Source organism: Nicotiana tomentosiformis, chromosome 12, assembly GCF_000390325.3.
Source record: "Nicotiana tomentosiformis chromosome 12, ASM39032v3, whole genome shotgun sequence".
NCBI classification, from domain to species: Eukaryota; Viridiplantae; Streptophyta; class Magnoliopsida; order Solanales; family Solanaceae; genus Nicotiana; species Nicotiana tomentosiformis.
Window position 1 is genome coordinate 3,572,633 of NC_090823.1, and position 144,179 is coordinate 3,716,811.

At 37.2% G+C, this 144,179-nt stretch overlaps 7 protein-coding genes and 2 non-coding genes across 10 annotated transcripts; 4 read left to right on the forward strand and 5 right to left on the reverse strand.

The window, feature by feature from the left end:
* The first annotated feature begins 20,933 nt into the window (after positions 1-20,933).
* Positions 20,934-21,299, forward strand: LOC104119192 (nuclear transcription factor Y subunit C-2-like). The gene has a single exon (XM_009630631.2). The coding sequence runs from the start codon at positions 20,934-20,936 to the stop codon at positions 21,297-21,299; it is 366 nt and encodes a 121-aa protein (XP_009628926.1).
* Positions 21,300-22,833: 1,534 nt separating this feature from the next.
* LOC104119139 (LIM domain-containing protein WLIM2b-like) lies at positions 22,834-26,375 on the forward strand. Its single transcript, XM_009630565.4, has 5 exons — positions 22,834-23,088; positions 24,288-24,387; positions 24,472-24,491; positions 24,909-24,998; positions 25,929-26,375. The coding sequence occupies exons 1-5, from the start codon at positions 22,954-22,956 to the stop codon at positions 26,187-26,189; spliced, it is 606 nt and encodes a 201-aa protein (XP_009628860.1). The 5' UTR covers positions 22,834-22,953; the 3' UTR covers positions 26,190-26,375.
* Positions 26,376-27,540: 1,165 nt separating this feature from the next.
* LOC104119148 (uncharacterized) lies at positions 27,541-34,788 on the forward strand. 2 transcript variants are annotated; one of them, XR_004503122.2, is made up of 15 exons: positions 27,541-28,202; positions 29,711-30,650; positions 30,735-30,786; positions 30,862-30,982; positions 31,266-31,364; positions 31,483-31,779; positions 31,856-31,963; positions 32,465-32,536; positions 32,644-32,730; positions 32,997-33,068; positions 33,166-33,255; positions 33,530-33,637; positions 33,724-33,792; positions 34,328-34,607; positions 34,701-34,788. XR_004503122.2 is itself a non-coding variant. In XM_009630577.4 (14 exons), the coding sequence occupies exons 1-14, from the start codon at positions 27,690-27,692 to the stop codon at positions 34,400-34,402; spliced, it is 2,703 nt and encodes a 900-aa protein (XP_009628872.1). In that variant the 5' UTR covers positions 27,541-27,689; the 3' UTR covers positions 34,403-34,788. The 2 variants fall into 2 exon arrangements, 1 of the variants encoding a protein (XP_009628872.1); XM_009630577.4 differs by having other exon boundaries at positions 34,328-34,788.
* On the forward strand, positions 31,065-31,224 carry LOC117273174 (U1 spliceosomal RNA). Its single transcript, XR_004503134.1, has one exon. It is a non-coding gene; the product is annotated as a U1 spliceosomal RNA (small nuclear RNA).
* A 5,226-nt stretch (positions 34,789-40,014) lies between the features above and the next one.
* On the reverse strand, positions 40,015-40,088 carry TRNAV-AAC (transfer RNA valine (anticodon AAC)). Its single transcript has one exon. It is a non-coding gene; the product is annotated as a tRNA-Val (tRNA).
* Positions 40,089-41,361: 1,273 nt separating this feature from the next.
* LOC104119158 (protein IQ-DOMAIN 22-like) lies at positions 41,362-48,581 on the reverse strand. Its single transcript, XM_009630589.4, has 5 exons — positions 48,057-48,581; positions 46,574-46,728; positions 43,134-43,334; positions 42,901-42,978; positions 41,362-42,277 (listed from the first exon to the last, which is right to left on the reverse strand). Exons 1-5 carry the CDS (start codon positions 48,313-48,315, stop codon positions 41,711-41,713), a joined length of 1,260 nt encoding a protein of 419 aa, XP_009628884.1. The 5' UTR covers positions 48,316-48,581; the 3' UTR covers positions 41,362-41,710.
* A 36,394-nt stretch (positions 48,582-84,975) lies between these two features.
* LOC104119213 (uncharacterized) lies at positions 84,976-91,860 on the reverse strand. The gene is made up of 15 exons (XM_009630658.3): positions 91,457-91,860; positions 89,916-90,306; positions 89,701-89,826; positions 89,517-89,621; positions 88,385-88,940; positions 88,086-88,126; positions 87,911-87,979; positions 87,732-87,832; positions 87,546-87,624; positions 87,365-87,463; positions 87,213-87,281; positions 87,083-87,132; positions 85,718-85,799; positions 85,486-85,580; positions 84,976-85,385 (listed from the first exon to the last, which is right to left on the reverse strand). The coding sequence occupies exons 1-15, from the start codon at positions 91,843-91,845 to the stop codon at positions 85,268-85,270; spliced, it is 2,370 nt and encodes a 789-aa protein (XP_009628953.1). The 5' UTR covers positions 91,846-91,860; the 3' UTR covers positions 84,976-85,267.
* A 2,067-nt stretch (positions 91,861-93,927) lies between these two features.
* Positions 93,928-110,602, reverse strand: LOC104119165 (pre-mRNA-processing-splicing factor 8A-like). The gene is given in 27 exon segments (XM_009630601.4): positions 93,928-94,533; positions 94,669-94,911; positions 95,041-95,319; positions 95,447-95,644; positions 95,731-95,892; positions 96,034-96,507; positions 96,600-96,854; positions 96,958-97,064; positions 97,142-97,758; positions 97,913-98,166; positions 98,458-98,565; positions 98,647-98,836; positions 98,932-99,055; positions 99,138-99,379; positions 99,717-99,843; positions 99,996-100,450; positions 100,544-100,848; positions 101,633-101,947; positions 102,077-102,259; positions 102,357-102,442; positions 102,548-102,644; positions 102,647-103,340; positions 103,431-103,911; positions 104,408-104,798; positions 104,885-104,977; positions 105,088-105,211; positions 110,146-110,602. Coding segments are annotated over 27 exon segments (6,897 nt in total). The 5' UTR covers positions 110,247-110,602; the 3' UTR covers positions 93,928-94,341.
* A 12,353-nt stretch (positions 110,603-122,955) lies between these two features.
* LOC138902175 (uncharacterized) lies at positions 122,956-123,619 on the reverse strand. Its single transcript, XM_070190012.1, has 2 exons — positions 123,572-123,619; positions 122,956-123,483 (listed from the first exon to the last, which is right to left on the reverse strand). Exons 1-2 carry the CDS (start codon positions 123,617-123,619, stop codon positions 122,956-122,958), a joined length of 576 nt encoding a protein of 191 aa, XP_070046113.1.
* Positions 123,620-144,179: the final 20,560 nt, after the last annotated feature.

Consider the following 144,179-nt stretch of genomic DNA (forward strand, 5'->3'; position numbering starts at 1 on the left):
CCAGGATAGCTTATACCTGTCAGACGGTGTAATAGTAATCTGATGATAAGTTATCCCAGGATAAAGCAGAAAATTGACAATCTCAGAATTAATACAATATATCAAACATTCAATAAGAAATAATATAACGATAACTAATTTCAGCATAACTTGTACTCAAACCAAACAACCCCTAAATGTGATACTGTATTTTTTTTTTTAAAAAAAATCTACTTATAAGAATTTCGGGTTTCGTCACTATCTTCGTTGATGATTTTTTTTATTTTTTTGCAGCTTCAATGTTTTCTTCTTTCACTTTATGGTATAGCCTCCTCTACAAGTAAAAATGAAAGCTTTAAATGACATGTTATCATGTAATCCAAAAAAGACTTTTAAAATATCATGAGGATTGATTGCACTAACGAGCTGAGGCAATTAAGTGTTAAATATATACAAACGATGGGCTAATTATTAGCAAAAAGGCCATCAAATCCTACTCCTCCTTTTTCTTCTTCTTTTTTTTTTTTTGGCAAGAGTAGAGACGAAGGATTAGTAGTACCACGAGAGTAAGATTCCTCCATCGTTAACTAGAAATCTCGAATTCGAACCCTAAGTGGAGTGGAGAAACTCGTAGTAAAGAGTGCTCCCTTTTAATGGGTCTTAGAGCCCGTTTGGATTAACTGATTGTAAATAGCTGATAAGCTTGAAGTGCTGAAAAATATTTTTAAGTGCTGAACCTGATTTTTTTAAATAAGCATTTACGTGTTTGGATAGACGTGCTGAAACTGATAATAAGCAGTTGATTGGTTTGGTAGAAAAGTGCTGATAAGTTGTTCTTTTATTAAAATGACTAAAATATCCTTAAAAACTTTACAAAAGGTTATAAATTAAAATGTTTAACAATGAATATGGAATGAAAAGAAAGTTAGAAAATTTATTTTGGGAAAAATATTTTGTGGATTAGAAAATATTATTAAGAATAAGCTAGTAAAAGTCTTGGTCAAACTAAAAGTGCTTATAAGCTAAAAAGTCATAAGTTGGGGGTGACCAACTTATGACTTATGGCTGATTTTAGCTTATAAGTACTTGACTTATAAGTATTTTGGATATTTACTAAACGCGTAAATAAGTCATCGCGAATCTAGATCAAGTTTCATTCACTATTTTAGGAATATCCATATTAGAAGCCTTGGTTTGAAAATTGATCCTATATTGCCTTGGTTTGAGGTTTGAAAATAAAAGTGATGATGAGAAATATAAAAGGAAGTTTTCACAAGAAGGGTTGGGGAAAATAAAAAGGGGCCATCTAATAATGGTCAAAATCATGTTCTTTGATTGTTCACAAGATAGTAACTTAATTTCTCCCTAAAGATGGCTGTCTCCAATTTATTTGTATCAATATATACCAAGTTATCTTATTGACACCTATACTAGAAAAGGATAGTAATGGCTAAATTAAGACATTGACAATCCTATACACCTGTCATCTTTAGTAAATGAAAATTGTTGATATAGAAGCTATGTGACATTGGATTGATGGTGAAGCAAGTTGTGTAAAAACAAATGCATGATTAACAAAGATCTTGTATTAATCAATATCCTATAGAACTCTATAACTAATTATAATGAGAATATAAGAAGTGTAATTGTAGGAGAATGACTATATATAGGACCAGTTTTGTAACTAGGAGCAGGGATAACTCTAGCATATTTTCATAGTAAGTTAGGGGTCGGATCGGATATGGGCGGGTTGAAGACGGATAATGCACAAACGGATAAATTATCTGACCTGATCCATATTGAATTGGGACAGAAAATGACTAATCGATGGATAATATGGATATCCATATTATCTATGGCTTCTTGAATATAATCACTTTTGGAAGAATTTCTAGTCTTCCAAACTTAGAAGAACCCTCAATTTGAGTCTTTGCAAATGTAAAAGTTAAACCCATTGGTTATCCATTTTTCAAATGGATAATATGGATCTTATTCATATTTAGTTCGTTTTAAAAAAAATATATTATCCAACCTATTTTTTAGTGGATAATATGAATAGATAACTTTTGTTTAATTTATTTTGTCACCACTAATAATAAGTGTTGTTTTACATATGTATTGGAGATTTTTTTCAAGATGTGGACCAAAACTTCTTGTTTCTGAGGGCAAATCTATCAAAGTTAATCAACCATTAACGAGTAATATTGATTGTTGGGATTATGATTTCCTTGAGCTGAGGGTCTATCGCAAACAATATCTCTAACTTCACATGATAGGGGTAAGGTTTGCGTACGCACTGCTCTCTCCAAACCTCTCTAGTGAGACATCACTGGATATACAGTTGTGTTGTTTTTAAAAGCAGAAATAGTACTTCAATCTAATACTCAGGATAAATATATATAAATAGAAAAATAGAGAAGAAAACACAATTTAGGTAATGGTGAATGTGCAATATATATCACATAAAGCCCATTCATTAACAGACCAATTATTGAATATTTTCATGGGTCAGTCACTATATAAGCCCAAGTTTTGTTACACAAAAGCCCAAATGTTCAAACTTGACGATCAACTCAAGTTATTGACAATGTGCATCTTCTATTTTGGAAAGGATTATCATCGTCGACAACGACCAAACTGTTTCAAACGACATATCTTTTCTTTAATTTTTAATTTTTAATTAATGGATTTTATTTCATAGTGTTAATAATATGAGATAAAGAAGGTCTAAGTGAACAACGACTAATTACAATGTCAACGTTTTTAACTTATATATAACGATTTAGAATTGCAACCTCTTGACTATTGAACTATCTCCTTAAAGATATCTAGAAAACAACTCCGAGATGTCCATTTTAATGCTAATTTCTTTTGGTGCATATTATTACTCGATGGAAAACTCACAAGAATCTACTGGAATTTTCAATTTGGTCCCTGCAAAAATTTGGGCATTTATGATTTTTGACCCCTCCAAATAAACTAGTACTACTCATGAAAACCACCCCTAGTCCCTTATTATATATATAATAAATAACAATAATGTTCACGAAATAATCCAATTTGAGGAGTGGGAATTTAATTTAATGAAGATTGACCAACAACTAGATTTTGTCCTAAACGATATTTTGGATGCTCTTAAATCAATGGAGACATTTGACCGCACAACTTATTATAGAAGAAAAATAATCCCACTGTTCCATTTTCTTTAATAAGGATTCTTAGAATATGCTTCTAATTCATAATTAACAATCCTTTGACTATCTATTTCATTAACCAGTTTGAAATAAAAAGGATGGTGAGCTATATATGTCTGGAATATTACAAGTTTTAGACTAAATCTCAACAAAACTAAGGGCGACATTTCGGCTACGAGTTCAACTGAATCCATAACTTCCGACATGGAGTATGAAATTATATATTAAACTTATTAAAATCTTAACAAAACCAAATACTAAATTAATTAGCATGTAGTTATCATGCCGGTAATGCAACTTACATCCAATCTTCAACATTTGCCGAACCAAAGTATTTTCTAATTAACAATAATCATAGAGATATATATATGTGTAAATATAATTGTTTATTCTGCTTAACATATTACAATAATAGATAACTATTTGGGTGAAAATGACCTATAACAATAGATGCAACGACCCGACTTGTCGTTTTAAGAATTAACGCCCCGTTCGGCGACTTAAGATCCCGAGAAACTACAGAATTGTACTATGACCCGCGGGTGTAGTTGAGTTTAGTTTTCGAAAGATTCAGAATTAAATTAAAAGAACAATTCTCATTTTTAAAACTTAAATGAAAGAGTTGACCGAAATTTGACTTTTGAGCAAACGACTCCGGAATGAAATTTTGATAATGTCAATAGCTTCGTATGGTAATTTTGGACTTAGGCGTGTGTCCGGATTTGGGTTTAGAAATCCGTAGGACAATTCGACGCATTTTGGCAAAAGTTGAAAATAGAAGAATTTTTGAAAAGTTCGATCGAAGGTTAAATTTTTGATAATGAGGTCGGATTTCGAATCCGAAAATTGAAACAGCTCCATTGCGTCATTTATAACTCGCGTACAAAATTTGAATTCATTCCAGATTGATTTGATACGTTTCGGCGTAAAATATAGAAGTTGGAAGATTTGAAAACTCATAAATCGATTCGATGCGCGATTCGTAATTTCGGCATTGTTTGTCGTAGTTTGAAGGGTCGACTAAGTTCGTATTGTATTTTGGGACATGATGGTATATTTGGTTAAGGTCCCGAGGGCCTCGGGTGGATTCCGGATAGTTAACGGATCGATTTGAACTTGAAGAAAAGTGCTGGAATTCTGTTGTTCTGGGCAGCAACTGATGTAACCGCTTCTGTGAGAAATTGATCGCAGAAGCAAGGATTTGCAACGCAGAAGCGACCCAGTTAGAAGCTGATGAAGAAGGCCGCAGAAGCGGCAATTTCTGCGCAGATGCGCCTGGCCATCGCAGAAGCGAAAATGGCTTCGCATGTGAGAGCTTGGGCTGGGCAGTGAGGATCACAAATGCGAGTTTTGTCACGTAAAAGCGAGACCACAGATGCGATCAATTGTTACGCAGAAACGGAACTGGACAGAACATTTAGGACCAAAAATTGGTCATTTTGCCATTTTCGTTTTGGATTTTTGGAGCTCGGATTTGGGCGATTCTGAAGAGAATTTTCACAAGCTTGGTTGGGGTAAGTGTTCTATATCCGAAGGTGATTATATTTCATGAATCTATGGTTATATTCATTAGTTAATTCGAGTTTAATGGAGGAAATTGGGATTTTTGTAAAACAATTTCAAAAAAATGGAAATTCAAGATTTAGAGGACGATTTATTATTGGAATTTGATAAAATTGGTATGGTTGAACTCGTATCTGAATGGGTGTTCGTATTTTTTGAAAATTATGTCGGGTTCCGAGAGACGAGCCCCGCGTTAACTTTGGGTTGACTTTCTAGAATAAAATTTTAAGTCGATGTTTTATTATCCATAATTATTTCCGATGAATTTTAATGAAGTTATACAATTAATTTAGATAGATTTGAGCTGTCCGGATGTCAATTCAAGCAAGAAGGCAATTTTGGAATATCGGCATAACTTCAAAAAGATAAGTATCTTTCCTAACATTGAGTGGGGAAATTACCCCTTAAGCATCGTGTCACGACCCGTAATCTCCCACCGCCTAGACCGTGATTGCACCTAACATTTCACTTGCTAGGCAAGACAATGTTAGAAAATCGTTAAACCAATTCCTTATTTCCATTCAGTAAATAACAATGATTAACTAAGATGAAGTATAAGAGGTGCATAATTTTATAAAACTGTATCAATTACTACCACCCGGATCTGGAGTCACGATTCACGAGCATTCTAGAATTTACTACAAGTAATAGTCTGAAAGAAATACAACTGTCTAAATGAAAGAAAACAACAGTGATATAAAAGGTAGACGGGGACTTCAAGGTCTGTGAACGCCGACAGATCCACCTTGAGTCTTCGGACGGCGGACCAATAGCAAAATCTCGATCAACCTTAGCCGGTATCAAAGTCTGTACAGAAAGTGCAGAGTGCAGCATCAGTACAACCGACCCCATGTACTGGTAAGTGTCGAGTCTAACTTCGGCGAAGTAGTGACGAGGCTAGGACAAGATACTCACATATAACCTGAACAGTATAATCATGCTAGTGGCAACAACAGTAAATAAAGAAATAACGCAAAAATAGTGGGAAGGGAACATACAGTGGGGGAATACAACATAAAGAGTGAGAACAATGAAAAGACAGAATTAAACCGAAGATCCTTAAGCGAATTGAGCAATTAAAACAACAAGGAAAACTGCACGGCATCACCCTTCGTGCTTTTACTCTCAACCTCACCAAATAAAGAAATAGAACGGCACGGCATCACCCTTAGTGCATTTACTCTCAACCTCACCGAATAAATAAATCGAACGGCGCGGCATCACCCTTCGTGCATTAAACCTCTCATAATATACACGGCATCACCCTTCGTGCTTTAAATCTCTCATAATATACACGGCATCATCCTTCGTACTTTACACTCTTCCTCACAATATAAATAATGCATGCACGGCATCACCCTTCGTGCTTTACACTCCTCCTCACCAATCACGGAATCAATAACAACGGATAGAGAGAAGTTTCACAAAGAAATCAATATTTCATCAATGATTACTTTCACAATTTAACATCTCAACCTCGAATCAATATTCACAATTTTATCAACCTTGGTAGAACCGGATACAAGTCTCCTAACATTTCAACAACAACAATAAGTATGGATAACAAGATTTAAGACTACAAATTTGCAAGAATGGAATTTCACTCGCATGCTATGACTCGACCACAACGTATAGATGTTCGTCACATCTACTATACATCGTATTCAACAACAAAACACGTAGCAAATACTCACACAATACTTATTCCCTCAAGCCAAAGTTAGACACAACACTTACCTTGCTCCGAAAGCTACTTAATTCTCAATCACAGCTTTTTCTTTGAAATTCACCTCCAAACCATTCGTATCTATTCAAAAATGACTCAATAATATCAAATATTGTTAAAGGAATCAATTATATTTCATAAATTAAATTTCCCAAAATTTTCCTCCAAAAAGTCAAAAATTCGACCCCAGGCCCGCTTGGTCAAAACCTGAGGTTCGGACCAAAATCCTTTTACCCATTCATCCCCGAGCCCAAATATATAATTGGTTTTGGAATCCGACCTCAAATTGAGGTCTAAATCCCCCAATTCCCGAAATCCCTAGTTTCTACCCTAACCCCTAATTCTACCATGAAAACTCTAAATTTTAGGTTGCAAATTCAAGATATGTAATGGGTAATTGAAAGAAAATGGTTTAGAATCACTTACCAATAATTTTGGGAAGAAATGGCTCTTGAAAAATCACCTCTCACCATTTGATTTTTGAGTTGATTTTTTGGCTAAAATCCCGATTTTGGATTCTGTTAAGTGTTGGGGGACAGTGTTCATCGCGTTCGCAAGTGCACTGTCGCATTCGCGAAGGGTACTGGCTGCCAAGCCTATGCGTTTGCGAGACCCAGCTCGCGTTTGCGTTGAAGGAACGGCCGACTCCCCCTCCCCAATGCCTAACACTACGCGTTCGCGATGGGCTTGTTGCATTCGCGAATGGTAACGCCCCCATCGCTTCACGTTCGCGACCAAGCCTTTGCGTTCGCGAAGAAGAAATATTCAGCTACCCAGCTTACTCTTCGCGTTCGCGAGAGTACCTTCGCGAACGCGAAGAAGGACATGCCAGAACACCTGCTGTAGCAAAATACCAGATTTCCAAAGTCTAAAACATCCCGTGGCCTATCCGAAACTCACCCGAGCTCTCGGTGCTCCAAACCAAACATGCACACAGGTCTAAAAATATCATACGAACTTGCTCGCGCGATCAAATCGCCAAAATAATTCCTAAAACTACGAATTTAGCACCAAATCAAATGAATTTCTCAAGAACACTTTAAAATTTCTATTTTCTCAACTGGACATTCGAATCACGTCAAATCAACTCCGTTTCTCACCAAATTTTACACACAAGTCTTAAATATCATAATGAACCTGTACCGGGCTCCGGAATAAGAATACGGACCCGGCACTAACAATGCCAAACATCAATCAATTCTTAAAAATAATTAATTTTTAAACTTTTAATTTTCATCAAAAATTCATAACTTGAGATAAGGACCTTCGAATTCAATTCCGGGCATACGCCCAGCTCCCATAATTCGATACGGAGCCACCGGGACCGTTAAAATACGGATCCGGGCTCGTTTACCAAAAAGTTGATCAAAGTCAACTAAAATTAACTTTTAGGCAAAAAATCTTATTTTTATTAGTTTTCAACATAAAAGCTTTCTGGAAACTTGTCCGGACTGTGCACGCAAATCGAGGAGGATAAAAATGAGATTTTTAAAACTTAAGAGCACAAATTCGGGTTCTAAAACAAAAGATGACCTTTTGGGTCATCACATTCTCCACCTCTAAAACAACCGTTCTTCCTCGAACGGACATAGAGAAGTACCTGGGCTGGTGAAAAGGTGGGGATATCTACTTCGCATATCAGACTCGGACTCCCAAGTAGCTGTCTTAATAGGCTGACCTCTCCACTGCACTCGAACTGAAGGGTAACTCTTTGATCTCATATGGCGAACTTGCCGGGCTAGAATTGCCACCGACTCCTCCTCGTAAGTCAAATCCTTGTCCAACTGGACAGAGCTGAAATCTAACACGTGGGACGGGTCACCATGATATTTTCGGAGCATAGACACATGGAATACTTGATGAACTGAGGATAACCTTGGAGGCAACGCAAGTCTATAAGCTACCTCCCCCACTCTCTCGAGGATCTCAAATGGCCTGATATACCTAGGGCTCAACTTGCCCTTCTTCCCAACTCTCATAACACCCTTCATGGGCGATACCCGAAGCAATATTCTTCCTCCAACCATGAATGCAATATCACGAACTTTACGGTCGGCATAACTCTTTTGCCTAGACTGAGCTGTGCGAAGTCGATCCTGAAAAATCTTGACCTTATCCAAGGCATCTTATACCAAATCGGTACCCAATAACCGAGCCTCTCCTAGTTCAAACCAGCCAACTAGCGAACGATATCGCCTTCCGTATAATGCCTCATATGGAGCCATCTGAATGCTCGACTGGTAGTTGTTATTGTAGGCAAACTCCGCTAACGGCAAGAACTGATCCCAAGAACCTCCAAAGTCAATAACACAGGCACGGAGCATATACTCCAAGATCTGAATAGTACGCTCGGACTGCCCGTCCGTCTGAGGATGGAATGTTGTGCTCAACTCAACCCGTGTACCCAACTCACGTTGTACTGCCCTCCAAAAGTGCGAGGTAAACTGCGTACCTCGATCAGAAATGATAGACATGGGCACACCGTGAAGACGGACGATCTCATGAATGTAAATCTCTGCCGACCGCTCGGAGGAATAGGTAACTGCCACAAGAATGAAATGTGCTGACTTAGTCAGCCTGTCCACAATAACCCAAACTGCATCGAACTTCCTTTGAGTCCGTGGGAGTCCAACAACAAAATCCATAGTGATATGCTCCCACTTCCACTCAGGAATATCTAACCTCTGAAGCAACCTACCAGGTCTCTGATGCTCGTACTTAACTTGTTGATAATTCAGACACCGAGCTACATATGCAACTATATCCTTTTTCATTCTCCTCCACCAATAATGTTGCCGCAAATCTTGATACATTTTGGCGATACCTGGATAAATAGAATACCTGGAACTGTGTGCCTCTTCAAAAAATAATTCACGAAACCCATCAACATTAGGCACACAAATACGACCCTGCATTCACAGTACTCCATCTTCCCCTACAACAACCTGTTTGGCATCACCGTGCCGCATCGTGTCCTTAAGGACAAGTAAATGAGGATCATCATACTGTCTCTCTCTCTGATGCGCTCATATAAAGAAGATCGAGTGACTATGCAAGCTAGAACCCGACTGGGTTCTGAAATATCTAACCTCACAAACTGATTAGCCAAAGTCTGAACATCTGCAGCTAATGGCCTCTCACCAACCGGGATATACGCAAGACTACCCATACTCACAGCCTTTCTACTCAAAGCATCGGCCAATACATTGGCCTTTCCGGGGTGATACAAAATGGTGATATCATAGTCTTTCAACAACTCCAACCATCTTCTCTACCTCGAATTAAGATCCTTTTGTTTGAACAGATACTGAAGGCTACGATGATTAGTAAATACCTCACACGAGACACCTGTAAAGGTAATGCCTCCAAATCTTCAGCACATGAACAATGGCTGCCAATTCTAAGTCATGAACATGATAATTTTTCTCGTGAACTTTTAATTGTCACGACGTATATGCAATTACCTTGCCATCTTGCATTAATACTGCACCAAGCTCAATGTGAGAGGCGTCATAATATACTGTATATGATCCTGAACCTGTGGGTAATACCAACACTAGCGTTGTAGTCAAAGAGGTCTTGAGCTTCTGAAAGCCCAACTCACACTCGTCAGACCATCTAAATGGGGCACCCTTCTGGGTCAATCTGGTCTTAATAGTTGTTTATAATCAATTACAGAATCGTCAATTAACTTCATGTTAACAAAAATCTCATTTCAAACCTTCACAATACTAATAACGAGATGCGAGGCAGGAAGACCTCATAATTATTTACCCGAATTAATGAGTCACATTTAACGCCATCTGGGTGGGAACCTACCTCGTAGATTACAACTCAATATTACAACACGAATTTGGCAAGTGTGCACAGAGAATTTCATATAAATATTTTTAAATAAGCCCAGCAGGCATGACTCCCTATTAGTACTATCGTACAAATTTAATTTCACAAGGGAGAATTTAAACACAAGAATTTTTTTATCACAAGGATCTCGTTCTTATATAACTTTCACCGTAGCTTATAGCCCGGTTTAAACATATCAATTTATTTTAAAATATGAGGACCTCGGCCTCAGTTCTGAATCACAAGTAATATGTATATCTTGTCAATCGAAACTTTCTATTTTCTCCTTTTAAATAACTTTCGTTAAACGAAATCACAACACATAATGAACCCCACACCGGTAGGGCATATAATTCACAATTTGTAATTAATTATCCGGAAATACATTAAAACATACCGAAATAAGTACCAGAAAGGCAACTTTAGCCTCACAGATCTTATTAGAGTCCATCATGGAATGATAGGTGTAGTTATCTCCATAAAACCTCCCAACAGAAGTAGACACATAAATAGATTATAGAATTACGAAGCTCACTCATAAGTGGAGCACAATAGGAGGACTCGTCTTGATACTCAGAACCGAATCAAGTTAAGGAAATTATTCCTTTATTTTAAATCGAGGTTGTACCTATAAGGACACCATCTGATGTAACGACCTCCACCATACCATAAAATAAATATAACAACGGTTGGGTCTCCACCTCTAGGACGCCTTCTACCCGCATGTCCTCCACCTTTAACTGATCGTGTGGGTGGTGTAGTAACTGCAATGGGGAACGTAGCCTGAGTGCTTTGATGAAATATGCCTCTCCTAAGTTTGGGATAATTTTCTCATGATGTGCCTAGTATCGCCGTATTCATAACAACCCCTTTGCGGGGTTGGCTGCTCATATTTAGTCAGTGTCAGATTACTGGAATAACCATTATAGGAAATTCATGTCAGTGGTGCATTAAAAGAACTTACTGGAGCACCTCGATTAATCCGATGTGCGAACTGGGCTGGCCGACTACCCGAGCCCCTACTATAATGATTTATACTCACATAGTAGAATCCACTGAATCCCCAGAACCTCGAGACGTCTTGGTCTCCTTAGTTTCCTTCCTCACCCTGAACACGTTCTAATATCTTGGCAATTTCTATCACTAGTGGAAATGAAATATCAGTCTGTATCTCCCGAGTCATACAAAATTTTACGATCATAATTAAGTCCTTTAATGAGTCAGTGGACTCGCTCTCTGGCTGTATGAAGCAAAGTAGGAATATGACGGGCTAACTTATTGAACCTGATGGCATATTATGACACCGTCATGGTGACCTAACGCAATCGTTCAAACCCTATGGGACATGTATTATGGAGAGTACGGGAAACAAACTCTTTCAAAAGCATTTTTGAGAACCGAGCCAAGTGGGCGGTGTTGTATTGACTGGTTTGCCCTCTTCATAGGCTTGCCACGGACCTGTGGAGAATTATCTCTCCCAAGGCCAATTTCTTCTTTTGTTATGCTGACTCAACACTGTTGAGCTGACCCATTTCTTAACATACTCTTCGATTCTTCTCAGAGGTAACCCTTACCCCTATTTATACACAACGATCACAAAAGTAGAGCTCCATACAGACAAATCTTGGCATAAACCACATAGTCTAGAATCTCGTCAACCACTGTACTTCCTCCGAAGTATCCCAAAATCCGCAACCATGGCGTCCACGCTGAGTAGACCTTCTATAAATTTAATGTTGTTTCTCTAACTCCTTTGGTACTGAAGTATAAGATTATTAAGTAGGCAGACATACCGCAAGTACCAACCTTATCCTCTACAAAATCTCATGCCTTAAACATGTGTAAATTCTTGGGGAACCTTTCAGTACCACATATATACATTTCAGGCCAAAACTGATATAACACATGACTCGTAATCCATTCATTGATAGTGGACTCCCCCACTCGGCGCGAAGTCATAGTTCACCACGTCCGATGGTCCACAATACTAACCTTCACAACTCGTATAAATCAACCAGATGCCAAGGTACGTTGTACCCCCCACATTATTCACTAGGTGATCTCTTTATACGTCCACATCTTCAGTCGGAATCACACATTGAGGCATTGTTTGAGCATCTCTGGATCCCTCGTAGTTCATCTGCGGCATCAGAACCGTCAACGCACAACTGATACCGAGTGCGCAATGTCATACGCGAGTGGATACAAAGGAATAGGAGATATAGGTTTCAAGCAAAAATCAATGTCGCACGATAAGGAATAAAAGAAGTGATATTGTTCCTAAACTTCATAGCCTCTGAGAGATAAGTACAGACGTCTCTGTACCGATCCTTCAGACTCTACTAAGTTTGCTCGTGACTCGTGAGAAATATGTAACCTAGTGCTCTAATACCAATTGTCACGACCTAAAATTTCCTACCGACGGGACCGTGATGGCGCCTAACATTTCACTTGCTAGGCAAGCCAATGTTAGAAAATCGTTAAACCAATTCCTTATTTCCATTCAATAAATAACAATAATTAACTAAGATGAAGTATAAGAGGTGCATAATTTTATAAAACTGTATTAATTACTACAACCCGGATCTGGAGTCACGATTCACAAGCATTCTAAAATTTACTACAAGTAATAGTCTGAAAGAAATACAACTGTCTAAATGAAAGAAAACAACAATGACATAAAAGGTAGACGGGGACTTCAAGGTCTGTGAAAGCCGACAGATCCACCTTGAGTCTTCGGACGGCGGACCAATAGCAAAATCTCGATCAACCTGAGCCGGTATCAAAGTCTGCACAAAAAGTGCAGAGTGCAGCATCAGTACAACCGACCCCATGTACTGGTAAGTGTCGAGTCTAACCTCGGCGAAGTAGTGACGAGGCTAGGACAAGACACCCACATATAACCTGAACAGTATAATCATGCTAGTGGCAACAATAGTAAATAAAAAAATAACGCAAAAATAGTGGGAAGGGAACATACAGTGGGGGAATGCAACATAAAGAGTGAGAACAATGAAAAGACAGAATTAAACCGAAGATCCTTAAGCGAATTGAGCAATTAAAACAACAAGAAAAACTGCACGGCATCACCCTTCGTGCTTTTACTCTAAACCTCACCAAATAAAGAAATAGAACGGCACGGCATCACCCTTCGTACATTTACTCTCAACCTCACCGAATAAATAAATAGAACGGCACGACATCACCCTTCGTGCATTAAACCTCTCATAATATACACGGCATCACCCTTCGTGCTTTAAATCTCTCATAATATACACGGCATCATCCTTCGTACTTTACACTCTTCCTCACAATATAAATAATGCATGCACAGCATCACCCTTCGTGCTTTACACTCCTCCTCACCAATCACAGAATCAATAACAACGGATAGAGAGAAGTTTCACAAAGAAATTAATATTTCATCAATGATTACTTTCACAATTTAACATCTCAACCTCGAATCAATATTCACAATTTTATCAACCTTGGTAGAACCGGATACAAGTCTCCCAATATTTCAACAACAACAATAAGTATGGATAACAAGATTTAAGACTACAAATTTACAAGAATGGAATTTCACTCGCATGCTATGACTCGACCACAACGCTTAGATGCTCGTCACCTCAACTATACATCGTATTCAACAATAAAACACGTAGCAAATACTCACACAATACTTATTCCCTCAAGCCAAAGTTAGACACAACACTTACCTTGCTCCGAAGGCCACTTAATTCTCAATCACAGCTTTTCCTTTGGAATTCACCTCCAAACCACTCGTATCTATTCAGAAATGACTCAATAATATCAAATATTGCTAAAGGAATCAATTATATTTCATAAATTAAATTTCCTAAATTTTTCCTCCAAAAAGTCAAAAATTCGAACCCGGGCCCGCTTGGTCAGAACCCGAGGTTCGAACCAAAATCTTTTTACTCATTCATCCCTGAGCCCAAATATATAATTGGTTTTGGAATCTGACCTCAAATCGAGGTCTAAATCCCCAAATTCCCGAAATCCCTAGTTTCTACCCTAACCCCTAATTCTACCATAAAAACTCTAGATTTGAGGTTGAAAATTCAAGAAATATAATGGGTAATTGAAAGAAAATGGTTTAGAATCACTTACCAATAATTTGGGGAAGAAATGGATCTTGAAAAATCGCCTCTCACCATTTGGTTTTTGAGAAAATGAATTTTTGGCTATAATACCATTTTTGGATTCTGTTAAGTGCTGGGCGACAGTGTTCATCGCGTTCGCGAGAGCACTGTCGCGTTCACGAAGGGTACTGGTTGCCAAGCCTAGCATTCGCTAGACCTAGCTCGCGTTCGCGATGGTTACTCTCCCCTGGCTTTCGCGTTTGCGATGTATTGCTCGCGTTTGCGATGAAGGAACGACTGACTCCCCCTCCCCAATGCCAAACACTACACGTTCGCGATGGGCTTGTCGCGTTCGCGAAGGGTAACGCCCCCATCGCTTCGCGTTCGCGAATAAGAAATCTTCAGCTGCCTAGTTTACTCTTCACGTTCGCGAGAGTACCTTCGCGAACGCGAAGAAGGACATGTCAGAACACCTGCTGCAGCAAAATACCAGATTTTCAAAGTCCAAAACATCATGTGGCCTATCCGAAACTCACCCGAGCCCTCGGGGCTTCAAACCAAACATGCACACAAGTCTAAAAATATCACACAAACTTGCTCGCGCGATCAAATCGCCAAAATAATATCTAGAACTACGAATTTAGCACCAAATCAAATGAAATTCTCAAGAACACTTTAAAATTTCTATTTTCTCAACTGGACGTCCGAATCACGTCAAATAAACTCCGTTTCTCACCAAATTTCACAGACAAGTCTTAAATATCATAATGAACTTGTACCGGGCTCTGGAACTAGAATACGGACCCGGCACTATCAATGTCAAACATCAATAAATTCTTAAAAACAATTAATTTTCAGACTTTTAATTTTCATCAAAAATTCATAACTTGTGCTACGGACCTTCGAATTCGATTCCGGACATACGCTCAGGTCCCATAATTCGATACGGACCCACCGGGACCGTCAAAATATGGATCCGGGCCTGTTTACCAAAAATATTGACTGAAGTCAACTAAAATCAACTTTTAAGGCAAAAATTCTTATTTTCATTAGTTTTCAACATAAAAGCTTTCCGAAAACCTGTCCGGATTGCGCACACAAATCGAGGAGGGTAAAAATGAGATTTTTAAGGCTTAAAAGCGCAAATTTGAGTTCTAAAACATAAGATGACCTTTTGGGTCATCACACACCGAGTCTTATGTGCCATTTGTGAAATGTAAAAAGTCGTGTATGCGAGGTGACGAGTACATACTCGGGCTTATATGTTCAAAATTTATTGGGTTAAAGTCTTAGGCATTATTATGTAGTAAATTGAATAATTATTGACATTTATTAAATCATTTATTTGCCATGTCTCAAGTCTCGTTTGTTGAATTTATTTTTATATGATAATTTGATGTGATTGTTACTTGAATATTTATGTGAATTTCGTGAGTTTGTTGATTGATATTTTCTGGAAATAATTATATTATAGATTTTTCATCTGCAAATAATTAATGAAATAAGTTTAGACTGAGGAGTTAATATAATTATCAAGAATTTAGATTAATAAAGGTGTTGCCCTATACTGAGTATTTTTTATCTCTATTGATTGTTTTGAGGTTTTATATACGTTGTGTGGAGCCTTGGGCTATTTTTGAGAAATTTATTAATTTTACTATATCATTGGAATTGGTTGTGGTCGTTGGGCAAATTGTGATGTGAATTGATTGTGTTGTATTGTCGTGATAATATTCCGTATAAATTGTTGTGCGATTTGAGTTATTATTATGAGGATATAAGGGTGGCATTTCACTATTGATATTATGTGGGCATAAGGGTGGCATTTCACTATGGTTATGTGTGTTGAGATATTATTTGGGCGGAGAGATAAGGATGACTATAGGAGCGATAAGGGTGGCTATTGATATTGTCAGGGCGGAGGGATAATGAAGGCTATTATAGGAGTGATACGGGTGGCTATAGGAGAGATAATGGTGGCTATTGTTAGGGATGATACGTGATTATGTGGAGTTATTGAGTTGATAATTTTTATGTGATGATGTGGGGTTATTGTATTGGTAATTTTCATGTGATGTTGTGATTTTTCTTGTGTTTATTTTTATATCTTGTGCAATTTTTTTTGTTGTTAGTAAATTGATAATAGTCTGATCTATGTTGAAATTGGAAGCCTGTGGCTATTGCCAGGCGGATTATGAAATAAAATGTGGGGACGAGGTGCCGTGAGTAAATAATGATGATATTGGCACGTGAACTGTCCGTGCAATTGTGATATGAAATGTGGGCACGAGGTGCAGTGAGTAAATGATGATGATATTGGCACGTGAGTTGTCCGTGCGGTTGTGACAGAGAAATTGGCACGAGGTGCCGTGGAATTATGAAAGTGGGCTGAGACCCGTATTTTTATGATTTTGAAATGAGGTGTCACAATGTGACTTTTATTCGAAAGATATTTATTTGAAAAAATTATATTTGAAAGAGATTTATTTGAAAGAATTATATTTGAAAGATATTTATTTGAAGGAATTATATTTGAAAGATATTTATTTGAAAGAATTATATTTGAAAGATATTTATTTGAAGGGAGTCTATTCAAAATATATTCATTGGAGAGTATTATATCCTGAAGATTATTATTTAAAAAATATATAGGCGAAAGATTTATATTTGAAGGACCTGATTAATTGGTTGTACTTGTATTCATTATTTGTTGAGCAATATTTATGGTGTTCTTGTTGCCCTGCTATTTATGTCACAAGTTGATTATTGTTGTCATCATTGTTATTTGTTTTCTATTATTTTTGTATATTATATTGCATAGGTTATTAGACTAGTGAGTGTCTTGACTGTACCTCGTCACTACTCCACTGAGGTTAGTCTTGATACTTACTGGGTATCGACTGTGGTGTACTCATAATATACTTCTGCATATTTTTGTGCAGAGCCAGGTATTGGAGATATTGGACTCGGACAAAGTTAGAGTGTGATCGCAAGGATTCAAGATAGAGCTGCTTGGTCGTCGCAATCCCTTGGAGTCTTTCCATTTTATTGTACTGTTAATTATTAATCAAACAGTATTGAGTATTCGATTGTTGAGATCCTTTCATGTATTCAGTTAAAGTTCGTGACTCAGTATTACTAGTCTTGGGAGGTTGTTTAAATATTTTCGTTGTTGGTTTTGACGCTTGTATTAAATTATATGTAAAAAAATGGCTTTAAATATAATTGTAATCGGCTTACCTAGTCTTAGAGACTAAGTGTCATCACGATGCCTGTGGTGGGATTTTGGGTCGTGACAATAGATAACCATCTACTTTAAGCTTAATGGATAACTTAAAAGGTAAGTAAATTAGTAATTTTTATAATTAGTTAAAATACATTGATAGTGTTTAAATTGCTTTTAGATCATTTCACTGGAAAAATGAAAACCAATACTTCAGCCAAAAAAAAACAATATCCATTCCTAAACAAATAGATCTGTAGACCATTTTTTTTAATCGGAGTAGTAGTTATAATGAAAGAAAATAATTCGCCAATGTCAAAATAGAGGTGGATTTTGACCTAATAAGAATAAACTTGTGAAAAAGTAATTAAATATGACATGAGGCTATCAAATTCATAATTAAAATACTAAATAACCTGTCAATCTCAACAAAAGCAATAATTTGTCCTGATAAGCAATAACATAATCGGAGATTACAAATTTAGTCAACGTCAATATATTGTAATTAGATGATGCTATGAAATTCACATTAAAATCAAATTGATATATGATTATATTCACCCCTGGCATTTTTCAAACTTTATATTTTTGGGTGTGGTCATAGGTGACGATTCAAATACTAAAAATTCTTTAATTAACTGGCATGCTTATGTCAAAATAGTTTTTCCTTTTATTCTCTAAAATAAATCGATCATTAACTAGTTCGTAATTTTATATTCTACAGACAAAATAGTAAGTTGGAAGGCCATTTGATAAATTAAACTCACCTTTCAAAAGAGTCCTTTTATAACTTTTTTTTATTAAAACAAAAGTACGTTTTTCAACTCTAAAAAAAATATCTTTGAAGCTTTTTGATAACAACTATCCACTATGTTCATTTTTATCGAAAAAGCTTATAAGTTATTTATGCATTATAGATTTTTTATACTATAATTTACAATACTGTAGGGTTTTTGAAACCCTAACTCCTACAAGGCCTTTCTTCCACGTTTACGTTTTTGTACCATTAACTTGAGGCTGTCGTATGAACCCATACAGTATGTCAGAGGCATCGACGAGTGAAGAAAATCGTAACTGTTGTATTCGTCTGGCGGATCCGAACGATGTTGATTGTCACTGTTGTGTTTTATTTAACAGTGCTATAATAGACAATAAAGATAATTATCCTCCTGATGCGCGCTTATACCTATATATATCGATAGTATTTGGGTTCATAACTACTGTTTCTGTTGCAGTAGTAGTAAGAAAATTAGCTTACGATCAGATACCAGCTAATGGTAATCGCTGCAATTCGTCCTGTGGTTATATGACCATCCCTATTTTCTTTTTAGTTTTGACCTTGTTATTTTGTTTCTTACATGTGCCTAAGAAGAAAGTAATTTCTTGGTAGAAGGAGAAGCTTATTCAAATACTAAAAATAGGAATTAGCGACGGATAAATTCTGTAGCTAAACAGAAAAATTCGTCGCTAATCCTATTGAGCGGATAAATTTTCAAAAAATTCTGTTAGTTGTGAGCGATTAGCGACGAAGTTCGTAACTAATTTTAGTTTTTTTATTGATTAGAAGCTATCCAACTTGTTTCCTTTATTAGTATTAATAGTTCTAATGTTTTCATTTATATGTTGTTTCATTTAATATCAAGTGTTTCTCTATGTTGTTTAATTATAATAACAAGTGTTTAGCGATTTCCGAGAGAAAAAAATAGTTTAACTTCTGTGCAGTAACATAAAATCGTTGAAGTTATATATTTGGTTATCAAATAAAAAGTTGTAGTTACATATCCATGATAAATGGAATTAGTAAGTTAAAATATAAGGAAATTAACCTTCTATAATAAATTAAATTGCATTTATAGTGTAAAAATATTATTATATTATAAGTAAATATAAGTTAACTCCACCTCAAAATAGGTTCTCGTGTTGTATTCCTAGTTTAGGATTAATCAGTTGATTTTCTAACTCTATCTTATTTCTGTCCCCCCGTGTTGCATCATATCTAAGAGATTCCTCGGTTCGGGCCAAAGAAACAATGTCACTCGATCATTATCAAATTGACTGCAATCTTTTTCTGTCCGTGAAGATTCCACCAGAGCGCCATTGAAAATATTTAGATTTAGATAGTTATGAAGACAAGAGTATTTCAACAAATAAGTGTTTATAACTCTATGTTTCATGTAATTATTGCAATGGAAATATTTAAATTACTAGTTAGCTATATTCTTATTGTTTTTTTGTCAGAAAAATATTCTCCCTCTATAATGCAACGATTTCTAGAAGAAATAATGATAATCAACAAGTCTACGTTTAATTAAACAAACATGTCAATCTCACCAAAAGTAGTAGTTTGTCCTGATAAGCAATAACATAATCGCAAATTTTAGATTTAGTCAACATCTATATAATTATTAGAGGATGCTATGAAAGTTGCACATAAAAATCAAATATGATAAAATTAAAAAATTGACAATTCATCACTCCCATATTTCAAACCTTTTTTTAATGTAATTAAAATAAATCGATTCGTCATCAGTAATAATTCACTATTTTTCAAGAGTTATTTTGCAAGAAAAAAAATATTTATTTCCTTAGATTACATTTTCTCATCCTCTTGTCAGTTTATACACACTTTGATTATTCCATCAAATGCATGTTACATATCTCCCATCACCTACACAAAATCAGAGTGTCCAAAGTCCAAATTAAGAACTTTGGGCATTTTAGAATCTCTTACATTACCAAGACGGGACAAGTGTATTTTATCTAGCCAAAAAAATTTATTAAAAAAGAAGAAGAAAAAAGCATAAAATTATATTATAAGAAACCTCCAAATATTGAATAAGAATTTTGTGAAATAGTCTCTAACTAGTACCCTCTAGCCGGCCAAGACAGCCGGCCATCCTATTTTTTGCTCTTACTACACTCCATATCTATAAATATATAAATGCATTTTTATAGCTCTTGAAATTAAACCAACAATTACAACCTTCTTTCTCATTGTTTCACACAAAACCCTATATTCACTCCCCTCACACATCACTCCTATTATTCCAAAAGTACTTCGTAGCTGTGTTGGTAGGACATAGCAGGTATTGTGTAGATTAGCCGAGGTGCACACGAGCTAACCCGAACATCACAGTTATTAAAAAATTGAGGCAAGTTGGGGCATATTCACTCTCCTCTCACAACACTCCTATTATCCCAAAAGTACCCGATATTTATATTGGTGGGAGGTAACAAGTATTCGTAAAATTAGCTGAGGTACACATAAGCTGATCTGAACACCACGGTTATAAAAGAAAATGAGGCAAGCAGGGGCATATTCAGGAATTCTTTCAGGAGGAATATCAAAGACAGGGCCACACTCATTACCATTAGCAAGAATCAAGAAAATAATGAAGAAATCAAGTGATGATGTGAAGATGATATCTGGAGAAGCTCCCATTATTTTTTCTAAGGCATGTGAATTATTCATTGAAAAACTCACAAAAAGGGCATGGATTATAACCATGCAAGGGAAAAGAAGAACTCTACATAAAGAAGATGTTGCATCTGCTGTTATAGCAACTGATGTCTTTGATTTCCTTGTTAATTTGGTTACTGAGTCTAATGTTGCTGATAATAAGTGTGAGGTGAATGAGGATTCTCAAGTTATTGTGGAGACATAGGTAAAGACAGAGGCGGAGCCGGGATTTAAAGTTACGTGTTCGAAATTCTAATTTTTTTTAAGTTACTAAGTTCTAAATTAATAATTTGTATACATTAAATGAACTTACTGAATTTGGCCGAACCCATAAACTGTATTCTAGCTTAGCCCTTGTGTCAAGGACACACACTAAGGTTTTTAAAGATGATAACAACATTTACGTTTTATTCTTAAATAAGCTGGGATCAGTTTTATATATATATATATATATATATATATATATATATATATAAATTAAATAATTTGAATTGTCTACGTTTGTTGTTGATATTTGCTTTATCAGACTCATTATATATATGCCCAATTTTATGTTGTTCGAATTCTTCGAAAATGTTGATGGGTGTGTATCTGATCGTCCGCAATTAATGCATTTTTGGAGGATCTGACACGGATACGACAACTATTTTAAGAATCCGCGCAACATAGGTCCAATTAACAAAACAAAAAAATGGACTATGCTAGTCTTCAAAAGTATTAACCTATCTTGTAGTTTCATATAGGTCCAATTGAATCGTTTATTGCTTTTATTATAGTGTAGTAGATTGTTTCGAAGTACGTTACAGAAAAAAAAAATTACGTTATGCAAATTGACAGTGTAAATATTTGGGACTGAAGAAGAATAATCAAAAAATAAGAATTGAACTTACACTTGTTGTGTAAAAAAAATATTTGGATCGCATTTTTTACCTTTTTCCTAAAAGATATTTCCTTCTTTACTTTTACCTTTTTCCTTTTTTTTTCCCCATGCATTATCCAAATTTATCATTATCATATACTCCATATATTTAAAATTTGAGCATCATCTAATAATATATTGATGTTGACTAAATGTACAATCTACGATTACGTTATTGTTTAACACGATTATAACTTTTGGTGAGATTGACAGGTTATAATTAGTTTAAAGCAGTTTGTTGGTTATTATATCTTCGGGAAAGCGTTGAATTAAAGAGAGATTAATGTTTGAAATATTTAACTGTATTTATCTTACAATAGAAATTAATAGAATGTTTAATTTATGATTTTATTCTTAAAAAAGTTCCTACGTGGGTCTTAATAGGAGCAAAATGCTATAAATAAGAGTATTTCGTATTTATTAGTAGAAGAATTAGCCCAAATAGCCGCCCACCCAAACACTTAAACTAAAAATAGACGATTGAGGTATAATATATGTATTATATATGTATAATCTATGTATATGACTAAAAAAGTAAACAATGAATATCACCGGTTATTTGTGTAAAGATCCCGAACCGACACCTATTGTATGAGAAACGACTCCCAACCGAGTTAACTATCTTTTTTAAAGTTTCTCTGTCACATATATACTAAATAAAGTTTAATTTTTATTTTCATTTTCACCTTCAAGCTCCCAACTGAATTAACTACCTTTTGCATGTCCTTAATCTTAGGCAAATTTTAGCTAATCCATTCATTTATATAATTGGTTCTTAGCCACTAAAAAGAACAATAAATCAAGTAATTCTTCATTGAGTTAAATATTCATGAGCTTTTATTCCATTATAACTTTGGGGATCTGAGATTATTCATATGTAAATGATCTCAAATCTCAATTCCCAAATAATACAACAAACTTAAAAAATCAAAATAAAATCATGTCTTTTTCAGGAACCCAAACAAAATGCAAGGCATGTGATAAAGCTGTGTATGCTGCAGAAGTGATCTCTGCAGGTGGTGTTAATTATCATAATACTTGTTTCAGATGTAGCCATTGCAATGGACGACTTGCTGTAAGATTTTACAATTATTTCACTTCTTTAATATTTCATGAATTTTTATTGGGAAATGTTATGGTACGGCATGATGCAAAGATAAAGTTATCTCTATGTGATTTATAGGTCACGGATTCGAACCGTGAAAGTAGCCACTAATACTTGCATTAGGGTAGACTGACTACATCATATCCCATAAGGTGCGGCCCTTCCCCAGGACCCTATGCAAACGTGAGATGCCTTGTGTATCGGGCTGCCCTTTTGTTGTAATATCAAATTAATTTGAAGGGGATCGGAGCCTTGGAGCAATGATAAAGTTGTTTATGTGTGACCTATAGGTTACGTGTCCGAGCCGTGTAAGCAGACACTAGTGCCTGCATTAGGGTTGGCTGTCTACATCATACCCCTTGAGGTGCGGTCATTTTCCGGACCCTGTGTGAACGCGGGATGCCTTGTGCACTTGATTGCCCTTTTTTGTTGTAATATCAGATTAATCCAAAACGAAGAATTAACCCAAATAGTTGCTCAGTCAATTGCTTAAATTAAAAATTATTGATAAATGTATAATATACATGTTTAATCGATGTATATTACGTATATAACCATGTATAATCAATATATAATCTATGATACCGTCTATCAAAAGTAAATAATGAATTTGACTGGCTGTGTTTGTGTAAAGATTCTTTAATGAATAGATACAACATTTAGGTGTTTTGAAGATTCATCATAAATAGACTAATTTTATACTAGCTATTAATCTATTGTAATCTTCATCCTTTATTAGAGCTTCGGACCAGTAATATTGGAGCCGCTTTCCATGAATGATGGTCAATTTAATCTCTTTTACCCGAAAATTACAATGTGTATAGATTAATTTTATTTTATGTATATATATTAATTGTTGAACCTTATCATTAGCATAAGAAAAATAAGATTCTAGCGTAGTTATAAAAGGGGTTCAGAAAATATTTTAAGTCATAGATTCGACTCCTAGTTGTGACATTTCTTAAACATATTTTGAATCACTTGATTTTCAATCTTGCCTCCTGCGACGCTACTTGCAATCGGCAATGTGAGCAATAACACACACACAAGCTGAATATCGAATAAATAAATAAAAGTAGGAAAAAGGTTAAAAATAATTTTTCTATGTGAAAGATCATCAATTTTGAAGCTTCTAATTTATTTTTTGTTGATTTATCTTTGAATTATAGTTGAGCAACTACTCTAGCCTAGATGGAGCTTTATTTTGCAAGCCACATTTTGAACAGCTACTCAAGGAGAAAGGAAGTGCCTCTTTTAAGTCCACATCACGTTAGTTTTTTCAAATTTTTTTAACATTTTTTATTTTTATTATTTTCCTCAACTAATTATTTGTTTTTTTATATCAATGTGCAGTTGGGAGGAACAATGACCTGGTATGTATCTTATGCGTACCTTAACAATTATCTCGTCTATCCTAATTTATGTGACACTTTTCGTTTTTTGAGATTCAAATTATGTGAACTTTGATCAATATTTTAAATATTTTTTATTATTTATATCAGAATAATTGTAATTTATAGTATTCTTTGTATAGTTTTTAAATATTTAAATTCTAATCTTAAAATACCTAGTCCAATTTAACTTTGAAAATTCGTCAAGTTATTGACTCTCCATATGTGAAAAGTACTACATAAATTGGGAGTATTTTTTTATTTGTAAAAGAAAAAAGTTAATAATATGTCATGTACTTACTGATATTTGTTAAAAAGTTAATAATTTACTGATATATACTAATTTTATATATATTAAGAATGTTTGAGTTTCATCTTTATATATTGTTGTGATTACAGAACAGATGCCCTAGCAAATTGTCCTCTCTATTTTCCGGCACTCAAGAAAAATGTGCAGCATGCAAGAAAACTGTGTACCCATTGGAAAAGGTAAGGAATTTTACTGTAATATGTTATAAAACTAAATAATTACGTAACAAATAGAGATGGCTCATAAATATCAATCTACTTGTTGGACCTAGAACTATCTAACCCATTTATTCCATAAGATGTGTTTCATTTGGGAAGGTGAACTAGACTCGTTCCATCATCCCCTTATTACTGACATGCTATGGGTTGTCTTGCGAAGATCTTCTGTCCGAACTTTCGTATTTACTCTCTCTTAGAGGATAAATTACGCCTTCGCTATCACAAGAATATAGCGATCGAAGAGGTATGGCTCAGCTGCTTCGCATATTACACCGTATTGCCCGAAAGGGCATGCTGCAAGAGCGTAGGTGAGTGATAAGCGTAGGAGGCATTCCCGAAAGGCAGCATTCCAGAAAGCTTATGTTTATTATAAAACACAGGGCAGATTAAACAAAAACATTTCTCACTCATTCTTTCATCTCTTAGCTCTTTGATATTGGTAAAGAGCTCTCTTTCTTCTCGCCGACATGATTGTTGTGACACACTAAATAGTCATAAAATAAATATTATACGTGTGAAGAATATTGAGATAGTTTCTTCCACGATCAAGGGGTGTGCTATATATTGAACACCTTTACCTTTAATTAGAGTTTAGAGTTCGAACCGTGAGAATAGAGAAACCTCTAGAGGTAACATTTTACTCTTAAATGGGTCTTGCATGGCGTAAATCTTAATTAATCGGGACCAATAGATATTGAATACCATATGGTCAATTATACCAACCAAAAAAAAGAGAGAGCGTTCTTTCTTCTCATTCTTAATTAAATAAAAGTAAAAAGGATAGAGTTTTAACATTTCACTTTCACAAGAGTATTATTTTTTTCATCTTTAACATTTAATTAAAATACTCTAAAGATTTTAATCAAAATACATATATGATTCAAAAAACAGGTGACAGTAGATGGAGAATTTTACCACCAATCTTGCTTCAAGTGTGCACATGGTGGATGCAAACTTACAACATCATCATATGCAGCATTAGATGGACTTCTCTATTGCAAACCTCATTTCTCTCAATTATTCAAAGAAAAGGGTTCCTATAATCATCTTACAACAACTACAAACAAAAAAAATAGTGGATCAAATGATGAACAAGAAATCTCTACTACTACTGAAGCTGAACCACAGGCTGCAGAAGAGACTCAAGATTAGTCATAATTATGAAAATAGTGTTGTTAATTATTGTCAATGAGACTAATTATCTTGAGGAGAACACGCGATTATATTGGTTTTCTTATTTGTTTTCTTCTTTAATTTTGTAAAGCCTGTTAAGGCACCATATATATTTGTATGCTTTTTCTCAGTTTTGCTTTAATAAGAAATCCATTATTTGTTTTACTTTTTTTTGTTTAACTAACCGATAAAGGCATAGTTCAGTGGCTATGTCGATTCAAAACCTTATCTATTAGAAACATTCTTTCTATCTACATAAGGTAGGGATAAGATCAGTGTATACACTATTCTCCCTAAGCCCTACTATTAAAATTATACTGAGTATATTATTGTTATTGTTGTTGTTAACCGATAATCTAAATTTGCATAGGTTAGGCCCACTAAGTGTATAAGGAATTTCATACTAGAAGGTTCTCAATTTTTAGAAAGCTCGAACCTAATACATCTAGTTAATACATATGAGAGATTCAAGATTAGTTGTAATGAATATTTAATATTGCTATATAATGAGACTAATCATTTTGAGGAAAACATGCAGAATATAAATTAGTGGTTTTCTTATTTCTTCATTTGCAATTTTATAAAGCCTATTAAGGCACTATTCTTGATAGAAAAAATTACGCGACACATCAAATATTTATACTATATTTACTATTTGTAGTTATACTTTCAGTAAATTTACTATTCGTATATAGCTATATTTGAATTTGATAGCAAATCCATAAAATAAAAGATTAATTATTTGGAACTGAAACGAAAGAGCAACATGCTCTCGTAGCTCAGTTGGTTAGAGCACTTGCTTAGTTAGCGAAGGTCTTGAGTTCATCTCTAAACAAAAATATTTTATTTTCTTATATTTCTATATTCGCTTAATTAGTTGTATTCGTTGCACGAATGAATATTTTTTTATATAATTTTTTTAAAAACTATCTTCCACAAATTAATACGATTGCGCGAACGAATACTATTCGTTGTAATATATACAAATTAATAACAATTGAATAATAGTTACGAATGATAATTAGATAAACTATAGTTATTGGGCTCTAAACTATAGTGGTTTATGAAACCCCATTTGTTGCCAAGTTTATTAAATAGCCGACCATCCAACCGCTTAAACTAAAAATAAAATATATAATATATGCAAATTATATATAATCAATATATAATCTTTGTACGTGGCTAAAAAAAAATAAATAACGTATATGACCGGTTATTTGTGTAAGGATCTTAACTGTTTTAGCATATAAAATAAAAAGGAATTCACGTGCCAATCACGTGACACCCCTTACGCCAACACCACGAATTCCAGAACTCTCACCATCTCAAACAAAAAATACTTGAGAGAGGATAAACCAAAGGCAAATTCTCACTCTCTACTGGTTACACTTCACAAGTCTCACAATCTCTCGTTCCTCTAAACATCTTTAATATTAGTCAATAATATCTGATGAAATTTACTTTGAATTTTTTTCAAGAATGAACAACCTTACCTTTGACAAAACCTTAACGCCCAACCCCTTCTTGTCAGTTTCATCTTTACACAATTCAAGAATCTCAAAATCCCTTTTCCCCCCAAAAAAATCCAATAAAGCTACTATTTTTCCTTGTAAACATGATAAGTCAAGCTCCCTAACAAATGGGTTCTTATCAAGAACACATTTTTTACCCAAAAAATCCAAGAAAGTTATTGTTTTTGCTTATGATAATGATAATTCAAGCTCAATAACAAGTGGGGTTTTTTCAAGAACTCATCTTTTACCCAGCAAATCCAAGAAAGTTTCTGTTTTTGCTGATAAATATGATAAATGCAGCTCAATTGCAAGTGGGGTTTTGTCAAGAACTGGTTTTTATGGCAGAAAGAGCAAGAAAGTTGTTGTTTTTGCTTCTAAAGAGGATGATAGGAGTAGTAATAAGCTTGACCAGTGGGACCAAATGGAGCTCAAGTTTGGCAGATTGATTGGAGAAGACCCAAAATTGACCATAGCTAAGGTGGTCTACATTTTACCTTGTTCATTTCAGCAAATTATGTTCTTTATTGGTTTTTGAAATTTTCTTTGTTTAGTTAAGAATATAGGTACTCCCTCCGTTTGTATTAGTTTGACTTGACACAAATTTTAATAAACAAGAAAGATTTTTGAGATATGTGATCTTAAATAAGGTATAAAACTTTTGAAACTTGTGATCTAAAATCTGTCATAACATTTGTGTGGCTATAAATCCTTCTTATTAAGGAAATATTGAAATGTGTCAATCTTTTTTAAACAGAATAATAAGGAAATAGTGCCAATCTTTTTAAAATGGAGGGAGTATATAAGATTCGTATAGCCGACCAAAAAGCTAGTTTTGTATTGAGACATACTCTATTCGTTTCAAATTATGTGAACCTATTTGACTGGGCATGAAATTTAAGTAAGAAATGAAGATTTTTATGCTTGTAGTCTTAAATATGCTATAACATTTGTGTGACTATAAGACTGTTGAAATATGTGATCTTAAATATTTCATATCATATGTGCGGCATAAGGGTAATATGAGAAGTTTAAGTTAGATTGTTTTTAATATTGTGTCATTTATTTTGGAACGGATTGATAAAGATATAGTGTCACATAAACTGAAACGGGTTCATTAGGCTTCTTATTAGTTGGAACTTCCAATTATCTAGCCGACCCAATTAACTAGTTTAGGATTGAAATGTAGTTGATAGTATATATAGTTAAGAGACTTTTGTATTGTTTAATTTAAATATGAGGAGTCGAGTGATTGTTTCTACTTGTGTGCTGAGAATGGAGAGTTTTATCCCCTCTAAAGTTTTAAACCTTGCTCTGTTTACCAACGAAATGAGGATTCTAGAGGAAAGGAGAACTAATCGTGCATCTAGGATTCATGTAGCCGACCCAAAAACTAGTTTAGAATAAAGAAATAGTTGATAGTATATATAGTTAAGAGACTTTTTGAATCAATGCATTTCAAACTTGAGGAGTTATGTTACTTTTCTGCATGTGGTGAGAATGGAGTGTTTTATCCCCTCTAAATTTTTAAACTTTGATTTGGTTACCAACAGAATGTGGATTACTATAGGAAAAGAGAACTACTCTTGTATCTGGAATTGTACTATACAGATTGTAAGTTGATATCTGCTAATATATTGTGAGTTTCTTAGTATTGACCTATCTGTAACTTAAGTTCCAAAATTTCAGTCTCTCATGCCAAAGTTATATGCTTCTGCGTTACTATTGTAATATATTCGTATTTTGCTGATTGCATAGAGTTATCAGCGCATAAATGCAGGGTAAGGCTGCGTACAATAGACCCTTGTGGTCCGGCCCTTCGCGGACCCCGCATAGCGGGAGCTTAGTGCACCGGCTGCCCTTGTGCATAGAGTTATCAGCATTTGGAAGAGGAAAAAAGTAAAATTTGTGCTAGTAGTAGCATTTTGAATGAATCTCTGGTTCCTGTATGTTTCTTTCTATTTCTGATAGTGATTCTTGATTTCATAGATAGTAAGTAGGAAGACAAACCCGGATGCATCTTATCTTGAAATCGAAGAGTCATTTGAAAAGAAGAAGGGTAAAACATCTGGTGAAATTGTGGAGGTTCCATTTGACGGGTCCAAGGAAAAGAATTCTCTCAATTCATCAAATGGATTAAATTTGGTTCGCCCCGTGCCCAAGAAGGGAGTTAAGTTCGAGGTTGATGATAAACCCCTAAAGACTGAGGGTGATAAACAAAGCCAACCAATTTCAAGGCCTGCAGTAAGTAGGAGAAATAGTGTTCCAAATGTTATGTTGCGGAAACCGCTAGAGACCGTGGGTGATAATAAACAAAGCCAACCAATTTCAGTACCTGCAGTAAGTAGGAAAAGTAGTGTTCCAAATGTTATATTGCGGAAACCATCTTTGTATTCTGAGGATGATGAATCATCGAATTTCAAAATTAGGCCAAACTTGACACTCAAAATGAGCAAAGAACCGAAATCTGAGAAGTTTAGTGATGTTACATTGTTGAAGAAGCCGGAGCCAATGAGGATCAACTCCGTCAGTAGTGAAAACAATGGACAATCGAGCGATAAGTTTAGTGATGCTGCATTGTTGAAGAAGCCGGAGCCGATGACGATGAGTATCAACTCCGACAATAGTGAAAAGAATGGACAATCAAGCGATATCTTACCTGTAGCTAGCGACGACACTACAGATTCTAGTCTAACTGCAGTGTATGCATCAACTAATGAATCCAAAAACAGCTTGCTTCTGAATAAGCCAGAGTCTAGTAATTTAAATCTGAAGATAGATCCAAACCAAGAATCTTCCGAGGATCAGCGTGCTAGTGTTTTGGATGAAAGTACGTCGAATGCTGCTAACGTTTCTTCTGAGCATAAACTTGACCAACCGTTACAAAGTAGCATAAGTAATCCTCTTGAGGAGCAAGGCTCAGAGACAGGTAACCGAATTCTGTTCTTGACAGATACTCGTCTGAAGTGGTAATTTAAGCATCTTAATCTTTTTAAGTTGATTGTTTTTCAAGGATTCCAGCAGACTGAATCTTTGGATGCTGCGCTTCTCGGAAAACCCAAAAGGTACTTGTGGACGTTATTTGCCTTTAGGTACTTTGCTGTTGGATTTTGCTTGATTACTAACTTGTGCTGCTATAGGTTAGGCCAACCTAAAAAGGCAACATCAAGTGTTAGTCAAGAGGCAATGCGTCGTGTCAAATCAGAGGGCTACGGAAATGCTTCAGAGATTGACAACTTCCTGGCAAAATCACCCATTAAGGTAGATTAATCATTTTTCTTTCTGCATCAGTTCCTTAACTAGGAAAAATGTATTGATAAAAAATAAAAACTGAGTGCTGCAAATACTTACCTGGACACGGTCAATGGGCAATCATGAAGGCCATGGCCTAGGTTGGTGACCTCCATTGCACATTCGAGGGGTGCCCGCCTAAGGTCGGCCCAACTGGCCGAGCCTATGTCATAATTTGTGGCAGCTGGGGCCTGTGTTCCCGCGGCTCCTACATAAACTGGAAAAAAATAAACTGAGTGCTGTAATTTTGTAGGAACACGAGGATAATGACTGGGTAAGAGCTGAAGAGCTTGTTAAGAGTGGAGGAAGAGATGAAGTGGAACTAGTCAGCTGTAGCACCAGAGGGTTTGTTGTAAGTCTACTTACTACCCCAACTCATCATATTAGTTCATTTTTTACTTTTATTTAGTGGCAGGTGCACATCTGCTCTCAACTTTTTTCTTATGGAAACTCGCGGCGTCTTTTTACAGGTATCTTTTGGTTCCTTGATAGGATTTTTGCCATACCGCAATCTAGCAGCGAGGTGGAAATTCTTAGCTTTTGAATCCTGGTTAAGGGAAAAAGGCTTAAATCCATCCCTGTACAAGCAAGGTTTGGGGATCATTGGAGGACATGATGGTTTTGGTAAGGCAGCTTTTCCTGAGGCCGGCCTAGATCTGCAAATTGCTCAAAATGTCGAGGAGATCTCGTCAGAGATGAAACTTGAAGATCTTCTCAGGATTTATGACCAAGAGAAGCTAAAATTCTTATCATCATTTGTTGGTCAGGTGAGGAGAGCATCATTATTTTATGTCAATATTAGTACTCCGAGTTAGACCGTAATTTGTGATCTCTGTCATGTAGAGGGTCAGAGTAAGTGTGGTGTTGGCTGACAGAAATTCCAGAAGGCTAATATTCTCGATAAAGGCGAAAGAAAAGGAAGAATTGGTCGAGAAGAAGAGGATCCTTATGGTAACAACTTTACCTTGTTTAAAACTTGCAATTTTTTTGCTTATTCGTTTTCCAGCTGGCTATTTCTCAAACTTCCGAGCTTCCATAGTATTTGGTATTAGCTTTTCTATGTTAAACTGGTTATGAACATTGTGACTTACTTCAGCAGACCCGACCTGGCTTCTTCTTCTCCTTGTTATATATTGTTCCGAAGAGATATCGAGAAAATAAATAAGCATACTTTGAAATAAAGTTAATCATTGAGAATCACCCCCCCCCCCCCCCCCCCAAAAAAAAAAACAAAAAAAAAACATACTCTCCACCTTCTCCCCACAAAAATAAAAGGAAGAAAAAGGGGTTATTCTCAATAGTTCTAGTTGATTGGGTTTTGAAAGAAGCGGGAACGTATGCAATATTACCTATGTATTTTGGAGAGTAACTGTATGCTAGTATCTCAGTGTTAGTAATTTGGGATCTTGCTCCCACAATGAAGTCACCGAGCTTGTGTTATTTGCATTGCAGGCTAAACTTCAGGTTGGGGACCTGGTAAAATGTTGCATACAAAAAATTACCTACTTCGGGATATTCGTTGAGGTATATCAGTGATGTAGCATGAGCTTCTTATGGAAGACATATGACACTTGGCAGTCACTCCAGTTAACTATTGACTACATCTTAAATTTGCAATATTTTTAATATAGGTTGAAGGAGTACCTGCTCTAATTCACCAGACAGAAGTCTCATGGGACGCCACTTTAGACCCTGTGTCGTACTTTAAAATTGGTCAGGTAGTTGCTTCTCGAAGAATATACGTTACAAAATTGTGTTTCATACCTTCTGTTGTAAAAGTGAAATGAACAAGAAATTTATCTGATGAATATAAGTATAGTGTTTTGAGTTGTGAAAACGCGATACTGGCTTAGTTTGTTAATTATGTTGTGCATGTGAATGTATTTACAGGTTAAGCGCATAAAATGTTCTATGATAATTTCAGAGCTAATAGTTTTACAAATATCTTACTTTTATTGTGGAATTTGTTTTTTCTTTTCTGTAGATTGTGGAGGCAAAAGTTCACCAGTTAAACTTTTCACTTGAGCGCATCTTTTTGTCGTTGAAGGAAATAATGGTAATCCATCTGTTTTTCCTGATATTATTAGGGGGTTTTCCTGATATTGTTAGTTAACAGTGATATTTACCGATGCGTTTAAATGTACTTTTTGCAGCCAGATCCGATGATGGAGGCGTTGGAGGCTGTAGTTGGTGATCATGATAATTTGAATGGAAAACTCCAAGCAGCGGAGCAAGATACTGAGGTTTATGTTCTCACCCTTACAATTGAGCAGTTTTATTCCTTTTGCAACTTGATTCAATTTACCGAATACACCTTAGATCAGTACGTCATGGTTGTCCTCGTTTTCAGTTAAAGGGATACTTGTTATCATCTCGAACAATGAATTGCATACATAACTCAACATAGTATAGATGATACTCTTCAGAAAAAAAAAAAAGAAATCATTACTGAATCTGATTGTAAATTGCAATACTTTGTCTATGGCTGATAGTAGAATATTAATGTGATGTCGCCAGTGGCCGGATGTGGAATCACTTATCAAAGAATTACAGCAGTTTGAGGGTATTTCCTCTGTGTCAAAAGGACGGTACTTTATGAGCCCTGGTTTGGCTCCAACATTTCAGGTTACACCTTTACATAAGGCATACACAATAGAACTTAACCATTTTTTATTGTTTTCGGGAGCTTCTAATCGTCTATCTGCTATCAGGTATATATGGCATCCATGTTTGAAAATCAATACAAGTTACTTGCTCGGTCGGGAAATAGGGTACAAGAGGTGAACTTTCTCCTACTTAATTTGCCCCAACTTACATCATAAAAAATGTTTTATTAAACTATTTTCTTCCCTGCAAAAGAAAGATAAAGTTGCAGTTTTGAAAGCTATATCGGGATCAAAATGTTTAATTCTCCTGTTCATATCAATCAAGTATTTCTTGGACTTCTTTTCTTAAAGTTCAGAACTGTGAAAAAGTGTAGCCCGGTGCGCTAAGCTCCCGCTATGCGCGGTGTCCGAGGAAGGCCCGAACCACATGGGTCTATTGTATGCAGCCTTACCTTGCATTTCTGCAAGAGGCTGTTTCCACGACTCGAACCCGGGAGGTCACATGGCAACAACTTTAGCAGTTACGCCTCCTTCAAATGTTCAGAATTGTGAAATGCTTCACAAATCCTAATCTTACAATTTCTTGGACCTTATCACCTTGTTTTCCGACTTGTAACTTTATTGCTACCATCTATTCTAAAATATGTGCATAGGTTGTTCTTTTTTATCGTAGTACTCAACGGTTATATATGGGCATTGTTTTGTGCAGGTGATAGTAGAAACATTATTGGGTAAAGAGGAGATGAAATCTGCAATTCAATCTTGTACAAACAAAGTTGAATAATCAATCAAAAAATAATAATACTAAGAAAGTGACCAATCTTTCTATGGAGGCGGCGAACGGATGGTAAGGCAATGAAGCCAAACAAGCAGCTTTTGTAAAATAAGGTGCAGATATAACAGCAGAAGGGGAGAAAAGAAATTACCGAGGTGGTATCCTATTTCGATCACAAATGATATCGGTTTATTGTTTAATCCTTTGATATCAGGTGAGCTGAGTTGAGAGTGGATTCACTATAATTTTGGTTATTTTTCCTTTATCTTGTTTGTTGATATATATTTTTCTTTTTCTGATGAGTTAGGAGCTTATGTAAGGTCTATGGCATACTTAATGTTTACCAAATTGAGGTGCTTTCTGTTATGGCAAAAGAAGGGAATGATTAGGAACTATATATGGCCATCTACATACCTCACCAAGTTATGTTAATCAGCTTAAAAGATAATACTTGCAGCAAGGTAGTGTCATTACATGATTCTTTTTGGCCAGAAGTTTGAAATTGTAGGTGGAGTTTTATCATCTGATTGAGAATCCATTCTTGTCCTGACTTTTAGAATCTATGTGATCAAGTACAAACGTCATTGCTTGTGTTGTTGCTTTCTTTTGCATTTTTACTTGTGTTGAAGGTCTATCAGAAACAATCTTTCCATCTTCACAAGGTAGGAGTAAGGTCTGCGTACACACTACTTTTCTCAGACCCCACTTGTGAGATTTCAGTTGTTGTTGTTATTGTTATTGTTCTCGGGTACGAAACCTTTATGATATCTAGGTGCATGCATGCTTTTGTGTTTTCAAGTGGTCATAGTATGTGGCATTTTAGTAGTATTGAATATCGAATTATCCTTTAGCATATATAAAAGCTCATTTATAATCTTGTTTTGTAAGAGCAGAACTTTCTATATTAGTAGTGTGTTCTATGTCTCTCTCTCTCTTTCTTTCATCTTCTCTTTGTGCCTTGTGATATTATATAGAGTGCCATCTTATATTCCAACAGTTTTTCCATAATTAGAGTTGTTTCTTTTACTATTGTGTTATTGTTACTATTTGCTGCTACTGCTTCTTTTTTATCTTTCCTTGAGCCGAGGGTTTATCGGAAACAACTTTTCTATCCTCACAAGGTAAGGGTAAAGTTTACGTACACTCTATTCTCCTCAGACCAAACTTGTGGGATTGTTGAGTTTTTTGTTGTTGTTCAGAGGTTAGCACTCATTGACCGAGATTACACTCACCTAGTACAAGCTTACGTTGGATATTATGAAGGAGTTAAGTGTTTTGTTAGATTTAATTGGGTAGTGCATATAGAAATTTGCCTTTTTTTCTGTGAATTATTGCATCTTTCAATGCTCATCGATCATTATTTCCTCCTAAAATTCTAATACTAGTATTTTGTTGAAATGCATTTTGACTTTTCATCCTTTTGTCATTCTATAGTTATTATTATAACGTCCACCCATGGCTATTCATTTAGTATATGTAGATCCAGAATTTGAACATTATGGTTTCGAGCTCGAAATTCTGCCACGAACCCATTGAGTTGAGGAGTTTGCCATCTATTATTTTTACTTATTTAGTGAATTTCTTAATATATATATAAATTTTGAGTCAAATCTATATGAATAGTGACCTCCTACATCTGCCCTTGACGTTCTAATACTCAACATTTCTCAACTTGTAGAAACATTCAAGAAATCACTAGAACATTTTTCTAACTTGTAGAAAAATTCAAGAAATCACGTGTTTGGTATGAAGGAAAATATTTTTCAAAAAATATTTTTTAATTTTTTTATGTTTGGTTGGCTTAAATGTTTTGGAAAATATTTTCCTCATCAACTCATTTTCCTCCGATTGGAGGAAAATGTTTTCCCTATCAAGAGGAAAAATATTTTTCAAAACTCTTTTTCAATCTTCTCCACCCTATTTTTCATCTCCACCACCCCACCCCATCCCTGAAAGATAGACGTCTCTGTACCGATCCTTCAGACTCTACAAAGCTTGCTCGTGACTCATGAGACCTAAGTAACCTAGTGCTCTGATACCAACTTGTCACGACCCGAAATTTCCACCTTCGGGACCGTGATGACGCCTAACATTTCACTTGCTAGGCAAGCCAACGTTAGAATAATTTAAATCATTTTTAGCAATTCATTTTAGTTAAATAATAAAGAAACCAACAACCGAAATAATATCTGAATTTAAATGTGCAAACCAAAAATAATACGATGTCTAAATACCATCCCAGAACAGGAGTCACAAGTGCACGAGCTTCTAGAATAATACAAACAAGGGTTTGAATAAAATAAAGCTATCTGAAAGAAAGACACAGCTAAGATAAAGTAGAAGGGGACTTCAGAGCTGCGAACGTCGTGCAGCTATACCTCAAGTCTCCTCTGATAGCTGAATCCGAGCAAATCTACAGTACGCCGCGGGGACCAACTCTAGTATCTGCATAAGAAGTGCATAGTGTAGTATGAGTACAACTGACCCCATGTACTCTTTAAGTGCCGAGCCTAACTTCGACGAAGTAGTGACGAGGCTAAGGCAGGTCGCTTACATTAACCTGTACGCAATAACAATAATGATTATAGGAATAAAGGTCAGACAAGTAAATCAAATCGATAACTGAAGTCAATTCAACAGTTATAATTAATTATTTCTTTTATCATTCTGTTGCGGCGTGCAACCCGCTCCAACAATATAAACTTAGAATAAAATCTGTTGCGGTGTGAAACCCGATCCAACAATATAATCTTCCAATTAAATTCCGTTGCGACGTGCAACCCGCTCCAACAATATAAACTTAAAGTAAAATCCGTTGCGGCGTGCAACCCGATCCAACAATATAATTTAACTATTAAATATAAAAATACTCCAATAAATATCACATTTAATAAGAAATCGCAATGCATACAATGATTATGATTTATTTAGAAAACAAGTAATGACAAGTAGCAATTAATTGTGGAAATCAGGGAGAAAATAAACAATTTAGTATTTAATATGCTAAATGTCAAGTAGCAATTAAGACACATAAGTCAAATAAGCATGTAACAATTATAGCATGAATTCAAGACATAATGTTGGACAAGGAATATGAGAGAATTAATTAGTATAATAATTAATTCATGATTTAAAATAATTTATAATTTCAGATAAATATGCAAACAATCAATTTGACGACGTATAGGCACTCGTCACCTCGCATATACGTCGTTACACATGGAATTCACGTAACAAATAATTCAAGGGTTCTATTCCCTAAAGTCAAGGCTAACAACGACACTTACCTCGTTTCGCAATTTCAAGTGATCACTCGACCGCAACTTTTTCTTTCGAATTAGTCTCCAAACCAATCAAACCTATCAAATTATTGGCCAACAATTCAATTGGAGCTTTAGAAATTATTCATAATTCGAAAGAGACTTAATTTAAGTCATTTTCGGAAAAGTCAACCAAAAGTCAAGGTGGGTCCTACTTTTCGGAACCCGATGAAAAATCACGGAATCAGGACGCCCGTTCCGATACGAGTTCAACCATTCTAAAATTATCAAATTGCGACATCAGATTGTCTTTCAAATCCTAAATTTTCATTTTTTGAAAAGTTTTATAAAAATTTCAATTTCTTCCATCTAAATCCCAAATAAACGATGAATATAAACATGGATTTATGAAATATAATCACTTTCGGATATAGAACACTTGCCCAAGTCGAAGTCGTGAAAAATCCCTTTGGAATCGCCCAAATTCGAGACTCAAAACTCAAAAATGAGTAAAAATAGCTAACACCCGATTTTATATATTCTGTCCAGCATTTTCGCATATGCGGACTAAATTTTCGCATATGCGAGCTTGCATTGCGAGAGAAAGCTCGCATTTGCAGAACAGGGCATCCAAGCAGAAGACCGCATCTACGGACCTTCACGTCGCAGAAGCGCGAAGGAAGCCGTAGAAGCGAGAAAGATTGCATATGCGATCATGGCACTGCAGAAGCGGGCATCGCACCTGCGTCCTAAGCTTCGCAGAAGCGAAGCTTCGCAGAAGCGAAGCTTCTCCCCTGGCCTCAAAGTCGCAAAAGCGACACTGCCTCCGCAGAAGCGATCACGCACCTGCGGCCAAAATTGCGCAGGTGTGACACACCAGAACCATACTTGTGTTCTTGAACAAAAATGGTTTGAAACTCGCCCGAAACTTACCCGAGCCTCTCGGGACCTCGTCCGAATATTCCAACTAGTCTCGTAACATAATACGGACTTACTCAGGATCTCAAATCACGTCAAATAATGTCGAAATTACAATTCATACCCCGATTCGGACTTATGAGTTTTCAAACTTTTCACTTTACAAAAACCGTGCCGAAACGTATTAAATGAATTCAGAATGATTTCAAATTTGTCGCACAAGTCATAAATGACATAACAGAGCTATTCAAATTCTTGGAATCTCAATCCTAGTTCGATATCAATAAAAGTCAATTTGTGGTCAAACTTTGAAATTTTTAAACTTTCAAACTTATAATTTTTAATAAATGGCGATAACTCAAGCTAGGGGCCTCCAAATTAAATTTCGGGCATATGTCCAAGTCCCAAATTATGATACGGACCTACCAAAATCGTTAAAATACTGATCTGGGTCCGTTTATTCAAAACGTTGACCGAAGTCAACTCAAATGAGTTTTGAAGCTCCATTTCACATTTTAATCAATTTTTCACATAAAAATTTTTTAGATAAATTTACGGACTGCACACGCAAGTCGAAAAATTCTGAAAGGTACTATTCGAGTTTTCAGAACATAGAAATGAATGTTTAAAATTAAAGATGACATATTAGGTCATCACAATGATATAAAAAGTATTTTTTTCATTTTAACAAAAAAAAATACTTTCTAGAAAAAATATTTTCTTTCATTTCAACAAAATGAGTATTTTCTTTCCATGATGTAGAAAAAGTATTTTCTTTCCATGACATATAAAAAGTATTTTTTTTATTTCAACAAAATTACTATTTTCTTTTCATGTAAAAAAAGTATTTTCTTTTATTTCAATAAAATGATTACTTTATTTTCATATTGTAGAAAGAGTACTTTCTTTTTCAACCAAAAAAAGTAGTTTCTTTATAGTTATGGAGCATAAATTTCAACGTTGTTTTGCGTAAAAAAATAAAGCAACACATTATTTCCTTTGGGTTTGTGTAATTTTTTAGAAGAATAATTAAATTGTTGAAGAAAATAGAGTCTTGAAAACGTTGGGTATTTGAGGTGGGGGTGGGGGGAGCAAGGAAACATGGGGACTTGGGGGAAGGGGGTGAGGAGAGTAGCATAAAAAAATATTTTCTACTTTCTAACCAAACACTAGAAAATATTTTTCGAAAAAAGTTTTCCACTCACCAACCAAACAAGGAAAAATAAGTGATAAAATCACTCATTTTTTTGGAAAATAATTTTCATGAAAAATATTTTCCTTCGTACCAAATACACCCTTAGTGAGAGATTATATTCATTGCAATTCTCTTTCTTAATATGTTTCATGTTTTCAAAAGAAATGACCTCAATTTTACAAAGAATAACGGAAAATACATCTCATTGTTATCTGCCAAAAAAATAGGAAGTGGAAACAAAATTGAAATGCCTTCGCCCGGACTCGAACCGGAGACCTTCAGTGTGTTAGACTGACGTGATAACCAACTACACCACGAAACCTATTTGTTACAAGTTGTCCTTTTCTCTCTCTTATAACAGATACAATCTTTAAATATTTACATTTATGTGTTGCTTAATAATTAGTGCTTACTCTATTCCAATATGAAAGAAATAAAAAAAATTGACATTTTAATTTTAAATATACCATATGGTATGTGTAGCTATAAATATTTTGAAACTTATTAAACGTCCTAACATTTTACATTTGTGTGGCAATAAATTTTTTTCGTAAAGGGTAACATCGGAAGTATAAAATTAATTATTTTCAAATATAGAAGTGTATCATTATTTTTGGAGTAGACTAATTTAGAAAATAATATCACATAAACTGAAACGGAGCGATAGCCCAAAAAAAAAAATAATGAAGAAAGAATTTAAAAAGATAAAAGAGGGTCTTCTCTAGATTAGGACTATAAATTGCAGGAAACAATCAAGAACATTTGAAATTTTGAATGCAACTTTTTAGCTGCCACAACTACTAAATTTATATTTGTCTATTGACCAGTTACCATTTCTTTATTTTGGATTGTAATTAGAAGTCAAATAATGGACACAGAGGTCTACAATTGGAAAGAAGAAATTGAGTATTTAATATGTGAAGATTGTTCTTCTCCACTTATTTTAATTAAAATGACATTTAAAATGTTAGGAATGTTATAACTGAGATTTAAACTTGTAATCTGAAGCCATCTTTGAACCATTTTTACCACTATACACAAGATGTCTTTCTTGTATTAGCGGATTCAACTATTTATGTATCTAAATAATTCTGGTTTATACGGAGGTGACGTGACACTTTTCCTAGGCCAGACGATGTTATTTATGTTGTACTTCTTTCGTTTCAAAAAGAATGAACCAATTACTATTTGGGGAGTCAAAGAAGATTTTCTTTGACCATATGTTTTGCAAATAGTTATAAAAAATTTTGGATTGTTAACTATAGTAACTTATAGTATTTTTTATTTAGTTTCTAAATATGTATATTTTATTTTTAAAAACTTAAAGAATCTATGTCCGAATTCACATCGAAATATAGTCAATTTGACCATCGTAATCAGAAAAAGTTCAAACAAACATGTTATTAGATTTTTGCCTTTTTTCTCTTCTTCCCTTTCATCCCATTTAATCTCTTTCAGTTTTTACATAAAGTTTCAGTTATGTATTCAGTAAATACTAATTTTGAAACTATTTGACATACATTGCTGACTTATACAAATTTATGGATTCAACAGTAAACAAAACATGCAGTTAGCTGAGAGATTACATCCTTTATAGTTAAATGATCAAAACCAGACACAAAGTGATTCACATCAGTTCAGTAATTATACAGTCAGACCTCTCTATAACAACATCCCTATATAACAATACTTCTCTATAAAAATCAAGCTTTTCTCAGAGCCAATTTTTATGTTATGTTATAATATATGTTGTCTATAACATCACTTTGCTATAACATCCAAAAATATTCGGAACAAACGAGACTGTTATAGAGAGGTTTGACTGTATTTCTAATACAAAGGAAAATGCAGGTTCAGAACATTAAACATTCAGAACTAGATACACATATGTTAGCTTGCTAAACACTTTTGAAACTCAAACTGCAAACTTGAACTTGAATCATCTTAATATATGTGCAAAAAACCACGGCTAAACTCATCCGAATCTCCTCTAACAGGCATTCCATGTCTGTCCAATCGACCAGAAACCGGATACACGCCTTTGCTAGTGAAGTTGGTACAAAAAATTGAACCATTTTGCAAGTTAGATCTTGAGTACCTCTTATCACACTGAGGTCTTAGTTTTGGTGCACTCATTGATCGCGTCTTTGCCTTAGCTGCCTCGGTATAAGACATGTAGTTTGGATGATTGCTCGAGTATTCACTCGAGCAATCTGTACTCTTAGTTGGCGTAAATGGTGCTCGCCTCGAACGAGCACATTTAGATGAGGTCGAAAGAAGTTGTGGGCTATTATCAGCAGAGGAAAAACAGGTTTCATCCAAGCTATAACTTAATTGGTCTGAATTCAAGCTAAGATCAGAGGAATAGAAGAGATTCCTATGTGTGGAAGTAATATATGATTTTCCACTATTTATATCAAGGATTTTGCCAATATCATCAATTGAGCCAGTTCTTGCAAAAGAGCCTTGTTTTTTATCCATTCTGCAGCCCATGTTGTTTGAAGAATTCCTCTGCAATAATACCATTTTATGTTAGGAATAAGTCTATGCAAATAGATAATGGGAAAACATCCAAATTTACCTCTCTAGCATGTGAAATACAACGAGGACGACAACAACAATAACAATATACCCAGTATATTCTCAGAGTGTTGGGGTCCGGGGAGGCCAATGTATATGCAGACCTTACCCTTACCTCGCGGAGATAAAAAAGGTTGTTTCTGATAGATTCTCGGCTCACGAGAAGCAATTCACATCAGGTCTCTAGCATATGAAATATTTTAATTTTATCTGCCGTTATGTTTTATGGTCATTCATATCCTTGTCATTAGCAAGTCGTCTCGTACTTGCCCTTGACCGTAACAAGGCTCTATGATGGATTGGTTGGATTCCACGTATCAAAATATATCAGGAAAAAGGTCTGAACTTATCTCTCTAGCCGTTACTCTAGTCTAAAGTTATCTTCCATTATACTTCAGGTTGGAACTCCGTAAGGATTAAGGACAAATACGAGGCGATTTACTACTAACAACAGTATGAACGACATCAAAGTATAACGGAGGGTAAAAAGAGATATTTTCGACTGTTTTCCTTAGATAATGAGTTTCCTGAAGTATAAAATATGCAACCAATACCTTGAGCATAAACATTTGATCATTCTTCATGCTCCTTGCGCGAATAACATGATCGAATTTATCAGGAGTTGCAGGACCCTATACACCAAGATTCAAAAATACAATTATTAAACCAGGACAAAATCTTTGTAAAACTAAAAATTTACCTCAATTAGTTGACAGTTACTACAACTTGTTACTAATTAACTTATTTTCAAATTTAAAAATCGAGGGAAAGGTGAAATTTTACTTACCTGATGAAAAAAATGAATAGACTTGGTGCTAAAATGAGGCGATTCAGAAACCTGAGATCGTCCAGCACGAGCTCTCGACTGAGCTCTTATCAATGCCTGCATACGCCTTAGCATATCAGCAGTTTGTTTCCTCACAATATGACCTCTTACTAATGCTTGAAGCTTCACAAGTCCCTTCAATGCCCTTAATGCTCTCTTTGACTTCAAAATTTACCCATAAAATAGAAAATCAGTAAACTAGCTAGTCGTATAATCAAGTGTCATTTACTACAACGGCGGATACAGAATCTAGAGTCAGTGAGTTTAGAATGAGTATGATTGTATTATTTTATACACATTTTAGTGTTTTCTACATAAGTGTACATGTAGTTTGAGCAAAAAGGCGAAAGCAATGAGTTTAGTTAAACATCTCGCTATATTCTTGCGATAGCGAAGGCGTGGTTCATCCTCTAAGAGAGTAGATGCAATGCGAAGGTTCGGATCGAAGATCTGCGCGAGACAGCCCGGGGCACCATAGCATGTCGGGAATAAGGGGTCCAACACTGGTGCAATATGAAAGAGTCCTTTAGAATTCCTTAGAATACGAATGAGATCAAAAAGGCTCTGCCGAGGCTCGAGTAGAAGAAGGGGTACTTGAACAGAATACGAGCTGTGGCTAATATCCGAGGCATAAAAGAAGCATTTTCTACGGGATCCCAAGAAAACGTTTAGGTTCGCCTATGCACAAGTGACTTAGTGTAATGTGATATCTAGTGATATTAATTCAGGTATCAGGTTGTATCAAGAGAAAACACTAAATTACTGTAAGAAATTGAGTTGTGTTATGTTTAGTTAAATATAAAGAAACTGTTCTAGGTCCGCCTCTGCATATAGACAATTTTAACTGTTTGGGACTGAGACATAATTATTAATATTATAGATAAATAATTTTTTGTGGACCTGTGCACAAAAAACGTAGAATTTTTTCAAAAGTGATAGGTGCCCTAAACATACATTTTCACACCCCTTAAAAGTCTAAGTTTGAAGTTTTCAGAAAATTAGGACATTGACCATATTTTTGTATTATCAACTTGGGACATGCATAAAGGTAATTCTTTATATTCAAATTCAGCAACGTGGCCCATTAAACTTTTCCCTTAGGGCAAACAAATTATAATCTTAATCTTAACCACCTAACAAATAGCCCTAGTAATTGATAGTTATATACGAGAAATGAAAATTAAACTTTAAGCAAACATAATACGTCAGGAAAAATATTACTTAATTCACACTCGATGTTTTGAAGGGGAGTCTTGACGTAACTGGTAAATTTGTTGCCATGTGATCAGGAGGTCACGGCCTCACGGGTTCGAACAGTGAAAACAATCTCTTACAGAAATACAAGGTAAGTGTTAGGATCGGGAACCTGGGTAGTGTGGAATTTAGCCAAACAACGTTATAATAACAATAAGAAAGTCAATGCAAATTGATAATAACGACAATTAAAGTAGATAAAGAAAACATCAATTTAACGTGGTTCGGTCAATGTGATCTACGTCCACAAGCGAAGAGGAGCAATTTCACTATACCAATAAGAGTACAAAATTAGAGTAAATTCTCTAATTAATCCCAAATATCCTAAGGGAATAACCTCACAAGATCACTCCATAGAAAGGGTTCACACAGGTGCTTCCCAACACTTAACTCTCATACAAAACACTCTTAATAAAGGAAGAAAGGAAGAAACAAGAAATGAAGACTCAACTTTTGTTGGTGTGTCTAAAATGAACTAATGGTCTTCCCTTTTATAGGCAAAAAAGTCTTAGCCTCTTAAGTGTAAAGGAGGTCACGGGTTCGAACCGTAGAAACAGTCTCTTGCAGAAATACAGGGTAAAGTTACGTACGATAGACCCTTGTGGTCCGGCCCTTCCCCGGACCCCGCGCATAGCGAGAGCTTATTGCACCGCTCTACTTTTTTTTTTTTTTCACACTCAGATGTTTACACTAGACCAATGAATACATGGTGGATACGTTTTTTCCATGCTTCTCTGCTTTCGGTAAAACTACAACTTTTTTGCTCTTTGTTTCTGATTGTTTTTTCTGTGGTAAAGAAGCATCATAATAGTGAAGCTAGTTTATAACCAACAAAAGAGTACCCATTGCCAAATTCGTGCAACATTAAATATTTGAGGTTGCTGCTAGTAACAGTACTTGCCAAAATGCATAAATGTATGCGAAATACTAACAAAGAAAAGATAAAGAAAGTATTATCTTAAATTTATTGATAGTTTAAACTGATTTACACGATCAGTGTAATTAATTCTGTTGTAGAAAATTATTTGTTTTCAATAATTTTGTGCGCAACTCAACTATTTTATGGAATTGTAATAGGTATGTATCTCTGTAAACCAAAACTTAGATAAAGGGAAAGAAAGCATTTAGTTTCTTACTTATTCTTTTTCAATGTCAGGATTTGAACCCTAATCTATCACGATTTTCATTTCATTTCATTGACACTTAAGCCATTCTGTTTGCATTAACATATGTGCGACGACATAGTAGTTTTCAACTACAAATTGTAAATTATTTTTGTAAAAGCAAAGTTGTCACTAATTTATGTATTTGGGGACGAAATATTATTTGTACATAAAATGTAGTGTTTAGTGATGAAATAATGTTAATTTAGCTACGAAATACATATAACTTTAAAGATAATTGACGTCGTCACTAATTAAACTAAATATTTAGTGACAAGTTAGTTTCGTCGGCATTGATAGTCTTTTTAGTGACAAAAATATGCTATTAGCGACAAATATTTTATACTTTTTTTGACGAACAAATTCGTCACAAATACTAGGCATTTGGGAACAAAAAACAAATTTGTCACTAATATAACTTGATTTAACGACGAACCATAAAAGTGTCTTTGTATACTTTTAGTGACGATATTTTCGGGACGAAAAATTGACAAATTATTATTTTGTCACAAAAGATTTTTATGACGAAATATGACTTTTAAGTGACAAAATAATTTGTCATTGATAAAATAATCAAATTTGTTGTAGTGATACTAATTTGTTACATAGGAAATGACCATGTGGAGTAATTAATTGTCCCTTTCATGAAGACTAGTAAAAAGGTCCAACATCTTTGTACCGATAGTAACAAAACTTTCTACACAGTTTTCACCGCCCTTTACAGATTACGAGTAAATAGTTCCTATCAAGAATTATTCGTCGAATTATCAAAGATGAAAAAGAAAAAAAAAGTGTATTACTCTCTTCATCCCATTTTATATTGAAGGCGTTTGAAGTACGAGACTCAAATTATCTTATTTTTAGTGTAATTCGAATATAAATTTTTAAAATAAAATTTATGTATTTTAAAATTACAAAAAAATACTTTAAGAAAATTGTAAATTTTGACATAAATAAAACCAAAAAATATATTTTATAACTAACCAGATAAGCTCGGAAATGTGACTGTATCACGACGGCAGCCCATTCTTCACGACCAAAAACGACACCGTTCCATGTTGTCACCGCTTTTGTACCACCGCTACTAGCCGTCAGCTCCACCACCTCTTCTACCGTGACGGGGCTGTTGGTTGGGTTCACTGCACAATTTAACTAGTAAGGGATAGTCCATGCTGCGCATGAGCCCAATAATACTATTACCTAAATATTAGTGCCGTAAAGGATACTAAAGTTATTCTTAAAATACCTAAAGTCATTAAAAATTATAATTTCATTGATCCCAACTATTATTTGAAAATTAAACTTTAAAAAGAACTTGTTTGATGATAATGTTGTGTGTGAATTAGCAGGAGTTATAAAATTTTCATTTAACGTATAAGTATTAACAATCTTCTTTTGTTGCAATTTCAAGTTATCTAATGCAACTACAATTAGGTTCACATTTAGTATTATCTCATATCAAAAATAAAATTATTTTTAAAATATTTGTAAGCTCATTAAGAAAATCATATAAAATATTTATTTATTTGATTAATTTATGCTTTATATCATAGTCAAATTACTCATTATATTCTGTAGGTAATTTATTAGATCGAAAATAGATTTGAAAAAACATACTAATGTTATTTTAATTTCCCAAAGCAACATTTATTTTGGCCAAATATATTTAGCTAAAATGACATTTATTTTTTTAGGGAAGGGGATATAACCTAATAAAAATTATTTACATGTGAAATAAGGAAAATAACATTATAGAAGAGGAGGACTATTGTTTTTCGGTTTTACATCAATATGAAATCTATTTTACTCGCGAAAATTGTTTACTCAACGAAGGATTTTAATGTTATTTTTATAAGATTATAGAGATGCATATACTAAAGTTAGATGATTTTAGCTTCAATTATTGATTATGAAATTTCATACTACTACTACTTTATAGGAAACAAAACTCTTAAAATTTGCAAGAGGAGAAGAAATTTACGTTTAAAAAGATATTTTTTGAGAGCATAGGTGTCCAACTAATTATTTGTACAAATATTAACTACACAATTTAAGTTAATACAGATCAATTAAAGTATATTCTTTGTGTGTGAAATTTATGAGATTAATACTGTATAAAGTACCACTTATTAGCCCATGGAATTTTTTTTGCATATTCCTAGTCTCTTCTTGGGATATTCAAAATATTTTACTCCTACCATATTTTCTTAAACTTTGATTTTTGAACTTACCATCTTGATTTTCCTTTTGTTATCCAACTAATAAATACTCAAGAGAAGATAAATTCAACAACAGAAGTCTAGTTTATATATATATATATATGTCACATTCTTTTTCAAACGAACTAATAAGAAAATAACGTCACATAAAATAATTCAAAGAAAGTATGTTTATAATCACCGAAATATTACAAAAAATATTAAATTCTGAACTCATAATTGTATAAATGTATAAAGGTTGAACTTACCAAATTTAAATCTTGAATCCGTCTCCGCTACTACAACATCAGTACTTCTACCGCGAACTGATGTGAAGACACTATATTGATCATAGTGGGGCTGCTGAAAATCATTATCTCTGTAGGATTTAAAGTTACTGCATTTCTTTTTAGTGGTTAGTGATGGGTTTAGACTTGGGTTTTTGTGTAACGACGACGACGAAGAAGAAGAAGAGTCAGTTTTCTTGAACCCGAGAAGTTCTTTGAACCATTTGGATGCTTTGCCCATATTGTGTTTTTCTTCTTTTGTTAATGACAGAAACTTCAAACTAAAGATGGAAATTTAAAGAGATTCATTACATATAATTAAAGAGATTAATCTTGACGATTCAATTACATATTGTGGGATTAATAGAAAGAGCATTTGTTTCTATAGAGAAGAGAAAGTGTTGGAATTAGAGAAAGTGAGCAGTGAGAGGAAGAGAAGAAGAAGAAGAAGAAGAGAGTGGTTAAGATTTGTGAAAGTTTGGAGAAGTCAAATATTATGTGCTATCCCATAGGACATTGGGATAATATGTATGACTTCATCTTCTTTGGATCACCAATACTTTATATATTTTGCCCATTAAAAAAAACACTGCTTATGTAGAGGATATTTATATTTTTTTTGTGTTTTTTAATGTGTCATATTTTTCAGGTTTTTAACGGCATATTTTATGAGCGATTATATGTAGTTATAGATAACAATTGATAGAGTAAATATTTATACTATGATCATCATATAGAAGTTTATTATATAGTAGTAGTATTTGTATTATTTTCGGATTTTCTTATTTTTAGTTTTTTATTATTATTTGATATTTCTTTTGCTTTAGTTACCTTATTATTTTGTTATTGTTACTACTTTATGGCTTCTCCACTACTGTATTTCTTTTTTCAAAACTGTTGTGATCATGCTTTCCTTGAGCTGAGGATCTACCGGAAACGATATCTCTATCTTCACAAGGCAAAGGTAAGATTTGTGTACACATTTACCTCCTCAGACCTCATTTGCTGATGACACTTGAAACTGGATATAATATTGTTGTTGTTAGCGTATAGAAATTTAAACTCTAAGGGGTTACTTGGTTCACAGACAAATTATATAGGAATTATTATGCAGAAATTAATAATCACTTAATTATATTATGGATATGCACTTTTTGTTGCATGTTTGGTTTGTCATATCTAAAATTAGATATACAAGGATATTACAAAATAACTGACTTGCCACGTAAATATATCTAGCCTCTGCTTATATCAACAACGAAGGAGAATTGGGCGAATACGTTTTCTTGATTTTGTTTCTTTTCTACTTTTTTTTTATTATATATATTTATTGGTACGTAATTTTGATGTCTTTTAGGCATCTTGAATTAAGACAATCATACCATTTAGTGTGAGACGAATTCAAAATTTTAATATAATGTCTAATTCGGCCTTTAAAATTCTAGTTATTAAGAAACTTAGCTCAAAGCAACAATATAGAATAAGAAAAACAAGCTAATTAAGAGATATAGAGAGAAAGAGATCAAAGATTCTTATTTCTTCTATGTATTCAAGTCTTACAATGTGATGCGCAAACCCTCTATTTAGAGGAAGATATTTTTTAAGTAATACAAAGGAATGTCATTAACATGGTATTAACTATTGTGATCATGGGGGAATTTAAGCCATAATCAAATATTTCTTACTACCATTTTGCATATCTTGTAGGCTGATATGAGCAAATGAATCTAAAATGCAGATCAACCATTTTGTCATCTTCTACTACATATATAATTTACTTTAGTAAAAGAACAAAAAACTTTCTTGGCAGAAACTTGTAAAAGAGAATGCAAAAATCAATTGTAACACTTGAAATTGTCACGTTATGTACTATATTTTGATATAAATACATGTGAACATATGATAGATATAAAAAGAGTTGTAAGTACTCGTTCATCCTTAGTCAAATGTCTTATGTTTGAGTTTTGGGTATAAACTCGTTTTTGTTAGAGCGAGCTTCATCCTCCTCCTCCCTAATGTGGGACTTCCCAACATGGACGGATTTAGGCTGTTTTTACGATGCACATGAACCCATATTTTTTTTACCAAACTAAATATTTTATGTATATATTTGGTAATATTGATCTAATATTATCTGTTGGCCCTCGTAATTCAAAATGTTGAATGGTGCATCTAGTTGAATGGTGACTTATTTCTTTGAAGGAACATGGATCGGGTCTCACTTGGTACTTCTTCTATTTTCGTTTTTTCAGTGGTGCACTCATGTTCTAGAAATCCTAGATCCGCCTCTATTTTCTGTCCCGATATCGAACACCTACCGGAAAATCAAAATATATGTATATATATATATATATATATATATATATATATATATATAAATAAATAATAAAGTGGTCTAGTAGAATATTTTGTGGGTCCTATGAGTCTACACTAATAAAATTTCTAGCAGATCACAAGATTTTGTACTAGTTGCCAGGAATCTTTGCTCACGAGCTGCAACTGAGATTTTCTTTCAATTTTTTTCGCTTTGAGGAATGATTTTCTTTTTTTTTTTGGGGGGGGGGGGGGGGGGGGGACATGAGTTATTTCAATATTCGTTTTGTTTAGGATTTATTCGACCAATAAATGCCGTCAGGAAATCATATTTCCACACATTATTTATATTAAACCAATTAGTTTAACCATGATATTCATAATTTAAACTTTAAAGTGTGAATGCATATCATTTAATCATAGATAAGTAAAAAACAGATTATATACAAGACATATGTTATGCTTTCATTTGTTTGGTATAAACATTGGGTGCAGATCCGAAAATTTATCCTCCCATTTGTGGCGGTGCTACAAATTTATATAAGTGATCAAAAAAATACTATAATGTTACATCAAGGATTTGAATTCAGATCACAAAAGTGGAGTTCTCTTTGTTATGGATGGTTAAAACCTCCCATAATAAGTATTTTATGAAATAAATTTAAATTAATAGGATTAATAAGTTTGAAAAGAAAAACAATTATTAATGGAACTAATAACATTCCACTAATAACATTATTATTATCCAAATTCTACGCTCCCAACCGACATTGAGATTTGGGAGAAAAAAAGAGAAAAGAATATTTATATTCTTAATTGTCTTATTATGAGAATTTTACTTCATTTGTTTCAATTCTTCTTATTTTCCAAACTAATTAAGGGACACCGACCATTAATAATGAGTCATAAATCATTGCGTAGATTTGTCACATTCATTTTCTTCTTATTTAAAACATGAAGGGTCGTAGCCAGTCAACAATAATGGCCTTAGCCAGTCAACAATTGCTGTGTTCCCTTTCCGAGCAAATCTTCCGTATGCATTTACCACATTTCATATCAAGAATTGTTTGTTGACCTGATTTTTTATTATACATATAGGGTAAGGGAAGGGGTGTTGGATGTGCGAACAAAGTTATGCGTTGGTAGCTAAAAAGATTGAGAGTTTACATATAAGGTGTAAGGATCTTTTAATAGTGTGAGGTCTTTTGGAAAAAACCGTACGAGCTTGGTTTGCAATAGATTAGCAGTCTGCTTAAAATTAATGAAAGACAAACAATTTCTATTATATAAAAATGAAAAGGCAGTCGACCAAGGGTATATATGTCAAATATCAAAAGATTTTATTCAACCAATAAAGATAATTACAGCTCCTTTGGACTAAAGAGCTAAACTCAAAAAAAAAAAAAAAAAAACAATACCAAAATTGTTATTTACATTTCAATAGTCCCTCTACTACTTATACTATCAACTATTCATTGAGGAAAACTATTGACTCCTTCTAATATCTTCTTTCATTTAGTCTTTTGTTGCCCTTTGATATGTAACTGAAGGACAATATCTCGAATTCTTTTTTTGGTATTAGTCTTTTGCCCCTGAAATCTGCGCATATTTCTTTCTGTCCATGTATGATAAACCACGGCTGCAAACAGGAATGCTAATATGCTATTTTGAGGCCTACCATTTTTTGTTCTTGTCGTCAGCCATAAGACTTCCTCTTCCCAAAGTCCAACTAGATATCTCTCTCCCAACCAATTGAGCATTGTACTCCAGATGGTCCTTGAGTATTGACATTCAAAGAAGAAATGGGCCATTGTTTCTGTTTTTCATTGTTGCACAATACACATTTATTTGCTACATGTATCCCCCAAGCTGCTAGTCTATCAACAGTGGTAAGTCTGTGATGAAGTGCCAGCCATAGAATGAAGTTATGCCTAGGTATAGTTGAACCCAGTATTAAAGATTTTCAATGAACCTTTGGGTATTGAGGCCTCGCTAATGTGTAAGTCTTATTAATATTGAATTGCCCATGCCTACAATAGTTGTTGATGTTGGCAAAGGAGTCTATGCCCAGGTACCAATCTCTTGTATCAAACATTTTCCTTACAAGCCAGCATGTTTGTCTAGGAGCATTCATTGTAGTGAAGTCCTGCTTCTTTATATAAACTGTGTGAATCCATTTTATCCAGAGTGCATCATTTTTTGTATGTATAGCCCACATTAGTTTACAAAGTGCCGCTTTGTTCCACCATAAGAAGTTGATGAGGTTTAGTCCACCAATTGAAGTAGGCATACATATTTTGTCCCAGGAAATCAATGCCCTATTTGAGGGGTTTTGGCTGCTAGTCCATAAGAATATCTTGCGCACAGTAGTCACTAGTTGGATGATCTTTTTTGGCATCAGAAATACCTTCCCCCAGTATGTTTGTATTTCAAATAAGACACTCTTTATCAGCTGTAGTCTTCCACTGTAAGAAAGGAACTTTGATGTCCAGCACTTGATTTTGTTGGTTATCTTCTCCACTAATGGCATACATTGCTGGATTGTCAACTTTCTTGATGATAGAGGCACTCCCAAGTATTTGAATGGTAGGGCTTCCATCTTGAACTGATACTCTGCGTTGATCATATCTTTGAATCCCTGATACACTCCAGCTACGTAGATAGAACTCTTGTCTAAATTTGCCATGAGCCCAGACACCTTCGAGAAATGGTTAAACTTATCAAGCAATAGTTGAATGGAAATCTTGTCAGCTCTGCAGCACATTATCAAATCATCTGCAAAGCAGATATGTGTAAGGTTCAGCTTTGCACATCTTGGGTGGAAGTTGAAGTCAGAGATATCTTTAAGAGTCTTTAGAGTTCTATTCAGATACTCCATTACTAGTACAAACAGATAAGGGGACATTGGGTCCCCTTGTCGCAGTCCCTTCCTTGCTTGAAATCTACTAGTGAGTCCACCATTGATCAGCAGAGAATAGCTCATAGTAGTCACACACTCCATTATCCACTGAACCATTTTGTTAGGTATCCCATATTCCAGTAGGACTATATGTAGGAATGGCCATTCAACTGAATCATATGCCTTCCTTATGTCCGCTTTTATAATGCACCTAGGCGAGACTCATTTTTTGTTATATCCCTTTACCAGCTCATGGGAAATAATCACATTATCTAATATGCTTCTCCCTTCTATGAAGGCTGACTATGTTGGTCCTACTATGAAGTCCACCACTGTCTTTAACCTTGTTGTAAGGATCTTGGCAATGAGATTGTATATGGTGGTACAACATGCTATTGGTCGAAATTCTTTTACAAAAGAGGGACTGGACACCTTTGGCACCAATGTAACAGTAGTACTATTGACATTCTTCAGAAGTTTCCCTGTTTTAAAGAATTCCTTGACAGCCTGCTTTCTTCTCCAACAATGTTCCAATATTTCTTGAAGAACTCAGCTGGAAAACCATCAGTACCAGGAGCTTTGTCACTTGGCATAACTTTAAGTCCCTGTTTGATTTCTTCTTCTGATATAGCCTTAACAAGTGTTTGTTGTTGTTCTCTATTCAAGCATGGTCCATTTCTGGCTATTGTAACATCAAGGCAAGGCATTTCAGTAGCATTTGTTCCTAGCAAGTTTTTGAAGAATGATATGAACTCTTGTTCTACCAAGGGAGGATCAGTCAGTTTTTGACCAAGTTCATTACAAATGGTTGCCACTCTGTTTCTAGCCTGTCTTGCTTTCAGTTGTGCATAGAAAAACTTTGTGATGGAATCCCCTGCTGATATCCAAATTACCCTTGATTTCTGCCAATATACCTTCTCTTGGATGCCTTCCCATTTCTTTATTTGCATTAATATCTCTTTCTCCTCCAGTATTAATTTATTGTTGAATAGATCAACATCAATCTCCCTTTGTACCCTCTGCATATTTACCTTGAGATTTTCTATCCCTTTTTTTCACTGAGTTGTAAATTCTGTTCATCTCTTTTGCTTTACTTCCTAGTTCATGCAGTTTCTTCCAAACTGAATACATAGTATAACCAGGGATAGGTTGATTCCACACCTCTTGAACTATTTGGTTGAAATCTTCCTCCTGTAGTAGCACATTCAACAGTCTAAAAGGCTTTGGCAAATAATTTCTAGTAACCTCAGTACACAATATTATGGGGGAATGATCAGAGACCCCATAGCTGTCATACACTGCCTCTATACTGCTATATTTCATGAACCAATAAGAGTTTTCCAAGGCCCAATCTATGTTACTGTAAATTCTGTTTACAGCCTCCCTTTTGTTGCACCATGACCATTGGTAGCCCTTTCTATTCAACAGTCCCAGCCCGGTGTCAGCAATACAATTTTGAAAATCTTCTATCTCAGTCTGACTAACAGGATTGCCATTGATTCTATCAGTGGCAAAGATCATGGTGTTAAAATCTCATAAAACAAGCCAAGCCTCCACCATAGTACTATGTATTTGTCTTAGCTGAGCCCATATTTCATGTCTCTCTGCTATTGTGTTGTACCCATACACAAATATTAAGCAACAGGTAAAGTCTGAGTGTTTATCCCTGACTTCACAGTGCACCAGCTGAGCTCCTGCAAGTATTATTCTGACTGCTACATGCTGAGTCTTCCACATTATCCATATTCTTCCATTAGGAGCCCGTGTGTAATTTGCAAACACTTCCCATTCATTTCTAACTTTCCTGCTAACTCTTTTTTCATTCTAGGTTTTTACTTTTGTCTCAAGGCACGCTAGAACTATTACTTTATTTTTAAGCAGAAAAGCCTTGAGTTCTTTCTGCTTGTAGGGCTTATTAAGCCCTCTAATGTTCCATGAGCTAATAATCATGGAGGTTGAGCAAGGGGTACTCTTCCCTCCTTAGATGCCTGACTTGCATCCTCTCTTTCCTGAATTCTCAGTGCACTAAATCTGTTTTGGTGCAACATAGCTTCAATATTTTCATTGGACAAACCATCCCTTATTGATGTTCTCACCTTGGAATTTTGCATATGTTTCCCTTTTGATTTGGCTAACTAGAATTCAGCATTTTCATTCTGTACAGTCCTTCCAGAAACCTCTTCCTGCCTTGTCACTACTGTTGTAGTTGCTTTGCTAGTATTAGGTTCAGCTCTTACTTCTTGCCCTTGAGTTTCCTTGGCTGCATTTGGCTTTACGACCCACTTAGTGACTTGTTTTCTTCCTATTTTGTGTTGTTCTCCTTGTTGCTTCTTAGTCCCTGCCTGACCTTTAGGAGCAGGGCCAATTTGTTGTGTCATTTCTGCTTGTGCACTACATTCTCCTGTACAATGCCCTATTTGAAAGCAGCCTTGACAGAAAGATGGTTGCCAATCATAGCTCAATGGTTGCTCCATGTGTTTGCCATTAGCAGTTTCAATCAGTACTGTCTCAGGCAATGGTTGAGACACATCCATTTCGATCAACATGCGTGCATAAGATATCCTTGCTTCTTAAGCTGTTAATTTGTCTGTGCAAATTGGTTTCCCTATCGAGCTTGCAATTCTTCCCAGATTTTCCACCGTCCAGTATTGTATAGGCAACCTAGGGAAATTTACCCAAACTGGGATATTGTTCATAGCTTCCTTGCTCATTTGGAAATCTGGCTCCCATTGCTTCAATATCACTGGCCTGTTGTTGAAGGTGTATGGTCCATTTCGAAGCACTAGATCTCTATCTTCATTAGAGTCAAATTTAAAGATAAAGTAACATTCGTCGTAGAGTAATACCTATGGAGTCGATACAAATTGCCACACACCATATACAAACTTTAGTATCTCCTTGAATAGAGGGGATCCACCTATTACATATCCAATTAAGTTTGTCCTCCATTTCCTATTTTGCTCCTCAACTTCTATGTAATTTAGTCTAAGTATTTTTATTCAGTCCTTAATGATAGGGGGATAATAGTTCAACTTCAAACCTTGTTGTACTGATCTATTACCTTGGACAACGTTAGCTAGGGTTGGTTGTGGAGCCCCTAATCCCGCCGAGAATGTTAATTTCCTAGCCACTATAGTCGTATCAGTCACATTTTGTACTGGATATGTAGGGATTTTTACCATCGGAGCTTGTAATTCCACCGGTACCGTTGATTCCTGCCTCATCTGGCCATGTAATATAGTTGGAGCACTACCCATTCCTTTCATCCAATGGAACAATTGGACAGAACCTAGATTTGGGGGGATTCTCGTTTCCGGTGTAACTAACCTGGTATCATCTTCATCTACCTTATCTTCTTCATCCGTATTCTTCATCTTAGCTTTTTTCTTAAATGCAATGTATGTCACTGCAATTAGACTACTTTACAGGAAGTAGTGTGAACCTTTTTCCTCATTTGATAAAATGATTAATTTTGTTTTAGTCAAATAAAAGTTTTCATAGGGACAGGAAAATTAATTTTAAATAATAAGGCAATAAAAAGAAGTATTGATAGATATTTACAAGGTTTTCATATTTACCCATTCTATTTTACAACAGTTTAAAAATGAAAATTAAATGGTTTCATTTATCTACACTATTTCAAAGCGATTTCAAACTAAAAATTTTTATATGCAAAAGTAATTTTAAAAAGTATAGTTTGTTAAACCTCAAAAGTTAATTTAAGTAATGAGATTTGTATTGGAAGCTATCTTTTATATACTTAATTGATGTAAAAATATAATCCTTATGGTTTGAACTCCATTCTTCCATAATAAGTTTTCAACTATCAATAAATTGTCTTAAATATTACCTGTTATAATTTATATATTGTTTCATTAATAAAAATATTTCTCCCATCTCCTTAAATTGAGGAAAAAAATTAAAATCCGTATAATTTATATAGACCTCTATCAAATATTTATTATTTTATCACCAGTTAACATCATTTTAAATGAGTTATAATAAAATATAATTTGAACTGCTATATTGAATTCCTACAATTTATATCATTAAAAATATGTAATAATAAAAATAATAATTTATATTATGTTAATACTTGTTTTAGTGCCTATTGTTCTCTTATTTTGTAGTAGTTAATTGCCTCGTTAGGAATGCAAATCCCCTTGGAAGTTCTCTTTGCTTATTGTACTAAAAATAATTCTTAATTTTGATGTATACAAGAAATGAAGTAAAATCATAGTTTCTTTTTCATCTTTTATCATATTATAAAGAATGACATTTCTTTCATCAAGTAGCTAATTGTTTCCACTGTCGAAATACTTACAAGACCAATTTGGATGTATTCTAGATTAGTTTACCGAATATAAAATCGTATGCTTTTTATTCTTGAAAATTATTAATATAGACGACACTTTCAACTTTTTAATATATTCTCTTGTTAATATTCAAATACATTGGAAAAATAATACCATTGATATCAATTTTTCAATTTGATGTTTGTGTTTGACATTAACCGGAGGTTAAAATGAGTATCATAGCACGTAATCTTTTTATGTTAATTAAAGCAACTTAAACATGTTATAATTTATAGCTTAATTTTATGTAAATTATTATTTATTAAAACAATTATTGTGATCCCCAATATCATTCTCTATCCATAATTAAATGGATATAATAATAATTTATTTTTAAAAAAAATATTAACTGAGAACCGACAAATAACAATTTTGAAATTATAATGTTGGGCCCATACACGGGCCTTTCCTCATCTAGTCTAGAGAGAAGCATCGAACCTTTTCTTTTTGTTTGGTTTGGATGGGGTTGCCTTTAGTAAGACTGTGCAAGTATGCAATTGCCTATATGCCAATTCAACCAAGAGTGTGTTAGACCTAACTCACTTCCATAAATAAATAAATAAATAAAATCTTCATTATATTCTTATATGGTGACATTAAGAATGTCGTAAATCTCCATTTCTAAGTTTTCAAACTTTTAATTCAATTTTTTAAGTTTTTAATAAAAGAAATATTTTAGAACTTTAAATTAAACTACTCAAATCTTCATGTTAGTAAGTAAATATTTTTTAAACAACACCTAATGTAATGTATTACAAACACATGGCTAGCATCTTATTAGACTAAACTAATGCTTACCAAAATAATTAAATATTATAACTAGATGTTTGTTATGAAGCTAAAGACTTTATCCATGTCTTGTAAAAATATTACAATATAAAAAAAAACAAATATTGAATGACCTCTAGCTCAGTGCTACTTTTTTCTAGTTCTTTCCTTCTTTTTGGTGATATTTGTAAGCACATAATTTTTGCCCTGCCTAAATTACTCCTAAAAAATTCACAAAAAATAATTCTTTCTCGGTGTCTTTTTAATTTTTTAGGAATTTCTCTTTATTTGTTTGTTTGCATTTATTTGCATTTAGTTGCATCCATGCATATTTAGAAATATTTTTAAAATCCTAAAAAATCATCAAAAAATATATTTTTTCTTTTCACTTGTTGCATTTTAGATTTTAATTGCATGTTTAGGATTTAATCATATATTAATTGCATAGTTAATAATTGAAAATCATGAGAAATTAAATAACATTAGTTTAGTTCCTTTTGCATATGGGTAATTACATAGTTCAATTTTAACTAATCTAAAGTAGTTTAATGGTTAACTAGGTCATTTTTGCTAAGTAGGTTCAATTAGTGTTTAACTAGGTGGTGATTTTGAAATTAAATAAAGAAGAAGACATAAGGTACAAGGTTGCCCGCTCTAATTTTTTTTAACTGGGCCAACAATTTAATTGGACCAACCTCACTCGAAGCCAAACCCGTCCAACATTCGCCCTAAACCCAATCTCCCTTAAAACTGGTCCGGCTCCAAACGACATCGTTTTGAGCACGATCAATCTTGACCCTTCATTTTCTATAATCTAACAGCTCACAAATAACCCTTTCACCCCCATATAACTTTCCTAAAGACCCCTCCCCCCCTCCCCCGAACCCTAGAGACTTCCCCTATTCTCTCTATCTTCCCCATCCACAAACCTTAGCGCACCATTGCCAATCGACCCCAACTCTTCACCAGGCGGTCACCACCTTCCCCTCTCCTCAAATCCCAAAACTATTCCCCTCAAATCTCCTTAGAACTGCTTGATTTTCAAATCTAAAAAGCCAAAAAGAAACTAGGTCCATCTCCTTTCTAATTCCTTCACGATTTTTGATTCGTTTTGGCTCAAACTCACGTGAATCGATTGCTCTTAACACGAGCAATCGATTTATGTTAGTTTTGGTTCATTCCGAAGTCACAGGACCTTCGTCAAATGGTCCGGGAATACATATGTGATCCCATACTCATTTACTCAACCTCCGCAATATAACGTCTCGGTGGAGCAAGAAAAGGTTATCAAGAATCCCGAGCAAGAGAAAATGGCTCAGAATATGAAAAGCATGGAACAAAGCCTGAAAAACATGGAAGGCTTGAGTGGCCAAAAGAGTCTCTGTCACGACCCAGAATTCCCACCTTCGAGACTGTGATAGCGCCTAACATTTCACTTACTAGGCAAGCCAACATTAGAATAATTTTAGCCATTTTTAATAGTTCAACTTGAACAATAATAAGGAAACCAATCATCTGGATTAATCTGAAATAGAAACTTCCTATAATTCCCAAACATCGGTAGTACAAGTCACAAGCTCTACAGAGTGTACTAAAAATATCTCTAAATACAAATATTCTAGAATAGAATCAACAGTGTAGGAAAAATATCAGAAGGTGACTCTGGGCCTGCAAACGCAACAACAGGCATATCTTAAATCTCCACAACAATGTCCAATCAATTAGCAATATTATCAACAACACTGAGGTACCTTGATCTGCACAAAAATATGCATAAGAGTAGTATGAGTACACCATAGCAGTACCCAGTAAGTATCAAGCCTAACCTTGGTAGAGTAGTGACGAGGCCAGGTCAAGATACCTACCGGACATATAAACCTGTACAAAATACTACATAAAGCCAACAAGGAAGGAATATCAATGTAAGGCCATTAACATAAGAATTTTCAATTCAAATCAACAATGAGAACATGGAATACCAACAAGAAAACAATCAAGTAGTTACGCAACAACATAGTCAGAGTACAAATGACATATGAATAGGTTCAAGCAAGGAATCATATGACAAATCAATCAATTAAATTATTTATGATACATGTAATTCAACTTAAATTACCCGAGGTATCACTCCTCGAAATCTCAATTCATGATTCACAACTTTCAATTCTTACACAGGAGGCATCTTGTGCCCACATCTCCCAAATCACTTTTGCATGGCAAAATCCTCGTGCTACCATGAGTATAATATCCGTATCAATGTCAACCAAGATGATCAATGAATAATTTAAACATAATTAAATATAATTTTCAAATTAAACACAGTTAAACATCAAATAAGTCATTAAGCCAATTTAGGATTCAAATAAGGTAAAATAGTGGAATGGTTGTTCAAATAGAATATCAATTTAATTTAGTTTAGAAATATATGAGATCCAGTAAAATATTGTATTTATACAAAATAATGCATTTAATCCAGTTATAACGAGATAAATATAGAATTTATTAAGGTAGAATATAATAACAAATTTTCACGCAATTTATGTGATAATAAGATAATGAGAAAGGTGAAGTATCAATTAGAGAAAAATATAATCACCGACTAATGTAGTAAATCTCTGAATAAAATATAAGTTTTATCTTTAAAAGACACACCAGTGAAACAACTTGAAAATTCTTTCATTTACTTCTGCTAAATTTGGAATCAACTTAACACATCACATAGGATGCATGACTCATACAAGAAGTCCATATTGCTCCATTTTTAATAAATTGACAGTTAATTAATTATGATCAAAATGCGATGAGGTGAAACCACAGTAACCGTCCTAGCATGAAATGCATCATGAGAATCACAATCTGAATTAATCTTAATATCACAATAATTTCATATTTGTTCATTTGTTGCGGCGTGTAACCCGATCCCTCACAATAATAATCATATATGTTGCGGCGTGCAACCGGATCCCTCTCAATATTAAATCATATTCGTTGCGGTGTGCAACTCGATCCACTCAATATTAAATCATATATATTGCGGTGTGCAACCCGATCTCACTCAATATTAAATCATATCCGTTGCGGCGTGCAACCCGATCCCAATCAATATTAAATCATATCCATTGCGGCGTGCAACCCGATCCCTCTCAATAATTACTAATAAATTTACAACCAACTACGACATACCACAAAATCAAGAGAAATGACGAAGCTACACAAAGAAATCACAACTAATGAAAAAGGCTACACGATAGCTCACAAAATCAAATAACAAGGAAATGTCAATCCATAAGCCAAAGCACAATTGATGAGCATCAATTAACAATTAAGGCATGTAGCAGGTAAAGCATAAATTCAACGAGTGATTACAATCAACAATTAGCATATACGGGTGAACTTGTCAACAAGGATGGAACATGTGTTAACAATCTCAAGTAAAGCACGTACAAACAGTTCTAACAACAAAAGATATAACCATGAATCGATATTTACAATCAATTGTATAAAAGGAGTCTAACGGTCCAAACCGGTCAAATACCACATATAGGTTATGTAACCACTCGTCACCTCGCCTACACGGCCTTCACATAACACGAATGACACAATCATCCCAATTCCTAAGGGGTGATCCCCCCCCCCCCCCCCCAAAGTTAGATAAGACACAATTATCCCAATACTCATTCTGATACGAGTTCAACCATACCAATTTTATCAAATTCCGATAACGAATCGACATCCAAATCTTAAATTTTTTTTTTTGAAAACTTTTACAAATTTCTTCCATTTGATTCACTAATAATTGATGAAAATAACCATGGAATCATGAAGTATAATCACTTTTGGATATAAAATACTTACCCCAATCCATATGGTGAAAATAGCTTCAAAAATTACTTCAATCCGAGCTTTATATCTCCCAATATGTTAAAATGGCCGAAACCCCGAAATATAGTATCAGTGAAAATTGCGACCTACTTCAACTTATTTCAGTGAAAATTACAGTATCAGGCTTCAGTAAATCGATAATAACTTTTTGTACAAATATCAATATGATAAATGGTTTACCTTTATGGAAACTATACACCAAGGACTACAACTTTCATGTTTTGCTCATCTCCCAATGCCTTATAGATTGCGAGATATAAGCTCCCAAAGTCAGCTCTGCGCATCAAAAATCTGGCGATGCACACTGCTGTAGCCAAAATATGCAGTACCAGCCTTTAGTCAATCGACCATAACTTTCTATACAAATGTCCAAATGAGGCATAATTTGTCTTTATGGAAACAAAAATCAAAGGACTACAACTTTCAAGTTTTGTAAAGTTCCATATTCCTTATAGATTTCGAGATATAAGCTTCCAAAGTCAGCTCTGCGCATCAGAAATCTGACAATACACACTGTTGTAGCCAAAATCTGCAGTACTAGTCTTCAGTCAATCTATCATAACTTTATACACAAATGTCCAAATGATGAATGATTTATCTTTCTGAAAACTAGAATCAAAGGGCTACAACTTTTACGTTTTGCAAATTTCCATATTCTCTATAGATTTCGAGATATAAGCTTCCAAAGTCCCAGTATAATTGCACTAGTTGCTGCCAAAAACAGCTTCTGCCAACAGAAATTCCAGCAGCTTCAACAAGGCGCCAATGATCTGAACCCCGTCTGAAACTCATCCGAGCCACTGGGGACCTTGTCCAAATATATCAATAAGTCCCATAACATAACACGGACCTGCTCGAGGCCTCAAATCATATCAAACAATATCAAAACTACGAATCGCACCTCGAATCGAATTATGAGTTTATGAATTTTCCAAATTCTATAATTTACGCTGAAACGTATCAAATCAATCCGGAATGACTTCAAATTTTGCACGCGAGTCTTAAATGACATAATGGACTTGTTCCAATTTCTAGAATCAAATTTTGATCCCGATATCAATAAAGTCAACTCTCGGTCAAACTTTCTAAAAACTTTTCATTTTTTAACTTTTGTCATTTCAAGCCAAAATCTATTACGGACTTCCAAATAAATATCCGGACACACTCCTAACTCCAAAATTACCATACGAAGCTATTGATATCATCAAAATTCTATTCCGGAGTCGTTTCCTCAAAAGTCACATCTCCGGTCAAACTTTAGAAATTCAAACTTTATAAAATCAAACCTTTTATTTGTTTTTCAAAAACTAATGGAAAACGTGCCTACACACCTCGGAATAACTTTAAATTTTGTACATAAGTCATAAATATTTTTACAAAGCTGATCGAACTTTTAGAATCTAAATCGGGACCCGGTATCAACAAAATCTAATTATGGTCAAATTTAGGAATTCTTTACCTTTAAATTTCTAGTTTTCATCAAATGGCGATAATTCGAGCTATGAACTTTCGAATTTGATTCCAGGCATACGCCAAAATCCCAAATCACAATACAGACCTATCGGGACTATTAAAAGATCGATCCGGGTCTGTTTGCTTAAAATATTGACCGAAGTCAACTTAAGTGAGTTTTAAAGCACTATTTCATATTTTTATTAATATTTCACATAAAGGCTTTCCTTAAAAATATATGGACAGCGCACGCAATTCGAGAAATACTGAATGGAGCTATACAAGATCTTGAAATACATCAATGAAGGTTAAAATTAAAAATAACTTATCGGGTCATCACAGTCTCATACTCCGACATGTGTATGTTTCCCCATCTTCACTTACCTTCTGGTTTTAAAATGCTGAAGTTCAAAAAGTATGATGGGCATAGAGACCCAATCGCCCATTTAAAGAGATATTGTATTCAGTTGAGAGGGACTGGTAGAAAGGAAGAGCTTTTGATGGCCTACTTCGGAGAAAGCATAACAGGAATTGCCTCCGAGTGGTATATGGATCAAGAAATCACCCATTGGCACATATGGGATGATTTGGCCCGAGATTTTGTCCGATAATTCCAGTATAATGTGGACATCTCTCCCGACAGAAAATCTTTGTCCAATTTGAAAAAGAAAATCGCATAAAGTTTCCATGAATATGCTGTCAAATGGCGCGAGCAAGCAGCAAGGGTAAAATCTCCAATGGACGAAGTAGAAATGGTTACGGTGTTCCTACAGGCCCAAGAGGCGTACTACTTTCAAAACATGATGCCCACTATGGGTAAACCATTCGTTGAGGCTATCAAAATTAGGGAGATGTTTGAAAATGGTTTAAAACGGGCTAAATCTTGAGTCATGCTGCTTTTAAGGCCACATCACAGGCCGTTCAGAATGGTTCTGAGGGTTTAATGAATAGAGATGGGAGAGAAGAGGGAGCCATGATGGCTTTGAGCTCGAGGTCCCCCCGCAGGTTATTCAACCAATCATATATGCTTTCTAAGGTCCCGCAAGACTATTATTGCCATCAAGATATTGCTTATACCATGTCACTGCCTCCCTATGCGGTGATGAACGTGCAACCTTACACGCGATCACAATATTATATGCAAAACTGAGCTCCACCTCCCAGAAAATGTTCCCCAATACAATCCTAGCCCAAGAGAGCCCCTCAGAAGGAACCAGTTCACCCCTATTGTTGAATCGTATTCAAGTTTGTTTCAAAACCTAATCAGGCTAGGTCTATTGCAGCCAGTGGCCCCGAAACGGCCAAACCCCGAGTCCCCCTCGCACTGAGCTGATGCTAGATATGAATACTACTCTGGAGCAGTGGTACATGATACTTGAGACTGTTGGACTCTTAAAAGATCAGTGGAAGACCTCACTGAGGTCAAGGCAATAGTGCTTAGGGATGAAGAGTCCCCTAATATGACGAACAATCCTCTGCTTACTCATACTAATGGGCCAGTAGTTGGAATGATCTGTGATGATGGGGAATTTGATCTGGCACTGAAGTCCATTGTAGCCATTGCCGAGACAGAAGAAAAGCCAAAAATGTCAGACAGGAGTCTCGGTAGCCGGTCTTGCTATCCTTTCTGCATCCGGATTATTTCAGGGTGTAATCCAGATATTTTACTTTTATTGTATTAATTTCTTATGTAAACCATTCTATCTTTAAGAATTAAAAAAATAAAAAATCAAAATCAAATGAAATTAATATTTCATTGTCCAGGAATGTCTCGTTTCTTAATCTTGCCACTTTTCTTATTCTCTTTTCAGTTCTGTTAATGTAAATTTTAATGACATGACATGCTTGCGGACATCACACCCAGATCCTAAGACGATGTCAGACCCCGAAATAATGAATCAAGAAACAGAATGTTTTGAAAACAAGTCTTGTAAGAAAATAAATAGAAAATATGAACGAAGTTGAGATTCCCTCTCTTCGTATCATTGTTGAAGAGGAGATTGAGGATAAAGATTGGGTCCAGAACCTCTTGGAATAATTGACATTGATTGATGAAAAATGATTGGCCGTAGTTTTTCACGGACAGTTGTACCAACAAAGAATGGCCCGTGTCTATAGCAAGAAAGTGAGGCCCGGGAAATTTGAAATAGGACAACTCATTCTGAGATGTATCCTCCCATCTCATGAAGAAGCTAAAGGAAAAATTGGCTCCAAATTGAAAAGGTCCACACATGACCCTCTATATAGCATTAATGTTCTCTGATTAGGATGATGAAGACTTTCATTCTCGCTATCCAAACATCATTAACACATTTGCTAACCCTTTTGAGCTAGTTACCTTTCTTTGATTACCCTCTTTGGAACTTGAAGACGTTATTAAAATAAAAGAAACAAGAAAGAAAAAAGAGAAGAAAAACAAAACAAAGAAGGAAAAAAAGAGAAGAAGAAGAAGAAGAAGAATAAAATAAGAAAAAAAAAAGAGGAAAAAAAAGAACAAAAAAAGAGAAAGAAAAAGAAAAAGAAAACAAAACAAAAATCCAAACAAGTTCATGTTAATTGAACTACGTTCGACTTCATTCCGAAATGATACGTAGGCAGTCTCTCTCTGGAGTTCAGTCACACCAAAACAAAAATCTACATTCCCCCAAAAGTTGAAACTAGGGCAGATGTTACAATGGTTCGACGATGATTTCGCCTGAAAGGTTCCAAAGTTATAATTCAATCCAAATCCTTTTCAAGTCCTTCCGATCAATGAACGAGAATGTTTAAGAATTGGAGGATATAATCATTTGGATCTGATACAACAAAATGAGAAAAATAAAATGAGAGTCTTAATTTTGAAAACCCTCACGGGCACCGTAAGACGATGGTAAGTAGAGAAATTAAAAATGAGAGAGTTTTGTTAGAAAAACTCGCAAAGAGCACTATAAGGCGATGGTGAAAAGAGAAATGAGAGAGGTCAGCTGGTGAAAACCCGCAAAGGGCGCCATTGATCGAAAAGAGGATCCTCACAGCCATTGGCATTGACATAGTCCTGGGCAAGGTTTCCCAGTTCCGGGCAAAGTTGTGATGAGTTTTACACGGATTATGAATCCAGTTCAAAAGGCATGTCATGTTCATTGAAATCCGCATGTACTCCCATTCTGCTCCTCATATCAAAAGTGACTTCTTAAAATACCTATTTTACCCTCTAGAATTTTATCTCTTATTTTAATTCTTTAATATAATAATATTTTTCATTTTAATTTATGTTATTAACTTACCTATAGACAAATTAAAAAAGATTTTTCGAAACCAAAAAAAGTGAGAAGCAGTAAGCAAGCATATAAGTTAATGATGTCCAATAGTAAAATAAATGAGAAAAATAAAAATTACAATAAATAATTTACTCGTATCAATAATTTTATTAATAGCAATCAAAACTCAATCTATTTACAAAATTGAGAATAAAGAGAGTAAAATTTTATAAATTATACAATGCGGGTAATAAAATATTAATGGGCGCAAAATAGAGATAAATATTATAATAAATTTGCAAAAATTATCTACGGTTCAAAATATGATTTATGATTGTTATTTGGCTTGTCGGGGGTAATTGGTTCGGGTCCGGTGAAGTTTTGTAATGATTTGGAACACTTAGTTCCAAGATTTAGAATTTAAGTTGAAAAGGTTGCCCGGATGTGGACTTATATGTAATGACCCCGGAAAATTTTTGCTAAGGAAATTAAGGCTTTGTGGTGACGAGGTAGAACAATGCACCGATTTGTAAAGAAAAATTTTTGAGAAAAATTTTTGCCGGAAAATGGTCATTTCTGCGGCCCACTATGTGGTCGCAGAATCACTCTGCGGACTGCATAATGGCCGTAGAGTGAATCAGAAGTGTGGCAAGTGTGGAGGAAAGTTTGCGGCGCATTATGCGACCGCAAATCAGTTATGCGGTGCATTATGCGATCGCAGAACAGGTCTACGGACCGCATAACGACCATATACTGAGGCAGCCTTGCCCAGTTCCGGAGGCCACATTTCGCGGCCATTTCGCGAGCCGCAGAAGCGTTATGCGGTTGTATATGAGACCGCAGAGTGTGTTTCGAGGCTTAATTTTTTTAGTTTTATAAACCCGACCCTATTCCTATAAAACACTATTGGGGGTCATTTTGAACGGTTTCATCTGACATTTTAGAAAGAGGTGAGAGCATTTTAGAGAGAGAAAGTGAAGACTTAGTCATTTATCTATCAATTCTTATTCAAGGTTTGAAGATTTCACAAGGATCTTGTAAGGGCTTCAAAGAGGTAAGAATTTCTTTCTCCAATTCTTCAATTTCGAGTTTGGAGTAATAGATGGATGATTAAGAGTATGATTCTTGGGTGTGAAAGTATTAGTTATACATACACATACCAATAAGGTTTGTGGAAAAGATTGTTGAGTTCAAATGGGTAAAGATTGAGTTAAAAATGGTAGAAATCTTCAAAGACTTTAACTTACGTTTTGAGGGTCGAGTTGATGTCGGAATTTGGTGAAATTTATATGGTTGGACTCGTGGTTGGATGGGCGTTCATATTTTGTAACTTTTGTTGGGTTCTGATATGTGGGCCCCACTAGAAATGTTTGAGTGAATTTCGGATTTTTATTGAAAAATTAATATTTCCTTGTGGAATCAATTACAATAATTGGTATTGACTGAATCAAACTAATTATGGCTAGATACGAGGCTTTAGGAGACCAATTCTCATGGCAAGGGCATAGAGAAATAAAGGATTACACGGTTTGAGGTAAGTAACAGTTCTAAATTTAGTCTTGAGGGTATGAAACCCCGGGATATGATTGGTTTTGAGGTGACGCACATGCTAGGTGACGGGCGTGTGGGCGTACACCATAAGAATTGTGACTTGGTCAAATTCCATAGGACTGTGTAGTTAAATTATCTGTTGATATCCGTACATTCTCTACGTGTTAGGAAAAATTGAGGTGAGACTCGTATTAAAAATCATGCTGAAACATATGATGTTATTATTGGTACCCATTGGGGTTATTTCTGCGGTTGAATTATATGTTCAAATTGTAATTTCATACTCAATTATGTTCATTCATTTCATATCATATCTCAGTCTCTGTTGCTATTTATTGATGCATCATATTATCATTTTTGAGCTGATTTTCATGACATCTTGAGCCCGAGAGACTGGAGAGGTTGATGACTGAGTGATGCCGAGGGCCTAATTGTGAGGATATTTATGGGATCGGGTTGCACGCCGCAGCATGTTTCATTGTTTTATGCCATGATTGGCTTGATATAGCGCTTGGGCTGAAGGAGCCCCTCCGGAGTCTGTACACACCCCCAGTGAGCACAGGTACCTACTGAGTACGAGTGCCAAGTGATGAGTCACTGTGAGGAAAGAGTGATTGTGAGGAAAGAGTGAATGGGAGGACTGAGTGACTGTTTCTATGAGAGGATGCATTGATTTCATTATTGCTGCATTTCAGCTGTCATATATCAATAATTTGGAAAAATTTCTAAAAGACATTCTATTCTGTTTTCAGTCAAAATTGATATGAAATTACTGTGGAGTTTTTAAGTGTTGAACTTGAAAACATGCCTACCTTTTTTTGTTGGAAAGTACTGTATTTGGACTTAGCTGAGAAGCTCATCACTACTTTCAGTTCATTATTTATTATTGTTACATACTGAGTTGGTTGTACTCATATTACACCCTGCACTTCGTGTGCAGATCCAGATGATCTTGGATATAATGGGTATTGATTCTTTCACACAGTCGATTTTTCGAAAATTCAGAGGTAGCTGCCATGTTTCACAGACCTTGTCTCTCCTTCCCAATCCATTTGTTTATTGTATTTGGTCTCCAATTATTATAGACCACGTTTTTCAGACTTGTAATATATAGACGCTCATGTACTCAGTGACACCGGGTTTTGGGAGTAAATTTATATTCAGTATTGGTGGGAGTTTTCCCCCTTAACTTAATTATTATGTTTTCAATATTTAAAAGAAATTGTGGGTTATTGATGTTGTCGGCTTACCTAGTATCGAGATAGGCATCATTACGACAGGTGATATTTTGAGTTGTGACACCTTTGAAGGCCCCGCTGTAGAGCACATATGGCGATTAAAGCTTGTAGTTTCACTTTCTCATCAGAAGAAAGAAGTCTTTCGATGACAAGATAACTTAGATAATGTGTCAGTGTAATGACCCGGCCGGTCGTTTTGAGTATTACAATCCCATTTCCCTACTTACTGCTCAATTTATTCTTTACAATTATTTTATGACTTACCAGGTTAGTTGGTTTGGGCCCGGAAGGATTTCGAGGTTAAATGAGACACTTAGTCTCATAATTGAAAACTTAAGTTAGAAAAGTTAACTCGATGTTGACTTATGTGTAAAAGACCTAAGATTTGAATTTTGATGATTCTAATAGCTCCGTATGGTAATTTTGGGCTTAGGAGCGTGTCCAAAAAATTATTTAGAGGCCCGTAATGGAATTAGGCTTGAAATGGCAAAAGCTGAATTTTTGAAAAGTTTGACCAGGGAGTTGACTTTTTAATATCGGGTTCGGAACCCGATTATGAAAATTGGAATACCCTTGTTATGTCATTTATGACTTGTGTGCAAACTTTGAGGTCAATCGGACGTGATTTGATAGGTTCCGACGTCGTTTGTAGAAATTGGAAGTTTCAAAGTTCATTAGGCTTGAATTGGGGTATGATTCGTGGTTTTAGCATTGTTGGATGTGATTTGACATTTTGACTAAGTTCGTATCATATTTTAGGACTTGTTGGTGTATTTGGTTGAGGTCACGGGGGCCTCGGGTGAGTTTCGGATGGCTAATAGATCAATTTTGGATTTTGCATTCCAGCTAAAGAATGTTGGTTTTCTGTCACTGGTTTCCTTCTACGCGATCGCATGAGAATATCTGAGATCGCGTAGGCTAAGTTGGAGCGGTGATATTTTGTGATATGCGATCGCGTGAAGGCATCCGCGATCGCGTAGGTTGGGCTAGGCTGTGCATCGCGAACGCGTGGGCTAGGCCGCGTTCGCGAAGAGGCTGTGCATCGCGAACGCGTGGGCTAGGCCACGCGCTTAATGCTTCGCGATTATGTGAGAAGGTTCGCGATCGTGTAGGCTTGTAGAGATTGTGATTTGTGATCGCATGAAATTTTCCGCGTAGAACAAATGACTGCGTAGAGAGTTTAAGTTCTGAAAATGGGACTTCATCCCATTTTTAATTTTTACCGATTTGGAGCTCAAGAAGAGGCGATTGTTGGGAGATTTTCAAGGAAAACAACGGGGTAAGTGTTCTTAACTCAATATTTGTCAAATTACCTAAATCCATTGTTGTTTTTAACATTTAATTGGTGAATTGTGAAATTGTGAAAATCCTCTTGGTTTAATTTGAAATTTTAAGGGTCGAGTTGATGTCGGATTTGAGTAAAATTTGTATGGTTGGACTCGTAGTTGAAGGGGCATTCATATTTTGTAACTTTTGTCGGGTTCCGAGACATAGGCCCCACGGGAAATTTTTGAGTTAATTTTGGTTTTTTATTGGAAAATTAGTATTTCCTTATGGAATTAATTACAATAATTTGTATTGACTGAATCAAATTAATTGTGACTAGATTCGAGCCGTTTGGAAGTTGATACGTGCATAATGGAATTTCTAGAGCATTATTTTTCTTGCTCGATATTGGATTCGGCTTGTTCGAGGTAAGTAACTCTTCTAATCTTGGAGCTGAGGGTATGAACCCTGAATATACGTATTATGTGAATTGTTTGGAGGTGAAGCACATGTTAGGTTACGGGCATGTGGGCGTGCAACATAGAAATCGTGACGTAATTGTTCCGTGGAATTTTGTAGTCAAATAATCTTGGCATTTTCCATGCAGTTTTATGTGTTGAAGAAATTTAGCTGAGGATCATATTAAAACTCACGTTGAGGTTGTGTGCCAGTATTATTGGGACTCACAGAGGTCATATTGCTATGAATTATTTGTTTTAAATTGAAAATAAATACTCAGTCATATTTATTTCATTGCATATCATATCTCAGTCTCTGTTGTTATTTATTGATATATCATATCATCATTTCCGGGCTATTTTCATGACATTGTGAGCCCGGAAGACTGGAGAGATTGATGACTGAGTGAGCCCGAGGGCCTGATTGTGAGGATAACTATGGGATCAGGTTACACGCCGCAGCAGGCCATATTGGCTTTATATACTTTATTATTATGGGATCGGGTTGCCCGCTGCAGTAGGCCAGATTGGCTTATTATAGCACGTGAGTTGTCCGTGCGGATCTAGATATTGATACTATAGCATGTGAGTTGTCTGTGCATCACTTGAGTTGTCCGTATAGATTATAGCGCTTGGGCTGAAGGAGCCCCTCCGGAGTCTGTACACACCCCTAGTGAGCGCAGGTACCTACTAAGTATAAGTGCCGAGTGCCGAGCGATTGGGAGGACTGAGTGACTGAGAGGATTGAGTGACTGTGAGAACTGAGTGACTGTGTGAACTGAGTGACTGGAAGGATTGACTGACTATGAGGACTGAGTGATTGGGAGGACTGACTGAAATGATACTTTGAGAGTATGCATATGATTTTATCACTGGGTTGCATCGCATTGACATACACATTTGATATACATGCATAGAGATGTATTATCCTTATGTTGTACGGTATCACGTCATTCATGACTTCTCACACATATTGGCATATGGTAATAGTGATGCATTTTCCACTGGTTATCTAAAAAGAAAATAAAACATCTTATCATTGTTGAGAGGATTTTTGGGAAAAATTACTGTTTTCAAACTTACTTATATTTTTGGTAAACAATTTGGATTTTTAGTGGCACACTGGAAAGGCAGAATTGTTTTCAGAAATCATGATTAAGCTGAGCATTTTATCTGTGAGTTACTTCTTTGTTACTTGCTTTATGTTGCTATGAATTGTTGTTGGTTATTGGTGGTGGACCCGACCTTGGTACAAGCTCGTCACTACTTTTAACCTAAGGTTAGGTTTGTTACTTATTTAGTACATGGGGTCGGTTGTACTCATACTATACTTCTGCACCTTGCATGCAGATGTTGGCTGCTGATGTTGCTGCGTTCGTCGGGAGCTGGATCTGAAGGTGTACCTGAGTTCCAGTTGTAGTTGTCTCTTGTTCATGGTAGCCTTAGATTCATAAAACTCTGTATATGTACTTTCAAACAGATGATGTATTTATTTCATACCAGCTTTGTAAACTCTATTCTTAGAAGCTCATGATTTGTACTACCAGTTCTTGGAGAAATGTATTGGTTTCATATATTTTTTTTAATTAATTGCCTTATTAATTTCATTGGAATTGGATAATTGATAATTGGCTTACCTGGCGGGTTGGGTTAGGTGTCATCACGACTAGTCGGATTTTGGATCGTGACAGTCAGCAACCCAATTTGGATTTTTACTGACACACTGGAAAGGCAGAATTGTTGAAAGGATTTTTGAAAGGCAGATCTCGGGGAAATGTATTTTCCACTGGTTATCTGGAAAGAAAATAAAACATCTTATCATTGTTGAAAGGATTTTTTGGAAAAATTACTGTTTTCATACTTATATTTTTGGTAAACAATTTGGATTTTTACTGACACACTAGAATGGAAGAATTATTTTCATAAATCATGATTAAGCTGAGCATTTTATCTGTGAGTTACTTCTTTGTTACTTGCTTTATGTTGTTATGAATTGTTGTTGGTTATTAGTGGTGGATCCGACCTTGGTACAAGCTCGCCACTACTTTCAACCTAAGGTTAGGTTTGTTACTTATTGAGTACATGGGGTCAGTTGTACTCATACTACACTTCCGCACCTTGCATGCAGATGCTGGCTGCTGATGTTGCTGCGTTCGTTGGGCTGGATCTGTAGGTGTACCTGCGTTCCGGTTGTAGCTGCCTCTTGTTCATGGTAGCCTTAGATTCATAAAACTTTGTTTATGTACTTTTCAAACAGATAATGTATTTATTTCATACCAACTTTGTAAACTTTATTCTTAGAAGCTCATGATTTGTACTACCAGTTCTTGGGAAAATGTATAGGTTTCATATATTTTCTTTTAATTAATTACCTTATTAAATTCATTGGAATTGGATAGTTGATAATTGGCTTACCTAGCGGGTTGGTTTAGGTTCCATCACGACTAGCCAGATTTTGGGTCGTGACAAGGTTGTATCAGAGCCCTAGGTTCATAGGTTCTACGAGTCATGAGCAAGTGTCTAGTAGAGTCTTGCAGATCGGTATGATGACGTCCATACTTATCTTCGAAAGGCTACAAGGCATTTAGGATAATCTCCCATATTTCTTTCCTTATTATGCGAAATCGATTCAGCTTGAAATATAACTCTTTGAATTCCTTCCACGCATTCGTGTGCGCATGTGAGCACTTGGTATTAGCTGTGTATCGTCGACTTGTGATTTCAGGGATGATGTGCGAGATGTGTAGACTGTTTTTTGGTGATGGTCCGGTCTGGAGGACTTGAGGCCATAGTTAAACCGCAGCTTAAGCTCGGTAGCTTTAGTTGCAACTTGTACATTTGGGATCATATGTACGGTAATTCCCCTACGAGTGGAATTTGTGACTCGATGAGTGGTGAAATGGCTTTGTGATAAGTATGATGTAACTGTGGGATGTGTTAAGATGATGTGAATGTGGCAAGAAGTGTTTCCTTGAAGTGTAAAGGAAGGCCATTGGGTGCTTGATTTTCGTTTTGATGTGACGTACAGTCTCGAGTGTGTATGTTTTGAAAGATCTTTCACGTTTTTAAATTTTGGAAAAAATTAAATTCTCGTGTCTGGTTAATGGGTTTGGACTCAGAAAGATTAAGTGATTTCATAGTAATTGTGGCTGCGAAAGGGTATAACAAGATGCCAATTTGAGACTAAACAAGTGGGTTATCTCCTACGGAGTAATCTACGTAGGTGTGTTCCTTATGATGTGAATAAAGAATTTCTTTTCTGTCAGCGGGGAATATGTGTTGAGACATGAATTTGAATCTGGTTGAGAAAGTTGACTTGAGTGTTAAGAGAATGAATGCAAGGTTAACAGATGATTGAGGTATTTTATGGTTGGTGTTACATGGACTTGAGAAGAATTTTCATTGAACTGGTTGTGGTATTAAGGCAGTAATAGAGTATGGATACTGCGAATTATCGAATGTTTTAATTGATGGCTTTGAGCCAAGTGGGGGAGCATGCTATTGACAATTCAATTCATGGTTATGTGTCAAATTTTTTGTTTTAGTCTGAAGTATACTTGGGAATCAGTGATGACTTGCAGAGGTGGAGTTCGAGAATGACTCGAGTAAGAAAATTTCTGGATACGGGTTATATTGTGCTTTATGAGTATATGAAAATCGTGGGATGAGTGAGTTATTATTTGTGAATGATGTAGTGCGCACGGAGTATGAATTTGATAGGTGATATTAAAATAGAGTTATTTCTTTGAGTATTGTTGTGCTAATAAGGCACGTGTCTTTTGGCCCATTTGGGCGGTGTAATATGGATTTGAACAAAGGGGGTGACTTTCGAGAAAGTTCTAATGGATTCGAGATTAATATGTAACAATTGAGAATTGTTGGCGGATTTGTTTATGGCTAAAATATAAGATTTAAGTTGGATGGTGTCGAGACTTGTGGCATTTTTGTATATCATTATGGATTTTATATTTCGGTATCAAGAAGGTCAATGAAACGGCCTTAGACTCAAATAAGGTATTTTCAGAGTGGGTGTTTCGGTTGTGGTATTTATAGGGGTAATTATGATGTGGTGAGACTCTACAGATGTTTTGGTGGCAATATTCTTGGATTTTGGTGACCTACGTGGTTTAGTCGAATTAGAGGAATTTAGTTCTAATAAATTAGTTATGTGCAGATAGATTTCAAAGTGTTCTTGATGGTTTCTACCATGATTTGAACCGGATATTTTCTACTGGTGTGAGAAACGTGTTGTGTATTATGATTTCCTCCTGGAAGAAAGAAAGAGGAAGGTTTCTAACTAACCGGGTATGTAATTTGCTAGTGACTCAGAGTTGATAATAGGATTCTTATGCTTGTCACATGATGGCATAATAGATGTAGTGTGTTTTGTGGGATTAAGATTTACATGTACAAGATGGTAGTTCAGTCTTGAAGAGAAGGTAACGAACGTTGGACAACATGGTCAGTTTCAGATATTTCAATGAATGTTATAACTGCTCGGTAATTCCTGAGAAGGGTGAGCATTTCAGAAGACGCATAGTGTTTTGACTTACGGATGTTCATCGGTATTACGGTACTCATCTGGTTGATAGACTGTTGATATTCTAGTAATTGCTATGTGGCACAGAAATTTTTTGGAAGAATTCCTCGTGGTATGATTGTGCATGAGAGATGCTAGAGTTGGGATCAGTTATGATGATTCATACGTCCTATGAATTTGGAGACTGGGAGTTCTCAAAAGCATATTATTTCAAGGTTGTGACTTGTTTGAAGTGAGTATTTTATTTAAATCCAGTGGAGGCACTAATTGCGTTAATTATTTGTGATAGCTACGCTTTATGAGTGTGCATATATGTGAGGTTTGAGCCAATGTGCGAGCATCGGGGCAAGTATTTATACTCGAAAGAATGCTTAGGCTATGATATGCCTAGAGTTGACTGTTAAGCGTAAAGTTATAGCATTTCTCGTATTCTTACCTTTGTTGAGAACTATTTGTGCTACACTTGAGGTTACAAGAGTCTAATTCCCTGAATAAATGGAGTAGTTACTATTTCTGCGTTAAATTGCCGATTTGAAGTGTGATAGCAGACTTTGCACATGCTTACACTATGGCATGTTATTTATACCAGCCCAGGAGTATGAGAATATTATTTCATTATCATATACAAGTGTACTTGTTTAATTGCTCTTGTATGATATGCTGGGACTGGAGACATGTGACCATGCCAGTCGATTCATATTATTGGCACGTGAGTTGTCTGTACCGTGTGTGGGAATTTTATTTCTATGATAATTTATCTGATTCATTAATTTTCTTCCTCTACAATTCTGCACATGTGCCTACGGTTATCCTCTTCATGAAATTTGAGGAGTTGGTTGTAACATTGTGGTTGTAGTGGTGCTTGTTGAACTTGCAATACGATTCTCTTCCTTGAGACATCTCCCATATTTGGGTACACGGATTGCGCAGTTGTAACTGGAGTTATATTGATGTGGCTTGTCTGTTGGATAGTTGCATTTAATAATGTAAGGTCATTGGACCTAGAATGGGTACTATCATATTTCATTACAGTATATTCGGAAGGATTATATTGAAAGTCGGCTTAGCAAGTGATTATGGTTCTGATTGGGGCGAGAGAGCTCCATGAGATGTTAATCTGATAAGGGGTTACGAAATTCCGCGTGTTTCTTTTATTATCAATAGTGTACGAAGGTGTTGGGATGAGGTTTTGTTTGATATGGGGTTTAATGCCAGTATTTTGTTAGTTTGAAGTAGTTACTGTGATCATGAATGGTGCTACAAGCGGACGAGTTGTGTAATATGCTGGGTGATTATATCCGTGATTATAGTTATAGCTCGATGCAGCTTGTTCAGACTCGTACAGTGTGTAAATGTAAGATTCGTGTCTTGAAAAGAAATTTTGAAGGTTGGAAATTTAATTCCAAGGTTTTTGGGCTAAGGTTAAATTAACGATTTTCAGTTGTATTGTGTTGTCATGCCTATATGGAATAGGGTGACGTGGGATCACCCCCGGGTATGTGTGTGGTAAGATGGAATAGTGACTTGATGGCTTGCAAACAACCCTTGGCACGTTCGAGGATGAACATATGTTAAGTGGGGGAGAATGTAACGACCTGGCCGGTCATTTTGAGTATTACTATCCCATTTCCCCATTTACTGCTCAATTTATGCTTTACAATTATTTTATGACTTACCAGGTTAGTTGGTTTGGGTCCGGAAGGATTTCGGGGTGAAATGAGACACTTAGTCTCATAATTAAAAACTTAAGTTAGAAAAGTTAACCGAATATTGACTTATATGTAAACGACCTCATATTTGAATTTTGATGATTCCAATAGCTCCGTATGGTGATTTTTGTCTTAGGAATGTGTCCGAAAAATTATTTGGAGGTCAGTAGTGGAATTAGGCTTGAAATGGCGAAAGTTGAATTTTTGGGATGTTTGACTGGGGAATTGACTTTTTGATATCGGGTTCGGAACCAGATTCTGAAAATTAAAATACCTCTGTTATGTTATTTATGACTTGTGTGCAAAATTTGAGGCCAATCGGACGTGATTTGATAGGTCCAGGTGTCATTTGTAGAAATTAGAAGTTTCAAGTTTATTAAGCTTGAATTGGGGTATGATTCGTGGTTTTAGCGTTGTTGGATGTGATTTGAGGTTTCGACTAAGTTTATATCATATTTTAGGACTTGTTGGTGTATTTGGTTGAGGTCACGGGGGCCTTGGGTGACGGCTAACGGATCAATTTTGGACTTTGTATTCCAGCTGAAGAATGCTGGTTTTCTGTCACTGGTTTCCTTCTACGCGATCGCATGAGAATGTCCGCGATCACGTAGGCTAAGTTGGAGGGGTGAGATTTTGTGCTATGCGATCGCGTGAAGGAATCCGTGATCGTGTGGGTTGGGCCAGGCTGTGCATCGCGAACGCGTGGGCTAGGCCGCATTCACGAAGAGGAACGGAGGGTCAGGCCGTGCATCGCGAACGCTTGCAGAGATTGTGCTTCGCGATCGCGTGAAATTTTCCGCGATCGGGTGGAGTTATTTTTGGGCAATGAAAAATTTTGCTTCACGATCAGGTGAGTTGGTCCGCAATCGCACAAAAGAAATGACTGGGCAGAGAGTTTAAGTTCTGAAAATGGGACGCATTTTCTATTTTTACCGATTTAGAGCTCGAGAAGAGGCGATATTTGGGAGATTTTCAAGGGAAAAAATGGGGTAAGTATTCTTAACTCAATATTTGTCAAATTACCCGAATCTATGGTTGTTTTTAACATTTAATTGGTGAATTGTGAAATTGTGAAAACTCTCTTGATTTAATTTGAAGATTTGAGGGTCGAGTTGATGTCGGATTTGAGTAAAATTTATATGGTTGGACTCGTGGTTGAAGGGGCGTTCATATTTTGTAACTTTTGTCGGGTTCCATGATATGGGCCCCACGGGCAATATTTATTGGAAAATTAGTATTTTCTTATGGAATTAATTATAATAATTGGTATTGACTGAATCAAATTAATTGTGACTAGATTCGAGCCGTTTGGAAGTTGATACGCGCATAATGGAATTTCTGGAGCATTGTTTAGCTTGCTCGATATTAGATTCGACTTGTTTGAGGTAAGTAACTCTTCTAATCTTGGAGCTGAGGGTATGAACCCTGAATATACGTATTATGTGAATTATTTGGAGGTGAAGCACATGCTAGGTTACGGGCGTGTGGGCGTGCAACATAGAAATCGTGACGTAATTGTTCCGTGGAATTTTGTAGTCAAATAATCTTGGCATTTTCCATGCATTTTTATGTGTTGAAGAAATTTAGCTGAGAATCATATTAAAAATCATGTTGAGGCTGTGTGCCAGTATTATTGGGACCCACAGAGGTCATATTGCTATGAATTATTTATTTTAAATTGAAAATTCATACTCAGTCATATTCGTTTCATTGCATATCATATCTCAGTCTCTGTTGTTATTTATTGATACATCATATCATCATTTTCGGGCTATTTTCATGACATTATGAGCCCGAGAGACTGGAGAGATTGATGACTGAGTGAGGCCGAGGGCCTGATTGTGAGGATAATTATGGGATCGGGCTACATGCCGCAGCAGGCCATATTGGCTTTATATACTTTATTATTATGGGATCGGGCTGCCCGCTGCAGCAGGCCAGATTGGCTTATTATAGCACGTGAGTTGTCCGTGCGGATCTAGATATTGATACTATAGCATGTGACTTGTCTGTGCATCATGTGAGTTGTCCGTGCAGATTATAGAGCTTGGGCTGAAGTAGCCCCTCCGGAGTTTGTACACACTCCTAGTAAGCGCAGGTACCTACTAAGTGCGAGTGTCGAGCGCTTGGGAGGACTGAGTGACTGAGAGGACTGAGTGACTGTGTGAACTGAGTAACTGGGAGGATTGACTGACTATGAGGACTGAGTGACTGGGAGGACTTACTGAAATGATACTCTGAGAGTATGCATATGATTTTATCACTGGGTTGCATCGCATTGACATACACATTTGATATACATGCATAGAGATGCATTATCCTCATGTTGTACGGTATCACGTCATTCATGACTTCTCACACATATTGGCATATGGGAATAGTGATGCATTTTTCACTGGTTATCTGGAAAGAAAATAAAACATCTTATCATTGTTGAAAGGATTTTTGGGAAAAATTACTGTTTTCAAACTTACTTATATTTTTGGTAAACAATTTGGATTTTTACTGACACACTGGAAAGGCAGAATTGTTATCAGAAATCATGATTAAGCTGAGCATTTTATATGTGGGTTACTTCTTTGTTACTTGCTTTATGTTGATATGAATTGTTATTGGTTATTGGTAATGGACCCGACCTTAGTACAAGCTCGTCACTACTTTCAACCTAATGTTAGGTTTGTTACTTATTTAGTACATGGGGTCGGTTGTACTCATACTACACTTCTGCACCTTGCATGCAGATGTTAGCTGCTGATGTTGCTGCGTTCGTCGGGAGCTGGATCTGAAGATGTACATGAGTTCCGGTTGTAGTTGTCTCTTGTTCATGGTAGCCTTAGATTCATAAAACTCTGTATATGTACTTTTCAAACAGATGATGTATTTATTTCATACCAGCTTTGTAAACTCTATTCTTAGAAGCTCATGATTTGTACTACCAGTTCTTGGGAAAATGTATTGGTTTCATATATTTTCTTTTAATTAGTTGCCTTATTAAATTCATTGAAATTGGATAGTTGATAATTAACTTACCTAGCGGGTTGGGTTAGGTGCCATCACGACTAGTCGGATTTTGGGTCGTGACAGTCAGCAACCCAACTTCTCAAAATTCATCCTCTCAAATTCTCATAAGGAAAGCAAGCAGTTGAGAATGAGCTGTGATATTTTCTTCGTAGAATATCAAGATTCAATCTAAGGTCAACACAAATGAGCAAGTCAAGAATCAAGATTTGACTTCATAAGACACATAGATGGGGATTTTGTAACTCCTAGATTGCAGACATATGTAGGTTTATCTTTCTTTTCATTTGATGTAAGCAACAAGTAACAATAAAAGTAGCAAGTAACAGTAACAACAACAGCAACAGTCTTAACTCCAGTGTCCGGTAGTCCCAGCTACCAAAATTTTTCCAGAGTTATACAGACCTGATTCGTTTAAAGCCAAGGATATGTAGGCAACCTCGAAAATAAGGTTCGATCACCTTTTTCAAGAAATGCTTTCATTTGAGTGATATATGAGCAAAATTAGTCATGACATTCACTATCTTTGCACGAAAAATTTTCATGTTCTCGAGCGAAGAGAGACAGCTATAAATGCCTAATTTTTGTTTCTTTTTTCTTCTACATTATAATTTTTAGGATTATTATGTGTGTATTTGTAGATTTTGAATTAGACTTTAGTTTAATTAATTGTTATGAGGTTCAAGGGATTGGGCTTCTTTATTTTTCATCCAAATTGGGCCAAAATTTGAGGCAAATCGGCTTACCCCGTCCAAGATGAGTCTAAGATCAAACGGAGTCATTTCACTTAGTGACTTAGAGAACAATCTCATCCATCTTTTATCTAATGGCTCTTATTTTTTTCCCAATTTCTCCCATAACCCCAAATCCTAGAGCCCCTTCTTCTTTCTCCCTTTCCCATATATCGTTGTCGCCGCCCCTCTCCACGGTAGCACGGCTCAGAAATCGCCCCACGGCGGCGGCTCACCACCAAACCACCCCAAATTTGCACTATCTCCACATCTACCCCCCCCCCCCCCCCTCTTTCCGTCCCTCTCGTCCAAATCCTCAAAATCTCTCCCCTTCACCTCGACCTACTACCAGTGCCGCCGCCGCTCCGCCACCATCTGGTGGCTCCAATCACCCGCTAAGTTGCACTATTTTCTCCTATTTTCCTCTTTTTTGTATATCCCCAACCCGTGTTCCTCATAACCCACCAAATCCCATAAATAATAGATCCAAAGTAAACCCTAGCTGCCACCTTTTTCGCCTTTTTGTTGAAATTTCCGGCCACTAACCGAATAACCATCCAAAAGCTACCTATTCACCACGACGGTCATGCACCAGAATTGGTTACCTTGGTGTTTTAGCTCAAAGAAAGGGTGCTCGAGTCGGTTGTCCCACCTTATCTCATTGCCCCCGTTACCTCAGATTGTTCGGTATGCTTCAATCTTTTCCCTCATTTTTCTTAATTTCTTTTTTCCCGTTTGGTTTTGTATTTTAGTTTAATTTTCTTTATTTTGATTAATTGTTACTCTATGTTAAGTCTTTATGTTAGTTTCATGAAAAACCAAAAAGATTAGTTGAATAGTTTTTTTTTTTGTTAGTCGTTTGTTCAGTTGTTACTAATCATGTGTGATAGTTAGCGATGCTAGTTTAGTTTCTGTTTCGTGCATTAGTTTGTTATCTCAGTCTCTTCATGTTAGTTTGCACAAATCAAATTGATTTCAATCTAATTTGTTTGAATACTTAGTTCGGTTACCTTTTAAGTTTTGTTTCTGCTGTATCAATCCATAGTTTGGTTAGTTTGAGTTTTGAATTCAGCTATTTGTTGATAAAGTGTGTAGAGTACATGTTTGATTTGCTTTTACTATTTGAAGCATGCTAGAAGTACAACTACTTTTTGTTTGATTTTGGTAAAAACTGACAGTCCTTTCTCATTATTTTGGACAGATTTTTAGTTCGAACTTTGAACCATTTTTTAGGCACTCATCTCTTATAAAAGGGGAGGTCTTCCTTCACCTTAAAGGGGAACATCAGAAAAATAGACAACCGAAGGGAAAAATTTCAGCAATTATTTTCCTCTTGGAAATAATATAGAAACCATGTGTTCAATTGGAAGCATGTTTAGCCACTTTTTGAGTCGAGTTTCTTAAAGTTCATAGTATTGTTAAAGTGAATTTAATATTTAAAAGAAAGTTTTTTTTTACAGCATTTCTTTTATATTAAGACATTGGCTTTAGGAATTCTTAATATTTGAACTTTGGTTCAATTGGAAAATATTTTATTTCCTTAAATATCACATTAACTACTTTATGTGGTGCTTAATCTATTTTCCCGCACATTATTGGGTCATTGAGATAATTGTAAAATGATTAAACCAAAAATAAAAATGAGTTGTTTAATTTTAGCTAAGGTTTCAAGTGGATTCACTAAAAGTCAAATTTCCTTTAAAGTTAATAACTCAATAACTTAATCATCTTTAAATAATTAATGTAGAATGCTAGGCTACTAGTAGGCACGCTTTAACTTTTTCAGTCAGCTTGCGTAGCGTGATGATTAATTCAGTAATCTTATACCATATTCAATAGCTTTAATTAATATCTAATTTAATTAATCCCTTTCTATAATCGCGGATTCGCTTGCGTAGCGTGATAGTAATATTTTTTTAAAATTAATTTTCTCAAGCAAAAATGTAGTAAATTTTCAAAATTAATACAAATAATTGATTGTCATGATTTCAGATTCGCTTGTGAGGCGCGATTATGATTAAGTTAATTATTTTTATTTTTGATCATACATTCGCTTGCGTAGCGTGGTTATGACAACGTAATATTATCCAAATAATTCTTTAACATTTCTAATAATCAACAATAAAAGAGGACATAGGCAAAACATAAAAAATCAAATAAATTACAGTTTATCCAAAATTAATTCAAGCCAAGTTTAAGTCAGTCAAGCAACTGTGCTAGAACCACGGGATTTGGGGAGTGCCTCACACCTTCTCCCTGGTCAACAGAATTCCTTATCCCATCTCCTGTTCTCACGGACCAATAATAAAAAAAGTCAAATCTTCCTTTGAATAGGAATTCAAATAAAAAGTGACTTGGAACACTCAAAAATCAATTTCAAACTGCGACTCTGAACATTAAAATAATCCCCCTTTCAAAAAATGTACTGCGGCGACATTCTTGAAGACTGCCTGGTAGATCAGCAATTAATAAATAGGGGACAATTTTCTGTAAAAGATTTAAAATTCATGATCTTTGGTCATGACTAGTTGTTAGAACAATTAATTTGATTAATTTTGTAATCCAATACGAATTAATTTCAAGTAAAAATTGTAAGTTTAAAAAAGTAATCTTGATTTAAATGATTTCTGTAAATTACTTCTAACTTCTGTATCTTTAGCATCTGCTTTACTGCGAGGAGGGGATGCCTTTAGTAGCACAAGGTGCAAGTTTACTACAAAAAAATTTGCCTATATGCCAATGTAATAGCGTTCAAAATAACTTTTTATTTCAAGATTAATACAATTCTACGTCATGTTTATTTTTGTTACTTTTAAGAAAAACAAAGGGTCTATTGTACATAACCTTACCCTGTATTTTTGCAAGAGCCAGGTAAGGCTGCGTACAATAGACCCTTATGATCCGGCCCTTCTCCGGATGGCCGGACCCCCTCGCATAGCGGGAGCTTAGTGCCCTGACCGCCCCTCTTTTTTCAAGAAAAACAATAGGCAATACGAATTGAGCTCCCAAACTGATTCAATTTTGCTGACTTTGATTGATGATCAAGAATACAAAGCCAAAGATATTCCACAACTATCAGCTTTTCAATTCTATGGCCACAAACTCAATATATTGATTCAAAGACAGACACAATGTTTTAAGAGCGAAAAGTGCACAAAAGTGACAAAGTCCGCGGAATTTGATATCATGTACGGTTCTGTAGAGTGGGAGTAAGGGTGATTTATCTGTCATCTTTTCCACTATCACCCAAAAAAAACCAAACTCTGCCTTACATAAAGTTGCCCGAGTAAGATTCTTATGCGTTACTCACCCGTCAGCAACCAGAAACCCCACTTCCCGTATAAATTGGAGCGCACACTTCCTTGAAGTGAAGCGCATGATTGACAAAAAAAAAAACATTTGAGTAAATATGAATTTAGTGCTCCAAAAATACATTGCAACTAACATAACTAATTTCAACAACCACTATTCAAAAATGCCAATAATTAATACAACATCTCAAAGCTCTTTAATAGGGTAGAAGTTAATACATCATCTCAAAGTTGAGACTTAAAGGATCAGCTGACTTTGATATAATCTTTACACTGTTTTTTCCTAAGGAGGCTATGGACTATACATGCTTCAAACACAAACCCTTCACATTCAGGGGTAAATGGAGAACATTAACCAAAACTTTAAAACAAGAAAAGATTGTGAAAGAGAGAAAAACAAGTTGCACTGCCTTATGAATTCACTTGGACTAGTGAATTTATATAAGTTGTTATGTGTAGTAACCTGTCAAATCATGTTTGATAATATGGCCGTTTTCTTCCTAGCTGTCAACCCTGTAAACGAGAGAATTATGTCCGTCATCCTTTGAATTATGTCTTCAAATGATGGACGGATTGCTGGATTGCTGTTTGTAATAGAGAAACCAAGGTTTAGTCCGAGTTCTGTATTTGCATACTTCAATGAAAAAACATAAACGATCAAAAAAAATGAGAGAGAAAAAGCACCCTTGCCAACAATCGTGGATGATTGCAGAAACTCGAGTATCAAGATTTTCTGGAATTTCCAATCTACGATTCATAAATCCGACGACTCCTACAACCTTTAAGCACAAAACTTACATTGGTTCCAATAGTAACCACTAAGAAGAGAACCCAAAGGACTTTTAATTAGACAACTTCCTATCAACACTTGCATGCTCACGCTTGCAAATACCAAAGAGGTAAAAGTGAGAGTCACCTGAAAAGAGTTAAGGTTGCTCCATGGTATAGATTCAGTCATTAATTCCCATAGGATCACACCAAAACTGAAGACATCAGATCTGTGCGATAACAGAAGCAATCAATCAGAAAGCCATTGCAATTGAAATGCAGAAAAAGATGAGAAGCTCGTCCAAGTATATGATCCAGGTTTCAGCCAAACTATTAGTGGTAACTGATAGTAGCATGTAGAGCAATTTAAACATATTCACACAAAAGAAAAAATCCTGCATTGTAAGCAACATCTGGTACCAGGAAACACTATACTCACAAGGATAATGTTGAAGTGTGTGACCATCTCATCTAAAAGCTTTATCTGTTGCAGAGAACACACTTTTATTTACTTAATTATGTCTTCAACATGCACCCTCACGTGCGGGGTTGATTTTTTTTTTTTTTTTTTAATGAGCCAAGCACGTGAAAATTCTTTTTAATATTGGGTGGCAGTGAGACTCGAACCCAGTATCTCTGTCTGCTCTGATACCAAGTTGAAGTGTGTGACCATCTCATCTAAAAGCTTAAGTTGTTAGAGATAATACACTTTATTTACTTAATTATGTTTTCAACAGATAAAATGGTTCCTACCACCGAGGCGGACCTACGTTGTCCAGTGAGGGGCCCCGTGGACTTCAAGAAGAACTTACTATGTACATGTAAATATTTACAGGAAATAGTAATATAGAAACAGTGGTACCTGTTTACACAAAGTGTTCGTCAGTGCACTGGTTGGGAGGAGGTTTTGCAAGTCGTTTTGTGTGTTGTAACCAAGGTTTGAATCTCCCTCACGCCAATTACTTAAATTTTCACGCTAGTCTCTTCCCTCCCCCTTAAGTACATATAGACTGTATATTCTTATGCTGTTTTTTATGCTACCAGCCATTTCTGTTTTTTTTTTTCCCCCTTTGTGCTTCTTCTTTATTTTCTTTACTTTTGTTATTTTATTGTTTTATACCCAACTATCTAGTACCCTTAGATTAGAATAAGAGTGGACGAATACAATAGTCTTATGTTTATTGGTTGCATTTTTTAAATACATGGTCTATTATACTAAACTGAAATTAATCCCGAACCAATCAAATATACCCCCCTATTATCGATCTATAGGACCAACGACAGATTCACATTTAATGTAATGGTGTTTCCCGTATATCTCCGACTACAGTTATATCTTTTTGCCATCCTACATTAAACGCATTCTTTGGAAAAAAGGCACAAATGGAAAAGGGCTCAAGCTCAACAAGCAATTGAGCATCAGATCAATAAGCTAGTCACCAACGCAAACTAACGGATGCAAAAATATTTAATCTTTTGATGAAGCTTGCGCAAGCAATGTTTGGGAACTTACTTCTCTGTTGAAGGTTCATTTCGAAGTACTTCAGGAGCCATCCACTGCGGCTATAGTGAAACAGACAGGTAAAGGGATAAGCTTTATCTGATGTGACCATACGAATAGGGCAAAAGAAAAGATCTTTTACCGTCCCTCGCCCAGATTTTGATGTTAGAAAGGTTGCATCTTTAAATCTTGATAGGCCAAAATCTCCAACCTGAGAAAAAAATTATCAGTGGAGTTGTCTAGTTAAAGGGCTTCGCTCATAATAAATTGAAGCATCCATTCAGCAATCAGTACCTTGACGGTCCAACTTTTATCGACAAGCAGATTTGAAGATTTCAGGTCTCTATGTACAATAGGTGGGTTTCGGCGATGCAAATAATTCATACCTCTTGCCTAGAGTCAATTGAACAAGGTCAAGTGTCACACGGAAAACATATTAGAGAAGGAAATTGATGAGTTCAAGCAAAAACCACACCACATCGAGGGCCATCCTAAGACGCCGACTGAAGTCTAATGGCTTATTATTTCGGTGAAGCGCTTTGAAAAGACTTCCCCTGAAACACGTGATGAGAAGTGTCGTCAATCATTTGCCAATTGCCAGTCCAGTTTTATATACATATTCTCACGAAAATCTCCTCGTGGGAGTAACTCAGTTCATTACCTGGGCAAAAACTCGGTGACGATAGCAGGTTTTTCTTGAGAAAATATGGCCCCCATGAATAGCAACGCGTTAGGATGTCTGAGTCTTTTCATTATTTCAATCTGAAAAACATGGTGAAAGTAGATTAAAATTTTATGTCCTATGAAGGCAGTGCCCATTTAGCTGCTAGTATCACATACCTCCTTTTTGTACTCGAGCAATGTTTCATCGCAGCATTGATTCCCGAAAAAAACCTTAACAGCAACATCCTAAAGATAACTTTGAGAGAATTAAGAATTTATATACTTCCAAAATTGACATACTATTCCACTAACCTTCAGAACATAAACGAAAACTTTTGAGCTAGAGACGTACCGATCCGTTCCAGATTCCATGATACACAACACCATATGAACCTAAATAAAAAATAATGACAAAATGCTCGGCGTTATATGATGATAATTTATGCAAAGAGTTTCCATTGTACTTAATTCAGGCAATGATTTCTGCCCTTGTTGCAAAGTTATGCTTAAAATTTATACAATGACTCAATGAGTGGACAAGCGTACGAAAGTTCAAGAAAGGAGCTGCTTGTTGAAAAACATATTTGTCCAATGACACATTAGCTCCCAAAAAAAAAAACGTATGTAAATGATGAGATTACTCTACTTTACCTCGTCCAATTTCCTCCTTTAGGCTAATATCTTCCCATAAGATTTCACAATCTACTATCAAGCTTGACTCATTCTCAGTTATGTTTGATGAACTTCCACGGCTGTCAACGCTCCCCCCTGACTTTGGTGATTGCTTGCATTCTAAAAGCTGCTGCGATGAATCTTCCAGCTCTGAGAGTTTTGATTTCCCGAGTTGTAGCTTAAGCTCTTCATCATTCATACATGATCCCGGATACTGCTCAGGAATTTTAGATGCCTCGGGACATTCCTTGGAGTTCCTTGAGAAGGTTCCACTTGGACCCTCTACAACATCGTGCCCAGTTGTAGGGGCACACATTGTTCCCGGATCAAAACAAGTTCTTTTCTGGTTTTTCTGGAGGTTAATATATTCATCACCAAAGTGACAACAATTTGATTTAGCGTCTGAAGCTGTTGGCGGATATGGTTCAGCTACATCCTCACTAACACGAGTATTGTCATCCCCATTGTGTTGACCCTTCTCTTTACCAAGGTGCCCAAATCCTGCAATGTTCAGCTTTGACATAACCTTTGCTGCCTACAATTACAAACCAGTCATTAGAAATAACATCCAGCTTTAATCATATAACACATACAATTATCAAAACTTTTATTGGGACCTTCATTCTTTTATTCATTCAACACAAGATGCCTACACTTTTGTCTTTAACTTCTAATTCCTCTTGAGTCTTACTTAGTTGTGATCTCCGAGAGCACTCGTATTCCTCTCTCCTACCACGAAAACCTTTTTCCTTTTGATCCTTACATTCATCCCCTCTCTGAAAAAAGGCTGTAATATAGTAAACACCCCCCCCCCCCCTCATATTCTGTTCTTTTGATTTCAGTTATCAGTGATCTTAGCACGCTGCAGAGCGCACAGGAATTACTCAAATTGTCACAAAAGTTTAATGACCGGTTCTCGAATTTCATCTAGATCATTCCATGACTACTCTAGTAAACCTTAACAGATATGTTATTAGCACAAATCAGCCGCAACAAGACTTTGAAGGTAATTGCCACCCAATCTTTTCAAAGAATTAAATAAAGCCTAGAAGATAAAGCCAAGAGGAAGAGATGGACATTACTCCAGAAATTTAAAGAAATGGGAAATTACGATTTTGGAAGGCTGAGCAATGTCGAATGTAGATTCATCTTTCTGAGAGCTCTCTGCATTAGCTTTATTCTTCCCGCCGAGCAAATTGAAACTCAGCCGTGTCGCCTGAAATGATAATCTTACCTCATAAAGTTCCCGTTCAATTAATTAGAAGCAATCAAACCATCTATGAATTCACACTTACAGGTGCTCTGGGTGGCTTCAGCGGTTTCCCTTCTTTGACGTCTAAATCCGCCTGATCTCTGTCCCTTGCATCTGCAGATGCATTGCACGTATCCTCTCCACGCTTCAGTGAGAAAACTTTTGAAGCCTGAAAAATCAGGAAAAAACAAAGAATAGTTATTCAAAAAGTTAGACCAAAATGTTTATGAAGGGCAACGATAACACGATAATAAGCACCAGATTTGAAACAGACGATGCAATTTGTAGCCGTGGCTGCCATTGAATCCTTTTGAAATTTATTCCTCGTGCGCCAGGTTGAGCATTATCCTCATGGATACTTGCATTTCTGGAGTTTACATTAATAAATGAAGCCGCGTCATTCGAAACAGTGATAACACCAAAAAGCTCGTCATCCTCGTACAATGGGCTTTTCGTCACCATTGCCATGAAAATCTGACCGGACCTCTTCTTAAAAGGAAACAGACCCGACCATGATTCTCCACAGCTCAAATTTTCCATGAAAATCCTAGCCAGTTCATGATATTCTTCACAGATAAGCAGTTCAGTGGACCTTTGTCCAAGTATTTCATGATCTTTATAACCGTAAAGTCTTTCAGCAAATCGATTCCTGCATGAGAAGAATTTCCTTTGTATAATATACTACCTCACAACAGACAAGAGCCCCGAGATATGAAGGGGATTTAACATCAAGCCTATGGAAAAATATTTTCATAAACCAAATTGTTTCTCGCTCTGCCTATCCATCCCACTCAGCATACTTCCTCCCCTTAAATCCCCCTTTAAAAAGTAGGACAATTCCTCTGTGACAAAGTGAGTTAAACCAAAGTGCAGAATTTGAACTTTAGGACTAACAGAAAACATTAGCAGAGATCTGTTTGATTTAGTTCCTAATCGTAATATTTGGCCGGAGTCAATAAATCAATCAACTATGACTCAGTCTCAAACTAGTTTTGGTTGATGAAATGAATCCTCTATATATTCCGATACCAGGGCCCATTCTGTTCCACTATCATTTTAAATTTGTCTCTTAAAAGAAAAGTAGTATTCTCAAAATCCCACACTTATACATTTTAGACCTAATGTAAGTGTAACAACAACCTAACCTTAACTCGAACTAGTCTTTAGCTAAAGTGGTAAATGTGAAAGAGTACAACAACAACAACAAACCCAGTGAGTTCTCACAAGTGGGGTCTGGGGTCTATGGGCAGAGAGACTGTTTCCGATAGACCCTCGGCTAGAGAGTAGATGATAAATGTGAAAGAGTAAACTATATATAATCAATAGTGGTGCCTAATTGCTTTACTACTTGCTACCATGCCACAGTTTCAATCAATGATCTACACCTCAATCCCAAACTAGTTAGGGTCAGTTAAATTAAATACCCTAAATTCGTTCCTTTACAATAATAGATAAGATTTGATAATTTAGATGGCCTTAAAAACAGTTAAAGAACCAATTTCAAAGTAAATCTATCTCAAAGTCAACTTCATTCTATTGAATCCCCTTGATATGAGGAAAAATTCTATCAAATTTATTCTAGACTTTTTTGAAGTATAAATTCCTAGCTCCGCCACTGTTTAACCTAAATATAAACACAAAAGAAGCAAATTTTAAAGTAAATCTACATCTAAGTCAACTTCATTTTATCAATCATAAATTCAACTATCAACAATCCCCAGCTCAAAAGAACATCACTAATTAGAATTAGTGCAAAGAAATGATCAGATTTAAAAGTAAATTACTTGTTAATTACTTACCAGTAAATAATTTCCCCAGAATCAGCTCTACTAACGTGAACTGCATGACCCATGCAATTCAACACGTTTTTGTACGGACTCCCACTAAAGAAAACTCCAGGCAATAACCTCATTTCAGCTGAAAAATCTGTTAATTTTTCATCTGAATCCATATTCACAATACTATTCTTATTTTTTTCTTGATATAACACGTTGAATTGTTCCACAAGTTTCCTATAACTTGATTCCAGTGAGTAGAATTTTTCAACCAAGATTTGATTAAGATCAGAGTTTGATTCTTCGCCGGCAGCTCCACCGTGCATGGCGGCCGGAAACGGTGGTGGAAGTGGTGGTGACGGTGGTGGTGAGAAATGAGCATCTGGGTTCTGAATTCTGACTGAGGTGGCCATAACTTTTTTTTTTTTTAGTATTGGATAGTGTCAGTTTCTTGATTTAAAAATTGGATTTTTTTTAATGTTTACGTGGAACAAGTGGGTGTTTGCCACGTGGCTTTCGCCGGCCAAGTGAAGCTATCAGCTGTTAACTGGTGGACGAGTGAGTATCAATTAATGAAAATTACTATAAGTCAAGTTAAAGGGTAGAATTGGTAGTAAAAAAAAGTTTATGTTCTCTGATTCGTGGAGAAGAGAAATGGAAAAAGCCTTTCAACTTAGTGAAAATTATTTTTCTATTCTAATTAACTTCTATACACTATGTTAATCTTTACACTAATTGGATTGTTTTATTAATTACGGTAATGTCCGGACCAGCTTGCACATAGCTTAACTATTTTAAAGAGTATCTGTTATCTCCCAGTACCGAATAATCCTCTCCACCAAATTTATACAGATGAAAGATTAGTGATAATTGTTCATAATAAGAGAATTAGTACATAGAAAATAAGGTTATGGCCACAAAATTTACATTAATTAGTCTTCATCTTTATGATGGTGACGTCCGAATCACCTTGCGCATGCCTTAATTATTTTATCGGATATCTATTACCTTCCATTCACACATGCATCAGATAACATGAAAATTTAAACAAATAAAATATTAGTGATAATTATTCATAGAAAGTGAATTAGTACATTGAAAATAAGGTTATGGCCACAAAATTTACATTAATTAGTCTTCATCTTTATGATGGTGACGTCCGAATCACCTTGCGCATGCCTTAATTATTTTATCGGATATCTATTACCTTCCATTCACACATGCATCAGATAACATGAAAATTTAAACAAATAAAATATTAGTGATAATTATTCATAGAAAGTGAATTAGTACATTGAAAATAAGGTTATGGCCACAAAATTTACACTAATTATTCTTTATCTTTATATGGTGGTGTCCAAATTACCTTGCGCAGATCTTGGTTATTTTACTGGATATCTATTATCTTCCATTAATACATGTATCAGATAACATTAAAATTTGAACAAATAAAATATTAGTGATAATTGCTCATAGTAAGTGAATTAGTAACCTAAAAAATAAGGCAGCTATGTCCAATAGTTGTGACTTTTACCAGGCCAAGTGAATTTATCAGTTGTTAACTGGTAGGTGTGGGTATTATTAAGAACAATTAACGATAAATATAAGTCAAGTTAAGGGCTAAATTTGGAAGTAAAAGAACTATGTTCTTTTAATTCGTGGAAAGATATATGTTTGATTGGTGGAAAAAGTCTTTGAAATTAGTGAAGGTATTATTTTGCCATATTTGTCCATCTTTGTTTTGGATATTTCGAATTATAAAAATGGAATTAGATATTGGGGTTAGGTTGCTTGCTTACGCTCAACCAATATTCAATTGTTTTACAACTTAATTAGATATAACAGAAAGTTAAGATCTCAATGGATAATACTAAAAAAAATGATAGTCGATGAGGGTAACAGGACATTGTTAGTGACATTAATAATACATTGATTTTAGAACTTATATGCCAAAATGTTCCTAAAAATCAGTGTAACATATGAAATGGGGGTTGAGACCGAGGTGGAACCACACTATCTGCCGCGAGTTCAGTCGAACCCAATCGTTTTGGCTCAAATTATGTATTTGTCTTAAAATTTTTATTAAATATATACAAACTATTAACTTCATGTTACAAACTCAAAGTTAAATGACTATTATGTTACAAAAAAATAAAAAAAATAATTTTTGTGCTACAAACTCAAAGTTGAATCAACATGCGTGAAATTTACTCTTAATTAGTACGTACATGAAGTATTAACACAAATAGCCGCACACTTAATAACTTAAACTAAAAATAACCGGTGAAGGTATAATATATGCATAATTTATGTATTATATGTGTATAATTATGTATAGTTAATATATAATCTGTGTATATGACTAAAAAAAGTAAACAATTAATATGGATCCCGTACATGAAGTACCAACCCCGTTGGTTCAGGACAGTTATACATGTCCAAAAAAAATGCACTGATGCAACATCTCAAACCTTTAATACGAATAGAGAAAGACATTACTAACATTTAATTCATTAACATTCTAAACCTTACACTGTTCAGTTGCATTGCTCTTAGGCATAGAATGCCCCTACGGCAACAGGATTAAGGGAAAAATCAAAATACCAAAAACACGATTTGCTTTCTCTTACTGTACAAACAACAGTTTGTTTTTGCATCTAAAATGCGCGAGCTAAATTCTAAACCACAAAAACGAGCAGTGGCATTCGCCCTCGGATAAAAGGCATACAGTGGTATCAAGCTACAAATTCATTTGATATATTTACAACTTGTAGGTTCCATCTAATATCATCAGACACTACACTATGGATTATAGCTGATAATGTCATACCACAACAAAGTCACCATTCGATTTGACTTCCCAAAGACTTAAGGGTAATCTTACCACCGTATATTTGAATGGCATTGTATTATGTAAATGTATCTTCCCGATCTGCCTCAGCAGTGTCACCGTCCTCCATATTGCTGAATTCCAGGAAATGTGTAGGTCGGTAATCCTCATTGTAGTACTCCCGAGGTGTACCTAACTTCACCCCGTACTTCATGCTAACAGTGTGCTTCACTCCCATGAAGTTGTAATTCCATGGACCATTATCAGGTATCTGCACAACAAAGTTAAATTTAGATTCAGTTCTAGACGGAGATGGCATGGAAGGAAGCAGGGAGATGCAGGAAACACGGGACGGGAGCAGCAATCAAAAATCCAACTGAATAATCCATATATCTAGCACACTTGCCATGTAAAAGCCAAGGAATCGGTCACTCAACAGCATCTGGACCTTCTCATAATGAGTTGGCAGGTAACCATGAGGGTTGCTTCCTGTATCTTTATTAGCACGTCCCCATTCATACCCAGTTGGCGTCAACTTATATGCAGTTAACGAACAAGACCCTGGTGTGAAGCTGCATGTCAATATAATACACTTCTCTCCATCCCAGTGTTTGTTGTTCTCCAGGATCCGAGCATGTGAGGTAACATCCTGTTATTCAAAAGATTCACACATTAGAAGAGCTGTGCATAGAGCAATTGGCTAAACAAATCCCACCTAACCCGTGGAAATATAACTCATTAAAGCTGCACAACAAAACAAAGATGAATAGAAGTTAACCTGTGGAGACAACTGAGGAAGTTCATTTGGTTGTGCGTGCATCCATCCCAAAGGCTCCAAGTCATTGAGAAAATCATGCTCCGGAAGACCGGAAGGTAGATGCACCTGCTGATGTGTCCCCCACTGTGGAGGCATTGCAATACACCGGATTTCCTTCACCTGAGGATTATCTGGTGGACTTGCACCATATAAGTAACCAGCAATTTGTGTCCGCAGATCGGCAATGCAAATGAACTTCTTCAGAATATTCTTTGGCATGATGTATGTATATCCAGTCTCCTGCACAAACAGGTAAAAACCAAAATATTAACACCGAATTCGTTGCCATTGTAACAGTGATTCTACGAGCAAGGTGCTAAAGGTATAGTATGTCTAGTTAAACAACAGATGGCAAAGCAAGTGTTACCTTTATGTCCTCTGAATTTACATATATGTGGTTCACACGGAGATAGAGATTTGTTGCAGAAATTGCTCTCACACGCCAATCTGTTTTAGAGCCAAAGGCAGCTTGCTCGCAGGGACTCGTAGTAGTAACAATCAACTCATCACCATGGACATTTGTGGTCTTTGTGGTAACCGCTGTCAGTTGACTTGCTTCCTTGGCCTGAAAAGATGATGCACATTAGCAACTGAATCTGTAAAAACAAAGGGGCCCACATTGATAAGTACTAGAAGGACCAAGATTATAACCTGTTTCTCAATCTCAGCTATCTGTTGGCGCTGCTGGGATGGAGGAGTAATCTCAGCTCCAAGTATAATATCACGGATCTCAGACTGCGTCAATGCTGATGTGTTGACATTGTTCTTTTTTGCATAGTCTGAGAGAATGAGATCTCTAAGCGCTACCTCAACCTGCACCATGCACAGTCCAGAATCAGAAAGGAGTCCATCAAATTAAAATTGACACAATGGTGTCCCCCTAACAAAAGTTTCTTTCACAATATCAAGGCATGGCAAATTCAAGGAGGCATAGGTACATTTTCCTGAACATACCTTCATCCACTGGTCATCTGTAAGTGAAGGCCAGATGTGGTGTGGCTCAGTAACGACCGACTTGTCAGGCTTGAGTAGCATCTTAGCCTTTTCATTGTTCACATGGAGTGCACGCAGGATGAGGATGAGCCTGGAGAATGCTGTATAGGATGAGATGCTCTTCAACCAATCATCATATATGTTGAACAGAACCATTTGTGGCTCCGTAGCCTTCAGTATAAGATCACCAAATTTCTCTATCTTCAAACAGGCCTGGAATGGTAACTGCAGCTCACTTCCTTTGATAACAATATTCGGAAAATCGAGCAAGTGGACCTCCAAAGGATCAAGCATCCCTTTCCGAGTCACAATAATTTGCTTCGGTTGTTCTTCAACTGGCAAAGACCTTACAAGTGCAGCCACTTCTTCGGCTGTTTTCCACTTGGCCAGTTGGCCAAGACGCTTTTGCCCTGCCCACACACTTGTGTGAATGACCTGTAAATGAAAAGCACAGCACACACATCAGTTAGAGAACAATGGAGTTTGCCCAAGAGTAAACAAGAAAATTACAGTCGAACTGCACTTACCTTCAAAAACAGTTGACCTGTCCTAGGATTGAAAATGAAAATTGCACCATTAATGGGCTTTGTCGTCAAATTTCCCTCGAAGGTCTTGTGGATGGTCACTCGGTACACGTTTGTGTCATCAACAAACCATATAATTTGATTGCTGAAAATCTCTCCATAATTCTGAGATGATAAATATGGTTCTGTGGGCTCTGAAGAATACAATTGCAACCCTTTCCTTATGCGTTCCCTCAGAACATAGAGTGCAGGATTTGACTGCATAATGGAGCATAAGGATGTTAAGAAACTTTTAGCTGCAACATATACTACACGCAAACCAGTTCATGAAAATAATGGATGATTGTAAGGGGAAAAGTACCTTCATAATCTTGTTCATGGCTTGGGCAAGCAATGGTTTTGAACCAGGGAACCAGTTACCAAAGGCGGAATGCAAGTTGTAAGCAAGGTCAAGTCCAATCATTACACCTGCAAAAAGAAATAACTATAACCTGTCTGACAAAGGAAATAAATTCAGTGGATCACTAGATGCACACGTGACATACCAGTAGGAGATGGATAAATAGACATGTTGTCTGTTGTGTAATCCATGAACTTTGCTCGAGTATAACGCTCAATATCATGAGAATCATAGTCACCCCATCGAAGCTGCACATCTATCCAGTATTTGTTACTAGCCTTCTGGTCAAACACATCCTTCGATTCGGCCACAAGACTAGGTTTCGACATTGGCCATCTATGGGCAGCAAAGAGGAGGATGTCAGCGCATGAGCTATTCATTTTGTAACTCTTTCTTGGATGAATTGTTTCCTTCTGTACAGTCTCAATTTCCAATGCATCCAACTCTTGATCCAAAACTTGGCAAAGATCCATGACAACACTCTCATGGATCTTCTGCCACAAATGTGCACGGAAGATCTGTATCAAAGATATCTTCAGAGTTGGAATCTTCCCATGCATAAATATCCCGGTCAGGTCCAGCTGTACTTGGAAACCAACATAGACATTGGCCCTATTTATTGTTGGCGACCACCAAAGAGTAAACCTACGATTAGGGATTTGATTAAGCCCAGATCGTTGAGCATTAGTCAATTTTTTGTACTTCATGGATTCCTCAAAACCTGAAGCTTTCTCCCAGAAAAGACCCTCCCAAGTAGGGAAACTGAAATATCAAGGAAATTAAGTTAGTAAAGCCTGCACCAAAAGGTTATGCAAAGTGCCAACTGAAACCACACAATCCAGTTCAGAGAGCAAAAACGCATTGGCTCCCAATAATATTAAAAGAAATACAAAGAGCAATGAGGAAGAGAGCATACTATGTTCCTTTGAATAATGTATGCTCAAGAATTCCTTCAACTCCTCCAAGAGCTTGAATCACATCAGTACGATAGTTATTCAGGTTCCATAGCTTTCCATCATTCCTCTGGTGTGTCCACCAGAATGGATTCTGCTTAAGAACTTGGTACTGTTTAAAGTCTGTTCTCACTCTCCATCCTTTGTCATATGCTAGGGTGTGGCGATCCTTCTGGAACAATGTATTGATTCGAGGTATTCCACGATCCCATGAATCCTAACGAATCACAAGAGAGGAAAGTTAACAAAACCAGCAAACAGTCAATTGCCAAAATAACATGAAAGCTGCAAGTAACACATATCACCCCCCCTAAAAAAAGCTAAGCTTATGATTTGCTTTTGTATTTTGAAGTTTTCTTTTCGGCGCCACAATGAAAGGAAATTCCAGATATCACAAATGATATATCTACAAACCACTTAAGAACTACAGCAGAGTAGCAGATAGTGTAGAAAAATTCCAATGGTCCAAAGGATGCAAGAGAAAGTTATCAATATAGCAATTACTCACTTCCAGATCTTCAAGAGTCAAACGCCTATTCTGTGCCTGGGCTTCCTGCCTTTTCAAAGCATATTCGGCCCAAACTCTCTGAGAGTCGATGAACTCACTCTCCCACGGCTGTCAAGGAGTAATAAGTTAGTATTAGTAAAACTAATTTAGGTGGACAAGAGAAAAGTCAAAGCCAGCTTCGAAAGTCACCTGTATATATCGATAAAGATTTGGAATCAATTGGTCCTCTTCATGGCTCATTCCACTTCTGAAATGTGTCACACCAACATCTGTTTGCTGACTATATCTAAGATCACTCTGCGGAATCAATATGTGACCCATTGACAACATTCCCAGCCCTCCAATTTCCTTTGGTGTGTAGAAAATAACAGGAGGAAACCTAAAGCATATTCATCATTAGAAGAGATGTAGAAAATGTATTTACTGAAAATTAAAATAATTCCACCATACGCTCACACGTATTCAAGAACTTACCTACTGGGCATTTTTGAGTTCAAACCAATCTTAATACGAGTTTGTATCTTGTTTTCACATTTGACCAGCAGGTCAAGTAATTCTTGGGTATGCACTGTTGCTTCACGGAAATATGTCATGAGGCCTACAAGAGTAAACCAAAAACCTTAGTGACAAAGTTCATGTTTGAAACAATTAATAGGCAGAAACTCAGGACAAGATGTTACCAATAAGAGCAGTGTTCCATTTGTTAACAATCTTTGTGAATGTTGTAGAACCAGAGGACATGAGGATCTGCCTAACACGATTCTCAAACACCTTCATGTGCTCATCATCTACACGCAAGAAGGCAACAGCTGTGCGTTCCTTAGTCTGCTCATTTTGTAGATTCCAGACTCCATCTCTTGTATTGCTGAATGCCTCTTGGGTCATTCTTATCTTAGGCAGTATCCGAACTTCAAATCCACACCTACACAAGCATGTCAAGGTTAGCTCATTAAATAAGATCCTCAACACTTCAAACTTTAATAGAAAGTGTGCGCCGTTAACAGCTCATCGCGAATGAATATTCCGGCGAACTTTTAGCAGGTCTAAAATTAGGAAGAGTAAGACACAAATAAGTTCTAACTCCTATCCCAAGATATTAGCCACAAAGGATTCTGGGGTAGAATTCAAAATATGGAATTATCCAGTCCTCATCACCACCCAACCCCGAGAATATCATTCAAGTAATCAACAGGATTCTCTAAATAGATATCACCACGCAAAAAAGCTATAACAGACAACAAACAGAAAGATGTACGTACATGCTGAAGAGCAAGTTTGGGTTATCTTTGCTATAAACAGAGACAAAGCTGTTTTCCCACTCCAATGTAGTAATACTTCTAGGCAGCCGATTCTTCATGTCCCAGAAGTCACTTCTCCCAAGATTAACTGAAATTGAATTTAACCAAAAAGAAAGTCAAGTTTCACAGTAAAATGAAAATAAATCAACTCTCATTAATTTTACCTGCAATCAGGAAAAATCACCAATTATAGAAACTCGAAATTAAGGCACAACATAGAATAGCCTAAATGACAATTACCATCATGCTTCATGAGCCTCATTCTTGCGTCTCTTGGCCAGCATTTCTTGTTGTTATAACCAACCATGTTTTCATTGTTGGGATCAGGATGCTCAGTAAGATATCTTTGGATAAGGTCCCGAGCCTCTTCATGAGTGAAGCGAAATAATATATGCACCTTGTCAATGTAGCGAGAATACAACCGGATAGGATGCCTCGTTTCCACTCTAGTATCACTAAAGGTTATGAATTCATTAGGCATCTGTGGTGGACCAGCAATTTCACTAGCTCGAGTTAAACCTAGGAGCAAAAGATCCAACACAAGCCCATAGTACTGTACAACAAACGAAGCAAATTGAAGACCACGTATCAGCCCGTATGAGTTTGTGTGGCTCATATCTTTGTAAGACAGCACAACATTGTTTTTTGCAGTAACATAATCAGCAATATTGTGGTCCAGCACCAAACACAGAAGCCTGCAAGAAAATGAAAGTAGGTCAACACAATACCCAAAAAGGAAAAAAGAACCGTTATGAAATCTAATACCAGCAGCTCTCAACAACAAATACCTGTTCAACATGGTCAGGTCAATCTTTTCAAAGAATTTCTCAAACTTTGTCTGCAGCATCACCACACACTGTCCTTCACTGGTGTCCCATACTCCTTGCAAATTGTTTATGCCTTGACACCATTTATATACTAATAGTGGTGGTGGCTCTGAATCAGCAGGCTTAATCCAATTTGGGAAGAGATGGCGCTTATCACCTTCATACCATAGGTACTGGTCCAGGTACGCATCAGTAATCTTCTCAAGTGGTTCGATCTCATAAACAGGAATCAGGTAACTGTACAAGTCCATGAACTCAATGCCAACCTGTGAAATGCAATCATCAGTTCATGCTTAAAGAAAGACATTCTTACAGATACTACCAAACTGAATTAGAAGGTCTCTCTTCAGCAACTTCCAGGAAATGATCAGAGCACACATCTTATCTTGTTTCTCTAACCCAAATTTCAATTAACTAATGCATGTGTGTGTGTGTGTATGTGTGTAGAGAGAGGTAACTCCAATTTATATTTAATCCTAGCAAGGATTTTTTCCCACATATCATAGACCTAGGTTTTTTCAGCAGAATTTACATGATACCAAATCTCTCTCTGTGCAAAATTATGGGAAAATTGGACCATGGTATGGCAGCAGTAGCAAGAGTGGTCTAACTATCTGATATCCCTGATTCTTGTATGACCTTTCAGCAACCTCGTTTAGGCTATTTGGATTAAGTAAATACTTAGGGGTCGTTTGGTATGATGGATAAGCAAAAATAATCCTGGGATAAAAATAATCTCAGGATTAGGAATAGTACCGGGATAACTTATATCTGCCAGATGGTGGAGTGGAATAGTAATCCCAAGATAAAGCAGTAAAATTGACAATCCCAGGATTAAAACAACATACCAAACAGCCAATAAGAAATAATACCAGGATAACTAGTCACAACATAACTAATCTCAGCATAACTTATCTTCAAACCAAACGACCCCATAGGATATAAACTTTATAAACCTAGGAAAATGTAACAAGATCATAGTTGCTCCCACCAAATCAGTACATTGAGCTCCTTAACACTCAAAAATGTATTTCAAATAGTAAAACTTACTTCTTTGAAGGCACGCTGAGTAAGTAGGTGACGCTTAATCCTTGACAATGCCTCATGCGGATTATCATAAGCTTGCTCAATGAGGCCCAACTCTTCTCTTTGCTGCTGGTTTAACCTCACAGCCACACTGTAAGATTCTTTCAGTCTCTCAAGAGCAAGGATAAGTAGCTTCGTATCATGCTTGTATGACAATGGAGGGAATGGAATAGGAGAAAACTTCCTCGACTCCAACCAATGCACAGTGGTAGCATAAATAGCTACTGCTTCTTCTGGAGTAACATATGGGCCGTCTTTCAAGTAGTAATGTTGCCGCTCCTGTTAATTGAAGGAAACCACAAAGCAACATGAATTACCACCAAGCTTATCTACAATAAGCAGATATTATAACACCAATGCAATTTTTTGAGTAAAAGAAAACCCACAGATAATATCAGTAAAGCTCACCTGTTCAGCCTTCAGCCAAAGGCGAGTCAATCTTCCAAGGTTTTTACGACACACAGTCTTGTCAACAGTTGCTCCTCTTCTTATACGTTCACGGTTGTAGTGAGCAACATTTGTTCACCAATCAGCTTTTGATTTGACATAGCGGAGAATCATGTTCTCAATAGGAACAGGCAAACCTGGGACCTAATAAAACAAATAGCCAAAAGAATTAATCAAATAGATGTGTAGTCTAAAGCGAAACTCATTGTTACAGAAGAGGGGAAAAGGAGAAGAATAGTACCTTCCAAGGAATATTTGCCTTCCAACAACGCCATGCTTCACTTAGATGCTGCAAAATGGTTCTCGCTTTATTTTGCTTGATACCCTCTAAAGTAAAGAGGCACTATATTAGCAAAAAGAGTTGGTTCGAGTAATGTAAAGAAACGAAAGCATCCCAAGAAAGACAGACAATCAATAGTAGAAGATTATCACCTGGCATAGCATCAAGGACATCATGCATTACTGCAGCACGGAGCTCCAAGTCAAAGTGACTTTCAACACGTTGCTTTGTGACAGTTTTGGCCACACCCCCTTTGAATGGCGACCCTCAAATTGCCTCGCCAGTAAATTTCCTAACCATCGTTCCAAAAGAGGCACTATACCACGAAGGAAGAATAACCACACCCTCCACATAGGTGCCCAGAAACCACAACCAGGACCTTTTCCAACTGGCCCAGTATTGAATCGATAATAGATCAAATGTTTCAAATCCTTGCACATTCGAATCTGCCTCATAAGCCTGTACTTGTAACGGTACATACCCGTCAACTGACCCACATGTGAAAAAATATATTGTAAGCCATCTGCCAGCTGAAATGCATCAACATTTCCCAGACGGAACTGAACATTGGCATCAACAACTAACTTTGTCAAACGCAGAATTTCACGACAAAGGTGGAAAGCATTACCAAACCAGGATTTCTTACGTTCCTTTGTAGTTAGTGTCTTAACAGGCTTCAAATTAAAATTGTAATCAAGGTGAAGATAATTCAGGTTTTTCCTATGGATCAAGAGATTCAGCATATTGTATCCCTGCTTGCAAACTTGGAGACCAGCTTCAGCCCAATCAAGTTCTGTGGTTTGGAAAAATTTTGTGGCTTGAAGTGAGCGGAAGAGATGCTTCTTCTTCTGGGCCTTGGGAGGTCTGTGATGCAGCTCATTCAACACAAAACATTTCAATAACTTCTGATAACTGACACGCACCTTGACAGGATATGATGGAGGACTGGAGGAAATCAAAATAGATAGTTAGATACATTTACGGTATAAAGATTAGCTTGCTACAACAAAAGTAAAAGTGAAGATGGAACCACACCAATGCTCCTTAAACCAATCTGACACAAGGGGTATATCTTCAGCACGTCTTGTCCGACCAGATCTCATGTTAAATGGGCGTGGGGCAAACAACAGGGAAATACCAGCAGCAGTAGTATCAGTATAGATTGGAGTCTCATTCAGCAATGACTCAACACCCTCAGGCAAGGTAAAGTCATCATCATCGTCATCCTCATGAACTTTCTTCTCTCGACGGTCCTTGGTGACTATGGGATGTATAAGCGGATCATAATAGAAAGCAGGTAGATCTGGATCCTCTGTTTTTATGTACATGATCATCGGAGTGTGATATATACCAAGCTTCACCTTTCTTGGTCTGTTGTTATAGAGGTGAGGGAAGGCAATTCTGTACTCTGTCCTCAGCGGTGACCTGATGATCAATTTGTTGATATCATTAAACTCATTCCAGTCTTCATCTCCTTTCTCCATGTCACGATATAAAGGTTCAAACTTGGGCCCACCTGCAGCAGAAAGAAGCTTCTTAATGGAAACAGTCCACCAACCATGAAGATTCAATACAACAAAAATAACTACGCCTCAACACATACCATGAAAATTTATTCCCTAATCCAGCCACCCAAGGCCAGGAAAAAATGGACAAAAAGTGATGCTAGAAGGCGATCCTGTTGGAATGTCACACATTACCTAAATTAGGAGAGGATAGCCAAATATGCAGGGCGAACATGGAAATAGCCAAACAAATACTGAACAGATGGGAGAACTCACCAATATCATAATTGGTTCCTGAATTACCTAGCACTCAGGTATACCTTCTCGATAAGATTACGCAGATACTAGGCAGAAAAAGAAAACTTAGAATTTAATGGGAGGATACTGATCTTCAGCTAGGCAAGCTGAAGCAGTTCAGACCACTAGCATTTTATGGGCACACCAAATAGCTAAGAACTTAGAAGACGGAAACATATAACTAACCACTCAATTGAGCATATTCCTTACCAGGTATGCACATATTCAATGCTTTAGCAGTGAAAAAGGACTCCATATCAAATAAGTAGAAGTAATTGCGATCAGTCAGATCTGAAAGCAGCTGTCCAGCCAGCCGGTGAAGTGTAGCCATTATAGGGAGGGACAAATGCCACCTGCGGTAACTAGGACCGTTAATAAGCTTTGTTTTCACCAGTGGCTTATGGTCATAAAACCAGTTATAAACAGCTGAATCTTCTTCTTCATCCAACTCCAACTGGATTGGCTCCAACGGATCAACATCCAAAAGATTATCAGCATAATCTAATGGAGGCTCCTCATCGTCAAAAGGAGGAAAACGCATTCTCTTGAAATGGCGCCGGTCTCTCTTCTCCCTCCTCATCATGATCCACATAGTGCCCCACTGCAGATTTCATGATTATGAATCAGTCCAAAACATATCGTTTAGTGGAGTTAGAAAGAAACCAAAGCAGGGGTCCAGTAGCATACCTGAGCCAGATATATAGGTTCAACAACCCATGGTATCTCATTAACAAATGTAATAGCACCAGTAATATGGTACAGGATTTTCACATCTCGAACCTGTTAAAACAAAAGCATTACAGAACAAAATGTGGATTCAACTACTACAACAAGACACGGCACGGCACGATTTGTCAAAATAAAACAATCAGCAAGACAGTAGGAAGTACCTGCTCCCACGGCATAGGCATGTTCTCGAGAAGTTTGTAAACAGCATGAGGGACAAATTTAAGAGCTCCGAGATACACACGTTTATCATGACGATATTTTTTTGATGACATATCCCCATGGTCCCTGCAAGATGTATGAGCTCGATAAGCAAAGGAGAGAAAAACACAACAATATCACACTTCATAAAGCTGAGCAAATGAGGGTGAGGAGGTCCATGTCTATATCCGAGAACAAATTCGGATTCATGGTCGTTCAACTACGGAAGCTATCCAGCTTATCAGGAGGTTGGAGGAACAGTACAGGGATACGAAGAAGGATCTACACATGGTGTTTATTGACCAAGAGAAAGCATAAGACAAGGTCCCAAAGGAGGTTCTTTGGATACGCTGGGAGGTAAAAGGTGTTCCGGTAGCATGCATTAGTGTGATTAAGGACATGTATGATGGAGCCAAGACTCGGGTTAGGACAGTAGGAGGAGACTCGAAGCATTTTCCGGTGGTTATGGGGTTACACCAAGGATCTACCCTCAACCCTTTCTTATTTGCCCTGGCGATGGACGCACTGACGCACCATATCTAGGAGAGGTGCCATGGTGTATGTTATTTGCTAATGATATAGTTCTGATTTATGAGACGTGAGGCGGTTGTAAGGCCCCGTAAAATTTTCGCCAAGGAATTTAAGGTTTTGTGGTGCCGAGATAGGCTAACGTGCTTGCAAGCTCGCCGCGATAAGGACTTTTTGGGTTGAAGAATGTATTGAAGAGTTGGTGAAAATTTTGCAAAAGGAGGCAGTTCTGCGGTCAGTTTCACGACCGCAGATCCATTCTGCGGGCCGCAGATCCATTCTGCGGGCCGCATACCCATCGCGGAGTTGAGCAGAAAAATAGTTGAATTTTGAAGATCATTGTGCGGTCCATTATGCGACCGCATAATCGTTTCACAGTACGCACTTTCGTCGTAGATTTCGTATGAAAAATTTCGAAGGGTGATTCTGCAATCCATTTCGCGGCCGCATAACTGGTCTGCGGACCGCAAACCTGCCATAGATTTGACCAGGCCAGTCCAGTTTTTGGGACCATTTTTGCATGTTCTGCAGTCCACTCTGCGACCGCAGAGTTAAGTTCGGAGGTTCCATTTTCTATTTTTATAACCCGACCCCATTTTGATTAAAAGCCTTTGGGGCTTGTTTTGAAGGCAAAAATCTGATGTTTTAGAGAAAGGAGAGTATCTGAGAGAGAGAGAGAGAGAGAGAGAGAGAGAGAGGGGGAGAAGACCTAGCAATTTTGATCATTCATTCTTGCCCCAATCTTCAAGAATCATGGAAGCCACTCACTAAACCATCATCTATCCGGGTAAGTACTTCTCCTAAGTTTTCATGCAAGAAGTTATGGGTCTAAGTATGTTGTGGGGCTGGAGATGGGCCATGCATGTGCCAATAGGAGGTAGTATGTGGGGTTGTTAAACTATTTTGGGTAGTTTCTTGTTGAAATTGGTTGAGGGAGGAAGGGATTTATATTGTAGAGCTTTGTAGTCGATTTTGCATAGTAGGTGTTTGACAAAATTCCCAAGAGACTTATATTATGAGAATCCTTCTAATTAGTATTCGATTTTCCCTATCTTCCGATAGATTGAAATTGCTAGAAGTATTGGGACGTTGTAGTAACCTAAGGAAGGCAAGGAAGGTATGTTGGCTAAACTCCCTTTCTAGAATTGGAATCCATGAGTTCCTCGGAAGTTCTAAATATGGTTTGTTCAAACTCTCGTTCCAATTGTTACAAATTGATTCCGAAAATAGATTTGCTTAAAAGCTTATGTACTCAAGTCATGTTCAAACTTCCCTTATCATATTATGCTCCCCTAAGTGGGAAAATGTTCAAATATGGTTTTTTTTACTAATGCATATGATTTGAATCCATGTTTCACTCGTAAATCATCGTGCTCTCCTTTGTAAGTATTTCCAATGTGTTTTGAGTTCTTATTTACTCATGAGTTGAAACTGTGCAATGCCATTTGAGAGAAGTATTTCAAAAATAAATGGTGGATCATCCGTTTATGATTTTAACTTGTGCTTCGATTGCCAATCATTTTGCTCCATTTCTTTTGAAAGAAATCCATTGTGTTTAAAGCTTTCATTACTAAGGAATTGAAAGCTATGATTTCCGGAATGTTCTATATGTTGATGTTTATGATCATGGTCATTGAAAGTAAAGAAGTGAAAGTGTGAAATATGAAATACGGTCATCGTGCCTTGAATAGATAACTCTATGTATGGCCAAGAGAGCCAATGAAACAATGATGTTGTGAGTGGTTGAAAGTACAAATGAAACTATATATGGTATGAAAGGTCATGAAATGAATGCATTTGTATTTTTGTTTCCTTTGCATACAAAAATATTTTTGAGAATATCATTAGCGAGCCGAGGAAGGGTGGGTCGTAACAGCCCAGACCCGAAACTACACATGGTGTAGGAGTGGATTGTCATTATTCCCCTTAATTGGGATGAGATTGATATGTTGATAGCCCTGGATTTGATGTCGACTCACACGGCATATGTGGGGAGACGCCCTAGCTGATCGGGTGGTGATCGGATGCCATGTCGCGCGCATGGTGGTTCCTCACTCTTGGTAACACCTTTTTTCTGCATCACCACGTCAATCCACATTGATTCGTGGAGAGATGGCTCAGTCGATCGAGTTTGTGATCGAACTCCATGCCTCGTGTATGGTGTGATGATCGGAGGCTAATGATCTCCCAACCAAAAATAATTATTGTGAAAATTGGTATGTATTACCTTGGCATTTGGACACCATTGGTTTTACCTTGTTGCTTTTCATGATTATTCATTTATTATATTGGTATTCTATTTCATGAGAGGGTATTTAGCTTTACATACTAGTACTATTCCATATGTAGTAACGTCCCTTTTGCCGGGGGCGCTGCATCTTTAATAGATGCAGGTGGTTAGTCAGCAGGCAGCTTTGTTCCTCGTTAGCAGTTACCCTCTACTCAGCAGACGCAGTAAGCCCTATTCTACTTCGGGGCCCTATGACATTTGATTTTGCACGTTGTGTTTTGAGGTATAGCCGGGGCCTTGTCGCCTGCAATTCCATACTACTCTTCTGTTATACTTAGAGGCTCCGTAGACATGTTGTGGATGGTGTTCAATGTTGGGTAATGAACTAGAAGTGTTGGTATTTGTCAATCATATTTTCCCTCATAACTATGAACTTGTAATATTTTGGAAATTGTAAATGAATTTCCTTTGAGTAATGGAAAAAGAATGTGGAACACTTTACTCTTCTCCTGTCTATCTCTTGTTACTGATTCTTATATTGTTCATGGGTAAGGTTGGGCAGAAGGCATCAAGTCGACTTGCTTGACCGGGTATCTCAATTGAGCAGCGGTCGCGCTCCCCGAGCTTGGGGCGTGACAGCGGTGTTGACAAGATACTGGAGGTTTGGAGACAGACCTTTGAGTCTAAGGGTTTCAAGTTGAACAGGACTAAGACAGAGCACTTGGAGTGCAAGTTCAGCGTCGCGACAGGGGGAGCGGACAGGGACATGAGGCTTGATTCACAAGTCATCACCAAGAAAGAAAGTTTTAAGTACCTTGGGTCGATTATCCAGGGGAACAAGGAGATCGACGAGGATGTCACACATTGTATAGGGGCAGGATGAATGAATTAGAGGTTAGCATCTGGCGTTTTATGTGACAAAAAAGTGCCCCTGGAACTTAAAGGCAAGTTTTATAGAGCAGTGGTTAGACCGGCCATGTTATATGGGGCAAAGTGTTGGCCAGTCAAGATACAAGAAAATGAAAGTAGCATAAATGAGGATGTTGAGATGAATGTACGGGCACACTAGGTTGGATAAGATTAGAAATTAAGATATTCGGACAAAGGTGGGTGTGGCTCCCATAGAAGACAAAATGCGGGAAGAGGGGGTTAAATGGTTCGGGCATGTGTAGAGGAGAAGCCTAGATTCTCCGGTTAGGATGTGCGAGCGATTAGCCTTAACGGGTATGAGAAGAGGTTGAGGGTGGTTGGCGTGACTCCAGCTCACCGAGTACATGACCCTTGATAGGAAGGTATGGAGAGCGAATATTAGGGCTGAAGGTTAGTAAGTAGTTGAGCGTTTTTCTACTCCGTTCTGGGTGTAAGGCTAGTTGGTTAATGTCTTGTTTTAGTATTCTAGAGGTACATGTTATGTTCATACTATTTTTCCACTCCGGTTTCCTAGTACCTTGCCACTGTACTGATTATTGATATTGCTTTTTCCATTTATTTTTTTGATTCTTAGTTCGCTGGTACTATCTTTCTGGCATATGTTGTTATTACTGATCTAATGTTTTATTTCATCTTCTTGTGCCGAGAGTCTTTCGGAAACAACCTCTCTACCCCCATGGTATAGGTAAGGTCTGCGGACACTCTACCCTCCTCATACCCCGCTTGTGGGATTATACTGGGTTGTTGTTGTTGTTGTTGTTTATAAAGCTGAGCAAACATCATCACCAAAGTCATGATTTGTAAAAGTAAAGGTGATGTTGAGACAATGTAGAAAACCCCAGTTCTTCTATACTGACATCTGAACTTAATATAGGTATGGATTAAGGCACTTGGACTACTATCCTATCAGAATTCACTCAGGTAACAAGTTGTTTTTTCCTTCATTCTATCTTTTTAATTTTTAACAGCCCCCATACTTGAATGATTTCAGGTTCTACTTTCCAGGTGTTCGAGAAGTTGGTTGCTCCCATTGTGCAAGTGTTTAAATTCATTTACACACAATTTAAAACAACAAAGATAGTCATGAGGCCCCAGATATTAAAACTCCAGAAACCACATTGTTGATTTAAACACCTCCTATATATGTGTGTATTATATATATCCACTATTTTCTGATTTAACTCACACCTACTAATGCATTTACTGACAACGCAAAGAATTACCTAATAAACTAAAGCACAACACCTCAGAAATAGATTGCCTGTATTTTCTGATAAAATACACCTAAAATGCACAAATTTAACTAGCAAAAAGGCAACAAAAAAAAAATTACCTAATAATCTTGCGAACATGCTCCGGAGGCATATCTTCCTTTTGCGTCTCCACAAATCCAAATTTACGCTTATCGCTATACCGCTTAGAGTTAAGCTGCATCCATTTCCTAGCTTTCTCTTCAAGCTGAGCCTCCGTCGGCAAAACAGTATAAGAAGGCGGAGCCGGTCATCCGCTACTACCGCTTGTACCAGGAGGCATCATCGCCGGTCCTGAGCTTGTACCTGGAGGCGGCGGCATCAAGGGCGGCAAAACAGTATAAGAAGGCGGTGGCAGCGGCGGAGCCGGTCCTCCGCTGCTACCGCTTGTACCAGGAGGCATCATCGCCGGTCCTGAGCTTGTACCTGGAGCCGGCGGCATCTCACCAAATTGAAACTCCATTCAAAACTCGGATCGAGGATCCACACCTTCCCAAATTCGACTTCTTTTCTCGGAACCCCTAAATATTTAAGGGCCCAAAAAGCACTACTAGCGTAACATTATATATATATATATATATAATTTTTATTTATATAATTATTGATAAATTCGGTTCGGTTCTATTGTGAATGTTATATCTTATCAATCGATAACCGAACCAATAAGATATTGGTTATCGGTTAATCAATTATGGATCATTATCGGTTTAGTTATCGGTTTATCCGATAAAATAACTTAATTAGAGGAAAAAGTGTAGTGTATAACGCTATTTATTTCTTATAATTTTGATCCCTTCAATTATGTTCTAAGGAGTGAGTAAAAGTTTCATGGACACATGTCTACCATCATCAAAAAGTTGGTTGGTTCATATATTCACAAACGAATGAACACTAATTTATATCTATATATATCTATATACTATATTAAAAGCACAAAGACTCTTAACAAAATGTCGTTCGCTTTTTTTACCCTTTACAAATAGAGTTTGCACTGAACAAAATAGTAATTTAATTATTTTTCTAATATCTTAGAGATTGAAATCAACTATAACTCTAATTATTGTATTTTCCATATTTGAATTATATAGAGAATCCTAAATATTAGGATTCTAAAAGCAATTAAATTTTTATTTTATATAAACTTCCTTATTTAAAGCTCATTAATATTAAAGTTTATTTTCCTAATCTGTAATACTTTAAAATTAAATAAAAATTTCTTATTTGAACTATGGTGAAAATTAATATTTAGGAATAAATAGAGAGATTTATACATAAATCATTTCCTTATTTGAATTGTCCAAACTAACTATAATTCAATTATAATTCTTTGTATTAGTCTTAATTCACACTAAATTTTTTTGAATTATCCCAATTATATATTTTAAATATTATTTTATTATTTTTAGCGTATATATTTTACTGATATGGTACATGTGCAACACGCGTACTCTAATACTAGTGATATTATGAAATGAAAGAGAATAAATACACCATATTAACTTGTATCCTACCAAGACAATAAATAAATAACTCATTATTAATTTTTTTTCATCAAACGCAACAATATTTTATTGTTTAAGAGAGAAATATTAAATATACCGATACCGTAAAATATATTTATCCAACAATTATAGCAAGAGCAATAACATATTCTGGAAAAGTGGTATGCATACTCCAGACTACTCGGAGAATCCATTGGGAGGATCAATCAGCAGGATATACTGAGCACTAGGAATATTAGAGGACCATAATCGCAAAAGCCATACGAGGAATTAAGAGGTTTGCTCAAGTCCACTTGTGCAATCATAGTACAAACAATATAAAATAGTAGCAATTGAACTTTGAAAATTAAGAAGTCCAAACATAATACTAAAAAAGAATGAAGTCCTAAGGTGATTTATATACCTAAGTGTAAAATTATAATTTTGATAAAACTTATTGAGTTATCGGTTAAATCGTTAATAAAATTGGGCAAATCGAGATCCGAACCGATAACTCAATAGTAAAATAACACAAAATCATTAACGAACCATTAACCCAATAATTCGATACCGATAACCCAATAAGTTTTTTTTGGTTCGGGCTATCGATTTTACCCGATATATGCCCAGCCCTAGGATTGAGTAAGTTAGGATAAAAAAATTCTCCCGCTAATATATTTATCTTCTCATCAATTCTATTTTTCCATGTGACCGGAAGGTCACGGATTCGAGCTTAGTGCACTGGGCTACCCTTTTTATGTATATTCTTTTTTTCAGATTTTTTACTATTTTATTTTTTAATTTCAACTCATATTCTCTAAATTAGCTATCATCACATTCGATTGATCCACATGTCAGAAAATATATTCTTTTGTGTCTCATCTTTTTAACTAAGAAATTACCGATATAAGTGTCATAACAATGGATAATGGGCTCACCTCTTTACTATTTGGTGAGAAAAAAATTTCTTCACATATAATATTGTGTTGTTCGTTGTGGGAGCTCGGTTTATTGTAAAATTAATCATTTTATTTTATTTTTGTTCAAATAGGGCCAATCTTTACTCCTCTTATACGATGTTTATTGTGATTGTGATTGTTATTTAAATTTTATTGCTAAATCCGTTGTTACGTGATATAAAAAGACCCCTTTTATGTAACGACTGATTTCGTGTGGTCACCTAGTTACATTATTTCTTCTCATTAAGACAACAATATGATATAACATAGTATGATATAATATATTAAGAAATGATGTGTAACAACCACCCAAACAATTGCTTAGGGTAGATCTATTTTTGTTTAAAGGGGTCATTTTTCTTCATTTGACCAAAGAATGGATATGTGTCTCCATATGTGCATGTGGGTTTATTGTAAAATTTAAATCTTTGTATTTTTTTAAGTTTGAATAAAGGAGGAGGGTTGTTGCAGGTTAAAAGCGAAAATTATTTATAATATGATTAATCCTTCAAATATTGAATTTATTGGGATCTGAATAGAGCAGGGGATGTATAGGATTCATCCAGTTGAATGATTTTGGTCATTCTGTAATATGAAAAAAAAATCTTCAAAGATAATAATTGTTCATTTAGATTCTTGAAAAGTAATATCAAGGATTGTTTAAATGAAATAGTCGAAATCAGCTTTCAGGAGCATTATATCTATAAGCTGGCAATACAAAGCCTCAAAAATTTTCTTGCGGAAGATGAATGCTGATGGTTATAGTGATTTTGAAATGTCTGCAAAAGGTTTGGTTAATTGGTTAGATAAGCGAACACGTAGAGTTTGTTTTTCAATATCTTCTGAAGGCTTGGCTATAACGGGAGTTGACGATAGGAGATATTGGAGTCGTATTGAAACAGCTGAATCAAGGTAAGGGCTAGGATTTGTGTTTGCTTCTGATGTTTATATAGCACAGTGGATGTTTGTAATTGTGCTAAATGGTAATCTAGTTTCACTATTCTGCTTACCAGTAGTATTAGTATTACTTCCGTATTCAGCAGCAGACCCAGAATTTTACGCAAACGGGTTCAGTCAAAGACGAACATGTCTAATAGCATAAGTGGTGTCGCGTACGACAAGTAGAGTTTGATCATTTTATTATCCTTTTGATCTTAATAAAATCTCAAAGTGAAGTCATTTTAAAGTTGGTACTCTATAATTTTAACAAACCTGAAAAATATTTATGAAGGTTAAAAAAGATTATTTATCTCTATTTTAAGAAATTTATCTATTTAATTTAACAAATTTTACTTCAAAAAAATTAATTTAACAAATATTTATTAACTCTAAGATATTTAAATAAATCTAGAGTTTTCCTTGTTATAAATAAGAAGTTATTTGCAGAGAAAAGAGAACAGAAAAAGAAGTAAAGTGACATAGTAAAATGACAAAGGAGAGAACATGAGAATAAAAAATTTGAAGGATGATATTTAATTTGAAACAAAGATGGTCTTGGCCTTCAATTGCACACACTCCATTCTAAGTACGGATTACAAAATTAATTGGGAAACCTCTTAAATTGGATTCGATCCCAGAACCCCCCTTACACACCTTGAACCCGCTCGACCTCTATATCTTCACAAAGATAAGGGTAAGCTCTACATACATACTATTGTATAGGGTAAAATATGCTCATATTAAATGATCGCATGAGAAAGTGACACGTGGAGCCGAAGACAGAAGACAATCGGGTCCGAAGGTAACAATCTCGTTTGTTATCGGAGAAAATGGTATTCATAAAGGTAAAATAAATACATGCCACCCGGTAGCACTTAATGGAGAATATTATACAACATTAAGTATATGATCATTTACAATGAATATGACATTCATTGCCTACCATTACACATTCTTCAATGGCCCTCATAATTGTCATTAAAGAGGAGTTTGATCCTAGGACATTGTTCCCTAGGTGCAACTGTAAATAGTGAACTATACAATCATTGTAAATGAGACGAATTTTCTGACAAACTAATATTATACTCTGCTCAAAAGCTTAATATTATTTTATTTTCTTGCTCATTAATATTGTTCTTACTGCCTCCGGAAGCCTGCTCCCGGAATCAAGATTCCTGCTGTTTTATCTCGATTTCAAGGCTAAGTCTTATATTTTTGTTTAATTCATTTATTATTTTAGGGTCAAATTGATTCATTTGTCTATAACCCATGTATAAATTTAACTGTACCATTTTACGGGTAAATAGTTTGGCGCCCACCGTGGGGCTTAGGCAGTTGTGTAATTGAATTGATCATTGCATCTATTACTAACTTGTTTGATTCTTTGTTCCTAGAAAAAATCATAAAAAATGCCAGATAACGATGTCAGCATCGCACACAACATTGAGGCCGAAGGAAATCAGCCTCAGCACAAAGATTCCATCAGTGATACCCGCAACGAGGGGTATGAGGCCACGCCGGTTCATGGCGGGCAATATCCACGACACGTTCGAGAGGAAACTCCTAATGATGCTGAAGACGAGCACATCGTTGAAAAAGTAAGGATCCTTAGGGAGCAAAAAAAGGCCATTATGGGCCATCTCTCATGGCAGGATCAGGTTATGACAGAGTTAAGGCATGCGTTGTCGGGTGCTTACAACAACGCGAATGGACGAGGTTCAGTTCCTCCTGGTGCTCTTGAAAATCAAATAACGCAGAGGGTCAATAACAACACCCCGAGGGGTGAAGACGGCTTTGACAGGACCGGGGGAGGAGGGGGACAATAGCGAATACGATAACAACAATGAGAATGATCCCTTTAAAATCGAACTCATGTGGTTTATGAGGGAAATAAACGGCCGAATGGTTCAAATTCTGGGCACACCGCCAATATTAAAAGGACCGGATTCAAAGAAGTACACCCAATTGTCGTTCAGACCAACGCGACACCAGAATTGATCCTGAAGCGGTTTAAGATTCCAGATGTGACGAAGTATGATGGGACTTCAGATCCTCAAGAGCATATCATCACCTATACAATGACAGTGAAGGGAAACGATTTGGCTCAACACGAGATTGAGTCAGTCTTATTGAAGAAATTCGGGGAGACCCTCACGAATGAGGCCCTGTCATGGTATTTACTCTTGCTCGAGCATTCCATAGATTCCTTCGAGATAATCGCAGATTCTTTTATTAAGGCCCATGTTGGGGCCAGAAAGGTACATGCCCGAAAGGCCGATATATTTAGGATCACACAAGGAGAGTCCGAAATACTGGGGGTTTGTGACCCGAATCCAGAAAGAAAGTATGCTGCTCCTAGTCATACCAGATGAATGGGCCGCAGAAGCATTTACTAAAGGGTTGAATCCTGGGACTGAGGTGGTGGACGATGATGTGGGCTATAATATTATCATGGGAAGGCCGTGGTTACACGAGTTAAAGGTTGTGCTATCAACATATTATCAATTGCTAAAACTCTCAACTCTAGAGGGAATTAAACAAATAAGAGGGGACCAACCGGCAACAAGGGAGATAAATGCAATCTTAGTGTCCAGTAGCAAAGGGAAGGAGCATGCAGCATAGCAATTGCAGGAACTGGCGCATGCTCCCGATCCGAGCAAAGTTGACCAGGGGAGGAGTCGTTAGAATCCTATCAGGTACCAAGATATTTCCAGGTACCAGAAGAAACGGACGCAACAAAATCCACATCGGAAGAACTTGAACAAGTTGCATTATTCGAAAAGTTCTTGGAATGGAGGTTCCACTTGGGGACATGACTGAACCCCGAGCCCAGGTCTGGATTTATCTAATTTCTTAAATTTAATGTTGATTGTTTTGTGAGGTTGCATGAGGATATGACAAGTATCCCACCAGAAGTAGCCGTGCACAAACTTAGCCTATGTACTAACATCCCTCCGGTAAGACAGAAAAAACGTCCTATTGCCGAGGTCAGAAACAAATTTGTCAAAGAAGAGGTAACTCGCTTGTTTGATATCAGTTCAATCCGAGAGATAAAGTATCCTGACTGACTAGCTAATGTAGTAGTAAGAATAATAAATTTTGCATGTTCGTAGACTATAAGGATTTGAATAAGGCATGCCCAAAAGACTCATTTCCATTGCCAAACATTGATCAAATGAATTATGCCACTGACGGGCATGAGTTAATGAGTTTCCTCGATGCGTATTTCCGATACATCCAAATTAAGATGAACTCAAAGGATCAGGAAAAACTTCGTTCATAACGAACTTCGGCACATATTGTTATAATGTTATGCCTTTCGGGCTAAAAAATATCGGAGCCACTTACCAGCGGCTTGTACAAAAATTATTTAAGAAATAAATAGGGAAACTATGAAGGTTTACATAGATGATATGTTGGTTAAGTCTTTGAATGCAGGTGATCATCTTAAACACCTGCAATAAACCTTTGACATCTTAAGGAAGCATAACATAAAGCTTAACACTGAGAAGTGTCCATTCGAGGTCAGCTACAGTAAGTTCCTAATTTCGTGTGTCACAAAGGGGGATCGAGGTTAACCCCGACAAAATTAAATCCATCGAATACATACCATATAAGTTATCAAGCGTAAAAGAGGTTCAAAGGCTGACAAGGTGACTGGTCGCTTTGAGTAGATTCATTTTCAAGTCTTCGAAAAAGTGCCATCATTTCTTTGCACTCCTAAAAAAGAAGAATAATTTCGAAGGGACTCTAGAATGTCAACATGCTCTGAAGAATTTGAAAAGTTATTTGTCAAGTCCTCCATTATTGTCAAAACCATAGGAAGGAGAGCAACTGTTGATCTACTTAGCAGTCTCGGAGGTATAAGTAAGTACCATTTTAGTATGTGAGGACGAAGGTATGAAATCTCATATATATTATTTAAGTAAAATTTTGACGGGAGCAGAAACTCGCTACCCACATTTGAAAAAAAGGGCCTTAGCCCTTGTAGTCGCCGCTCGAAAACTATGGCCTTATTTTCAATGCCACCCGATAGATGTGGTGACCACTTTTGCACTACGAAATATTCTTCATAAACTTGAACCCTCAGGTAGGCTATCCAAGTGGGCAGTCAAAATGAGTGAATTCGGCATAGAATATAAACCTAGGACATCGATTAAGTCATAAGTTTTTGCTGACTTTGTGGTCGATTTCAGTCCGGGACTGTTACCTTTGGTTACCAAAGAAGCAGTAATGGTGTCAGAATCAACATCAGCAGTTTGGACCTTGTTCACGAATGGAGCTTCCAATGTGAAGGGGTCCGGGCTCGGCATAAGGTTAACCACGCCCTCGGGAGAAACCCTAAGGCATGCCATAAGAACTGTTCCTCTGACTAACAATGAAACATAGTATGAAGCTTTGATTACAGGGCTCGAGCTATCCCGAGGACTGGACTTCGAGGTCATAGAAATCAAATGTGACTCCCAACTGGTAGTAAATCAGGTCTACGGGATCTTCGAAGTCAAAGATAAATGCATGCAACAATACGTAATAAAAGTCCAGGCTCTCGCTCGGTTCAGGGAATGGTCAATTACGCACATCTAGAAGGAAAAATATGCGAAAGAAGATGCACTAGCCAATCTTGGATCGTCCACGGAAATGAAGGGATCAGACTCTGGAACGGTTGTACAACTTATGCATTCGGTATTGGACGCAGATAGCTATTGCGAGGTAAATGCGACCAATTTTGTCTGGGATTGGAGAAATGAGATCATTTACTATCTCGAGCACAAAAAATTGCCTGAAGATCCTAAGGCATCTCGAGCGATGCACACTAAAGCAGCTCGATACAACTTCAAGAGAGGTCAATTGTACATAAGATCTTTCCAACGTCCATTGACCCAATGTTTGGGAGCTTCCGAAGCTAACTATGTTATGCGAGAAGTCCATGAAGGGATCTGCAAAAATCACTCAGGCGCGGATTCCTTAGTGTTGAAATTAATTAGGGCAGGATAATACTGGCCCCGGATGGAACAAGACGCCAAGGCTTATGTTAAAAAATGTGATAAATGTCAACACTACGCACTGTTAGTACATCAACTAGCAGAGCCACTGCACTCAGTTTTGTCACCATGGTCGTTCATGGAGTGGGGGATGGATATAATCGGACCGCTGCCACCGGCCCCGGTAAGGTAAGATTTCTTTTGATTTTAACTGACTATTTTTCTAAGTGGGTTGAATCGGGTCCTTATCAGAAGATCGACGAACGTGAAGTGGTAAATTTCTTGTGGGGGAATATAATTTGCAGATTTGGGATACAAAAAGAGATAACATGTGACAACGAACCACAATTTATAGGCGCAAAGGTCATAAAGTTCCTTGAAGACTTAAAAATCAAAAGGATCACATCATCACCCTATCATCCGAGCACAAACGGTCAAGCAGAATCAACAAACAAGGCGATTATACAAAATCTCAAAAAGAGATTGGAAGCAACTAAAGGTAAATGGCCCAAAGAGATGCCAGGAGTACTATGGGCGTGCCGCACAATGGCCAACTCAAGCACGGGGGAAACTCCTTTCTCTCTTGTGTACAGAGAAGAAGCCTTGATCTCGGTAGAAGTAGCGGAACCTACCTTGAGATATTTCTGGGCGGACGATGAAATAAAAAATGAAGCAATGTTAGTCAAATTGGAGCTGCTCGATGAACGCGAGGACTTGACGCATATAAGGATTGCAGCCCTAAAGCAAAGAATGGAAAGATATTACAATCTAAGAGCCAACCTCCGTTATTTCAAAGTAGATGACTTGGTTTTAAGGTAAATAACTCAGAACACCTGGGAGCTCAATGTAGGGAAGCTAGGTCCAACATGGGAAGGGCCCTGCCGGGTTTTAGCTGTCACCGAGAAAGGGTCATACGAGTTAGAAAATCAAGACGGAGTAAAGCTGCCGAGCAACTGGAATGTGGCACACCTCAAGAGATACTATTACTGATGAGCCTCGCATATACTAAAAGTATGTGCTGTAATCTTTTTCCTTTCGTCTAGTTTTTGTCCCAATTTGGTTTTTTTCTATCAAGGTTTTTAACGAGGCAGCAACGAAAAGCATACTGCGAATGAAGCTTCGTCAACAGAAATAAGACCTCTAAATGAGAAGGCATGCAAACAACGAGCCACTACAGAACGGTTGGATAGTCTTTTGCTCGGTAGCAAAGTTCATACCGGGAAGTAAAGTTTTTTGTCAAGCAAAGATTACCCGACCGTTCACAAGTGCAAGCCATTGGGGGATTGTTAGATAATTTGTGGCTCGATATCATAAATTCCTAAGGGAAAGTGAAGTTTGCTATTGAATTGAAGATTATCTAACCATTCACTAGTGGAATCCTTGAAAGGTGCAAGACTTCCAGTGTTCAAATTCCCATTATTCGCATCCGAATATTGGGGGTGGGGGATGATATGAGGATACGACAACAATGACTGCCATATCAACCGGGAACATAAAAACCGGAAACATAGTTGAATTATTAGGATGGGGGAGTGCACGACCAGCCCCGTAGAAACAAGTTGTACAAGTTAGCCACAAGTAATGACATTTTCTTTGTCACGACCCAAACCGATAGGCCGCGACGGGCACCCGGTACCTTACTCAACCGAGCACCAACATAACGTATCTTTTCGTATCATACTATCGTAGATAACTGAGCCAGAGAGGTTGTCGTGAGATAAGTAGAATACAACATGTAATACCAACTTATACATAAGACATATGGGCCTATAAGACCAAAATAACCGCTCGTACATTGAACATAGGCCGACAAGGCCATATAATCTTCTACGTACATGACATTTGTCTACAAGACTCTAAGAATACATAATTGTGATAAAGGTTGGGACAGAGCCCTGCCATACCAAACAATACACGTCTAAATCATACTTACCAAACAAGCAACTCTGGAGCAAATGGAGCGCACCAACACCTTCCGTTGAGCTGATAGCCTACTTGGAGGACTCTCGACCTGTATATCGGGACTTGCGGGCATGAAACGCAGCGTCCCCATGTAAAAAGGACATCGGTACAAATAATGTACCGAGTATGTAAGGAATGAAAATCAGTAAATAATAGACATGAGAGAAACATTGAATGAAAATCAGTAAATAATAGACATGAGAGAAACATGGAGTAAAAGACTCAACATGTATGTCTGAATAGCTCTGTGAATCATTAATATTATATTGTCATGCATATGCGTATAAATGTCATACCATGCATAGGTATATACGTTCATAACATCTTCAAGCCTCTGAGGGCATCCCATCATATCATCTCGGCCACTGTGGGCAAAATCATCAACGTATACCAACTGATCAGGTGGTGGTGCGTATATAACGTTGTAACCTTTTTCAATATCCCATATACATATAATATACGCGTATATAACACCATATGGTCATGGGTCAATGTACATGTATAAATGCATGAAATGCATAAGAAATACGTTAATAAGATTTATCGGGATGTCATAAAATCAATATGCCTTTCGGATAACTTTATCAAATACGTATTTTTCTGAGACCCATGGACAGATGATAGAATAATAATTCACACGGGGAATCAAGAATATAGACACTCTTAGTATTTTTATGAATAGAGTCATTTATGAAAGTTGTATATTTTGCTCGTTTCATTTGTATTATTTGGATCATGCCAAAAAGAAAGAAGGGATAGCCTTAACATACCTGAGTCGATTCTCTTGACAATCTTCTAACACATGTCAATTGCGATAAAACACATAACGGCGGATTGAAGTAGTAAAAAATCCGTGTAATATTCTTGAGAAAGATTGTACCGTGCTCTCTTAGAATCGCAATTCCCATTGCTATTACCTTATGAAGTCTCGTATGAATTTGTTGTAGTATAAGAAAATGAATCTTAGCAAATCTCTCATCTGATCCCTTGTCAAGCTCAAATCTTCAACTATGGAAAGATTCCTCCACCATCTTAATACGTGTTTGAGATCCTGTTGGTGCGTGGCTTGAATTATATAGAAGTTAAGTTTTGCCAACTTCAGCAATATTGGATTTGTGTCGTTGCATAACATTTTGATATAGGCTTCTCTTTGAATTAGAGAGTTTTAGGCTTTAAATGGATGGGCCTCACATACTAATGGCTAAGCTACATAATATACATAAATGTGCCACCTTTCACTCATAATATAAGAGTCACAATGTAGGAACTGGAGGGGGGGGAGGGCTACCACGTTGGGAACATTTAACTTTATCCAAATTATGCTTAATCAATTAGGTAATATCTCATTACCCAATAATTAACTAATTACCCACATAATTAAGAATTATCTCAATTCACTTAAAATACTACTCACTTTTAGTACATTTTATACACCTTACTATCATGGCCATGTGGTACCTTGTATGGTACTAGTCCATAAATACCGGATATTTTAGCTCGGGCCGTATTTTATCCCAAAATGTCAAACTTCGACAAAATTTATTTTTTCGATTTGCTTACCCTCTCATCTTCACGAATTTACTCATCATTTATTTGAAATAACATACTGCTTATAATCACAAAATAATCTCATTCCCGAACTTACAACGATTAACTTACGACGAAACTTTAACGTAAGAAAATGCGGGATATAATATCTCATTTCCGAGCTTTCATCAATTTACTCATGGCGTACTTTTACGTACGAAAACATGGGGTGTGACATTCTTTTTAGCACAACGAATGCTTATGTACTTTTGAAAATGGAAGGAATAAAGTAAAAAACTTTGATTTCTATCTTGTTTCTTGTCTGAACGATGAATTAATTTTATCAGTTTGAAAGTTAAACAAGTACTTCAAATGCTAGTGCCGTAATGAATAGAAGACATCCTCTTTAAGAGCACCGTAAACATAATATGGCCCTCTCTTATGAAACCCTCACGTTAAAGGGTTGATTTCGGAAGAACTCATGTTCGGAATCCAAACACTATCGGGAAAAATACACCCGAAGCCTCGCATATTCGGCACGGAAAACTTGCGAGAACACTTAAATAAAAAGTACGCATGGAGGAAAACTTGCTCAATACTTAAACAGAAAGTATGCAAAGAGAAAAACTTGCACGATACTTAAACAAAAAGATGTTTCTATTCACAATAAACGTGCCAAACGAAACAAGTACTAAGCTACTGCTACTGGAAAAAAAGAAGCAAAACTAAGCTACTACATCTCCGGAACCCGAAGGAAAAGAAGCATTTGCACCCCTAGGAGAAGTGGGCGGATCTACCGCCGGCTCAATATCTTGGCCTTCACCATTGTGGCTTTCGGCATCATCGCCTTTCGATTTTTCTTCAGTTCTTGAGAACTCTGAACCGGAACTAGAAGATTCAATAGCATCATGCTAGACCGAGAGACCTTTTCGGGCAGTTGACTCCAGCTCACGGGCCTTAGAAATTTCGGCGTCAAAGTCAATGATGCCAGCTTTGGCCTCTTCCAACAATTTTCTCCTTATGCTATACATAGAATATGTTTTTTAAACAATGAGGAAAGCCGCTCGGCGCTGGAGTTCTTCTTTAAGATGGCCAACCTCGGTTGAAATGCTATCCCGCTCGGATCTAGTGGCTCGGAGGCTGATGTCGAATTCGCGGACAGTGGAGTTGAAAACTTTATTGTGCTCTATGGCTCTCTTATGCCTCTCTTCCAACCGGACATACTTCTCCTCGGCAGCAACAACTTCTTCAACTTTGGAGTTCAAAGTTGCCTCTAAATTATTTAATCTTTCAGTAGAGGCAGCCTCACGATCAAATGTAGCAAGAACATCATTGTGGACCTCGACCCATTTTGCCCTAGCCTCTTCAAATTGCACCCTTAATTGGGAGGTCTCCCTGCTAAGGGTCACTACTTCTTGCTCGCTTTGCTGCAACCGAGCATCTAATTTAACGGCCTCAGCAGCTCGTGCTTCCAGTTCTGAGAGGCGAGCAACAGTCTGGTCTCGCTCGGTCAATAGTTGATCCCGCTCGGAGGTAAGCTCTTCCTTATCAAGAATAAGCCTTTGAAGTCCCTCAGAAGCAAGAAAGTTGGCATGTAAAACAAAAATGCAAACTCAAACTCCTGCCATAAAAAAAGATAGAAGAAATAACAGAGGAAACAAAGATTATATCGCCGCTGCGTTGTGCTTGGCATTGTTCAACAAACATTTTATTCCTATCTTTTTCTAATGCCAAAGGCTTAAGATAATTAGCAAGTTCCACCGGCCAACATAACAGATGGCATCCGGTAGAAACCAAGAGGGTGACGTTCCTCCTCCTTTGGGGATCTTCAGAGGGGGCAGAATAATTATTCCCCAAATTTCCATGAACTGGGATTGGGGAAGAGGGATATCCTCCTATCGGGCAACTGCGACGGGTGGAGATGATGTAGAGGTTGTTGGTGGTGAAGGCAGAGTTGGTGAAGAAATAGATGAAGCTGATGGCATTGTAGGTTTAGAAGCAGCTGCGACAAACGCAGTACTAATTTTTTATTTCTCATCAACCGAAGACGGAAGGGACCTGGTACTCAACCTCACGGTACCGGGCATGGCGACTAGGATTCGAAAGCGAGAATTAGTATTTTCCACCATATCGCACTCCGCCCAAAGTGCCGAGGAATCATCCTCGGTTGGTGTAACTAACACAACAGATTGAGTATTCTGTTGAGCTGATAAAGATCGTCGTCTTCTATGTAAAGAAACCCCCTCATCACTAACTTCCCAATAATCATCGATGACCACTGTGTTTATGGCCGGCTCAGGCGCGACGCTCATCACCATAAATATACGAAGATGACTCGGGCGCGACACTCTTTTCCTTTTTATATTTTCCCCCCTGAATGTCTCTTTTTTTGTTTCTTGTTCTCCGACCGGGGACTCTGAGAAGAAGCAATTGCACCAGAAGCAGGCCCAGAGATACATGTTCGGGTAAATGCATCATGCAGCAGCCTCGCCGCATCAGTAGGAACAACCAAAACGTCCTCCTCGAGGACGACAACTGAGCCCTAGGTTAGACCTGAATTCAACAAGAGAGAAAGGTTAGTCGATCTTCCTATACGAAAGGTAAAGACAAGATGAGTTCGACCTACCATGATTTTTGGCCTTCCACCCATATTTATTGGCTAGTCCTTTCCACATGCGGGTCTCAGGCGTAGTGACATCTAAAATCTTTTGGACCCACTGGTTCAAGCCTTCAACCCTCAGTGGTGTCCACCGAGTTGCTGAAATAAGTAAAAAAGAGGGATCGGTAACAACATGGGATGATCTTTAACTAGAAGAAAAGACAAATGGTGAACTTATGAGTACGGTTCCATAAGTCCGGAAAGGATGGAGTTGAGGTCGGAATGATGTCCCTGGTGATAACTGTAACGAATCGTTCCATCCACCCACAGTCATTGTCATAATCCATAATAGTTAGCAGAGCATGATGGCCACGTTTTATAATGACCCGACCGGTCGTTTTGAGTATATTATCCCCGATCCCCTGTTTAATGCTTTCCCCGTACCTTTTTCTGCTTATATGACTTACCAGGAGGTTGTTGTTGTTGTTGTTGTTTCGTAATGAATTGGGACACTTAGTACCTAAAATGGAAGCTTAAGTCTTAGGATTTTTATTATAGTTGGAACTGTATGAATACGACTCCGGAATGGAGTTGCGTCGGTTCCGTTAGCTCAGTTGGGTGATTTTAGACTTAGGTGCATGCCTGTATTGTGTTTTGGAGGTCTGTAGTTGATATAGGCTTGGAATGGTAAAAGTCAAATTTTTGGAGATTTTGACTAGTAGTGAACTTTTTGATATCAGGGTCAGAATCCGATTCCGAAAGTTGGAATAGCTCCGTAATGTCGAATATGACGTGTGTGCAAAATTTGAAGTTTCAAAGTTCATTAAGTTTGAATTGGAGGGTGATTCATATTTTTAGCGTTGTTTAATGTGATTTGAGGGCTCGACTAAGTCCGTATGGTGATTTAGGACCAGTTGATATGTTTGGTTGAGGCCCCGGAGGCCTCGGGTGTGTTTCGGATGCTAAACGGATTGAGTTTTGGACTTATGCAATTGATGAAGCTATTTGAGTTCTGATGTTTTCGCACCTGCAGTGGGGAGACCGCATGTGCGGGATCGCACGTGCGGAGTGAAGGGCGCATGTGCGCTTTTGGTCAAGAAGGTCTGTGAGCGTAGGTACGAGAAGGGAGCCGCATCTGCGCATCCGCAGATGCGAAGTGATGGTCGTTGGAGTGGTATGGGCGGCCTGGGAAAGGGTCACAGATGCGAAAGTCAAACCGCAAGAGCGGGCTCGCAAGTGTGGCCTAAAGCTCGCAGATGCGGTTCCAACCATTTAAGTCAGTTTTGCACCTGCGATGGTTTTCCCGCAGGTGCGGTTAAAGGTTCGCATAAACGAATTTGGTGGGCAGAAAATAGGATTTCGAGGGTTGATTTCCCATTTCGATTTTGGGACTTTGAGAGCTCGGATTGGGCGATTATTTGAGGGATTTTCAGAGAAAACTTTTGGGTAACGATTCTTAACTCATTTATGGTTATATTCCACTAATCTATGGTTGATTTCATCATTTAATTTCGGATTTGGGTTGAAATTTTGGGGAAAATGGGAAGAAGTTCTTCAACTAAGATTTTGGGTTTTGATTGGGATTTTGACATCGAATTTGGATAATTTTGGTACGAGTGAACTCGTGAGTGAATGAGTGTTCATATTTTGTGACTTTTATCCGATTCCGAGATGTGGGCACGGGTCGACTTTTTAGGGCTATTTTCTAATTTCTTGCTTTAGTTTTGATTTCATTAATTAGATTAATTTCTTATAGTTGTATTTATGGTATGTAATTGATTTTGGCTAGATTTGGGCCATTCAGAGTCAGATATTCATGGAAAAGGCATTGTTACCAATTGATTGAGCTTGGTTCGAGGTAAGTGGCTTGCCTAACCTTGTGTGGGGGAAATCCCATTAGGATTTCGTGTTTTTATGATATGTGAGCGTCGTATAAGCGAGGCTGAGTGCGTACACGGGCTATTTGTGGAAAAAAACTGATTTTTATTGAGTAATAGCATGTTTTCATCTTATCTAAGTATACTAGCATGTGTAGTTATCCTGTTAGCCTAGAATAGCATGTCTACGTGTCCTAATTGCCTATTTGAACTCTTTGCAATATGTTTAGTAAGTCATGTTTCTTTCTTTACTTGTACGTAGCCTAAATTGTAGGTTTTCTTGTTGTAACTGTTATATTCATTTGTTTGAGTTGCATATTTATTTTGAGACTATGGGACGGTGTCCCGGGAGATCCCCATGTACTGCATATTTACTTTGGGACTACGAGGCGTTTACTCGGGAGATCCCCTTGTACTGCATATTTACTTTGAGACTACGAGGCGATTCCTCGGGAGTTCTCCCTGCACATTTACTTATGAGACTTCGAGGCGGTTCCTCGGGAGTTCTCCATGCACATTTACTTTTGACACTATGAGGCGGTTCCTCGGGAGTTCTCCCTGCATATTTACTTTTGGGACTACGAGACGGTATCTCGGGAGCGCCCCTATTGTTATATCATTGTGCGATGTTGTTATTGCTTTGTGAATACTTGTTGTTGTCTTCTCCATTTTACTTCATGTCTATTATAGCATCTGTCTTATTATTATATCCCAGTAGGGCCTAGACCTGACCTCGTCACTACTCTACCGATGTTAGGCTTGGCATTTACTGGGTACCGTTGTGGTGTACTCATGCTACTCTTCTGCACATGTTTTGTGTGCAGATCCGTGTACTTTTTATCAGCCCCGCTACTAGCTGAGAGTGCTTGCTGCTATACAGAGACTTCAAGGTATATCTGCCGCGTCCGCAGACCTCGGAGTTCCCCTCTATTCTCTTCTATGTCATCTATTTTCCGTATTTCTTTTATTAGACTCTGGTGTATAGAGATTCTAGTTTCCTTATGTAGCTTGTGACTTATGACGTTTCAGGTTTTGGGAATACTGTGTATTATTATAGTGTTAGTTGTTGTAAATGCCAATCGGCATTGTTATCAGTTATTTAGTTATCTGCTATAGTTATTTGTTAAGTTTTGTTTCCATTTTTGTTATTTCCGCATCTTTGCTAGGCTTACTTAGTCGTTGACACTAGGTGCTGTCACGACATCTTACAGAGGGAGAATTGGGTCGTGACAAATTGGTATCAGATCTCTAGGTTCATAGGTGTCGTGAGTCATAAGTCATTTTATTAGAGTCTCGCGGATCGGTACGGAGACGTCTGTACTTATCTTCGGGAGGCTATAAAACTGTTAGGAAAAATTATACTTCTTTGATTCCTTGTCGTGCGAAATTTGTCGACATCAAAATTCTAAACTTCTGTATTCCATTCTTTCTCCCAGAGAGTGAGGACCCGTATTGGAGGATCTGATGACCAGGCATCCACGCCCCCTGCTAGAGCCGTGAGAGGCCGGGGCCGGGGTAGAGACTGAGGACGTCCACGCGGTGCATCCAGAGCACCCGCATGAGCTGCTACAGAGGATCCCCAGTAGCTCCAATTGGAGGGCAGACACTTGAGACACATGTTGCTGCACCAGCCCTCCAGGAGACTCTTGCCCAGTTTCTGAGCATCTTCAGCACCTTAGCTCAGGCTGGATTGATTCCATTTGCTCCTGCCACATCTCAGACCCGGGGAGGAGCACAGACTCCCGTCGCCGGTACTCCAGAGCAGCGGGCTTAGGTCGACTAGGTTCTAGAGATTTTACTGATGCAGCCGGTAGCTCCAGCTCAGCCCGAGGTTAGGGCAGCAGCTTCTGAGGCGGAGCAGCTCAGACTTGAGAGGTACAAGAAGTACCACCTACCTACCTTCAGTGGATTGGCTACAGATGATACTCAGGATTTTCTGGAGGAGTGTCATCGTATTCTCCGTACTATGGGCGTAGCGGAGACGAGTGGGGTTTCTTTTACCACCTTCCAACTTAGAGGAGCAGCCTATCAGTGGTGGCGTGCTTATGAGTTGAGTAGTCCGGATGAGGCAGCTTCACTTACATGGACTCAGTTCTCGGACATGTTTTTGAGAGCGTATGTCCCTCAGATCCTCAGGGACTCATGGCGCAGGGAGTTTGAGCAGTTACGCTAGGGTGCTATGACTGTGTCAGAGTATGCAATTCGTTTCAGTGATTTGGCCCGACATGCACTGACCTTGGTTGCCACAGTTCGAGAGAGGGTTCATCGGTTTATTGAGGGGCTCCACCCCAATATCTGGATCAGTATGGCCAGGGAGTTAGAGAAGGATACTTCTTATTAGCAGGTTGTGAGTATCGCCAGGAGATTTGAGGGCATGCTTGCCCGGGATAGAGAGGAGAAAGAGGCAAAGAGGTCTCGAGAAACTGTTTATTATTCTGGTGCTCGTGCCCCAGCAGCTCGCCATGGTAGGGGTTATGTGAGTCGCCCCGTTCATTCAGCACTTCCAGCCGCCAGTGGTATTCCGGTCCCTTCTAGGCCCTAGGAGCCCTATTATGCACCGCCAGTATCTAGTGAGCCTCCTGCACGCGGTGTTCCCAGTGGCCAGTCCATCAGACCTAGCCTGAGCCAGTCACAACAGTCACGCCCTCTGAGAGCTTGTTTTGAATATGGCGACACCCGCCATACGGTGAGGGATTGCCCCAGATTTAGGGGGCACCTCCACAAACTTCTCGGCATAACGTTCTCCACCGGGTCCTCGGGCTATAATTCCAGAACTAGCTACCGCCCCACTTGCTCAGCCAGCTCGAGGTAGAGGTCGGGGAGGTCGAGGTTGCCCTAGAGGGAGAGGCCAAGCCAGATATTATGCTCTTCCTGCTCGTACAGAGGCAATTGCTTCTGACTCTGTCATTACAGGTATTGTTCAGGTCTGTCATAGAGACACGCCGGTCTTATTTGATCCACGCTCTACATATTCTTATGTGTCCTCTTATTTTGCCCCATATTTGGGCGTATCTCGGGATTCTTTGAGTTCCCATGTTTATGTGTCTACTCCTGTGGGAGATTCTCTTATTGTGGACCGCGTGTATCGGTCGTGTTTGATCGTTCTTAGTGGTTTTGAGACCAACGACAATTTATTATTACTCAACATGGTAGAATTTGATGTTATCTTGGTCATGGACTGGTTGTCGCCCATTATGCTATTCTTGATTGTCATGCTAAGACCGTGATGCTGGCTATGTTAGGATTACCGTGATTGGAGTGGAGAGGTACCTTAGAGTATACTCCCAGCAGAGTTATTTCATTTCTTAAAGCTCAACGAATGGTTGAGAAGGGGTGTGACGCGTATCTAGCTTATGTGAGAGATGTCAGTATTGATACCCCTACAGTTGAGTCAGTTCCAGTAGTGAGGGACTTTCCTTATGTGTTTCCAGTTAATCTTCCGGGCATGACGCCCGATAGAGATATTGATTTTGGCAATGATTTGTTGCCGGGCACTCAACCCATCTCGATTCCTCCGTATCGTATTGCTCCTCCTGAGTTGAAGGAGTTGAAGGAATAGTTACAGGAGTTGCTTGATAAGGGCTTCATTCGGCCCAGTGTGTCACCTTGGGGTGCTCTCGTCTTATTTGTGAAGAAGGACGGTTCTATGCGGATATGTATTGATTATCGCCAGTTGAACAAAGTTACAGTGAAGAACAAGTATCTATTGCCTCGTATTGATGACTTGTTTGATCAGTTACAGGGTGCCAGGGTGTTTTCCAAGATTGCTTGCGTTCAAGCTATCATTAGTTGAAGATTCAGGAGTAAGATATCACGAAAACTGCTTTCAGGACTCGGTTTAGTCACTACGTGTTTCTTGTGATGTCATTTGGGCTGACCAATGCCCCCAAAAATATTTATGCACTTGATGCACAGTATGTTCCGACCCTATCTTGACTCCTTCATCGTTGTGTTTATTGATGACATTCTGGTGTACTCCCGGACTCGGGAGGATCATGAGCAACACTTGATGACTGTGCTTTAAACCCTGAGAGAAAAGAGGTTATATGCAAAATTCTCAAAGTGTGAGTTTTAGCTAGACTCAGTGGCATTATTGGGTCATGTAGTATCGAGTGATAGGATCCAAATGGATCCTAAGAAGATTGAAGTAGTGTAAAGTTGGCACAGACCATCCTCACTACGAAGATCCAGAGTTCTTTTGGTTTGGCGGGGTATTACCGTCGATTTGTAGTGGGTTTCTCATCTATTGCAGCACCTATGACCAGGCTGACCCAGAAGGGTGCTTCGTTCATGTGGACAGAGGAGTGTGAGGAGAGATTTTAGAAGCTCAAGACAGTTTTGACTACAACCCTAATATTGATATTACCTTCAGGTTCAGGGTCTTATAGAATATACTGTGATGCGTCGTGGATTGGTCTCGGTGCGGTGTTAATGCAGGACGGTAGGGTGATTGCCTACGATTCCAGACTATTGAAGGTGCATGAGAAGAACTATCCTGTCCACGACCTTGAGCTACCAGCTATTGTTCATGCTTTGAAGATTTGGCGGCACTATTTGTACGGTGTCCCTTGTGAGATTTACACCGATAACTGGAGTTTGCAGCCTCTGTTTAAACAAAAGGATTTTAACTTGCGTCAGCAAAGGTGGTTGGAGCTACTTAAGGATTATGATATTGCCATTTAGTACCATCTAGGGAAGGCGGATGTGGTGGCCGATGATTTGAGTCGCCGGGCAGAGTTTTGGGAGTTTAGCATATCTACCAGCAGTAGAGAGGCCATTGGCGCTTGATGTTCAGGCCTTAGCTAGCCAGTTTGTGAGATTGGATATTTCTGAGCCGAGTCGAGTTTTGGCTTGTGTGGTCTCTCGGTCTTCTCTTTATGATCGTATCGGGGAGCGTCAGTATGATGACCTCCATCTGCTTGTCCTTAAGGACATGGTCCAACACAATGATGCTAAGGAGGTCACTATTGGGGATGATAGTGCATTGAGGATGCAGGGCATACTATGTGTGCCTAATGTGGATGGTTTGCATGAGTTGATTCTCTAAGAGGCTCACAGTTCGCGGTACTCCATTCATCCGAGTGCTGCGAAGATGTATCAGGAATTGAGGCAACATTATTGGTAGAGGAGGATGAAGAAGGACATAATGGAGTGTGTGGGTCGGTGTCTAAATTTCCAGCAGGTTAAGTATGAGCATCAATGGCCAGGTGGATTGCTTCAGAAGATAGAGATTTCGGAGTGGAAATGGGAGTGAACCACTATGGATTTCATTGTTGGGCTCCTACGGACTCAACAGAAGTTTGACGCAGTTTGGGTGATTGTGGATAGGCTGACCAAGTCAGCTCATTTCATTTCTGTTATGACTACCTATTCTTCCGAGCAGTTGGCTCGAATTTATATCCGTGAGATTGTCAGGCTTCATGGCGTACCGGTATCTATCATCTCTAACCGGGGTACGTAGTTTACATCACAGTTCTGGAGGGATGTACAGCAGGAGTTGGGTACTCGGGTTGAGCTGAGCACAATATTTCACCCTTAAACGGATGGACAGTCCGAGCGCATTATTCAGATATTGGAGGATATGCTCCACGATTGTGTGATAGATTTTAGGGGTGCTTGGGATCAGTTCTTGCTACTTGCGGAGTTTGCCTACAACAACAGCTATCAGTCGAGCTTTCAGATAGCACCGTATGAGGCTCTGTATAGTAGGCGGTGTCGGTCTCCAGTGGGTTGGTTCGAGCCGAGCGAGGCGAGATTATTGGGTACAGACTTGGTTCGGGATGCCCTGGATAAGGTGGAGGTAATTCAGGATCGACTTCGCACAGCCCAGTCCAGATAGAAGTTATGCGGACCGGAAGGTTCACGATGTTGCATTCATGGTTGGAGAATGGATATTGCTCCGGGTTTCGCCTTTGAAGGGCGTTATGAGGTTCGAAAAGAAGAGCAAGCTGAGCCCAAGGTTTATCGGCCCATTCGAGGTGTTTCGGTGTGTTGGGGAGGTTGCTTATGTGCTTGCCTTGCCTCCCAGTCTAGCATGAGTTCATCCGGTATTCCATGTTTCTATGCTCCGGAAGTATCACGATGATCCGTCTCATGTGTTGGATTTCAGCTCAGTCTAGTTGGACAAGGATTTATCTTATGTTGAGGAGCCGGTGGCTATTTTGGACAGGCAAGTTTGAAAGCTGAGGTCGAAGAAGATTGCTTCCGTGAAGGTTTAGTGGAGGGGTCAGCCGGTTGAGGAGGCGACTTGGGAGACCGAGAATGATATGCGCAGTCACTATCCTCATCTTTTCACCACTTCAGGTATGTCTTTATGCTCGTTCGAGGACGGACGATTGTTTTAATAAGGGGAGGATGTAACGACCCGGCCGGTCGTTTTGAGTGTATTAGCCCTGATCCCCTATTTACTGCTTTCCCCGTACCTTTTTTTTGCTTATGTGACTTACCATGAGGTTGTTGTTGTGGTTTCAGAGTGAATTGGGACACCTAGTCCCTAAAACGGAAGCTAAAGTCTTAGGATTTTGACTGTAGTCGGAACTGTATAAAGACGACTCCGGAACGGAGTTCCATAAGTTTCGTTAGATCCGTTGGGTGATTTTGGACTTAGGGGCGTGTCCGGATTGTGTTTTGGAGGTCTATAGCTGATTTAGGCTTGACCGGTAGCGAACTTTTTGATATCAGGGTCGGAATTCGATTCCGAAAGTTGGAGTAGGTCTGAAATGTCGAATATGACTGTGTGCAAAATTTGAGGTCAATCGAACAAGATTTGATAGGTTTCAGCATCAGTTGTAGAAGTTTGAAGTTTCAAAGTTCATTAAGTTTGAATTGGAGGGTGATTCGTATTTTTAGCGTTGTTTGATGTGATTTGAGGGCTCTACTAAGTCCGTATGGTGATTTAGGACTAGTTGGTATGTTTGGTTGAGGTACCGGGGGCCTCGGGTGTGTTTCGGATGCTTAACAGATTGAGTTTTGAACTTGTGCAATTGCTGAAGCTATCTGAGTTCTGGTGTTTTCGCACCTGCGGTGGGGAGACCGCAGGTGCGGGATCGCACGTGCGGAGTGAAGGGCGCATGTGAGCTCTTGTCACAACCCAAAATCCAACTGGTCGTGATGGTACCTAACCCAACCCACTAGGTAAGCCGGTTAACCACTAACCAATTCTAATAACAATAAATAAAGCAATTAAGTAAAGAAATTATCTTAATCTTATACATTCCCCAAGAACTGGTAGTACAAATCATGAGCTTCTAAGAATAGAGTTTAAAAAGTGGGAATGAAATAAATACACCGTGTGTTTGAAAAGTACATAAATAGAGTTTTATAGATCTAAGGCTACCACGAACAAGAAGCAACTAGAATTAGGACGCAGGTACATATTCAAATACAACTCCCATCGAACACAGCAATATCAACAGCCAATATCTGCACGCAAGGTGCAGAAGTGTAGTATGTGTACAACCGACCCCATGTACTCAATAAGTAACAAACCTAACCTTATGTTGAAAGTAGTGACGAGCTAGTAGAAAGGTTGGGTCCAACACCAATATTCCCCAATAGTTCGTAACAACATAGTACAATAACAAAAGAAGAATCTCAGAAATAAAAGGCTCAGTTCGTTCACAGTTCCAGAAAAATAGGCATTTCTTTTCAAGTATCTTAGTGAAAATCCAAATCTTTTACCGAAAAGCCAATATAGGAATAAGTTTGAAAACTGTGATTTTTCCCAAAACACCTTTCAACAAATAGTAAGATGTTTCATTTTCAGATAGCATGAGGAAGGTACTTCTCTATGCCTACATGTCAAGATACAGGTAAAATCATAAATCTCCCCAAAACTGGGTAGCAAAAGGAAATGCACCTCAATGCATGTATCTCAAGTACGCATGTCAAATGCAATGCATCTCGATGATGAGCTCATGTACTCACACTCTCAGAGTACTCAATCTCACTGTCTCGCATTCTCTCTCACTATGCTCAGCACACTCAAACACTCAGCGATGCACCATACCCGCTGCGGCGTGTAGCCCGATCCCTATTTATAGTCGACTGTGCTCACTGGGAGTGTGCAGACACCGGAGGGGCTCCTTGCAGCCAAACGCTATAATCCGCATGGATAACTCACGTGATGCACGGATAACTCACGTGCCATAATATCAATATTTGGAATTGCACGGATAACTTACGTGCCGCAAAGACGACTCACGTGCTGCACGGACAACTCACGTGTTATAGTGACAACATCCTCACAAATAGGTCCTCGGCCTCACTCAGTCATCAATCTCTCCAGTCTTACTCACGGGCTCACAATGTCATGAAACTAGCCCGACAACAATGATATGATGTATCGATAAATAACTAAGACTGAGATATGATATGAATGCATGAATATGACTGAGTACGAAATATCAATGAAATCAGTGAGATGACCGTAAGAAACGACCACTATGGGTCCAAACAATATTGGCATAGTGCCTAAACATGATATCTAGCATGATTGACAGCTTAACTACTTTATCACATGATGAAAACACGGATATCAACAAAATAGGACCACTATACAGTGCCATGGAAATAACAGAGTCCCAATTCACATGGTGCACGCCCACACGCCCGTCACCTAGTATGTGCATCACCTCAATACCAATCATATAACACGTATTTCGGGGTTCATACCCTCAGCACTAAGATTAGAAGAGTTACTTACCTCGAACAAGCCAATACCAATGCCGAGCAAGCCAAGATGTGCTCCAAAGATGCCATCTCGCATGTTCCGACCTTCGAACGACTCGAAACTAACCAAAAACAACTCAAGTAAATCAAACAATGCCAAAGGAATAAATCCCGACCGAAAAAGATCAAATCTTGAATCAAAAGCCCAAAATCAGCCAAAAGCCCAACCTAGGCCCGCACCTCGAAACCCGAAAAAATTTACAAAATTCAACAACCCATTCAATTACGAGTACAACTATACTAGTTTTACTCAAATCCGACTCCAATTCAATATTCAAACTCGAAAATTCATATTATGAAACTTTAGGCCAAAACCCCCAAATTTCTCTTTAAATTCATCAACCACTTACTAAAAATGAAGATAGATTCATAAAATATAACCAAAACCGAATGGAGAACACTTACCTCAATTCATATGGTGAAATTTTCTCCAACTTGCCTTTCAGCTTGAAAATGTAAAAATGAAGCCAAAATCGCGAACCCTTGTATATAACATTCTGCCTAGCACTTCCGCATTTGCGGATAATTCATCGCACCTGCGATGCCCGGCTTCCTCACCATGTCCGCTTCTGCGACTCTCTGCCCGCATCTGCGCAATCGCAGGTGTGGAAATCTTATCGCACCTACGACCTCTGCTGACACCCTCAAACTCCGCACCTGCGGCATCGTATATGCGCCCAAATCTCCGCTTCTCCAGAAAAGCATGTACACTCTCTGAAGCCAAACCACTGAATGTAGGAGGGTCATATTTCTTGAACCTTGCAAGTCTAAGCTACTCTTCCTCAGATGCTGCTGCCCTGGCCACGGCCTGAATTGGAACCACAGGCTGTGTCGCCATGACACCTGGAACCTGACCAACATGAACTTGCTGCTCTGGGGTGTGGGCGGCGAGAGTCTGGGCTCCTCCCCCAGTCTGTGAAATAGCTAGTGCCACCGGAATCAACCCCACCTGAGCCAATGTACCAAACATGCTCAGGAACTGTGCTAAGGTCTCCTGAAATCCAGGGGGAATAGCAGGTGCCTCCGGTACCTGCCCTCCAACTGGAACTACTGGCAGCTCCTCAACTGCTACTCTGGTAGGTGCTCTGGCTGCGACACGTACTCCTCGTCGACCTCTGCCTCTGCCTCTAGCGACATCTACTCCAAGGGCAACGTCATCAGTAACTGCAGCTCATGTCCTCACCATCTGTGAGAGAATGGAATGATAAAAGTTCAAACTTCAAAATCAATGAACTCGCACGATTGGAATGAAGGAAGTGAAACTGTCCTAATATGATAGTTCCGTAGCCTCTCGAAGATAAGTACAGACTTCTCCGTACCGATCCGCAAGATTCTACTAAATTCGCTTATGACTCTTAGTACCTATGAACCTAGGGCTCTGATACCAATTTGTCATGACCCAATTTTTATTCCGTTTGGTATCGTGATGGCACCTAGTCTTAGGGATTAGGTAAGCCTAACATTAATTGAAACAACACTATTTAAATAACATCTAACAAGGTAAATAGAAATCTCATACAATTGCCAAAACCGGTAGTACAAGTCATAAGTTCTACAGAGTGTTTGCTAGAAAACTTCTAAAGACCACTGTCCAGAAATAAGAATAAACAGTGCAAAATGAAAACTTGAAGGTGACTCCGAAACCTGCGAACGCAGCGACAGGTTTACCTTGAGTCTCCGCAACAACAGTCCACACAGCTAGCTAACGAACAAATACCTGGATCTGTACAAAAAAATATGCAGAAGAGTAGTATGGGCACACCACAGCAGTGCCCAGTAAGAATCAAGACTAACCTCGGCGGAGTAGTGACGAGGAACAGTCAAGACACCCACTAATCTAATAAATTAAACGGGTACAATATATGAACAACAGGAGTATGATGTCTACATAAGGACTATGCAATATGGCTCACAATACAGTAATGGCATTAAAGAAAGAAACAACAAGTATCAGCGGAATATCATGAAAATGACACAGACAAAGTAAATAGAACACAACCTAAATCCGAAATCACAAATACAGCAAGGCCAAGTAATAACTCCGCAACTACAACCGCTTTTACATAAGGTTTTAGCCAACAACTCCACGAGGTACCGAACCTCGGACAATTCACAACTCACGGGTCTCAATACCTGAACCCTAACACTTGGCATCCTGTGCCCTCAGAACACCTCATAACCGCACTGACGACTCATGTGCCAATAGAGTCATTCTCACATAGAAGGCAAGTAAACAAGGGTGAGCATCTATGCTCAACAATATCAAGAACACCTCTTATCTGATAAGAGTGCTTAACCATGTGTATGCTTGTGCAAGTGTCCTAACATAGTCCATACCAGCAAATAAGCATAAGGAAGAAGAAGAGCGGACAAAATGTAGAATATTTTCTCACAGCTTTCACAAGATAAAGCTCACACAGGTGCGTATACCACTACACAAATATCAACAACAAGAATTCCCCCAGGCCATAAATCATCACAAATTAATCCCTGACACAGCCCACCTTGTCTCGCCACGTGTGCAATAGTAAAATAAATGTCCGCCTTGTCTCGCCACACATGCATAATAATATTCCCACCTCGTCTTGCCACATGCGCACCCCCATATATATATATATATATATATATATATATATATATATATATATATATATATATATATATATATATATATATCCACAGCCTTGTCACGCCGCATGTGCAAATATCAATAGTAACAATAGCACGACAGAAACCTCATGCAACCCTATAACAACAACCGCACGACAGAAACATCGTGCATCACAATAACCACAACCGCACGACAGAAACCTCTTGCATCACAATAACAACAACTGCACGGCAGAAACCTCGTGCATCACCACAACAAGTACAACAATAACAACGACAATAATACAAAGTACGACAAGTAAATCAACTCAAGAACTTTAAATCACAAAGAAACGGTAGAACCAATTCACAGGGAATAACCACAGTAAAAGAATGCTAGGCATAAAGAGAACAGCTTAACAAAGGGAAAACTAATGTGTAGAAACGATCTCACAATATACATTTCAACAACAAGGAAGTTAACACGAGTCAAATAATTCCAAATAAAATAAGTCGACTAAGATGTAGGATATCTAACTCCTTTTAAGGTTGAGGAATTACGAAGGATATTCAACAACTCAATTAAGGATAAGCAGTGAAAAGATAATCATAACCTCAATTAAGACTGGACATTTATAGGATGAGATAATAATAATTCTAATTAAAGATAAGCAGTTATGAAAAGATAGCATGACAATAGGATAGGTAAAATCTTTAGTTAAGTCAAATAAGAGTCGAATAGGCAATAAGAGTAAATCCTGAGGCAATTAATTCAACTTAAAAACATGTAGAAATGAAACTAGTAAATAGGAACTTAATCATATCAAGAACAACTTCATACTTAGTGAATATAAGGACCTAAGAACCCTAAAAGGCCAACTTTCCACAAATAAGTCCGAGTACGCACTCGTCACCTTCAACATAGAAGACTCGAATCCTAAGGGAAAATCCCCCACACAAGGTTATGCAAGATACTTATCTCGAACCAAGCTCAATCAGTCCGTAAGAATGCCCTTTCCTTGATTATCAAACTCCGAATGGCCCAAATCTAGCCAAACAAAAATTGCATATCATGAATACAACCATAATAGACTCATCTAATTAGTGAAATCAATATTTTAACAAAAATTCTGAAATCCGCCCTAAATAGTCGACTTGGGCCCACGTCTCGGAATCGGGTAAAAGTCACAAAATACGAACACCCATTCACTCACGAGTCTAACCATACTAAAATCATCAAATTTTGATACCATTTCGTCCCTCAAATCGTGATTTTTCATTTTGAAAATTTTCTTCAAAACCATCCTTTTCCTCAATTCAAACACAAATTAAATGATATAAATAAAGATAGAATCATGAAAATAAATAAATTCTAGTTGAAGAACACTTACCCAATCGATTTGCTTGAAAAACCCATAAGGAAGCTCCCAAAATCGAAGTCTAAAACTCAAATTATGAAGAAAATGGCCAAACCCTCGACTTAAATGATTTTGCAAGGATTTCCGCATCTGCGGACTAGGAGGCGCACCTGCGCAGTCGCATTTGCGAGGAAGAGTCTGCATCTGCGAACTCAGCTGGCCAGGCCTGGAACCGCATCTACGGATTTTCAGCCGCACCTGCGGCACCACAGAAGCGAAAGGGGGGAACGCAGAAGCAAGCTTCTTCGCAGATGCGATCGAGGAACTGCAGAAACAGCCTTCGCACCTGCGTGCCAGCTTCCGCAAAAGCGAGCAAGCTCCCAGGCCTGAAGGATCACAGAAGCGACTAGGCTCACGCAGAAGCGGAGCCGCACCTGCGCTCCAAGCGTCGCAGGTGCGAAAACACCAGGACCAGACCTGTTCAAAACCATGAAGAACATCTGAAACTCGTCCGAAACACACCCAAGGCTCCCGGGACCTCGTCCAAGCATACCAACAAGTTCCATACCCTAATACGGACTTGCTCGAGGTCTCAAATCGTATCAAACAACGTCGAAACTACGAATCGCACCATGAATCGAACTTATAAATTTTCAAATCTTCCAACTTCTAAAACCCATGCCGAAACCTATCAAATCAACCCGGAATAACGTCAAATTTTGAAGGCAAGCCCCAAATAACATAACGGAGCTCTTCCAACTCTCGGAATCGCATTCCAACCCCGATATCAAAAAATTTTCTTCCGGTTCAAATCTCCAAAAATTCGACTTTCGCCATTTCAAGCCTAAATCAGCTATAGACCTCAAATTCACAGTCCGGACGCGTTTCTAAGTCCAAAATCACCCATCGGAGCTAACGGAACCTACATAACTCCATTCCGGAGTCGTCTTCACATAGTTCCGACTACGGTCAAAATTCTAAGACTTAAACTTCCATTTTAGGGACTAAGTGTCCTAAATCACTCTGAATCATCCGGTAACTGAAATCAACCATACGCGCAAGTCAATACACATAATATGAAGTTGCTCAGGGCCTCATACCGCCGGACGGGACTTAAATTCTCAAAACGACCGGTCGGATCGTTACATAACATTTATTGATTTCTAAAAAACTTTGGATAGTAAAAAGTGAGTATTAATAATCAAATTGGGCCTCAAATCCCAATAATAATGAGCACAAGCTTTCAAATCATTAGCAAAAAAATGGCACAATAAATGTTCATAGAGAGATTGGAAGACATAGCTACGTACCAGCAAAGGACTAAAAAGAAATTTTAAAGAATGATCGGATGTTCCTCTATTTTCAGGAAAAGAAACGAGCCTTTTGTTTGAAATCAAGAGAAAAATGGGGGGACAAAAACAAAAATTAAGTGAAGCAACTTGGGGGGCGTGAAAACACTAGACCTATCCCCATATTCTGTCTTCTTATTTTATATAAACCATCAACTACAAAACATAGTGATCCAATATCTGTATAACTAAGCAAATATAGCATATCAACATATTTACAATATACTTAGAAAAATTAGATTGATAAAAAATACTTACCATTTAGCCGAAAGGATTGTGGAATTGAGAAGAATCCAAACGATAGCTTGTGAGAGATTGGCTTGAGATAATCTTTCAGTTGGGAAAAATAATAGAAAGTTTAGGCGGCATACTTTTTTATTTTTCTTCTTTTTATTTAATTATTCTTCTTTTCTTTGTCTCTTTGGAAACTTTCCAATTTATATCGCTTTCTCCATTTTTCTTTTTGAGTATTTTCGTAATTTCATTTTTTATTCTTAAACTATGTTACTACTAACTAATCACATGACTTATACATGTATCTTTGGTTATTAAATTATCATACAAAATAATAAATTTTAATTGCACCAAACTATTTGTATAAAATAATAAAATTTTAATTGCACTCATGTTTGAATTACAAAATATAAACTAAGTCCAAAAATAATTTATATCTAATTATTTAATGTTCGAATATGCAATGAAATTATTACTAATACTAGAATGTATAATATATATCTATATATTATATTAAAAGGAGGGTAGTGAGGCATAAGATTAGCCAAATGGCGTAGTGAGAAAATGCCACTTGGCAAATTTAAGACAAAATCTAGAAGACAAATCTAATTTATATTTCGATATCTATATCTATATCTATAACATATATAGATCCAATCATCAATTTTTTTCTATATTAGCTAAAAATATGGAAGTGAAAAACTAATTTAAAGTCATAATAATAAAATAATAAAAAATATAGAAAAACATAAATTGAGATAACTAAGGACTATTTGTACTTTTTGGGATAAGGTAAAATATAAATAAAATGAATAAATTTACTTAAGCTGTAATGGCACTCAACGCTGCAGTTAGACAAGCCAACCATAAATTATCACCACAATTGATCGCCCATAACACTTTAAAAATCAAATAATAAAAATGATTAAACGGCAGTAGCTTATGGGATCTTGATCGATAAAATACTATAACATCTTCATCAAGCTATGGAATATAAACAAAACATAAAATGAAATAATGTATAGCAATTACAACCATGAACATCTGCTAAAAATTCTCAAATCCCGGTGTCGTAAGTGCACGAGCATCTAATAGAATATACCAAACTACTACAACTAGGGGTGGGCGCTCGGGCAGTTCAGATTGGATATGAAAATTTCGGTTTGGATTTTCGATTTTCGGATTGAAGAAAATACAATCTAAATCCAATCCAAATAAGTTTGGATTGGATCAGATTTTTTAAGTTCGATTTCTGATTAATCAATTTGGATATTTTGGATTTTCGATTTTAAGCTTATAAGTTGAGATGTTTCTTCTTTTCACAAAAACTAAATATCCAAATGAAATACTCATGTTAAATTGCCTGAAAAGTTCCTCATTCTCAACGCAATCATCCAAATGAAGTATTCAAGTAATGAAATTATTATCAAGGAAATATAATAGATATTAACACAACCTATAAGTAGTAATAGTAAATTCATGTCTAAATTGTCACGACCCGAAATTTTCCACCGACGGGACCGTGATGGCGCCTAACATTTCACTTACTAGGCAAGCCAACGTTAGAAAATCATTAAACTAATTCCTTATTTCTATTCAGTAAATAACAATAATTAACTAAGATAAAATATAATAAGTGTGGAATATCATAAAACTGTATCAATTACTACCACCCGGATCTGGAGTCACAATTCACGAGCATTCTAGAATTTACTACAAGTAATAGTCCGAAAGAAATACAACTGTCTGAATGAAAGCAAACAGTAGGACATAAAAGATAGACGGGGACTTCAAGGTCTGTGAACGCCGACAGATCTACCTTAAGTCTCCGGACAGCGGACCAATAACAAATCTCAATCAACCTGAGCTGGTATCAAAATCTGCATAGAAAGTGTAGAGTGCAGCATCAGTACAACCGACCCCATGTACTGGTAAGTGTCGAGCCTAACCTTGGCGAAGTTGTGACGATGCTAGGATAAGATACCCACATATAACCTGAACAATATAATCCTGCTAGTGGCAACAACAGTAAATAAAGAAATAACATAGAAATAATGGGAAGGGAACATACATCGGGGGAATACAACATAAAAAGTGAGAATAATGAAAAGACAGAATTAAACCGAAAATCCTTAAACGAATTGAGAATTTAAAACAGCAAGGAAAACTGCACGGCATCACCCTTCATGCTTTTACTCTCAACCTCACCAAATAAATAAATAGAACGATACAGCATTACCCTTCGTGCATTAAACCTCTCCTAATATACACGGCATCACCCTTCGTGCTTTACACTCTTTCTCACAATATAAATAATACATACACGGCATCACCCTTCGTTCTTTACACTCTTCCTCACAATATAAATAATGCATGCACGGTATCACCCTTCGTACTTTACACTCTTTCTCACAATATAAATAATACATGCACGGCATCACCATTCGTGATTTATACTCTTCCTCACAAAATAATGCATGCACGGCATCACCCTTCGTGCTTTACGCTCCTCCTCACCAATCACAGAATCAATAACAACGAATAGATAAGAGTATCACAAAGAAATTAGTATTTTACCCATAATCAATAACACAATGTAATCTCAACCTTGAATCAATATTCGAAAGTTACCAAATCTCAGTGAAACCAGATATGAGTCACCTAACATTTCAAATAACCTGCTAAGTATGGATAGTAGAATTTAAGGCTACAAAATAGACAAGAATAGAATTTCACTCGCATGCTATGACTCGACAACGACACATAGATGCTCGTCACCTCACCTATACATCGTATTTAACAACCAAATACGTAGCAAATGGACACATAATACCTATTCCCTCAAGCCAAAGTTAGACACGACACTTACCTCGCTCCGTAGGCCACTTAATTCCCAATCACAGCTTTTTCTTTGGAATTCACCTCCAAATCACTCGTATCTATTCAAAAATGAGTGAATAATATCAAACATTGCTAAAGGAATCAAGTTTAATGGATAATTACAGATTTCCTAAATTTTTCTCCAAAAAGTTGAAAAATCGACCCCGGGCCCGCTTGGTCAAAACCCGAGGTTCGGACCAAAATCCATTTACCCATTCACCCCCGAACCTGAATATGTAATTAGTTTTGGAATTCGACCTCAAATTGGGGTCTAAATCCTCAAATTTCTGAAATCTCTAGTTTCTACCCTAACCCCTAATTCTACTATGAAAACTTTAGATTTTAGGTTGATAATTCATAAAATGTAATGGGTAATTAAAAGAAAATGGTTTAGAATCACTTATCAACAATTTGGGAAAGAAATGTCTCTTGAAAAATCGCCTCTCACCGTTTGGTTTTTGAGAAAAATGAATTTTTGGCTAAAATCTCATTTTTGGATTCTGTTAAGTGCTGGGTGACAGTGTTCATCGCGTTCGCGAGAGCACTGTCGCGTTCGCGAAGGGTACTGGCTGCCAAACCTTCGCGTTCGCGAGACCCAGCTCGCATTCGCGATGGTTACTCCCCCATGGCCTTTGCGTTGCTCGCGTTCGC

Coding starts and splice junctions, on each gene's coding strand:
- LOC104119158 (XM_009630589.4), bottom strand. CDS start 48,315: ATGGGCAAAGCATCCAAATGGTTCAAAGAACTTCTCGGGTTCAAGAAA. Junction 46,729..48,056: donor GGATTCAAGATTTAAATTTG/GTAAGTTCAACC, acceptor TAAATTGTGCAG/TGAACCCAACCAACAGCCCC. Junction 42,979..43,133: donor CTATTCATTTTTTTCATCAG/GTAAGTAAAATT, acceptor CTTGGTGTATAG/GGTCCTGCAACTCCTGATAA.
- LOC104119148 (XM_009630577.4), top strand. CDS start 27,690: ATGAACAACCTTACCTTTGACAAAACCTTAACGCCCAACCCCTTCTTG. Junction 30,787..30,861: donor CTTCTCGGAAAACCCAAAAG/GTACTTGTGGAC, acceptor GTGCTGCTATAG/GTTAGGCCAACCTAAAAAGG. Junction 33,069..33,165: donor TGTCGTTGAAGGAAATAATG/GTAATCCATCTG, acceptor TACTTTTTGCAG/CCAGATCCGATGATGGAGGC.
- LOC104119139 (XM_009630565.4), top strand. CDS start 22,954: ATGTCTTTTTCAGGAACCCAAACAAAATGCAAGGCATGTGATAAAGCT. Junction 24,492..24,908: donor TTGGGAGGAACAATGACCTG/GTATGTATCTTA, acceptor TTGTGATTACAG/AACAGATGCCCTAGCAAATT. Junction 24,999..25,928: donor CTGTGTACCCATTGGAAAAG/GTAAGGAATTTT, acceptor TTCAAAAAACAG/GTGACAGTAGATGGAGAATT.
- LOC104119213 (XM_009630658.3), bottom strand. CDS start 91,845: ATGGCCACCTCAGTCAGAATTCAGAACCCAGATGCTCATTTCTCACCA. Junction 87,464..87,545: donor TTAGGATGGCCCTCGATGTG/GTGTGGTTTTTG, acceptor AATTGACTCTAG/GCAAGAGGTATGAATTATTT. Junction 87,133..87,212: donor CAAAATCTGGGCGAGGGACG/GTAAAAGATCTT, acceptor GTTTCACTATAG/CCGCAGTGGATGGCTCCTGA.
- LOC104119192 (XM_009630631.2), top strand. CDS start 20,934: ATGAGGCAAGCAGGGGCATATTCAGGAATTCTTTCAGGAGGAATATCA.
- LOC138902175 (XM_070190012.1), bottom strand. CDS start 123,619: ATGTTTGTTGAACAATGCCAAGCACAACGCAGCGGCGATATAATCTTT. Junction 123,484..123,571: donor GCAGCGGCGATATAATCTTT/GTTTCCTCTGTT, acceptor CTTGCTTCTGAG/GGACTTCAAAGGCTTATTCT.